The sequence below is a fragment of the Heliconius melpomene genome, chromosome 4 (assembly GCF_056956725.1).
Source record: "Heliconius melpomene rosina isolate 202511_hmr_F chromosome 4, ASM5695672v1, whole genome shotgun sequence".
NCBI lineage: Eukaryota > Metazoa > Arthropoda > Insecta > Lepidoptera > Nymphalidae > Heliconius > Heliconius melpomene.
In genome coordinates this window covers 9,734,278-9,878,456 of record NC_140392.1, presented here as the reverse complement: position 1 = coordinate 9,878,456, position 144,179 = coordinate 9,734,278, and the positions used below count along the sequence as shown (strand labels likewise).

General features: G+C 33.1%; 11 protein-coding genes across 17 annotated transcripts; 5 read left to right on the top strand and 6 right to left on the bottom strand.

Moving 5' to 3' along the window:
* Nucleotides 1-36,761: 36,761 nt before the first annotated feature.
* On the top strand, nucleotides 36,762-45,864 carry DCAF12 (DDB1 and CUL4 associated factor 12-like protein). Of its 2 annotated transcripts, none has more exons than XM_085185054.1 (9): nucleotides 36,762-37,156; nucleotides 37,956-38,109; nucleotides 39,170-39,322; nucleotides 39,718-39,839; nucleotides 40,447-40,546; nucleotides 40,909-41,068; nucleotides 41,315-41,472; nucleotides 41,883-42,039; nucleotides 42,411-45,864. In XM_085185054.1, exons 1-9 carry the CDS (start codon nucleotides 37,059-37,061, stop codon nucleotides 42,659-42,661), a joined length of 1,353 nt encoding a protein of 450 aa, XP_085041180.1. In that variant the 5' UTR covers nucleotides 36,762-37,058; the 3' UTR covers nucleotides 42,662-45,864. The 2 variants fall into 2 exon arrangements, with proteins under 2 accessions (XP_085041180.1, XP_085041179.1); XM_085185053.1 differs by having other exon boundaries at nucleotides 41,880-42,039.
* Nucleotides 45,865-46,070: 206 nt separating this feature from the next.
* On the bottom strand, nucleotides 46,071-48,153 carry LOC146539720 (programmed cell death protein 7). Its single transcript, XM_085185055.1, has 4 exons — nucleotides 47,620-48,153; nucleotides 47,340-47,526; nucleotides 46,445-46,664; nucleotides 46,071-46,270 (listed from the first exon to the last, which is right to left on the bottom strand). The coding sequence occupies exons 1-4, from the start codon at nucleotides 48,151-48,153 to the stop codon at nucleotides 46,192-46,194; spliced, it is 1,020 nt and encodes a 339-aa protein (XP_085041181.1). The 3' UTR covers nucleotides 46,071-46,191.
* Nucleotides 48,154-48,175: 22 nt separating this feature from the next.
* Nucleotides 48,176-48,938, bottom strand: Tbca (Tubulin binding cofactor A). The gene is made up of 2 exons (XM_085185056.1): nucleotides 48,683-48,938; nucleotides 48,176-48,316 (listed from the first exon to the last, which is right to left on the bottom strand). The coding sequence occupies exons 1-2, from the start codon at nucleotides 48,889-48,891 to the stop codon at nucleotides 48,187-48,189; spliced, it is 339 nt and encodes a 112-aa protein (XP_085041182.1). The 5' UTR covers nucleotides 48,892-48,938; the 3' UTR covers nucleotides 48,176-48,186.
* A 1,418-nt stretch (nucleotides 48,939-50,356) lies between these two features.
* Nucleotides 50,357-55,402, top strand: LOC146539718 (alpha-galactosidase MYORG-like). The gene is made up of 9 exons (XM_085185052.1): nucleotides 50,357-50,517; nucleotides 50,704-50,805; nucleotides 50,968-51,135; nucleotides 52,741-53,401; nucleotides 53,564-53,756; nucleotides 53,993-54,102; nucleotides 54,245-54,500; nucleotides 54,643-54,799; nucleotides 55,123-55,402. Exons 1-9 carry the CDS (start codon nucleotides 50,442-50,444, stop codon nucleotides 55,308-55,310), a joined length of 1,911 nt encoding a protein of 636 aa, XP_085041178.1. The 5' UTR covers nucleotides 50,357-50,441; the 3' UTR covers nucleotides 55,311-55,402.
* A 1,087-nt stretch (nucleotides 55,403-56,489) lies between these two features.
* LOC146539717 (alpha-galactosidase MYORG-like) lies at nucleotides 56,490-62,231 on the top strand. Its single transcript, XM_085184954.1, has 9 exons — nucleotides 56,490-56,580; nucleotides 57,226-57,342; nucleotides 58,262-58,468; nucleotides 58,824-59,484; nucleotides 59,769-59,961; nucleotides 60,239-60,348; nucleotides 60,495-60,768; nucleotides 61,145-61,301; nucleotides 61,531-62,231. Exons 1-9 carry the CDS (start codon nucleotides 56,556-56,558, stop codon nucleotides 61,803-61,805), a joined length of 2,019 nt encoding a protein of 672 aa, XP_085041080.1. The 5' UTR covers nucleotides 56,490-56,555; the 3' UTR covers nucleotides 61,806-62,231.
* Nucleotides 62,232-62,381: 150 nt separating this feature from the next.
* Mat89Ba (nucleolar protein 6 Mat89Ba) lies at nucleotides 62,382-70,761 on the bottom strand. Its single transcript, XM_085185051.1, has 14 exons — nucleotides 70,623-70,761; nucleotides 69,463-70,540; nucleotides 68,958-69,228; nucleotides 68,207-68,425; nucleotides 67,642-67,746; nucleotides 67,112-67,254; nucleotides 66,283-66,462; nucleotides 65,981-66,139; nucleotides 65,397-65,697; nucleotides 64,297-64,547; nucleotides 63,843-64,051; nucleotides 63,316-63,504; nucleotides 62,706-62,807; nucleotides 62,382-62,538 (listed from the first exon to the last, which is right to left on the bottom strand). The coding sequence occupies exons 1-14, from the start codon at nucleotides 70,632-70,634 to the stop codon at nucleotides 62,407-62,409; spliced, it is 3,351 nt and encodes a 1,116-aa protein (XP_085041177.1). The 5' UTR covers nucleotides 70,635-70,761; the 3' UTR covers nucleotides 62,382-62,406.
* A 505-nt stretch (nucleotides 70,762-71,266) lies between these two features.
* Nucleotides 71,267-90,573, bottom strand: Idh3a (isocitrate dehydrogenase [NAD] subunit alpha, mitochondrial). 4 transcript variants are annotated; one of them, XM_085185049.1, is made up of 7 exons: nucleotides 90,442-90,573; nucleotides 89,945-90,112; nucleotides 89,440-89,618; nucleotides 78,888-79,103; nucleotides 76,954-77,089; nucleotides 76,226-76,339; nucleotides 71,267-71,822 (listed from the first exon to the last, which is right to left on the bottom strand). In XM_085185049.1, exons 1-7 carry the CDS (start codon nucleotides 90,466-90,468, stop codon nucleotides 71,595-71,597), a joined length of 1,068 nt encoding a protein of 355 aa, XP_085041175.1. In that variant the 5' UTR covers nucleotides 90,469-90,573; the 3' UTR covers nucleotides 71,267-71,594. The 4 variants fall into 4 exon arrangements, with proteins under 4 accessions (XP_085041175.1, XP_085041173.1, XP_085041176.1 ...); XM_085185047.1 differs by having other exon boundaries at nucleotides 90,188-90,482; XM_085185050.1 differs by lacking the exon at nucleotides 71,267-71,822 and adding an exon at nucleotides 72,608-74,446.
* Nucleotides 90,574-90,916: 343 nt separating this feature from the next.
* Vps33B (vacuolar protein sorting 33B) lies at nucleotides 90,917-94,506 on the top strand. The gene is made up of 2 exons (XM_085185045.1): nucleotides 90,917-91,328; nucleotides 91,405-94,506. The coding sequence occupies exons 1-2, from the start codon at nucleotides 91,171-91,173 to the stop codon at nucleotides 93,179-93,181; spliced, it is 1,935 nt and encodes a 644-aa protein (XP_085041171.1). The 5' UTR covers nucleotides 90,917-91,170; the 3' UTR covers nucleotides 93,182-94,506.
* Pi3K59F (phosphatidylinositol 3-kinase 59F) lies at nucleotides 93,910-111,162 on the bottom strand. The gene is made up of 19 exons (XM_085185044.1): nucleotides 110,928-111,162; nucleotides 110,346-110,534; nucleotides 109,404-109,560; nucleotides 107,897-108,034; nucleotides 106,932-107,054; nucleotides 101,278-101,373; nucleotides 100,443-100,618; nucleotides 100,206-100,273; nucleotides 99,855-99,960; nucleotides 99,514-99,620; nucleotides 99,215-99,322; nucleotides 98,845-98,950; nucleotides 98,445-98,605; nucleotides 97,867-98,087; nucleotides 97,496-97,668; nucleotides 96,841-97,079; nucleotides 96,158-96,371; nucleotides 95,572-95,679; nucleotides 93,910-95,096 (listed from the first exon to the last, which is right to left on the bottom strand). The coding sequence occupies exons 1-19, from the start codon at nucleotides 110,996-110,998 to the stop codon at nucleotides 94,973-94,975; spliced, it is 2,685 nt and encodes an 894-aa protein (XP_085041170.1). The 5' UTR covers nucleotides 110,999-111,162; the 3' UTR covers nucleotides 93,910-94,972.
* A 708-nt stretch (nucleotides 111,163-111,870) lies between these two features.
* Nucleotides 111,871-112,589, top strand: Dpm3 (Dolichyl-phosphate mannosyltransferase subunit 3). 3 transcript variants are annotated; one of them, XM_085185043.1, is made up of 2 exons: nucleotides 111,871-111,952; nucleotides 112,225-112,589. In XM_085185043.1, exon 2 carries the CDS (start codon nucleotides 112,229-112,231, stop codon nucleotides 112,505-112,507), a length of 279 nt encoding a protein of 92 aa, XP_085041169.1. In that variant the 5' UTR covers nucleotides 111,871-111,952; nucleotides 112,225-112,228; the 3' UTR covers nucleotides 112,508-112,589. The 3 variants fall into 3 exon arrangements, with proteins under 3 accessions (XP_085041169.1, XP_085041167.1, XP_085041168.1); XM_085185041.1 differs by having other exon boundaries at nucleotides 111,918-112,076; XM_085185042.1 differs by having other exon boundaries at nucleotides 111,923-112,109.
* A 76-nt stretch (nucleotides 112,590-112,665) lies between these two features.
* Nucleotides 112,666-143,913, bottom strand: LOC146539711 (integral membrane protein DGCR2/IDD-like). The gene is made up of 3 exons (XM_085185040.1): nucleotides 143,787-143,913; nucleotides 118,914-119,062; nucleotides 112,666-118,036 (listed from the first exon to the last, which is right to left on the bottom strand). The coding sequence occupies exons 1-3, from the start codon at nucleotides 143,827-143,829 to the stop codon at nucleotides 117,833-117,835; spliced, it is 396 nt and encodes a 131-aa protein (XP_085041166.1). The 5' UTR covers nucleotides 143,830-143,913; the 3' UTR covers nucleotides 112,666-117,832.
* Between the last annotated feature and the right edge of the window lie 266 nt (nucleotides 143,914-144,179).

Below are 144,179 nucleotides of genomic sequence, written 5' to 3'. Positions count from 1 at the left end.
GAAAGAGAGTAGTGTTAAGTTATTATGTTCTCTGCCTTCAGAGTGTGTGACTGTAAACGTGACAGGTTGTAGTTTCGTTGCCCACTCGAGAAAGGGAAATATTTATATTTTTATTTCTTTGCTCTGGTGTCATAGCAAAGCGCGTTGGGCTCAGTCCACTTAACACGCAATCCTTCTAAATTCAAAAAAGAAGTAAGAAATTAAGAAAGAAGAATTTCTTCAAAAGTAAGAATTTAGATTTTGACACCACTGATCGCTTTCTCCACAGTTTTCACAATAAACTAAGATGGAAATATTATAAAATCTTAATAAAATTTCTAATTTGATAACAAAATTTGGTGAAAAAAAACGTAATATTCAAACAAAATTAAATCAGAACGGATCTGGGATAATTGATCGCCGTCCATTTAAATTATCGAGCTTTATTGATTTATGGAAAACTTGTTTATTACGCGCCGTTACTTTGTATTATTTATCTATCAAAAATCAGCTTCACACTGTATCCCGCATACAGCAGGGTAGGCAGGAGCTCCGTTCCATTCTTTCCGTCGAATTTTCGTCGTCGTCGAGACATTGCATAGTATGTGGGGGACTCAACACCGTGCGAGAAAATTTACTTCTTCGAGCGGGATTTGAATCCACAACCGTCCTCGCCAGTCATACTAACTACAACTAACTTTGTTCGCGAGGATTGATGACTCTTATATTTAGCAACTAATATCTTACAGTTCGGAGGAGAGAGCATAAGATGCTCTGAAACTTAAATTTTTATAGGTCATCGGAAAGTGCTGGTGCTGACCGAGTTTAATACTTCAAGTGCTAATTACATATTCTTTATCGTTTTATATTTAGAGTACTATATCTGGTGATTCATTCTTTTAAATCAATTGTACTTGTCTCCTCAAATGCAATAAAAATATGTAGATATATATAAAACCTCCAATAGTTTAAAAAAAATGATTTCATTGTAATAGATTTCGTTTCCCTGGCCTGATTAAGCTAAAAGTAAATATATGCTACGCCCCTTAATGTCCAGAAATATTCTAAATCTTATTATAAGATTATTTTCCTTGATATTTACCCTTTCATCGCGCTTATAGCAAGGTAGGTAGGACGCAGTAGGACGACTTTTGGTTAGAATCACGAAAATGATAGCTTGGATCTCTTTTACGGAAAAAATATAAAGCGAAGCTTTTAAAAACCCATATGGGATGTGAACCCACGTCAACCACGTAGTAGGCCCATACTACCAAACAGCATGTCTTGTATTACATAAGTAATTCGGTAGCTGCCAATAAAACATTTAACAGCTGGTTCGTGAGCGATGGCGGCCATTAATCTTGTAACCGCGGTCACTCTCGTTACTATCTGTAGTTCGGAGCGAGGATTTCTTATGGAAATGGTATAAATATTGTAATGTTTGATCCAAAACCATAGTAAATATAATTAATTATTTTCTGAAGTTTAAAGTTAGAAAATAATTTAGTTATTTCATTTCCCCGAGTAGTCAGTCAGTCACACGCTTTTACGAGCTCTTATTTATCATTATAATTACAGAACCCTCCTCAGCACATATTATTTCTTAAATAAAGTACGCCCAAATTTATGCCCATATTAAGTAGAAATGTTCGAAATACCAAACACTCATGTCTAAAGCGCTTCAAGTATGGCGACACGAGTTTACACCTCGTCTTCACACTGGAATTTCCTACTTCATATTGAAGTTGAAAAATTGCACATTTTCCTCTCAGAAATTGTTTCCCCGCTTCATTTACTGTCACACTAGAGGATCTGAACTGGAAATATTTTTCTTATTGTTATCTTTAACTTAGTTTTTAATGTTATATTTAATATATATTTGCGGTAGTAAATATTACTTATAACTAACGACTCGCTCATGGCTTTGCTCGCTATAACCTTACAATTATTTATTTACTAATCTATTAAATTATAAAATTATATTATTCTTAAGAATGACTCGTATATAATGGAGATTTGATTCTCAATCGAGGAAATGAAATATTTAATATTAATATTTTGTCTCCAGTACCAGAGTAACGAGGCAATCCGCGGTGTTGAGTTCCGCCACTGAACATGCAATGCGTTCAGAATTTAGCGAAAAATGGGTAACGGAAGTATTTTAATGGGAACAGAGTATCTTGACAGTAGCTTGTAGTGCGAGATATTGCGTGGAGCTATTTGCATTCGCTTAGATATTTTTTTTATATTAACGTTAAATTAGATAATATAAATTATGGTAAAATAAATATATAACCTCTAAATTAAATTATGCTATTTCTAATATTGATTGAAATCTAAGTGTTCCCATCAACCCCTGTACCAGCCGCCCGTTACAAATGAACTCCTCCTTCCTCGTTCCATGTTCTGTTCGGTGACAAATAGAGGTATGAAGTGATATACCTTTTAATTCATTAATTACATAAAGGACACCTAGCGACAGTTTAATGATATCGTAAAAAATTGGTGCCAAATCGCTACTCGAGAGTCCAATATCTCACGGGATATTGAAGTGTTTTTTTAATTATATGAAAGGGTTATTTTATGAGATGTTCTGCTAAATATACATATATATTTAAAACCCGCATAGAAGGCTAGCAGGCAAAACTTATTACGTTTCCGCCCATTGCCCGTTAAATGGCGAAACTCAACGCCGCGTTTTATTGTCTCGGAGCTGGGATATTAAAATAATTCATTTCTCTGAGTTTATATCGAACGCTGTCCCACTGCTACACGATGAACTCAAGGATAGGTATAGGTATTAAGCTTGCAATTAATTGTAAATGGAAATATAATAATCTTAAAATTAAAATAAATTATAAGCAAAAAATCATTTTTAGAAAAAGCTTTTATTTAAACGCTTTAAAAAGGAGAAAATAAAATTTGTCTTTTAAATTTTAACTATCAACTCATAACACAATTTACATGATCATAAAAGCTTGTCGCGCGATTTACTTGTGTAACTAAACTAGTGCTAATTTAATTATGTAAAATCTGCTAAGTTTCAATTTTTAAAGCTTCAATTTAATTAAATATTGATTAACGCGATAAGCTTTTATGATCATATAAATTATGTACAATGAGGTTATGAGTTGATAGTTAAAATTTAAAAGACAAATTTTATTTTCTCCTTTTTAAAGCGTTTAAATAAAAGCTTTTTCTAAAAATGATTTTTTGCTTATAATTTATTTTTTACTTTTTAGTTACCACTGGCTAGGTTTCTCACACTAGAGACATGTACCACGATTCCGCTTCTATGGTTAGGAATACTGTTGGCGACACTAGACCCTTCCCGATTACAGTGGGGGTTCACCAGGGCTCAACTCTTAGTCCGTTCTTGTTCAATGTAGTGCAGCCTCCATGGCTGATGATGTATGCCGACGACATAGCACTCATTGACGAGAACCGACTGACGCTGGAGCGTAAAGTGAACCTCTGGAAGGGTACGCTTGAGAACGGCGGTCTTAAACTAAATGTGTCGAAGACCGAGCACATGGCCTCCGGGAGCCCGGACTCGAGCACGATCCTTATAGGTCCTGAGCCAGCCGTTAAGTCAGAAAAGTTCAGGTACCTTGGATCCGTTATGCACGAGTCTGGAGGCATCGATCACGATGTTCATGGCCGGATAAGTGCTGCCTGGGCCAAATGGCGGGAGGTCACTGGTGTGGTCTGTGACCGGAGAAAACCGCCAAGCTCAAGGGACTGTTATACAAGAGCATCATACGACCGGTTCTTTTATACGGCAGCGAATGTTGGCCAGCACTATCTCGGCACACTCAGGAGCTTCACGTCACGGAAATGAAGATGCTGAGGTGGATGTGCGGCGTAACGCGGTCTGACCGTTCGTTCGAGGTAGTCTTGGGGTCCGTGACGTAGCGGGTAAGCTCCAAAAGCGCCGCCTGAGATGGTTTGGCCACGTTACGCGCCGGTCTAAGAACTATGTCGGATGCAAGTGCCTTGCTATATCAGTTCCTGGAGTGAGACCTCCTGGACGCCCAAGGAAGCGCTGGTTGGATATCGTGATGCCGGATATGAAAGCCAATAGTCTAACCACCGAGGACGCAAAAGACCGCGCAAAGTGGAGTAGGTTGAGTAGGAAGGCAGACTTTGGCAATAGCCGGGATTAATGCCAGGAGGAAGAAGGTTTCTCACACTAGATGTCATATTATTTTTCTAATTATTCTCGGCAAGCCCTTTCATTTGATACCCGTATTGCAGATGTGCATAAATAATAACTATTCCGCCATCTTAGATGTTCCGCCATATTGGATTTAGAAAAACGTCACATTTTTCGAGTTACTCTCAACGAACCCTTTCAATAGATATCCATATTGTAGACGTAGACTAAAATTAACTATTCGGCTATCTTGGATGGTCCACCATATTGGATTTAGAATGACGTTAGATTATTTTTCGAGTTGCTCTCAATGAACCCTTTCATTTGATATCCAAATTGCAGAATTACAAAAATAATAACTATTCGTTCATCTTGGATGGTACCCCATATTGGATTTAGAATGACGTCACATTATTTCCCACGTTGCTCTCAAGAAGCCCTTTCATTTGATATCCATATTATAGAAGTGCATTAAATATAACTATTCCGCCATCTTGGATGGTCCGCCTTATTAGATTTAAAATGACGTCACATCATTTTTCAAGTTGCTCTTAAGAAGCCCTTTCATTTGATACCCGTAATGTACAAGTGCATCAAAAATAACTATTCTGTTACTTTGGATGGTTCGCCATATTGGATTTAGAATGACGTTACACTATTTTTCCAGTTACTCTCAATAAGCCCTTTCATTTGATACCCATATTATAGAAGTGCATTAAATATAACTATTCCGCCATCTTGGATGGTCCGCCTTATTAGATTTAAAATGACGTCACATCATTTTTCAAGTTGCTCTTAAGAAACCCTTTCATTTGATACCCGTAATGTACAAGTGCATCAAAAATAACTATTCTGTTACTTTGGATGGTTCGCCATATTGGATTTAGAATGACGTTACACTATTTTTCCAGTTACTCTCAACAAGCCCTTTCATTTGATATCCATATTATAGAAGTTCATGAAATATAACTATCCCGCCATCCTGGATGGTCCGCCATATTGTATTTAGAATGAAGTCACAAACCTTATCGTGCATTGTCATCCAAACCAAACGTGTATACAAAATTTCAGCTCAATCGTATAAACATACCTTTCATTATATGAAAGCACAAAAAACTTGAATCGTGTCAATTCTATTGGATTTCAAGTGATGTTACATTATTTTTCTAATTGTTCTCGGCAAGATCTTTCTTTTGATACCCATATTGCAGAAGTGCATAAATAATAACTAGTCCGCCATCTTAGATGTTGCGCCATATTGGATTTAGTATAACGTCACATTAATTTTAGAGTTACGGTTAACGACCCATTTCATTTAATATCTATATTGTAGAAGTAGACCAAATAGATACTCGGCTATCTTCGATATCCTCCTTATGGGATTTAGAGTGACATCACATTATTTTTCGAGTTGCTCTCAACGAGCCCTTTCATTTGATACCGATATTGTAGAAGTACATTAAAAATAACAATTCCGCCATCTTGCATGGCCCGCCATATTACATTTAGAATGACGTCACATATTTTATCGTGCATTGTCATCCAAAGTAAACGTGTATACAAAATTTCAGCTCAATCGGTTGACGATATCTACTTCAAAATTGAGCTCCAAGATTTCACCCGAACTCACATACATACATTGCAAGTTAAATAAAAGCTTTTAATGGAGAAAGCTTTTATTTTAAAATTAAATTCAGTATATTTTTTGTAATATTACAAAAAATTACAACTCTGCCCTCTATTGTAATAAAGAATGTAATCAAAATTTTAAAATTTTAAAAGCTGCCTTCATAATAATTTCTCGAGTACATTTAAAAATTCTTATTACTGTTCCACTTTCGTCGGATTCTGAATAACTTTCTTTTTTGAGACAAATCTTGGACAATGTCTGTAGCATTACTGTTTTAGTTCGACCTTCACCATCTAATTACATTTTTTTCACCCAAATTTTTCTTAATCCACGTTGTTATATAAGTAGTCTACTAGACTTATATTTTTTTACGTCAATAGTCAATTTCATCAATTAAAAGATAAGATGATAATTGGCAAAGATAGATCAGCAAGCACAGTGAGATAAATGTACTGTCCAACCTAAAGAGAATTCCTAAGCTATTTAACCAAACAAGCTATTCAATATCAGAAATATTAGCATAGAATTTAAATAATTTATGGTGAATTTGAATTCACACCAAAAAAAAAATTTTATTCATCGAACGTGTAGAAAAACCCATTAGATAAAACCATTTCAAAACAAAATCCAATAACCGTTGCGTCCCATGCATAGTGCATACGTAATGCTGCTTCCGGCGTCCGGCGTCAGGGTGTATGTATACGAGTATTCGTGATCGAACGATTTATATATGATAGAATTAAATATTAAAACTACAATATCAATTTAGTTTGAAACTGGCGTTTACTGGCTTTTTACTGCGGCAAAACTTATTACGGAATGGAAATTGTTATTTATTATTGGAAATAAATGGAAATATAAATGGAAATTATTATTTATTATTTTGCAAATAAACAGTAAAACGTGATTGAAATTAAATTTGAATATTTTAACTTTAAGGCTCGTTCTTCTCCTTTCTCCTTCTTAACCTATTACGCTTAACTCTCACTTTTTGCCCAATTTTAGTGACATTATACCTACGAGAGCGAAGTTCTTACTAGAGTGAAGAAATAAAGATAATTCACTCCTCTGAATGAGAATCGAACACACAACCGTTGCGTTTAAGAGGTGTTAGATGTCGGGCCGCTGCCCTCTGCCATGACGGCCTCAAAATCGACCTGAATTACTTACATAGCCTTATTCTTTATATCCTACAAAAAAATATCAAAAATATACAACCTAAAACAATTATCAGTAAAATAAAACGTAAAATCCCTTGAAAATATAAAAACACCTATCTATAAAGGCCACAAAGTGTAAACACAACAAGAGATTAATTATAAAACCATATAGGATTAATCAGTCTATACAAGCACACGTCTAATTCGTAAGCAGATATCCTATAATGCGCGCCATCGCTCGCCGGTCACGCCTGACCCCCACAACCCCCAATACAGGGGGTACGTAAAATGTAGGGATGGAAATAAAAGTGAAAAAGGAAAAATAATTTCAGAATATAAGACTCTCAACACGCAATTCTTCCAGAATTCTGCGGAAAGTGGGGAATTAAAATGTTTTTATGGAAATGAGTGTCTTAACAATACTTCCTTCTGCCTACCTCTCTATGTGCAGCGTGAAGTTAAAGAAGATATTGGTTTAGAAGTTCAAAATAGGAAACACGACTGTTATGGCTTCGTTGTTCTACTCTGGAGCAAATTAATTTCATTTCCGAGAATAAGAGCGGTGTTGAGTTCCGCCACTCAACACGCAACGTCCTTAAAATGGTGTTGTGTTTGTTAAACAAAGTCTTAAACTTTGCCAACCCCATTTGCGGGATAAAGATAGATAAAAACATAATAATAAACAAGAACAAGACAATAAAAGCAAAACCCTCCGTGGATTACACAATACGACAACACAACTATAGCATTCCTGCATTTGGCACACATGCCACCTACATTACGATTATGTCGAATTATTAGACATGTCATACGTGGCATAATGAAACATTGTCTAACTATACCATAGCTAGCTATGGTTCAATCTTGATATTTTAAATAAGGCTTAAAATATTTTTTAAAATATGTAAAAATCACGCATAACTTATTTCTTTTTCTTCCCTTGCTGAGACAGAAAGTTAGAACTGGAGAACAGAGTGTCTTGGCACTAATATACCTCTGTTGACCATATTTTATGCGGTAAATCTGTAAAGCTGAAATGGTATGATAACGTATAAGCTTAAGAGTTTGAGCTACTTCACCCAACACGCCATCTTTCAAAACAAAAAGAAATAATAAAGAGAAAGAAACTGAAATCTGTCTCTGTTCCACATTAAAGATGTGAAAGAGATAAAAAACAATTTAACTTAGTAGCAAGTTAGCAGCCCTGCAATATCGTAATGGAAGGTAAACAGGGCCGATCAAACATTTGTTGTACACCTCCAAGATATTTCTGAGAGAGAGAAAAGATTTCTGTGCCTCCTCACCCGTGGAACTTAGATTGCTTTAAAATTGTATTTTCTAAGAGTGCTCTAAGCTACTGAAGCGTTTTGTTCTGATACTTTTATTGATTTTGAACATCCTTTCGATTTGTTGGTAATAGTCTGGATATTATTTACTTCTGTGATATTATTTATTAAAATAAAACGTTAAATTAACGCTATCTTTGTATATATAGATTTGTCTCCTTATCAAAGCAAGTAAATGAAAATATTAAACATTTAATTTCCTTAAGTGGAAATCGAACACACAACCTGTTGCATTTACAGTCGTACACTTGTGCCCGTGCCCTGTCACGACTGATCTCATCATATTATGTTAAACTACAGAAAGAAGAATATTTTAACAGAAACATAAAAGACATGTATCTGTCAAATTATTCTTCTTTCTTTAGAATAATAAGCTCAAAGTTCGATACACTTTCATCTTAAGCGAATGTAATTCCTTGCAAAGATCAAAGAAAATGACTTGTTAAAAAAATAATTTTCTTTCTGTGTGTTTTTGTTCTATCACAATGTATTTATTGCTTTTGGCCAATTCCAAAGTTAGAGACAAACTAAATAAATATAAAGAATATTTAAAAAACAGGTATTTATCCTGGTCACTCAAACATTTTACCTTGCGGCTGTATATTATAACTTTTCTTTTAAAAAATTGCGTTAAATATATTATTAATATACAATACCAAAATTCAATTGAACGATTGGAGGTCGCCATGGTGCAGCGGCACAGAATCTGAATGTAAACGCAACGGGTGTGAATTCAATTTCAACTCAGGGGAAAGAATTATTATAATTTTCACAACTTTGGTAACAAGTGGGGAACGGGTTATCGTAATCCTTTACCTAACCTGATTTGTGCAGGATATAGCTAAAGAATTAAAATTAATAAAACGAATAATATTAAAACCATTGGTGTTTCGTAAAACTTCAAACTCATTTTACAGCACGGCACCTAATAACCTAAATATAATGACGGCGGCCGCAGTCGCTATTGGCCGCTCGCGTGATCCCACACCATATCAAATCAAACACCCTTGTATGGCCACTGAACTAGCGGGTTATTTTTTATTTCAGAGAAGTTTCTAAGGGTTCTTCTTGTTAAAAAGATGTTAGGGGGAAAATTATATAAGGCTGTTGTAAAATAAGTATAACTTTTATTTTTAGGCCACTTTTTAAGCGCAAATATCAAATAACGTATAAAAAATTATTATATAGCGACCACCTTATATTCAGTGTTATAAAATTTTTACAGCAAAAAAAATATCGTAGCAATCGACGTAGCATAAAGATAATAAGATGGTCTCAGGTCTCAGACGATATCCAAGTGGCACAAATTTTACATATATCGTATATAAATGTATTAGTTTTTCTTTGAAATCTAAATTTAAAAGTGTAGACAAAATCACCCACAAACGAAAAAAATAATACCAAAACTTAAATAAACCTACAAAATAATACAAAATTTACTACAAAAAGGCACATTCATAATAAAAATCCGACATTTTCCTGGCATCCGCGTCCATCTACGGCGCAAACTAAGCCGTGAACTTTGGCCTTATTGCGAATCGACAATCCTACGTTATTTCCTGCCGCAGACTGACAGAACTTCTATTTGCTGATAGACAGAGGAAGCTAAAGCACTGGCGAGTGTTTGTTTAGAAACGATTGCCGTCTTTGATCTTTTCATTGATTTGATGATCATTTTATCGTTGTCTTGCCCCTCGATTGATACTATGTGTCTTTTTATAGATCTGTCTTCATTACGCTTCTTGTTTATACGATTTTGCTTTGAGAAGATTTTTTTATTGTTTTTGTTGTCTTATGATATTTGTACAGTAATTGTATGAAATAAATATATTTAGATTCAGATATATTAATGTTTAAATTAAAACAAGACTGATGAAAGTCAGCTCTCAGACCAACTCTACAAAATCAAAGCCTGTTTAACATTCCAGTTTGAGCTATAGAACCGATCTGTCATATTATAAGACGTACTACGCACTCGTTGAGGATACAATTGTGTGTAGTAGGACTTAAAAGTCTTCGCAACGTCACATACCTCATGTTGCCATTACCTCTTCAACAAAGCGGAAAGCTTACGGAGTACTTATTCGAGTCCAGATATTCTCGCTACAGTCGAAAATTTATATAAGGACTTGTACACTACAAATTTACCACCACCAAAGTTCGACGATCGGGTGACCCTTGAACCATTTAGCCGCAATCTATCAGACGAGCTTCTATATGGGCGAGATCAGGATAGCTCTCAGACAACTTAGCAACGACAAAGGTTTAGGAGTGGATGAAACAACCACAGATCTTTTCAAGCATTGCACTAACTTATAGGAGACTGACAGACATTGACAAATTATAGGAGACTGAAATTATTATACGCTGGCCTTATAATTGCTGAAATTTTAGGAATTTGGCTTCACGCTACAGTTATGTAAAGCAAGCAAGACAGGTAAAGAGAACCTAGTTTTAAGATACTTCGTTCTCCGTTTCCGCCCAACTTATCAGCAATGAGTGATGAATGTTGGAACACAACGCTGTATTTTGTGTGCACTATGACGGCCTCTTTTAAAAACATTTTTTAAAAAACCTTTAAGAAATTACTGTTTATAATATTTTTGTTTACTAAGCTAGCTATGTATCATTAAATAAGGTAATTCTTTCAACAGCCGCCCCCGACGTACAACATTTCCCCACGAACGTGCTGACTCGGCTCAAACAAATAAACACAGCTCAAGCTAAATCCTACATTGAAACTTCAAGGCTTTAGCAACGATCCGCAGAAAAGTTCGCATTCTGTTATAAGACCTTAATATTCCATCCGCTTTGAGAAATACTGCCGAAATATAGTTACTATAAATAGAGATAATGTTCTGATACAGTGGCACAACGTCTGACTGTAAAAACGGAGATTGCGTAGAACGGAGTGTCTTAACTCTAGGTTCCTTATGCTTACTCTACTATATGCGAGATATTTTTTATATTCATGAACTTAGCACTTTTTACCAATATAGGAAATACTGATAATAATAAATACTATTTTAGAAGATATCAATGCACATCAAGACAGTGATAGTCTTGTTGAGGGTTTGAACGGAAATTTACGGAACGGAAATTAACGGAAACTTATTTTAACTCATGAGGTCAAGAAAATTGAAATATTTAATGTACCCCAGGTGGAATCAAACCCATAACTGTAATGATATAATCCCCAACAACGCCATGCATTAGGTTCAAAATGAGAAACTTTCCAATCTTATTTCTAAGCCCATTAAAAGTTTACGTTCTGTCTTAAGATATTTGATACTTCTGTGAAATAAATATTTTCATATTATTTAAGTTTATATAAGAAACTTTTTACTTGAACAATTTCTTTTAATTATTCTGGGCCCTTACTGCCTGTAATATTGTAACATTCATAATAAAGGCCCGTCTCTTGATTATTTATTTCGTAATTCTATAAAGTAACTATACTGCACGGATTTTGATAAAACTTTTTTTATCTACTATTTACATTAGATTAGATTTAAATCTCTTATTTATTTTAACTCTCCTCCTTACAACACATACTGTGAAAATTATGTGAAATTAAATATATTATAGTGTGTTCGAAGTTCTAGGATGCTACGGCGTAGACTGGAGCTACGAAATTCACATGATGGCTTACATAACACATATTCGCCTCGCCAGTTGCATTTCTTATTTACTTTATATTATTGATTAAAAATATTTGATATCCTCATGAGTATTTCAGTCAAACAAAGCATTTATAAAACACAAAAAAAATATTTCCTATACAATGACTTACGCATATTGATAGAAAAATATGTTAATATAGTTTTAAACCATCGTTCGATCGATCATCACTCGGAATTAAATATATCATTATTTCAAATGCGGCGTTAAGTTCCTAACAAAAGTATCGGAATAAGAACGGAATGTCTTAAAATTAAGTTCCCAGGTTCCCTCTGCCTCCCATACTACGTGCGGGTTTGAAGTTTCAAAAAATATATTGAAACATATTATAATACATTGGCATAGTACAGAATATAATAATTTCATGAATTTCCCTAATTAAATACGTCTGACACAAACACGTGTCTAATATGTGTCACAAGTGAGGTCCGTCAAGTTAGCTGTGATTTATCTTAGCGAAATAAAGCAATATTGTTAACGCCTACTGACTGACTGTAAGCATGAGGGCCGTGGGTTCGATTACCATTATTCAAAAGATGAGTTACTTTCTATGAATGCTTTTTAAATTTGGTGGTGTGTGAGAAACGGAGTAAAGCAAGCAATAGATCTCTCTGTTCTGCTATACGCAAGATACAGTGAGAAGCTAAAAAAAATAATATATAAGTGTCTCATACGGCAAAAGTCGGCAAAAAATATTAAATATTTAATTTCCTCGGGTGTTAACTAAGTAGGTAGTTACTAAGTCACACTTTTTAGTATTCTAAATATTTAAATTTAGTATTGCTATCCTTATTTAACCTTTTCAAGTGTAGTTAATTTACAGTTGAATAGTTATACAATTGAGGTGAGGTCACGGCGGGGGCGGGCGGCCAGCGGTACCTCGACACCCCTGACACACCCGCGGAGCCTTGCTTTGTTCTGCATCAGAACGTGCATGCTTATCATATATTGTTTACAAGCAGCTTAGCAGATCCCTATTTTTAAATCTATTAGATAAGGTTTTTATGTTAAATTTTCCTCTTTTATTGACGTTGACATATCGTTTTTGTCAATTATATTAATACTAATTAATAATTTTTATTGTGTTTCCCGCAATATTTAAAAAGAGCAAATACGACATTGTTTCTCCAGATCAGTGATATGTATATTTATCCTAATTTTTTAAACGATTTTATATATAAGAAGCATTGTTGGTAGGGTTATCTACTTTTTTTTTAGTAATTGCAAAATGTATTTAAATTTTAGAAATAATTTTGTTCAAACAATTATGAATAAAAGAATTACGTAATTCAATTGGAAGAGTTCTATGAAATTAACTTAAAAGTTTAACCTTTACTTTATTCTTTCCTTACATTTTTCCAACTTTTATTAAAATAGTTTTAGAGAGAAAAACAACTTTTTCATGAGCAATGACATTTTACAATATCCTACTCTTAGGTTCATGTTCTATTCCGCATATAGCAGGGTAGATATAGGATACCCCCAATTTCCACCATATTCTGGAAGCAATGCGTGTTAATTAGCGCAACTTAACACCGCATTACCTCGTTACCACGTTACCGTAGAAATGAAAATATTAACTCGAGCGAAAATCGTAACCGTTACAGTCGCTTATACCCCGCAACACGACGGGCCGCTAACTTTAATTTCTTTAACTTTAATTGAAAAAAAATTCAAGGAGACGAACTTAAATATAACAAATGATATTTTACCAAGCCATTCCGTTTGTCTTATATAAGTTTATGTCTACTCGGGGACGTCGTAAAGCCAGATTTGCACGACCGTTACAGCAGCGCTCGGAGAGCCGTTACTTCGAGGAAGTGAAATTCCATTATGACAAATTCTCAATTATTGTTTTTGGTTATTATGCATTTTTATAATTTTGAAAATATTATTTTAGTACCTATCGTGGTGCTTTGTGGCCGTGTCTTATTGTAATCGCGATGATTGTGGGTTCCCCATACAAGGGTTGATGAATGATTACATATATTTATTTTCATTTCCTTGCTCTATGATATGATAAGATTTTGTTGTCGAGCCGTTATCTCAGGAAGCATGGAGCCTGGGAACACAGAGTTAAAACACTCATTTTATTTGATTAGGAAACTTCCATTGCCCACTATACGCAGAATTGTGAAGGCATTACGTGTTGAGTGACGGAATTCAACGGCGTGCTTTGCCTCTACACCAGAGAGAGAAAAATGGAAATTAAAATTTCATTTCCTCGAGTGTGAACCTTTTGCGCTTAAAATCACACTTTTCTATTAATCTCACAACCAATATATTACAATAATTAATCGTTTAGTCACTTTGTACCCCTGACATGCCACGACTGGCTTTACAACCGATATATTACAACAATTAATCTATTAATTCAGCAGGAAAATTTCGCAAAGACCAATCCCGAGTATTGAACAAGTTGATTGCATTCTTTGAACCAAATAAGATTAAGCTTGTTCGATCACAGAAATTCCAATTAAACTGTTTGTTTTCGGCCTAAGGTCGCCTGTACTCGTGCGAGCAGCGAGGCGTGGACCGCGATCAATCTGTGGGGGTTTTGTTTTGGTTAACATTTAGATACCAGTTCAGGGGTTTTTAGTACATTTTAGTTTGGATTTTATGAGATTTTCTGTAAAAATAACACAATTTATAGTATGAGTGTAACATAGGTATTGACATATTTGTTATTTCTATGAAGTCATAGTGAAAGTTATTAATTTTTTTTACTTAAAGTTTAGTTAACTATCTGTGGGATTTATTTTTAAAACTCACTCTACACGCTTTGCCTCCAGAATTCGGCGAAAAATGGGAAACGGAAGTATTTTAAAATTAACGAAGTGTCTTAACACTAGGTTTCCGGGTTCGCTTTGTCTATCTTAATATGTGAGAGATATAGCGTAAAGCTAAAAACATCTTCATAAATACACAATGTATATTTCATATTTTCGGTTGAACCTGCTAGTGACAAGAATGTCAGCTACGAAATTCGAGCGCCGTGGGAATTCTCATTCTTGTGTTATCAAGGAGGTTTTACGATGGACTATCGATAAACGTTAGGAGGCATTATATAAGCCATTCCGTTTCCCTCGTATATACGCATATAGAATACTGTAAATAAATCGGAAGATTTGATTGATTGACGCAATTTCATTGCTTTTATAGTTGTTTTATCTATATTTACCCTTTTTTACATGAGTTGGCTAACAATATAATATTATTTATTTACGTTTCGAATAGACTAGATAATCTCGTTTGAAGAAACTACATTCAGTCTTTTTGAAATGGGAGAACAACGCCACGCATTGCTTTAAGAAAATGGTAATAACGATCATTAAAATGATAATCTTCTCGAGTTGGAATCGAACCCGGAATCGTTGCGTGTACAGTCAAACATTGGTTACTGCTTAACTATGGCACTTTTAGTCTACATGGAAAATTCGGCGGAAAGTGGTTAATATTGTGTTTTACCTAGGTTTCTCTTCACCTAATGCAAATTCCCAGATTCCCCCTACCTCCTCTATTATTTGCGGAATACGGCGGAAGAAATTTAAAAAAATACGGCGGAGAAATTTGCGAAATAAATAAAAAAAAACTTAATATACATATTACGCAAGATGCTGAACAACTAAAGACAAAAATCTAATAGCGAGCTAATATGTCAAGATAACCTTGTCAAAGATTTATCAGCATATTCTATATAAGTTCCCGTCGTCGTTCCTCTATTAGCGGAGGAGGAGGAGTGAGGCACGAGCACGAGCGGTGAGACCGACGCAAATTGTTATTTGATACCGCAAGAACACTTCACAGCTAGAAAACCTTTCTTGTGGAAACGAGCTAGAGCAATTAGCACTGAAATTTAAATACATACATTAACGTTCATATATACATAATAGATCTTTACATAATAGATTTTTTGTCAGCGTCACGCTGTATTCCGCACACAGCAGGGTAGTCAAAGGAAACCTAGTGTTGAGACCCTACGTTCCCCATTTTCCGCCGAATTACGAAGGCATTGTTGAGGGGCAGAACTCAGCGCGTAGCGCTTTGCCTCGCGAAGCAGGCAATAGCAGAGCGAAGAAATGAAAATATTAAACATTTCACTCCCTCACGTGGGAATCGAACCCACACGTTTACAGTCACACGCTTGTGCACTTGTGGCATTTAACAAGTTGAACAAGATTATTAGTGATTTCAAATCTTATTCGAATTTTCCATTCATTCCATTCGAATTTTCCATTTGAAAATTCCATTTGTACTCCAGCTTAATGGTGTGCAAAGTCTTCATGCATATGGACCCACTATGTCTCGAAATGAGCAGAAAATTGTGTTTCGGATTTAAAATAGCAGTAAAAGGGGACATAGTGCTCGACGCATGCTCCGCCCAATTTTCGAGGCATTGTGTGCGTTGTGAATGCTGCACTTTATCTTATTACCAAAGCCAAGAAATAAAAATAATTCCTTCCCCCGAGCGAGAAACGAACCCGCGACGCGTTTATAATTACACGTTGTCCCATTGTACCGCGACGCCCTTAATACTTAATACGGCACAATAATAACTAAATATATTAGAGACCTTCACGTCACAACGCAGTTCCTTTACAAAGAAGCTACGTTGGAGAATATTTCCTTTGAAATTTCGTGAAGCTAAAACCTCTCCGACAGCACAAGGACAGCTCCGCGAATATAATTTACATGTCACTTGAAACCGTGATTTATATAGCCATGTTTAGGACGAAAAATCTAAATATATTGGATTTTTTATATAATTTGAAAATTTAATTTCTTTTCATAGAGAGGAGGTAAGGCATTCAGGCAGAGATAACCTGGTGTAAAGGCACTACATTCTCCACTTTTCCGTTTCCCAATACGAGACACTGAATGTTAAGCAATGAAACTTAACGCTGCACAACGGCAGGTAAATGAAAATACTTTACTCCTCCGAATGGACATCGAACTCACAACTGCCTGGCTGTCCCACTTCGCAATGACCTCAATTAAATAATGCGTAAGAATAAAAAGATTAAGTAAAACAAAAACTATCCTATTTATCCTCACTCCTGAACGGAACGAGCCTTGATAAATGATAATGAAGACAAACGATACACTTGATGGATGAACCAGTTGAAGTGTTTACTAAACTATGTTTTTGGAAAATTCTAGAAACACTACTAGTAATTAGTAGAATAAATTATTTGTTAAGAATAAGAGATTTAAGCTAATAAAGAAAATGTATGCGATGAACCTAAGTTATTGATACTTTTTTTGTTCATAAAAGCATGAAGCTTTAAAACTTTTTCCCATACATAAGGACAAGCAAAGGCAATTTGGTCTAACAAAAATAAAAAATAGCTTATAATCTAAATACAAAAGACTTTTTACCAGAATTCGAATCCCTATCCATCGCGTGCAGCCACTTACAACATGAAAAGCAATGTGCTATGTTTATATTACCATAAAACTAACCCATTAAAGTGAACTACAGTATTGATCGAATGCTGTTGTTTTAGTACAGAATCTAAGTAGGTGGAAACGAACGACGGTATTTAAATAAAGATATTCTTATGTCGATCAACAATATTAGAGTGGCGAGCGCAGCGCACATAATAACTTTAAATAGGAGTAAGCTAACTTAAATTTTCTGGAACCATTGGTTTTGCTCAAAAATAAAGGGCAAACCTTTCTTAACATTTTATGGTCAACATTTTTTTATAAATTCAATTCAAATTCAAATTCAAAATATTCTTTATTCAAATAAACTTTATAAGCACTTTTGAATCGTCGAATGTACACGTCAACAATATATAATACATGTCAACATGTATAATAACAATACATGTCAACAATATATTTTAATTTTATTTGTTTTTTTTTAGTTATTTTTTCTGTTGGTTGGGTTGTGGGGCAGTCGGGGATAACGGATAATTTAATGCTAGGGTCACTGCAAACCTCTTTCTTCTGCTGAGTTCTTACTGCTTTTATAACTTCACGCTGTATTCCCAATATAGCATGGTGGGAAGGTGGAACATAGTGTTAAGGCACTCTGTTCCACCATATTCCGCTTAATTTTCAAATCGAGGCGACGTAAGGAAATGAAAACAAATATTATTTTCCTCGAGTGAGAAATGATCACTACTAATAGTAATACTTTCACGCATCTCTCTCGTGTTCCAGTATTTTCGGATAGCCTTAGTATATCTTCACATATTTTCCACTTTCTACCCATTTTAGAAAACCAACGAAAGTGTAGAATTCTGTGACATATCACTAGTATTCACATACACGTTACTTACAAGAAATATCTAAGCAATTATAATTGTCGCGGCGTTGATTGCCGCCACTTAACACACAGTGTTTCAAGAATTCAGTGAAATTTGGGGAACGGAGCGTCTTTACACTAGTTTCCATTATTCCCTCTGCCTACCCTGCTATGTGCGAGTTACAGCGTGAAAGTAATACAATATTTTACATATGTACATGAACATATAAGCATAGAATACATTGACATCTTCAAACAAAAGCCTCACAATAAATAAAGGAATTCCACAGCGTCGACAAAAGGTAGAGTGAGGTCATCCAAATGTCAGGGAGCACGGGGCGTGGTGTGGCGCCGCTAATGGTGGGATGGCGGTATAGACATATAGGATGTATGAGGACTCTTGGATTTTTCTTCTTTTAATTGTGAATAAATGATAAAAATATTTATTTATATGGGAAACAATTTATTACTTTAATTTAAAGCTATTGTTATTTATTTCAGAAACTTATAATAGAATATAAAATTTACTCAAGATAACAAAATATTTAAAATCACAAAATTCATTTTATTTCATTAACATTTAACACGAGATTTTCAGGTTCCCTCTGTCTACCCTGCTATACTACAGCGTGAAGTTAAAAATAATTAAATTCCAATTTTCAACTGCAATGCTTTCTACGGCAATGCCACAAACTCATATGTGGGCGGCGTTATCTGTCACTGTCAGTTAGATTTAGGAAGCGATTGAACATAGGATTTCGGAATATCCTGATATTTGAATAAACAAAAGATACTATTTTAATACATTCTGGTTAATTAACTATTATGTTTCCTCATTCTCCGCCCTCCCCCCTCCCCCCACTCAACACATAACGTTTCGAAAATTTTGCACATAATATTTCGAATATTTTTGTTTTTACCTGTGGTATAGTTAACCTATTGACAAATTCTATACTTCCTTTTCACTTTTCATTTTATAATAAAGATTTTGTAATAAATAAATTTCTTTGAAAGCAAATTTCAATCCATATAACAATAATTTTAACACCATAAACCAACCAAAACGGCGTCTGGTGTTAAATTTTAACGTAAAAATTATGTTTTCACAAATTTTCCATACAATAAAGTACTTGTTCTTAACAATTTCAAGTCCCCTATTAATTTCAAAAGAGTAAGCTGACTATAAGGCTATAACAAAAGAAGTCTTGAGCTCGGTTACACTAAAAATATAACCGTAGAACTATAAACCTGAAGTTATTTAATATTTTCGTTTAATTAGTTCTGCGGTGAAGGTGGAAATATTAAATATAAATTTACGTAATGATTTTTTGAGGCCAGACGTCGTGGTGTGAGACTTTAAACGCGACAGGTTGTGGGGTCGATTCCCATCCACGGAAATGAAATATTGATTATTTTCATTGCCTCGCTGGATTAACGAGGCAAAGCGTGGCGTTGAGTTTTGCCTCTCAACACGCTATATCCTGAGAATTCGGCAAAGCAGGATTATCTCAACAGGTTTCCAGGTATCCTCTGCCAACCCTGATATATTCAGAAACAAACATAAAGAAAACACTGCTATAATATGAAGAAAACACTACTATAACGTTTATAATCAGATGCTGTCTAACTGCCCCCAAAATTAATGTAGAATATTCCTATTTAAAGTTATGTACATAAATCAAAATTCAAGTTCAATCCAATCAACGTATTTACAATGTATGTAACGTATTATTACTAAGTTTCTATGTAAACTACAAGTTAAACTACAGTTAACTTACAACGCTATCAAGTTCCACCGCCCTTAGCAACTCCGGTATCGATCACCGTTCAGAGGAACGAAGCCACATTAAAGACAGTCAGTAAATTAATATTTACAGGTAAGGCTTAAAGATGGCTTATCTTATATATTAATTGTTACTATGGAAAACTATTAGAAATTAGTGGTTTTTTTTCTTCACCTGTATCACGCATATAACATGATAAGTAGAAGGAACCTAGGAAGAAATCTAGAAAACATGTTGGAAAAAATCGAACCCAAAACCGTCGCGCTCACAGTCAATTATTCGGTCAACCTTAATTGAGAAATTAAAAGTAGATGCCGAATGAAGAAGATATCAGCCATATTAGAATAGGCTCCTACTATAAATGCGATCGCTGTAGATTCGGTTCTCAGTTAGGGAAACGATTATATTTTAATTTTGGGGCCAGTCGTGGCGCAAGGTACAAACATATGTTTGTAAACGGGACCGATATCGAAGAACAAGAAAAAGAAGAACGCAATACCACCAGAATTCGGCGAAAAATGGGGAACTGCCTGCTGTTCTGTGTGTGGAATACACATGATACATACGGGACGCTAAAAAGAAATTAAATAACAAAAACATGAAGCTTCTTTGCTTGGTTTTTTGTGCATTCGCCATTACCTGTACAAATTAAGTTTTTAAAAATTCTATGTATATGAAGAGGTCTGTAAAAAGAAATACTTCGTAATACATGGTTATATAATATTTAACCTATATTTAAGTAACCTTGTGTTAAAACTTCATAAAGCGAGCTCTACTGTAAAACGTCCAAAAAAAAAGCAATGTCAAGTTGAAAATCTGCTTTGATGATTTAGATGAAATTTTCAAGAACATAATCAAAGATCCATTTCAGTAAAAATATAGGTATGTGGTATTTTAAGTGTTTGTCTTTGTTTGTTTTTTTCAATAGTTATATTCGTACAGCAATTAAATTCTTTAATCTGTTTTATTTTAATTTTTTATTTGTAATGTTATTAATAAAAATACTGTTCAGGTATAACTTTTTATTCTCCTCTGGTTGAATGTCGTAATGTAACTCTTTATTGGTTCTGTAAAAAAAATAATAAATGAATAAATAAATCGATTCATGAGAAAATATTAATGATATTTTGGAATTTTGTGGAGAGAGTCGGTGGCATCACTCTGATGCGAACATCCTAAATAAATTTTTGCTAACTCTTAAAATTATTAGGTCGTCCGTTCAGCGGTTCTGGAGATATGAGGTAATAAAGAATATTACATATATACATACATACATACAAGATACGCGTGAAAAACTGAAAAACATAACCCTTCCTTGGCAGTCGAGAAAAAAAGCATGAAGTTGATAATTTAATAGTATTATCACAGCCATGTTGGCCTATTTCCAGGGTCGTTGTCCTGAAGGTCGGGGTACATCGATCGTGCCCTTAGGAGGACATGGGGTGGGATCATCTGAAATCAGACAGTGCTGTATTACTTATATCTCTATTTTAATATATGGTTTATTATATTTTCGATGTAATAAAATAATAATAAGAACGTAGAGTAGATATTGAGGCCCTTTGAGTAGTGTTTTGGTATTCAATATCCACTCGGGATTAAATGATTTTCATTTCCTCGCCTAATTTAGAAACGCTGCTTGTTAAATGGTGGATTTCAAAGCCACATTTCGTTAACTAGGCAGGGAAACTAAAATTATTTATTCCTCCGACCAGGCATCGAACCCCACAACCATCGCATCTACATTTAGACACTACAAAATGTCTACAATGGCTAATCCATTTAGTCTAACTTATTATACTAATATTCCCCATAATTATATTGCTGTTACATATTAAATAACAATTCGTAGGTATAGCCGTAGCGACCCATTTCTCCGGTCATTGCCCTCAAGGTCGGGATTGATCGATTGTGCCCTTAGGGTGGAATCTATGTTGGTTCCTTGTAGCACCTGAGCGTCAATTGTATGATAATACTAGCGGCCTGCCCGCGGCTTCGCCTGCGTGACCTACTTTATTATTAATTTCTGTCCCCATGATTACCTACGTCCTATAAGTGACGTCCATGCAAAATTTGAGACTCCTAGCATCTATAGTAACGAAGTTTCATACAAACTTTCAACCCCAAAAACAACCCCTTAAAAGTTGAATATTGCAAGTTCCCGTCTTAGCGAGTACCTACGTCCTATAAATAACTCCTATGCAAAATTTGAGATTCCTAGCACATGTAGTTTCCGAGATTTCGTGATGAGTGAGTGACCTTTCGATTTTATATATAAGTAATATTTTAGATACCTAAGTAATATTTCTTTGCAATTTTCACTGCATAGAATAGTAGGCAGAGGAACCTGGTGTTAAAATACTTAATTCTCCACTTTCCGCCAAATTTTGAGACGTTCAAAATTTACAATGCACTTGGTCTTTTTACTAAAGCGAGCACATTAAATTATTCCCATCCCCAAACAGGAATTGAACCCACAGCCGTCTTGTTCACACTAAGACACCGTCTGAGCCGCCGCACCGCGACTAACGAACTTTAATATGGAACCTTGTTACGAACTTAAACCGTAATATAAAAAAAGATTTACCAATATTTGACATATTTTTTTTAATTGAAAATGGCCTACGATGGTCAATTTGCTCATCGATCGTTATGTTTTGTGTAGCGCAGCTGTGATTATTAAAAAGAAGCAAAAACACATACATTTTTAGATTCTAAATTAGGAGAAAAGTTTGAAAAGAGCTACCCTCACAATTTATTTAATAAATAAAGAAAAATCCATACCATGAAATATCCTGAGTGAGTTAATCCTCGAGTAGGTCATACACCGTTTCCTCCATAGTGCCTTTCAACAAACATTATATATTCAAAGCAGGCTTGTACCAATCTCGCGATACTATCCTAATATCCGATGCTATTAAGCCGTGTATTTTTATGCTCCATTTATTTTCCACTCTTAGTAAAGTTTTCTTTTAAGAAATAAATATTTTTTAATGCAACTTTGTAAGTTGCTGCTTGAATAATAATATTTAGGGGTTCACACTTTCATTTACATTCAGAAGATGGCGCAAGGCCCGTAGCTAATGTTCTTATTGTTATTGTTTATTAAAAATTTCCAACTCGCAACTCAACGCTGCACTTTGGTCTTGTTAAAAGAGTGAAGAAATGAAAATAATTCTGTATCTCAAATGGGAATCGAAACCACTACGGTCGCGTTTACAATCAAAAGCTGTACCACTGCATTACTAAGGCTTCAAAACAAAACAAAATATAAGTGATATTTAATAAAATTTCCATAAAAATAAATAAGATTTCATCTATCCGATGAAAGATTTATATCTTTATATTCTTCATATATAGTATAAAATGTGGAAACCTTTTGACATTCTACGATGCTAGCAGTCCATCCAATCAGAAAATTGAAGGAACCAGAGCGCGCCTAACTACGCCCGCGGCTGGAAGAGCTCAGATTGCTATATGCCACATAAGTACAATATGCCATATAAGATAGTATCTTATATGCTATACTATATCTTGAAGAGATGAGATGATGAAGAGATGCGTATTAGTAATTGTATTTCTATTGAGTATACTAGAAACATAAAGATGATCTAGGTTAAATTCTATGGGGACCCGAGAACCTAGTGTTAGTGTTATACTTCGTTTCCACTTAGACCCTTCCGTTCCCAATTTTCCGAATCGGATCGGAAGCATTGCATGAGTGGTCTATAAAATATAATAATATCTCTATAAAATACAATAATATTAAAAAGAAATGAAGCCATCACAGTCAATTCCCTCTTGGGGGTATTATTAGACACTCCGTTCAGAATAAGGCACTTCCGTTTTTCACTGCCAGACATTACATGATAAGTGGCGGAACTGAACGCCGCGCTATGCCTACCTGAGCCAGCAAATGAAAATACCTGAGCGAGGAAATGAAAATATTTAATAACCTCAGGTGGGAATTGAACCCACAGATTATGGGTCACGGTTACAGTCACACGCTCGTGCCCCTGCGGACTATGGACGATGGTAGAACAACGGCAGATCAAAATTCATTTTTTCAAAGTCGTCCCTGACGCATTATTTTTTTTTTTGTTAATAGTATAAGAGTGGAACTTTAATGTTATGAATTATTTTTTCGTGAATTACATTTGGAATATATATTTATTCATCGTGAAAAATAGTCATTCGTGAGAATGTCTATTTCAGGTTGTTCACTTTGATACTTTAAACCAAATTTCCTTTAAAAAATGTGCAAGTAGGTATAAAGTGTTATATATTTTCGAAGAGCCCATAGTATGTAGATTTTAAAACAATTATTATATTGTGGATATCGTGACTATATTTTTATAAAAAATATTAACAATAAGTGAAGAGAAAAAAGGTACGTGTTTAAAGTTCATCGAGACTTTTAACAGTTACCGACGTCTCCCGACGCGTTATATTTGATATTGTTTTATAGTCCAGATATTCATAAACAACATTTATCAAAAATCAGCTGCAGAGACCTGCAGACTGAGAAGTTATCACGAAAACTGCGATACAAGTCAGAGGACACGAAAACTCTATCTATTGTAGTTTCTAATGTTTTACTATTTAATTGATCAGATTGCGGTAAATTTCCAAAAAATTATTGTTATTTATTGATAAAAGGACGTTTTATCTTCATTTTGCACACATTTTGCACAATCATTTATTCACACTACCCTCATTTATGACATTATATGAAGAGTGAATTAATTTAAAAAAACTATTACAAATTAGTAATAAAATGACTAACAGACGTTTGATTATTAAGTGTCTTCACTAAATTTCAAAATGACGAATACTTTTAGTGTTTCCCGTACATTGAAGGTGCAGGGTTTACGTTCAATAGGAGAAGAATTAGCACCTCTTTAAATTATTTGAGGTTCCTGGTAAAGATTTTATTGATTGAAGAATTACTTATAGGTCCCGACTGTTAGTCCTAATAAACTATTGGGCTTGTTAAATTCTTTTCAAATTTATGCAGGGTGTTTGTTTTTTAATAAATATTTTTTTATTTTTTAAATTTTTGTTAGGATTCATTATGGTAATGATAATCATGATATACCTTTTTGAAATTCTCGTGTTGAGTTCTTGAATTTGATACCCATATTGTGGTATTCGAAACCAACATTTTTTTTTCACTAAGTCCAATGGCGTCCCACAGCCGCCATGATTCTTATTTTTTAACGTCACCTATCTAAGAACACTTGGGCTGCTAAAGCGAATATAACGATACCTCAATTATGTAAATCCGTTCAGCGGTTCTGGAGATACAAGGTAATGAAGAATATTGCATACATACATACGTACATACATACATACAAAATACTCGCGAAAAACATAACTCTTCCGTAGCAGTCGGGAATAATAATAAACTAATTTAATAATACATTTTTACTTTACTTATTATTCCTTTAATTTTTACTATTTATAATTTATATTATATATATATTATATATAATTATTATTTTTTTATATATATATTCTCCAATAAAAGTATAATATCTGAACATCACCTAACGCACTATTTCATACTTTATGCTTGTGCAAAAATTCAATTGTTTATCGTAACAAATAAAAAAGTTATCGATTTTTGATCTGATACAGACTTCGATTTCCCATAGTGCTTCGCCACGACTGGCCTCATCCATTTATTACTCCAATAAAATTCTGAAATACAAAACAAACAATTTAAATTGCAAATACACCCGCAGTTACTTGTCATCCAATATTTATAGGTCAGTTTGTGAAAACGAAATAAACTTCTAGATTTTTACGCGACTCTCGTCTTGCAATAAAAACGTTGTTCCTTCTTCGATCCTGTTTACTTCATTTAATGTGTCATAAAGTTGGGAGCAACGCTACAAAGTGATACAGCGGGTTCTTATTTGTTGTCAATATTTTCTTTCTAAAGCCAAGTAAGCGTGAAAGTAACAAGAAAGTAAAGAAATAACTAAAAAACTAACAATCATTTCAATTTTTGATGTACTTTTACTTGTATTTTTAGTTTATTCTTTCTGGTTGTTTTAAAATACTGCATGTTTTCTTTGCAATATATTTCCTTCTTTCGTCATTAAGACAGATAAAATATGAAGTTTTATGTCCCTATCCAATAGGATAGCTAAAACTTAGTATAAAGAAAAACACATAAAATAACATAATTATAACAGTTTCATTAATATATAAGACATAGACAATAAATACCACCCCCCGAGTGGGAATCGAAACGATTACTGTCGCATTTTTCCGTCGCAGAACTGCCTTCAGAACTGGTGGTAGATTCCGGTTGGACTGACACTACTGACATTTCTATGTAACTTGATTCTATGATTTAAAAGTGCTTGTAATCGAATAAAGAATATTGTGATTTTACAGTTAGACGTTGTACTGCTGCCCCATGACTTCCTAAAGTATAGAAATTACTTAAGAAATAACAAAAAACCTTAAATAGGTCGTTACTATCAATCCAAATGACCATTATCAATACAAATTCATCCAGTTAACCTCACATAGGTTCCCAGCGTACCATTTCATATAGCAATGTCAATCCTTTGGCCGACCGCCAGCTCTCGCCGTAGCCGTAGTGTACCGCAGTGTCCTGGATACTGCTTCGCGGAATGAAGCAATTACGGCTTCAATACAAATATTTGTCCGAATTTTCAACTGCCATGAATATTCAATATGGACTTGATTATTGGGTGGCAGTTTTTGCTTAATGGTTTATCTCGTTTGGTTTTAGAAATTTTAATGGGATCTAGATTACGTTATGTGTGGGGTCGCAGGTTCAGTTCCCACTCGGGGGATGGAAATATTTAATATTTTCATTTCTTCGCTCTGGTAACAAGACAAAGCGCGGCGTTGAGTTCCGGTACTCAACACACAATGCCTCTTGAATTTGGCGGAAAGTGGGGAAGGCAAGTGTGTATCGGAACAGAGTGTCTTAACATTATTTTCCTGGGTACCGTCTATCCTTTACCTACCCTGCAATGTGCGGGATAGAGCGTGAAGGTATAAATCAAATAAAAAAATAATCAATTAAATTCAATTCCTTATTCGTGCCTTATAAGCAGAGGGAACCTAGTGTTTAGAATTAATTCCCCACGTCAAATTTTCGAGATATTACTGTTGACTGTCCCACATCGCTAGATCGGCCTCGACGCTCAACATACAAAATAAATGTTATTATAAAAAAAAACTTTCCAAAAAGTATTAGTATGGGAGTCGCTCTACTTTGTAGGGGACTTGAAGTGTCAGCAGAATTACTTATCTTACTTCTTAAACTGGCTTGCTTCCAGTCACTGACCGATGCTGAGCCAAATTTTATATTTCCAAAGCCAACTTCGGTACGACGATATAATTATTTAACATTTTATATTTTGACAAAGTTTATATAGAATACATATATATAATACATATATATACATATATCAGTTGTGATTAAAGTTTTTATTACAATGTCGTGGTACAGTTCTATAGACAAAAACTTTAGACTGAGTAAAAGAAAGACAAGGTCAAGTGCGAGTCGGTCTTGCCCACTGTGGTCTCTCTCGTCCGTACTAATGTCTTAATTGTAGGTCAACGGGAACGTGACTTATAAAAGGTTAATAATTTACCGTTTATGGTTACGGGCGTATGCACTTATTTTAAATAAAATGACTACAAGTATAAGTATCTAATATTTTTATGATATACGTAAAAAAATTGTATTCTAGCCTTATAAAACCACTTGAACGACAGTCAATTAATTTTTTCTTTTTAGGAATGGAACCCTAAAAAAAATTTAAAACTATTTAAATTATGTTTATACGTCTCCGAGTACAGGTGACATTAATGCCCAATTCAAATGTTCATATATTTTAAGTGAATTATATTTCATTCTCGTTCATACAGTTACTACCTAATATTTAACCACAGTGTGCACTATACAAGACTTTTTAGCACAGATTACATATAAAATATATTAATTGAAAGGCAGAATGCATATATACCTCAGCCTACAAAACTCACATATTCCATTTATCATATAATATCATTAAAGCACAAAAAGTCCACACAGTATGCGAGCGAGGTGACCTCTTTACTGAAGAGGTCGTTGACTTACCGTAGTTTTGTACGGATTTCACAAAATAAAACATTACAGCTTACAAGTAAGTAAAGATTTATGTCAAGAAATTGTGTTTTTATTCACATTACAAACTTAAGTCGACGAGGCCTTAGGAAATTTTCATAATTCTTGTTTGTCCTGAAAAATTGTATTTGGAAACGTCGTAAGTTTTTTTATTTGATGGCATACAAACCAAGATAGACAGAGACGGGTCACCTGGTGGTAAGTGATCACCGCCGCCCACAACCTTGTTTAACACCAGAGGAGCTACAGGTGCGTATTTTTACCAACAAATTCAAATCCAAAACATTTAAAATGAAATAATAAATGAAATTCTTATATGAAATAATAAATGTAACGTCTATGGTAAAAAAGTATTACCTTATGTCCATTTATTTATTTAAGTCCAAAAAAATTACATTTTATACCTAAAAAACTCCAACCAATTCTGCAATATGAAAATTCAAATATTAGAGGATTCATACAAATGATATTCAAATAGACGTTCACAAATTCACGTTCACAGTAGAACTTTGGCTTTGTTCAAAAACCAGCCTCAAATGTAGGCGGCTATCTGTACATATAAATGAAATTGAAGTGCCCGTCTGTGTCTGTTTTCATATCTATATATATAAAATCGAAAGGTCACTCACTCATCATGAAATCTCAGAAACTACATGTGCTAGGAATCTCAAATTTTGCATAGGAGTTACTTATAGGACGTAGGTGCTCGCTAAGACGGGAATTTGCAATATTCGACTTCTAAGGGGTTGTTTTTGGAGTTGACAGTTTGTATGAAACTTCGTTACTACAAATGCCAGGAGTCTCAAATTTTGCATGGACGTCACTTATATGACGTAGGTAGTCATGGAGACAGAAATTAATAATAACGTAGTTCACGCAGGCGAAGCCGCGAGCGGGCCGCTAGTAAAGTATAAGTATAAATTGTATAAATTGTCTGTTATTTAATTATAAGTTTTCTAAATCCTATAAAAAAGCAAAACGATCGTAAAAAATTGTAGTTTTAATAATAATAATATAATAATTATTATTATTTTTTGGATTTATGTGGACAACGCCACATTTTGAATACGCGAGTACTTACCTCTATAATAGATATGAAATAACCAAACATTTTTCTATTAAATATCGGCAATAATTTTTGTGCAAAACTAAATTAAATTCTAAAAGGTTTAAATTACAATAAGCACTAAGGTATCCAATTAATTTTCCTAAGCAACTTAAATAATAATAAACAAATAATCGGATTAAAGCGGGCGAAGCCGCAGGCGGGCCGCTAGTAATCTAATATGTCTCGTACGTCCTTTCATACCATTATGCCTTGGATGACTATTCATTCGGCGTATTGGGGCCAGCTCTTTGTGAAATGTAAACAATGACAAGTCAACCTAGCCTTATTAACGTCTTTTGTTGTATTTTTAAGTTTTATTAGGTTATTAAAACTTTAATTTTAGCTTTTTTTGGTATTATTTTAATATACATTTTTTTTTACTTTTTAGCTTCACTCTGTATTCGTATAGCAGGGTAGGCAGAGGGAACCTGAGAACCTCGACACACACACACTTTCCGCCGAGTTCTCGAGGCAAAGCGTGTTCAGTAGTGGAACTCAACGCCGCGCTTTACCCTTTACCAGAGCAAGAAAATGAAAATATTAAATATTTAATTTCCTATTCACTAGTGGTCCAGTCGTTGCAAAGTGTGACTGTAATATCTCCATATGTGTAGAGTATAAAATGCGGAAGATATTAAAAAGAAAAAATAATAACATTTATGGATGTCTCGAAACTGAAACGAGTCTTGTGTTTAAATCACACTCAAGGGACGGCTTGAATGAAAAATCGTGACAATACAATGTTCAATGGTTATTGAGATATATATTTCTTTTATTTTTTTCTCAAAGATTATAAATAAAACATGAAATAAAAACAAATAGCCCTTTTTTCACACGTTCTTTATGTCTGAATTTAGTGCTTCAATTTAGTTTAGATTTAGTTTATTTTTGAGTGAAAATCGAACCCCCAACAACCGACGCGTTTTCTGTCTGACGCGTAATCATCAATCGCTGAGCCACGCTACGCTACGACGCGACGACCTAAATAAAAGGCAAATAAATTATTATATCCAGATTTAAAATATCGAAGAGCACTCATTAATTCGTCAAGTTACTCTCACAAGTAAACTGACACAAATTGGACCAGTCCCAAAACGTGGAAACAAATTTAAACCACTCAACGGCTGATCAAATATTTATTTTCTCGATAAAATGTGTAAACGTTGCCGTTCAGCACTCCACTCTAAACAAATTAAGTCACAAAAAGTATTTTTTTTCAGTACCCCGCCTAGAACAGGGTAGGCAGTGGGAACCTAGTGTTAAGACATTCATTATTTGTATAATGTCTAAATACCAACAAAAGTTGCTTAGAGGCACAGAATCTGACTACCATACTGCAGAAGCTACTCAGCTACTCAGAAGAATTAATTAGTCAGTCAGTTTCGTTTTGGTCGCCATGGGGACCAGACCTTTAGAAGACGTTCCTTCGAAATTGGATGGAAAGGTCTACCTGACGTCCAGCGTTGATTTATAATTTGTGGTTTGAAGAATGGGAAAAATTTCTAAACAGCATGTACGATCGACGAGAGACAACTGAAGTTAGGTTGTCTGTTATTATAATAGAATACCTACCTATATTACAGAACCTACCCACAATTTAGATAGCTTTTAATTTTAAACAGTGTGTCATATTATATAGCAGGGTAAGCAAAGGAACAGAGTATCAGAAATTTTAATTATTTTTCAGGCTGGCATAAACGCGATAGTTCTTTGCTACATTCACACTCGGGAAAATGAATTATTATTCATATTTTTATTTCTTCAGTAAAGCGCAGCGTTGAGTTCCGCCACAATACGCAATATCTCAAGAATTCGATGGAAAGAGAGAAACGGAGTGTCTTAACACTAATTTCCCTATCAATTAGCCTACCCAGCTATATGCGGGATACAGCGTGAAGCTGAAAAACAAAAAGAAAATTAAATTATGACAGGTCTTAGATCATTCATTTAGAATCTTAACATGAACTTTCAGCATCCATAAGATTATGTAAATGTTCAAAAAAGTATTACCACATAAAATATTCTACTAAAGGGACGAAAATAAGTTCATTTTTACGACTTTTATTGCTAATTCTCGCTGACTGTTTGCACTCGAGTTAACCTACTTTTAAAATAAATGTATTCTATTTACATAGCACAATGGATTATATATGATATGGAGAATATAAAAAAGTAATATTTTTTTAACGACTTGATATAGCTTTACTCGAGTACAAATATATTTTATTAGAAGTAAAATTTTGTGAATTTTATATGCACGCTATATCCCACACTTAGCAGGATAGGCAGGAAGTAGCTGGGAACCTAGTGTCTCGACACTAGGTTCCCAGCTAGTTTGCAGTTGCAGCAGTTTTCCGCCAAATTCCAGAGGCTTGTGTGGCTTGGAGAGTGTTGAGTGGCGAAACTCAACGCCGCGTTTCGCCTCGTTACAAACGTGAGAAAATAAAAATAATTCGTTCTTCAAGTGGGGATGATAAATCAACAGTCAAACACTGTTATACTACAACGATGGCTTTATAATTTAATAAAAATTGTTAATTATATTAATTAAATATTCTTAAAAGAAAATTAAATTTCTTAAAAAGTATATAATATATCCAAATGCCGGCATGTAGGTACACGAAATGGCATAGTCAAAGGTTAAAGTAAAAGAGCACCGATGCAAAAGGTCAGCATATATTGAAATTTGAAACTTTCCATGAACATTTTTAAGGAATAGTTTTTTAAGTATATTCTCAACAGAATATCCATATAAATGTTATTATTTTCAGCTACATGATGTATTCCGCATATAGCAGGGTAGGCTTAGGGAACCTAGTGCTAAAACACTCCGTTCCTCAAGCCAAGACGACCTCTTTATAACTAATACTCGTATATAATAATGTACTTTGCAATGACGTTTTTTGTCCGATCCTGAAAACTGATTTCCTTATAAACAAATCTCAACCCACAACTATCGCTCGTACTGTCAGTACTGTCAGGTACATACTCACTGCAATTAAGCCACTGTTGATTTGTTTTAATAAAGAAAATATTTATGATGCAATCAACATACCTACGAATTAAGTGTTCTATTTTTAGTGAATACACTCGTATAATACAGTAAAAGCCGCATTATATAATATTGTTCATATATTGCGGTGATTGCTGCAGTAAATTGCTTCGCCCATTTACTGCATTTCTTACTTAAAAACTGTCGAATGTGTGACCATTTTATATAAAAGACAGTTCCGTATATGTCAAGGGATTAATTTTGTTTGACTTTTGTTAGAGAACTCTTGCTATCAATCTGAAAACATAGTTTATTGCCAAAAAGCACAGCTTCGAAAGCTAGAACTCAAAACTTTTTTCATATTAATATCATATTTTACTGTCTAGATTCAAAGCCACAATATGTCTATTCAAAACGTAAAAATATTTATGTTGTAAATATAAATATTTCTCCAGAAACTTATATAAACTTATATAGTAGGTGTCTTTCAAGACTGTTTGGTCCTTTTCAGTTTCACATAGCCATCTAAATGTATTAGTTGTGTGTATGTATGGAGTTGTATGTTTGTCTGTCAGTTACCTGGACATCTTAATATTACATTTTTTTACCCATCTATAGTAGTCTCCCATATCCATAGTAGTGAGTGCAGAGGAACCCTAATTTCAAGATAGTCCGCAGCCCACGCACCTTCCCAATCTCGAAATATTCCGTACACACTGGCGGAACTTAACGTCGCACTGTATCTAGTTACCAGTGCGAGGAAAAGGAAATAACTCATTCCCCCCAACGCAAATCGAACTCACAACCGTCAAGTTTACATTACATTACAACTTCTATCATATTTAAAAGCCAGGGAACGCTAAATCAAAAAGTTAATAGCACAAAGCATTTGTTGTTCATTTACAGCCATACATAATGCGCGGTCTTATTATGTCAATTGGGAAGTTTCATGAGACTCGAGCCAAGCGGCGGTCAGGGTCGCGCGGTGGCGTCTAACTAAAGCTAGATTTAATGCTTATACTAGCGGACCCGGACGCGGCTACGCCTGCTTGAAATATAAGAATATAATTTCGATAGAAATATAATTTCAATCTAGATGAAATGCTAAAAGTGACTATTATATTTATTTTCATAAGGATCAATATCAATATGACGCGGTAACGAACGCGGTCGCGTAGCGACGACTGTTGTTGTAAAAACAAAGTAAATCGGACCAGTAGATCCAGAGATCTTAGCGTTCAAACAAACAAACCATCAAACAAACAAACAAACAAACAAACAAACTCTTCCGCTTTATTATATTACTAGTGGACCCGGACGCGGCTACGCCTGCTTGAACTATAAGAATATTTTCGCGTCGGTCATACTCATACTATGCCGCCCGAAGGCTAGGTCATTTCGAATCAGTGACACCTCCTTAATTATTTATTAGAATGTTATAGAGTAAACTATAATTTCAATCTAGATAAAATGCTATAAGTTACTCTTATATTTATTTTCATAAGGATGAATATCAAAATGTCGCGGTAACGGTTGCGTAGCGACGCGACGGTTGTTATTAACATGGCAGAATAAATTGCATGTCAAATAAGAAAGTACTTTAAAATATATTAGTTTATATGTGTAATGTAATGTTATATAGCCTATAGCACTTCTGAAGAATGCAGCTTTCATACAAAACAAAAACAAAGTAAATCGAACCAGTGGATCCAGAGATCTTAGCGTTCAAACAAACAAACAAACAAACTCTTCCGCTTTATTATATTAGTATAGATAGTATAGATAGTATAGATTAGTATATTAGTATAGATAAATTTGAAATATATATGCTATAGTGACGCAGTGTCGATATTTTTAATTATACGTGGTAGTTGTGGGTTCAAATTGATTTGTAAGAAAAGGTGTATGTAGAATTTAATACAAATTTTATTAAATTCCTACAAAATGACAATAATTCATGTACATTTGGAAATTTCAAGAATTTTTTAACTAATAGTGATTCTTTTCTTTCTTTATTTCAGCAGCTTTATTACGCTGTATTCCGCACATGCTAGAGTTGTCAAAGGGAACCTAATGTTGCTTACAGACTCATGGCTACAAGACTCCACCGACGACTTCATTCTGTTTCGAGACATTGTGTAATAAATGACGTTACCAGAGCAGAGGGATGAAAATAATTCATTCCTCGAGTGTTCCACAAGCGTCGTGTTTACACTCTGTGCCGCGGCGCCATGTAGCCTCTACCCGTCTTAATAAAGAATTAAAAGTTAGAATCACATTACTTCATTATCTATCACATTTTCACAAGAACTGCGTTTAATATAAATTACATATTGAAAAACAAGCTAACTTAGATTTTATGAAATGGAAAAGGGAAAAGAAAAAGAATATCAATTTCACGACGAATCCCGCATATAGCGGGTTCGGACCTAAGACGGAGAAGGACCCTAGTATTAAGATACTCCATTCTCCATTTTGCGCTGAATTTATCGAGGCATTGTGTATTAAATGGATATTGATGCCAGAGCGAAAAAATGAATATTGAAAAGAATATTTTGATAGAAATATTTAACCTCCTATAGCAGGGTAGGCGGAGGGAACCAATTAAGACACTCCGTCCCTCACTTTCCTCTGAAGTTTTTCGAGGCATTGCGTGTTGAATAACTCTTGGTGACAGAGCGAAAAAAAAATTTTGAGAATAAGTTAATAGAAATATTTAACCTACATTTAACTAAAAGTAGGTATAAATTCATAATATCTTGCAAATATAAAAGGAAGCTTTGCCTTGGTACAACTATGAAGTAAAGGCTACATTAATAATGCATTTTATCTCAGGTAACCCGGCCACTAACGAGACTAGGGCTCCGGGGAACGGAACGAGTGGCCATTAGGTATTATGGTACTCCAAGACGTCATGCTCACGCAGTTTTACTATTTTCTTTATCATAATTTAAGTAATGTAATGTAAGAAATGTTCAGGCCGTAAGGCTCAGGGTCACAAGCGTGTGATTGTAAACGGAAAGATTGTGAGTTCGATTCCCATTCGGACAAATGAGTTATTGTTTATTAATATTTTCATTTCTTCGCGTTGGTACCAAGGGTTGAGTTGCGTTTCGCCATTGAACAAATATTGCAGCAAAAATACAGTGATAAGTGGGGAACAGAGTGTCTTAATAGCACTAGGTTCTCTCTGCCCACCCTGATATATGAGGGATACAACGTTAAGCCAGTTTAGAAGTGGTTTAATTTTGCAAATTGGTAATAGGTATTTCTTGAATAGTTACTATGTTTGATAGAGACCGACTGAAGTTTCGATGTCTGTCAAAAATCCTTGTACCGGCCATAGTTTTGCTTCGTCCAAAACTCTGCCAAATCTTCGTCCGAAAGTTTTTTTATAGGCATGTTTGCGATAACCTTTACGTAAAAGTTGATTATGCCACACAATATGTAATGTAAAATGGTCGAAATGTGAAGAAAACAGTAGCACGACACACATGTAGAAAAATATTAAAGCTAAATAATTAGTTAAGAGTAACAAAATTTGCTTATAAAACCTCAAGAATAAAAGATTCAAAGCTATCAATGTGATAAACTCAAATATTGGATATAGTTTATACAACATTTAAATAGCACGAACCTCTTACAATAAGAAAATTAAGGTATCTTTTCAATGTTTAATTTAAATATTTTTTATTTATCACAATAAAGTTAGCATAAACAGTAAGTAATGATCCTGTCTGGAATCCAGGAAATCGTATCGTACAACGAGTGGTCATTATGTACGTAAGTAGGTACTCGACTGAATATTTATACAGGTCTTTGCACGTTGAAGGTACTAAATGGTTTCTATTTTTTAATTTCTCTGCTATATACCTTAAGCAAATAATATTATTATCTAAACTGATTGCTAAGGAAGGGTTATGTTTTTCGCTCGTATCTTGTTTACATCGATATAAATAAATATATTCAAATTCTATTCTGTTCAGATTCTATTGTAAATTCATATGAAAACTGGCCAAGTCAGATATTACACATAAATAAAGTCTCCAAGTTGTAAGAAGAATGGACATTTTCAGTTGTTATAAAATATTTTATATTGTTAAAAATAAATTTCAGGAGTGACCATTGAACTTGGCATACATTTACATCTCACTTCTTTTATCGCTGAAAGCATACGTTTTATTACAGAACTTGGCTTTCATTTTACATTTATGTTTTTGACGGGATTATGTTTTTCGCTCGTATCTTGTATGTATGTATACAGCGCTGTAGACAACACGTCTGACAGGAAAAAATAATTATTATTTTTTTGGAAAAATATTTCCAAAACTATTTATTTAAACACCATTAAATAATTTCTTGTTTTAATGCAAATTATAACAAACAATATTATAGATTATATATATAATATTATATAGCTTTAAATATAATATACATATATATATATATAAAATCAAAAGTCATCTGACGTATGGTAACATTTTCTAAGATTTTTTTCTCGTGGTAATCGTTGTCATTGTTGACAGATACGTCCATCGGCATCATATATTATTTTCCTCAATAATTATGTCTTCAATTGTTTCCATTTCATTTTGTAGATTAAAAATTTACATTAATTAATAAACACAATGCGATTTATTTGATAGTTATTGTAAAAGGAGTTACACATAAAGAAGAGTATCATTTTAATAATGAAAGATGTCGCATTATGGATCCATGTACAACAGGACAAAACGAAAGTGTATAGTTGACAATGTGTATTTAGTGATACTTTTATAAGATTTAGTTTTATAAATAGTTTTAAAATGGCGCAGACCGTAAGACGCGCCGTCGAGGGCAAATACCCCTCATGTTATATACCAGGCAGAATAATAGAGAGGAGAGCCAAAGCAAGAGCATTGAGGTAAGTAAAGAAATAATACACCGTTATATCGATCCTGTTTTTAAACGTGTCACATACGCATTTCGGGTATTTCAGGTTTAAGTGCTAAATAATTTCCAATCCACATTAAACTAGTGTTTTCATATCATTTTGTATCAGACAATAAACCATTTTTTATCTATTGAAAGAAAATTAATAAGGTCTTTACACAAACATTGAGTTGCCAATATTCTAATTATTATTTGCACAAAATTAACTTGAGTTAATTCTTTAATGATATTATTATTAAAATTACAAAAATGTTTATCATAATGTCATGTTCTGAATAAATGATGTTATCATGTTAATATGCACAATCATGAAATAAAATTGGTGACTGAACTGAACAAGAACTCATCCCCTGAATTCTTACCCTTATTTTGGCTTAATTTTAATTTATATGAAAGCACCTTTATGGTTTTTACTCTTAGGGTAACCTATTTAAAAAAATATGATAATCTAACTATTCAGTAAAAGAAGCTTTGGCTTTGCATAGTCACATCTCCTCGCTGTATGTTCTCTACTCAATATATCTTAGAGAGTGTTCTGAAGACTGTTGACCCAGAACGTTCAGCCGATTTTTCTTATCGCACAGTATATCACAAAGTTAAATATTATCCTCACCATTCATGTGGCACTGTCCAGTTTTGTAGGAATTTTCATTAAAAGTATTTTCATAAAAATTTATGATTAAACCTTTGTTTTTTATTTTGTTCATCATTAGTTAATATAGTTCCATTTAATAATATGCTTACATATAAATCCCATTTATATGTTTCAGGTTAGAGCAAAGGAAACCAGATAAACCTGAAGATTTTGTATGTTATTCTGATAGTGATAGCGAAGAGGAGACACCCGCACAGCAGCATAAAGTACTGAGCACATCATACAACTTTGTTGACTATGTACGATCTAGGGAAATACAGGCTCCTGAGGTATGTTATTTTTTTGTTGCTTTGTACTTAAATACAGCAGGGTAAGCAAAGGGAACCTGATGTTAAGACTTATACCAAGATAAAGGCTATTGTGGTGCAGTGTCTGATGTAAAAATGGTTTTGAGGTTACTTTCCACTTAAGGGGAATAATTCTATTACCTTGCTTTAGTAATATAAAACAAAGAGCAACATTGAGTACCACTACTCAACAACACACAATGTTTTAAAACTATGTAGCTATACTTGCTATATATGAGGATACAGTGTGAGTGAGTGAGTGACATATTCATAACAAAATATTTTTTTTATGTGCATATGATATAGCAGCAATGACCTTCCCCAATCAACTTTGTTATCACTTAAACAACAGAATAGATAAGATTTATTTGTATTAAATAACATAGTCTCTAGATCCATTGTTTCACTTTTTTAGCTTCACTCTGTATTCCGTACATAGCCAGTGATTAGATAAATAAAACCTTTAGTTAAGACAATTGATTCCCCACTTTCCTCTGAATTTTTCGAGGCATTATGTCTTGAGTTATGGAATTCAATGTCGTAATTTGTGTTGTTTGTTACTAGACTAAGAAAATAAAAATATCAAATAATTCTCACCAATGAAATTTTGATTTCTTGATATATGGTGTTTCGAGCATGACAGTTGAGCATACCCACATAGTCACACTCTTGTGATTTGTGGCACTGCACCACAACGGCAACAACTTAATATACTATAACAAAGAGTTACCATAACACAAATGAAATAAAATTTAAAGTAGTTTAATATTTTAGTTCCCTCTGTCTAGCTATGACTTAAGATATGTCATAAAGAGATATTGTAAGTCATCCTGATGATAAATGAGCGACAAACAGACGGTTAAGTTTTAGTAATAGGATCTTTTTGCCGTTTGGGCAACTTTAACTAGCAAAGAAAACAAAGACATACATAGTGTCAAGAATACAACGCCGCGCTTCGTCTCACCGGAATAGTTTAAAGAAAATTAATGGTGTTGCAATGGCCTAATTTTTAAATGATTAAGTATATTTTTTTACCTTTCAGCCTAGATCAGTGGACCCCTCATACGCGACCCGCCATATGCTTACCCACGACATGTTCCGCGAAACACCGGTCAATTTAGGCAATATGAACAAAGTCTTTTGTTCTCAATGGCTCTCGGACAGACAGATTGTTTTTGGCACTAAATGTAATAAGGTATGTGTGGTTTTTGTGTGTTTGTTGTTTTTGAAGTATTAAATGTGGTGTGGTTATTAATCTAAATATAATTTAGTTATGGCCTAGATAGTTATCGATTATTTGAACACAATCAGATTTTCTGTAAGTATTTAGTGAAGTTATGGATTTGATCCCCAATGGCAATGAGGTCTCTCTGGTAGACACTGAAGGAATATCTATATATTTTATACTTCCCACTTCGCTTGTTTAAGCTAGAAAGTTGAATCTACTAATAAGTGACTGTCTTCCAATCTCGGCCTATTTATGATATTTCCAGTTATAATTTCTTTAGGGACACACAAAACTAGTGTCAAATTTCCTTAGCATTACATCTATCACATTAAAAATAAAAATATTTATATTTTTACTTCCAGTTAATGGTATACGATGTTAGATCGAGATCGTTAGACGCAATACCTACGCTAAGGCCGCGAGCGCCGTGGCCCGGCGTTGAACATCAAACTGGGATACACGCCTTACAAATTAATCCTTCTAGGTAATAAATACCAATATTTATATATGCAATCTTTGATTTTTTTAGTAGAGATGTTGGCTATGTAACATTTCTAAACTGAAAATTTTAAAGAATGATTTTTTTATTTCTTTCAAATTTTAATTTTCTCGCTCTGGTAACAAGGCAAATCGCGGCGTTAAGTTCCAGTACGCAATGCTTCAAAAGTTCGCCGGAAAGTGGTGATTGGTATGTCTTAATGTAAAATGAAATATCTTAAGGCTAGGTTCCCTCTGCCTACCCTGTTATATGTGGGATACGGGCACGTGAAGCTAAAAAAAACGTACAAGTGGCGTATGACATCACTATACTTAAAGTATTTTTTAAATATATTCTTTTATCTCTCAAAGTAGTTTTACAACCAACTAATTCAGGAGAGATTCTCTATTTGAAGTATATAGTTGTTTAATGTTTAAACTCTCATAACTTCTTAATCAGTTGTTCAGTTTTGACACTTAATTATAAGTGGGTAGAGTAGTTCACAATGTCATCATTTGTTATAAAATTATTGCTCTTTTTATATTTCAAAACTTATTTTATGGATTATACAAAACTAAATTGTTAAATGGTGTTTATTAAATTTTGTTCTCAGGACACTATTAGCAACAGGTGCAAGAAATTCGTGTGAATTAGCAATCTATAGCTTACCTACACTTGACCCGTTATGTGTGGGGGAGGCGCATAAAGACTGGGTAATTTAATTTAATTTTAATTTAAGTATTTAATAAATATAATTGGCCAGTAGACTGTAAACGCAACAGGTTATGGAGTTTTTTCCACTTGGGTGAAATAAAATATCAGTACCTTGCTCAGATAGAGGGTCAAAACGCGGTGTTGTGTTCCACTATTTTTCGTAGGGCAGTGTGGAATTTAAAATATCATTTTTTGAATACAATGTTACATACTAAATTATAATTAGTATGGTTTAGCCTGGTAGGCCTGCAATGCATTAGCTTAAATTTACCGTAGCTTTTCGTGCTCCATTCTTTCTGGCCATCGTGCTATAGATAAAACATGAAGCCTGAAAAAATTAAACATACTCTCTGATTTTCAGATCTTAGACATGTGCTGGCTGGACGACGAGTACCTGGTGACGGGTTCGCGGGACTCCAAGCTGGCGCTGTGGAGAGCTCCGGCCTCCGCCCCGTCCGCTCCCCGCCCTGCGGCGCCCCACGCGTACATGGCGCCCGTGGCGCTGCGGGACTGTAAGAACGGTGAGTGGTCTGCAAGAAGTACCTGTAGGTGGCAAAGAACACTTAATTTTTTGGGTTTTTCTTACTTTTGATTACGTTTTTTCCAAATGATTTTCCAATACATAAAAGTTAAAAAAGCCTTGCTTCGCAACAGTCATGAACGCTGCTGACTGATGTACTTAGTTGTTGCAAAGTTGTGTGCGGACGAGAGATCACATGTATGGATGAGGGACCTACATAATTATGTTGCTATTTAATGTGTGCTAGGTCAGAAGGTTCGCGCGCTGACGTTCAACGCGCAGTGGCGTGAAGTAGCGGCGCTGACGCTCAATGGATACATCCACGTGTACAGCGCCGCCTCCTTCCGGCAGACCCACTCGCGGAAACTGCCCTCTTGTCAGGACCTCGTGTGCCTCGCCACGCAGGTACGCCCACACATGCACCCACACTCACATACACTCACCCATGCTTCACTGCGTGTCACATACACAAATTGTTTATGAGCTTCATCTTAAAGCTGAATGTTACTCAAAAAAAATGTTTATTTATTAAAAATTAAAACAAAGGCCAGTCGTGGCACAGGGGCACAAAGTTTGACTGAATAATCGACTGATTGTATGTTTGATCCTGACTCAAGGAAGTAAAATATTTATTTAAATTTATTTTTTCATTTCTTCGCTCTGGTGTCGAGGCAAAGCGCGGCGTTGAGTTCTGCCGTTCAACATGCAATGCTTCTAGATTTCGGCAGAAAATGGGTTCGGCAGAAATTCCCTCTGCCTAACCTTTTGTGTGCGGGATACAGGTGAAGCTGATTTGATTTGATTTTGGACAGCAGGAAAGCGGTATCTATGCCATCGGGTGCAAGTCCTATACGCTGTTGCTGGACTGTCGGACGTTACAATCGGTTAAGAAGATAACCTCGAGGTACAATGGCTGTGGTATCCGCTCAGCCAGCTTTAGAGGCGACATGCTGACTATTGGGACTGGTCTTGGTTAGTATTGATTTTGTTCAGCTTCAGACTTCATCCAGCATTCTATATGCAGGGAAGCAGGGGGAACGTAGTGTTAAGTCACTCTGTTTTTCTCGCAGCACTCAATTTTCGACAATTTTAGATATTGCGTGTAAAGTGTTTGATAGTGGGCAGTGGGTAGATAGATAGATATGATTTTAACGCGACAGCTATGGATTTGATTCTCCACTTCGCCGCGCTCTGCTTCATACCAGAGTGTTGAAAATATTTTATTTTCTCAAGTGTAATGTATAATAATTAGTTATTTCTATTTGACCTCAGGGGTGAAGCCACAGGTAATAATTAGTAAATATCACTCACACTACTATAATCACTATATTTACGTTTTTTAGGCATCCTCATGTTTTACGATCTCCGGGCGGGCAAGTACTTAGAGAGCAACATCCACTCATGCAAGACGGTGACGCTGAAGGTATCCAAGGGCTCGGTGTTCCCGGAGGAGGAGCCGGAGGGCTACAACCAGATGCGCTACGTGCCCGCAATCTACACGCACTGCTACGACGACAGCGGCACGCGCATCTTCACGGCCGGCGGCCCGCTTCCTGCGCCCCTCATCGGAAACTACGCTGGAATATGGCAGTAGGGTGGAACCTGGGAACCTTGTGTTAGGATACTCTGTCCCCGTGTGGGAATCGAACGTATCGTCGTTACACCCTTGCGCCACCGGACCAAAACGACCTCACTACACGTAAAAAATTTTTTTTTCTTCTTTTTGATAGGGATTAGCCTTGTCTGAAACTTTTTTTTTTGGTTTTTTTTTATGGAAAAAGGACAAGGCAAACGAGCGTTCGGGTCACCTGATGGTGATCAACTATAGCGAATATGGCAATAATGGGACAGAAAGATATAAATATTGTATGTATGTATGTGGTCGGATATATGCTGTGTAGTGTTTATGAGATGGAATAACAAAAATAGTAATTTTTTGTTTTTTAATATAATTTTTTTGTATGTACGTGGATAGATTGACGTATGCTATGTAGTCATTGTCAGCAGGATGTATGGTGAGTGGTCTTGATCAAACTTAATAAGAAACTAGTTGTTGATATGAAACATACGTTTTTTTATAAAGTAATGAGATTTTATTTATTTATTTTATTTTTAACTAATTTGTTTTCGGACAGAAAGTGTCACTGGCGTTTTTATTTTCTTTTAGTTTTTGTTATTTGTTCTTATTCATAATTTCATGTATTAAGACGTTTATTTTTGATTGAAATAGCAATTGGTATTGTTTTTATATTAGAGTTTTGTGTGAAATATGATTATATCACAAATCTGACTGTGAAACGACGGTAGTAGGTTCGACTTCCATTCGGAGGAATGATGTATTCTCATTTCCTATCTCTGGTGATAAGACAAAACGCGGAGCTGAGCACAGTGGCTCGTAAACCGGGCGATGCGTGAAGAATAGAGAGACTTAACACTTAGTTCTCTCTGCCTAACCTGCTATATGCGGGATATAGCGGGAAACTTCTTTGTAACCATTAAAAAGAATTTTTCCGCTATATTGAAGTAAATTAGAAAAATATCCATATTATTATGATAGTTATAAAATTTTTGTAAAATAAATATATAATTTAATTGTAAATAATTCATTTTAATATTTTATAGTCTTTTATGGTATCATTGTAAGATGAGCTATATGGTTCTTTAGAATATTCATATATTTTGTAATATGTTGACGCCTTTTTAATTATTTTTTTGTAAATAATAATAATAATAATAATAAAACAAAATACTTGTAACATATTACTTATAACTTATCTTTTTATGAAATACTAGCTTCTTCCAGCCCTAGGCTTAGCCAGTATAGTCTAATTTAAATTACTACGGATTGCGACACACACATTCTTATAAACCGCGCTGAACTTGATCTTGAGATGCCGTTCTCATGCAGACATTATAACTTACAAATATAAACGGCATCTCAAGATCGATCTCAGACTTAAGTTGCGATTTACAAATACGGGCCTTACTGCAGGAGGTAACGCTGACTGCAAGTACATTTACATCGAAACTATTAACGTGATTAATAGCATTCCTTGAGGTGGACTATCCAATACATTTGGATATCCATAAGAATTTTTTTAATTTTACGGGAAGTTCCTGTGATTAGTGTGTCCAACCAAACAATTTTTTCAGCATTATAATTTTCATAAATATTATATTTACTTGCTGAAAAATTTTCAAGATATATTGATTTATGGAAATCAATGGCTCGTTTTGTCTCGTTATCAGAACGAGAAAATGAAAATAAACTCATTTATCCGAATTAAAATCGAACTCACGACCGTCGTGCCCACAGTCTGACCCCGTGCCACTGCGCCTTTACAGGCTCACTAACGATAGAATACTGCAAAAAATAATTTATTTTGATTTAAAAGCGTCGATATATTATTTGATAGTTTTTTTAAATACTATTTTTTTCTTAGTGTTGTATATAACTGCCAATTGTATAACTTTATATTTGGACATAATTTTTTATTGTATAATTTGTAGATGTATGATAATGACGATGTATTTGTAGTATATAAAAAAAATTGTATAATTCATTCGATTTATTGCAACTCGATAAAAAATGTTGTTTTTTATTTCTTTAACAAAGGAAATGGGTTTGACATACCATTTAACAATCCATTTGGAAATTTTAAACATATTTGATAAAGCTCTTTATTTAATTAAATACATTTTCATATATTTTTGGTTCTGAAAATTATTTTGTATCCTCAGATATTAATATGCACTAAGTATAATATTACCGTTTAAAATTTCAATTTTAATTCTTTCTCTTTTTCTCTTGTCTTGTCTTCTTTTTCAATTACACTGAAAAATATCATAAAGTCCGTCGTGGGGCAGGAGCATAAGCGTGTGACTACACGCCGCTTGTGGATTCGATTTCCACTCAGGAGAATGATATTTGATATTATATTTGATGATTTTATATTTTTATCAATATTTTCATTACTTCGCTCTGGGTAACACCACTCAAACATCAATGCCTCCAGAATTCGCCGGAAATTGGGGACCAGAAATTGTCTTAAAGAGAAAGCCGTTTGTTAACACTAGGCTCCCACGTTCCCCCTGTGTCCCACGTCCCACCTACCTGCTATGTGTGGGATATAGCATAAAGCTAAAAATATATAAAAAGAAATAAAAAATATATAAATCAATTTTTACAAAATTAAAATATTTTAATTTATTTAATTTACAAAGCCATATTACCTCATTATAATCAGATTAAACTTTTTTCTTTTTGGCCCAAAATGGCAGAATTTTATTTAGTTTGGGTTAAATAATAAATTTATTTGTTTGTTAATATTTCTATCCCTTTTAATAATTATTAAATGTAGATAGCAAATTTTACTGATTCATTCTCATTTCGCAGTAGTTAGAAATTTTTATGTATATATATTGAACAATTAGATAAATATTTTAATATCTCTAACAAATAAGTCTTCCCTTTTCTTCCTAGACAGTGCTAGTAAAGAATAATGGTGTATATAGTCTGCGAAACGTGGGTCACGGGTTCTATTTTAGAATAAATAGATGATCTATTAATAGAAGGAATTTCACGTTGCACCACGACGCTCGTCGAAAACTTTTAGTTCAAACGTTTTATATGACCGTCGTATCGTATGTAGTTTATTTTTTAAATAATAATTAAATTTAAAGTTTGTCGTAAGTTCATAGATTAGTTGTAAATAATTATTTGATAAGCATTTGGAATTGGGTGCTTAGTGTAATTTCTTATCAACATAAATCTTAAATAAAAAGAACTAAAATATTTATAATATATTTTTTATTTTCCCTGCATTTTGACTAATAATAGAAACAACCTAGCTAAGACACTCCATCGACCACTTTGTTTTGTCAGAACGAGAAAATGCAAATATTTAATTATTATCCCTGCATAATATTTAGTATTCAGTATCAAACCAAGTAGAAAATATATACTATCCAAAAACCAAAGTATTAAAATTAAAAAACCAAAATAGTACAATATATTTTTAATATATAAATACATTACATAGCGCAATTTAATCAATAAATTTAAAAATAAACAATTGCAAAATAACATTTGCTTAGGCATGATTTATATTTAACAAGCAGCATCTAAGCTGTGGGGTGCACCCATCCTGTGGGTATTGATGAAGCTTCATGACTCGTGTCTACGAACCTATCCCACTCAGACCTGAAAATAATACAAAACAAAAATAAATTTTGCCGCGACTGCCTTCAATTGTTATATTATAGCCTAAATTATACAAAATATTTACATAAATTAGATTATTATGCTAAACATTCCATTGGTTTCACTTAGTCACTAAAATGAACAATGTAATAATAAACATTGTATATCTCATACCTAATATTAATAAACTTTGCCACATCCCCATTAAAATCCACCTGTGGATTATTTTTAATGCCAAATAATAACTTCTGCCATTTTGATAGATTCTTAATTGTTAGTTTTTCAATTTCAGTGGTGTTGTCTTTATCTTGGCTTTCTTCTAATTTCTTGCGTAGTTGTTCTTCTTCTACTTCGTATGAAGCTAATTTAAATGTCCAGAGTGATTTGAGTCTTTCTGTAAAAAAAATATTAAATTTACAGTAATGCAGTATAGTAGCAAGTTAAGCTGAAGGAACTAGTGATCTTAGGTTCTGACAAAAATGAGGATAATTTTTTTACATATACTTAATACTTCTTAGAAAACATATACAATTTTATAAAATTTGCTAACAACAAAAAAATGTGCTATGTTAAATTTTTTAAGGAGTATTAATGAGGATTATGTTCTGTTCCACCCATTCTTAGAACTTGTTCCAATTTTTCCTGTTGCCTTCTGATGCACATAGTTGCTTTTTTATTTATTTAATTTTTTGCTGTGGCACAAGCAAAAACTGTAACCGTCACCGGTTGTAGGATTGATTCCTACTAGGCAACAAAGTAAGGAACAGTGAAGTTCACATAGCTGGAACTGTTCTGGAATAATCTATCATTTTACATTTCACACGTTCCGATTGGAATGAAATGTCACTAGTAGAAAACTAGTTTTAAGACACTGATCCCTACTCTCCAGCTAATTTTTGATATTGGGTGTAGAGTGGCATGGCACAATGCCTAGCTTTTTATAGCACCAAAGCAGGGGAATGAAAATAACCCCCACTCAAAGTCACAACCAAAGGCACTTGTATTATAATTTATTAATTATTACATCAAGTAAAAAATATTATTAATGTATATTATATAATTAACTTACTAAGATTATTAGCAAAAGCCACTGTCTCATGTTCTTGTACCTGTTGCCCCTTGCCCTTAGCAGTGTTTTGTCGAGCCAGTCTTAATTTAAACAGAGCATCTAATTTCTCCATGCTTTTCTTAGCATCATGTTTTTTACGGAGCACTTCTTTTAATACCATATCTGCTTTATGCTTGGATTCTTGTTCCTATAAATATTTATGCCACATTATTATTTTAGATTTTAGAGGGAACTAAGAGTTAAGATACTATGTAACTGAAATGAAAAGTAAAATACAAACCATTTTAGCCCTCTCCAGATTCTCCTTTATCTTCACCAAATTCTCATTGATTTTCCGAGAGTTCTCCTCTCTTTCCTTTACAATCCTCTTCTTCTCTTCTTTATATTCCAACCTCCGTCTCTTTTGCCTACGGCGTTTAGCAGCACGTCTTGTCAACACTTTTCGATTGATCTCTATAAAAGTTCCGGTGACTCTTTTAATAGTTGAATCTATTACATATTTGTTAGTTTTTATGCTTTCAAGGGCTGATTTCCATTCTTCATCACTGATTAAATTGTTACCGGCAAGCAACTTCTCTTGTGCTTTTATATCTCTTATTGCAGAAACTAAACTCGCCAAACAATATTTAGTTTGGGAGATGCTTCCACAATTTATTTTCAACTTTCGTTTCTTAGATATTTCAACCTGAGACTCAAATGACTTAACAAATTCTTGATCTGATAGCTCTTGGGTCATCGGTGGTGGTGGTGGTGGTGGTGGTGGCATGGGAAGCATATTTTGGAATGTAAAAACGTTAGAAAATATTTGCGACATGATTGTTTAGTATAAAAATATAAATAAAAATAGTTAAACAGATTCTGGTAATTGGATTTCAGCGTCTTTTAGTACTTGCTCTGCTGCTATGTAGTCCTCGTTTTCTTTGAGGTCTTGTTCAGTTTCTAGAATGCCTTTTAAGTCTGCAAATGCTTTAGCCAGTCTAAAAAAAATAAAACGTAAATAAGTTTCTCATAGCTCGACCATATTCAATTGAGAAGTAATGAGTCATGAATAACTAAGCCACATTTTGTGTAAATTTCAATCAACTCGCATTACAAATAAATATAAAATAAAATTTATCAAATATAACAAAGACTTATTTATTTTCACAAAATTCTACGCGACTAGCTAACTACCAAAAACCTAATTAGAATGAAGTTTCAGCAAGTACACTATATTAAAACAAGATAGGGGGTACCTTATGGCTTACTAAAGTTCAATAATGACAATAATATGTTCTCAAAAGTATCGTGAATAACAAAATATGTTTATTTATAATAAAAACAACAAATAACAGTTAATTTACCGTCGCTGACAGTCAGGGACCATCATCAGCGACTCCTGCAGGACCTCCTCTTGCTTCCTTATGTTATGTTCGTCCTGTCCTTCGTCTTTTATCTTCTGTATTCTATTCTTTTGTTGTTCAGCTTCCTTTTCGTAAACTACTTTCTCTTTGGCAATTCGTTTTACGACGCCGGTTTTAATTTTTATTTGCCGGATGCGCGGATCTGCCATTGTAGGATGCGCGGTTTTACGAAATGAAACAAAAAAACAAAGACAATAACAACTGTGGAAACAAAGACAATAATATACTTAACGCTTAGTCTATGGTTGTACGAGCTTTGTCAAGAGCACATTTAATAAGATGATAGTTGATTAAATGAAAAAATGTAAGTAGTTATTGACAAAATAACTTTCAAAATTATTTGACTCATTATTTTGGTAACATAAGTGTAAAATAATTTATTATTCAAAAGGAAAATATTAATATTGTCTATGCTTTTGATGACCGCTAGGGTACATAAAATTAAGCATGTTGTACTTAATAATTAATATGCAAATGATGAAAATATAGGATCAATACTGCTATAAATTCCGTATTTATTGAAATTAATTTACACAGGTCCTCTAATATACTCGTCTATTTTTCACGCTTTAAAGATATAAGTAGTATGATTCTATTGCATGATTGACTTAAGTCCTAGTTTATAATATTCATTTAATTTTGTCTGTAACATTCATTCAGCTGGTCCAAGTACAGTAATGCAATGTATCTAAATGGAAAAAGCAAGACTGCAGAGATATATTCATATATCTAGCAAAGCTAAAAAAATAAATAAAACAAAATACTCGCAAAATGAATATAATCTCCAACAAACAAATTATTATATAACACAAAAACAAAATACTTCATATGAAGGACTGTATCTTATCGCGGCTCATATGAAGATGTTCGGAAAACTGTTAAAGATGTGAGACCTATGGGTATATTATTTAAACCTTTTCAAACCTTATAGAGTGTGTGTCTAAATAAATAAAAATCTACATAAGGAATACTTTTATGAATTTATGTATGAGATGTTACTATATTCTTCATTTTCCACTATTTTTAGATATATTTTACGTAGAGTATCGCAACCCAAAGCCGTGCTTTGTTTATTAAGACTACCGAAATGTAAGTTGGATTGATTATTAAAAAAAAGTGTAAAATCTAGAATCTCACTCAAAGAAGTGTAAACTTAAACCTTACACGTCGTAAGAGCTATAATTTTTAGTTATTTTTTAAGTCGGCCTCAAAGAACATAAGGCCATGGAACCTAAGGAACCTAACCTAAGGCTAACCAAAGGCCTCAAAGAACATCAGCAGAGCGAGACAGCACCTCACGGCAGAACACTTATAGGTCCTATATAGGGCCCAGGTTCGGCCTCATATGGAGTACTGTTCTCATCTCTGGGCTGGTGAACTCCAATATCAGCTTATCCCATTTGATCGCATACAACGGCGTTTTTATTACTCGTGGGCGTCGGCACCTGATTATTTGAGTATTTGATACTGACTAAGTATTTGATTGTGATTTAGATGTCGTGTACCTAACAAGCAATGTCTTAAAAAACAAATATAAAATGGTGACTTATCACTAGATTTCACAATAAAAATGGCGATATATGAGGATTAAAAATATTTTCATTAAACACGCTGTATATACACAATGCACTGGGGAGTGCTAGATAGGTGTATCTGAAGCGCGATATCCGCGAACTGAGAAGATGATAAAGTGTTAGATATGGGAAATAATAAAATGATATTGACAGTACGTACCGCCACGACCACCAACATGAAGTGGTTGATGCTGTTGGCGGGTAAGTTTACTATATTACGAATATATATATTTTTAATTATACTATACTGGTTGGAAAAATGGGAAAGTAGGAAATTTCGACTGTAACTTACTTGATGATTGTGGGTTCGGTTCTCATTCTGTGGAATGATTATATTTTACATATTTTGAGTTTTGTACTATATTTATATTTATGGTATAATTATAGGCCTAACCGCCGTGCTGGCTGCCGTGCCTAGAGCACCAACTGCTCGTGACTTTGAGCTGGAGGAGAACGCGGAAGGCGGTTACAATGTTATTGCCATTACAGGTAAATCAATATATTCTTAATTTTTTAAGTTACCTTTTTAAATAACAATTACGTAAACATCAACCACTCTCATCTCAATCCATAAGATGTGATATTACAGAATAATTACTTTGAGATACAAAATTATTATTCATATTAATATGTTTCTTTACCTCTTACTAGACTCCAACCGTCTCCTCCTTGGACAAATTGGGCGTAAAGTAAATCTTGAGGATGGAGATATCAAAATGGAATTATCAGAAGGTCGTGATGCCGCGAGTGGTGGATACAGGGTGACCATAAAGTGGGAGGGCCCCAGTGACAAAATATTTGAAGATTGCTATGATTTTGGTATGCTTACGTTACTTTGAACTAAGCCTTTTTGTGTTTTAAAATGTTTTCATTAAATTTGCTACATAGTATCCGATGATATAAAATGTTTAACAGCACTCTTATTGTAACTTTTTTTTAAATTTACTTAAAGCAAATTTTATTGTTTAATTGACATTAAAATTAAATAGCTAGTAATTTAATACCAATACATAGGTATATACAGGGTGAGTCATATTGAACTTTCCGATTTCAATAAGGTGTGTATTAAAAACAAAGCGACATGCAGTAAAAATTATTTTATTGTTTGAAAGCACATAACATGCAGTTTTAATTTAGTTGGTTTTAAAAATGATATCCTGTAAATGTCTACCTCCATTGACCACACACTGCTGAAGCCTTTCCCGGAAGTTGTCCATTACTCGTCGAGTCATATTCAGCGGAATAGCATTGATTTCTTCCGTGATTGCAGCCTTCAGTTCATCGATGGTTCGGGGACGATGCGTGTACACCTTTTCCTTCAGGTAACCCCAGAGAAAGAAATCGCAGGGGGTTAAATCAGGTGATCTCGGCGGCCACCCAACGTCACCTCGCAAAGAAATGAGATGACCGGGAAACATTTGTCGCAGGATTTCCATTGAACGCCTGGATGTATGGGCTGTAGCACCATCTTGTTGGAACCAGATGTTATCGTTGTCATGATTCTGCGTTAATTCCTCCAATTTCGGTTTCAGAAAAGTTTCAAGCATGTCGCAATACCGAGCAGAGGTAACTGTGACGACTTGACCATTTTCTTCAAAAAAATAGGGACCCCACACACCAAACTCTGCAATAGCGCACCACACTGTCACTCGAGGGCTGTGAAGTGGTCGTTCGTGTAGGTTTCGTGGGTTATTCTCAGCCCAGTATCGAAAATTCTGTTTGTTGACAGTTCCGGCGAGGTGAAAATGTGCCTCATCACTGAAGATCAAAACAGCAGTGCGGGGGATCTGCTGAATGTCGCGGCATAAATTTGTTCGTGTGTCTAAGTCTCTAACTGTTAATTCTTGCACTACCTGAATCTTGTATGGGTGAAATTTAAGGTCTCTATGCAGTATTCTGCGGACACTACTGAAAGATAATCCTAGTGAAGCGGCATGTTTCCGAACAGAACGCCGAGGGGATTGTTGAATTGAAGCCCGCACTCTATCCACGTTTTCCGCTGACGTTGACGTCCTAATTCGGCCTTGTGGTCTTGTTTTTAATGCTGATGATGTTGCTCTAAAATTTGATACCCAATTTCTGATTGTTGGTCCAGTGGGAATGGGATCACGTCGACCAATAGCAAAATGTAAACGGAACGCACGCTGTGTTGTGATCACGGAGCCGCCATTTTTAATAAACTCTTCAACTACGAACGCACGATGTTGTCCCGACCAAGCCATTGCTCACACTAAAACTGCATGTCATGGCGCGTCTAATGACACCATCCCCACCCTTCTACTCCTTCCCTTCTTCGTGCAACGTCCTTCCAAAACCGGAAAGTTCAATATGACTCACCCTGTATATTATATACCAATTCTATGTACTTTAAAGATTATTTGATGTTGACATGACATTTAACTAATAAGGCAAAATTTCTAACAGGATCAAAACAGTGGTATGGTGGCCCAGAGCAAAAAGAACAATATTGGCCAATCCAAAAGTCAAAATTGCAAAAATACTCAATAATTTCCAAAGAAGACGACAACGCCGCTGTGTCTGAAAGATACTGGGTCAACTCCAACGGATGGTACATTTATATTCAACCAGAGGCCCCATTATTCGTCGATTATCATAATATTTTGGATAATCACATTTGCTTCGTAGCTGAAGTTTCTGATCCATACTCTTTAGAACGTTCACGCAATGTGCTAGAATACGATCTTTGGTTCTTCGACAATGCCAAGATCGCCCATCAACACGCAATCGAGACTTACCTTGGCAAGCCATCCGGTGTACCAGATTATAGAATGATCAAATACCCAGTATGGTCGACCTGGGCGAGGTACTCCAGAGAAATAGATCAACAAAGTCTGTGGGAGTTTGCAAATGAGATCAACGACAGTGGTTTCCCAAATGCTCAGTTCGAAATTGATGATCTTTGGGAGATTTGCTACGGCTCTTTGACTGTTGATGAGAGGAAATTACCTGATCTTAAACAGTTGGTGCAAGATATCAAGAGTCTTGGGTTCAGGGTGTCTATTTGGGTGCATCCGTTCGTTAATAAAGATTGTGATCCCTGGTATTCTGATGCTTTGGCTAAAGGGTAAGATAAAAAATTTATTATCGTGTACATAAAAATAAAATTTATATGTAATTTAGGAAACTCAATACAATTGACTTTACCTTAAATTTCATAAGTTTAACTAAGTAATACTTGATTAAAAAAAAATCGAAAACTCTAATAATACTTAATTTCCCATTTTAGTTACTTCGTCCTAAACGAGAAGGGCAGCCCCGATACATCATGGTGGAACAACAACGGTTCAGTGCCCGCGTACATCGACTTCACGAACCCTGAAGCTGCTGACTGGTTCTCATCTAGAGTTAAAGATTTAATTGAAATTTATGATATTGACAGTGTTAAATTTGATGCTGGGGAATCTAGTTGGTCTCCTCAGGTTAGTATTTTTAAATATTCACATGTACCACCTAATTTTTCGAGACACTGTGTTTTAAATTTTAATGCTGCGCTCTGTATTCCATATTACTTGAGCGAGAAAATGATAGTCTCCTCAGTCTGGTAATATAAAGGAGTTGTATCTTTTATAATAGGTGGGAAAAGGAAAGTCTTAACACTAATTTTAAAGCTAAAACAAATTATCTAAAACTAAAAAAATATTCGTTTTCTTTATAGATCCCCGTCCAAAACGGCGACATTGATTTGCATCCCGGACATATTGTAGAAGCGTATGTGAGGACGGTCGCCCAGTTCGGACCCATGATTGAAATTAGATCTGGAATGAGGTTTTTTTTCAAATTAAAACATTAAATTTAATAAAACCACCAGAAGCTTGAAAAAAGCTTAGCTTGATGACACTAGAACGACTTTTCTTTAATATACTTATAAGAATATTTTTAAGATCATGATCTCAAAATCTTTTTGCAGAACCCAAGACTTACCAGTGTTCATCCGTATGGTAGACAAGGACACATATTGGGGCTTCAACAACGGACTTGCCACTTTAGTCACAACACTATTACAAATGAATATGAACGGGTATACCCTGGTATTACCTGACATGATCGGCGGTAACGGATACAATGATAAGCCTTCGAAGGAGTTATTCGTCAGATGGTTACAAGCTAATGTCTTTATGCCGACTTTACAATACTCGTTTGTGCCTTGGGATCATGATGATGAGGTGAGGTTTTTGTATAGTCTGTTAGGTTTTTTTTCTAAAGTTCATCGTGTCATTGTGGGTTCGATTCCTAGTTGGAATAATAAAATAGTGGTTTAATAATAAGCAAATTACGGTTTCAAGGACGATAATATTTTGTTCACAGGCAGTAGAAATCTGCCGTCGCTACACACAACTGCACGCGGAGTTCGCTGACGACATCGCCGCGGCCATGGAGGCGTCAGTTAGAGACGGTGCACCCGTCAACCCGCCTGTGTGGTGGTTGGACCCTGAGGATGAAGTCGCTTTGGGGATTGATGATGGTAAGGAATAATCCAAAAATAAATCCATAATCTAGTAATTCAATTCAATTCAAATATTTTTATTCCAAATAAAAAAAATGTAATATTATTAAAATATTATTGTTATATATTATTATTAATATTATTAATAGGAATAAACCTAAATTTTTATAGCAATAACTTCAAGTTAAATAAATTTATTGATCATATTCTTAGCCAAAACAGTCGTTAATTAAATAATACATGTCAATAATTTACAATTATGAGTTTTTTTTTTTTTAAATAAATTGTCCATACATAATTGTCATTATTTTCAAAATGACCATATTAATAAAATGTTTCAGAATTCCTCTTGGGTGAACGCATCCTGGCCGCTCCAGTACTAGAAGAAGGTGCCGTATCCCGCGACATCTACTTGCCGCGCGGAGAGTGGAGAGACGGGCAGTCCGGAGAAATCATCTCTGGACCCGTGTGGCTGAGAGACTACCCTGCTCCGTTGGATGTCTTGCCTTATTTTATTCTTGAAAATTAAAATGTCAAAATTTATTATATTATTTATTTATTGTATATACTTGTATGTATTTATTTATTTTCGTTTGTGACTAAATAAACGTTCCAACTCAATATTTGTTTATTTTGCCATTTTAATGTTCTAATAGTCAGATTAGCACAGCTAAGCTAAGATTAGAGCTGCACCTTTCGTTGTCTTACCTTATTTCATTTTTTAATTTTAAAAATAATCTAAATTCTTAATCTGTACATATATATTTGTTTGTGGTAAAAGATTCGATTAAATATTTTTCTATTTTCTCAACAGTCATTTAAGACTGACAATCTCTGAGCCGATGACGCTGAGACCCTAAATTCTTCGTATTCTATAGAGGCCAGTAGGGCCAACAGCATAATGATCATTCAGAAAAGGAAAATTAAATATTTAAATAATCCTAATTGAAAATAACAATTACAAAATATTATATCTATAGTGTAGACATAAACTTAAGTTATTTTAAAAACTTAACTTATTTTTGTATACTACAGAAGTACCTACGAAACTCCAATCTTTTTAACATTTTTAAAGTGTTGTTCCATACTTAGGAAAATAAATACTAATTTAGAAAACTATATGTACAAGTACGATAAAAAATAAAGTGTAAATTAACGTATAAAAATTTGAACGTAACGGAAGTCAAACCCGCGCCTCCTTGAGACCGTCCAAGCACTCTGACTGACCACTAACAGACTGGTCAGAGCCCGTGGTGGACGGCGTGCGACGTGGTCAAATATTTTTTTGCGTCACACTGTATTCCGCATACATCAAGATAGGCAGGTTTTAAGTGTTAAGACACTTGGTTTCTCATTTTCCGCCAAATTCTGGAGGCATTGCTTGTTGAGTGGTGAACTCAACGCCGCCCTTTTACCTCGACATCAGAACGAAGATATAAAATGAAATGAAAATATTAAATATTTCATTTCATCTAGTAGGAATCGATCCACAATCTACCACATTTACAGTCACACTTTGTGTTTGTGCCCTACGCCACGAGTGGCCCTACAAATATAATTAAAAGAAAAAAATGACGTCTAGAACTGATGATCCATCCTAACCATTACTACCACTGGACACAGTGGTCGTTGGAAACGTACCACAAGTTTACACAAACAGAAGGTAATATATCTATAATAAATCTCAAGAGCTCGATATTAGATAAAAGAATTGAGTAATCTATTTAGATAAATCTGTCATGTTGAATTAGTTGCCGATACTGAGTGATCTGTGATGGCGGCTTTGAGGACTTTGTTGGGTAAATATTGAATATTATTACTGAATTAGATGTTAATTGGATATTTTAGTGTTTAAGGATCCATTTCTACATTATACCAACTTAAGGCATTCTTCAACTTAATTTAATTCTGGGTACAATAGAAGTAAATAAATTTAATTGTCATAATATATATATAATTGCGCTTATATTACATGTTGATATAACAAAAGAAGATAAATAATAATATTATTACAAAAAATATTTTATAAAACACTTTCATAAGTGAAAAAAATTGTGCAAAATTTTGCAGTGCAAAGTTCATGTGTGCATGCCCCGTTGATCTATAAAATATATTGCATTAATTTAATATGCATAGTTATATAACTATCTATTCTATTAAGATAAGTCCAAGTATTCATCTATTTAGATAAGTCCAAGAAAATGGATATATCTATAAGAAATAAATTAATTATAATATTTTATCGTCTAAACTTAACCGCAATCTTTGCAGTTTGTGACTGTGATGAAGACAAAATTAAATAATATTAAAATATACATAAAGTCATATATGTCTGTAAATTACTCTACAAACATATATGTACTTAAGCTATTTCAATTCGTAACGACATTTATTTTAGAAAATACCATATTCCTTGCTATTTTGTAGCCTTTAAACCTTTGCAGGTCTCCTAACTCTGACCGCGCGGGCCTTCCCGGCGGCGGTCCCCGTCCGCGCCAACAATGTAGACCTCACTCTGGAACCGCAGATGACCGGGGGATTCCTTCTCGCTGTAACTGATGGTAAGTTATCAATAGAGAACATTTTAATTATTAATTATATTTACATATTTAAGCAAATTTATAATAGATAATTATTGCACAGTACGGGCGCCCTGAAGCTAGCTGATGTCAGCGCAGATTTAATTTTTTTTTTTTATTATTTTGTTTACACGTGAACAAAGCGCAAAAGTTAAGAAAGCCTAATTCCAGGGCGGCCACGACTCGTTGACCGTACTGTACAATAATTAATAGCAAAATGTTATTTAAAAAACACTGCTCAAAATATTATACAGGAAAGAGATTTTTGCTACAATGAGAAGCCAAAAAAAAGAACGCATAATCAAATTCTTCTATAGTTATTAAGTAATACATAATTCAAAATTACTAGTTTAGAAAAAAACAAAATAATTTAGAAAAAAGAAATAAAAAAATATATTACGTTTTTTTTTATTTAGCAGCTAAAAGTAAATTTGTGAAACATCTAGTAAAATCATTTCGTATCCAATTCATTATCACTGATAGCGTCACTCTTAGTGTCACTATCACTGATATCACTATTTACAAGATACCACTGACGATATTATGTCTAGGCCAAGTTTAGTCAAATAAACATAAACTTTAATATATTTGAGATTTTATTAAGCTTACCTTAGTGATATGTCACTCCGATTTCAATTATTTTCCCGTCTTGTGAGATTAAAAAAAGTATTATAAAAAGCAGCCATCCTCGCAATGGTAGGTACAACGTCAAAGTTCAGACTGTTAATGTGACGCTAAAAGCTAATGTGATCCTTAATTACTTGCACTTACGTGTTTTTGTATCATTAATAAAAAACAAGTTTCATTAAAAAAAAACGATATCTGCAGATTTTTCAGCGAGATCTCGTACTAACTTGTAAGAAGCTAAAAAAAATCTTCTCTCTCTCTTTCTCTTCTTTAGATGACGAAAAAACAGTGCTCGGTCATATAGGACGTACAGTGTATTCTGTGTACACTTCTGAAGAGATCGAAGGTGGAGTTCTCATACAAATCGGCAGAATCAACCTGACCATACATACTGTGTATGACGATGTTAGAAGCGCAAGGGGTATAAAAATCAAATGGGATACCGAGGATCCAGTCCGTTTTGAAGATTGCTTTGATTTTGGTGAGGATTGTTATTTTTTGTGTTTTTTTAGGATTTAAGATTAAATTTATGTTTTATTTTGAATAGATGTTTCTTTGAATGAAATTTGAGGCCATTACGTTTATATCTTCCAATTGTAGTTTAATTTTGTCAAAATTAATTTATTACTGATTACGTATACCGTTCACTATAAATAAAGAAAAGGATTTAAAAAAATATGAGGTAGAAAAGTAATAATTTTAAATTTTGTCATAATTATTTTACTCGCAACATTCACATAATTCTAATCACATATAAATTATTAATAAAATAATGCGTCAATGTATTTCCAAATATAAATATGAATTTACTTTGAAATATTCCTTATATTTTCTAGGATCTAAACACTGGTACGCGGGCCCCATGCAAATAGACCAAGTATACCCTATAGAGAATGCCCAACAAAACTATAGCGCTTCCGTCACAAAGGAACAGGACAACGGTGCGATCGCTGAACGATACTGGCTCAATTCAGCCGGCGAATACTTCTACATACACCCACAAGTTCCTCTCTTCGTAGATTATCATTTGGTCCAAGATAATCACATTTGTTTTGGTGCCCAAATTGCTGCTCCATATTCCTCTAAAAGGAAACATACAGAACTTTCTTACGATATTTGGTTTTTGCCTGATGTTAAGAAAGCTCATCAGCATGCTGTTGACAATTATTTGGGGAAGCCCTCAGGTGTGCCAGATTTTAGGATGGTGGAACATCCGATCTGGTCCACGTGGGCTCAATATTCACAAAATATTAGTGGAGTAAAGGTGATGGAATTTGCTCAGGAAATTAGGGAACATGGTTTTAATGATTCTCAGATAGAAATCGATGATCTTTGGGAAACTTGTTACGGTTCATTGGAAGTTGATACTGATAAGTTCCCAAATATGACGCATTTGGTTGAGGAATTGAAGAAATTAGGGTTCCGTGTCACGATTTGGGTTCATCCGTTTATTAATAGTAACTGTGAGCCGTGGTACTCTGAAGCTTTAGATAATGGGTAAGTATTGATATCTTTACATATTCATATGAATAAGTATATACTTAATAATATTATTTTAATGTAGGTACACTTTTTAAATGGTCAATTTAAAATTCTCTTAGTATAAAAAAAACCCCTTCCCCTTCGAATTTTCTAGGCATTAAATACCTAAGTTATTACCGAATATTAAATAAGTCATTTTCCGGAATGGGAACCGAACCATTGCGATTACAGTCACACCCTGTTCCACTGCGCCACGAGGATCCCAAATCAATAATTTACGTATTTACAATTATTTTTAGCTATCTAGTCCTAAACGAAGCAGGTAGTCCAGAAGCTAACTGGTGGAATCCCAACAATTCAATGCCAGGTCTCGTAGACTTTACGAACCCAAAAGCGGCGGAATGGTGGTACGACAGAGTTAGAGACTTAATAGATAGACACAACATTGATAGTATCAAGTTCGATGCCGGGGAAAGCAGTTTTTCACCTCAGGTAAGTAGTTCTTTTACATTTTAAATCTTATTTAAATAAGATGAGAGATTATCAAGTTTTTACTGTAATGGAAAAGTTATAAATAGGCAGAAGGATCCAAGAAGCCAGTGTTGATACACCCCATTTTCTACGCAACGCTTGTTACCAGAACAACAAAAAAAAAAGGATTCAATCTTCAATTTTGGGAATCAAACCAACAACCTTCGTGTTTAAAGCCACATGCTGTCTCAATGATTCACAACAATTTCAAGAAATTATTTGTATATTTTAATATCAGATTCCAGTCCAACAAGGCGACATAGACCTGCACCCCCACAACATAGTGGACGCGTACGTGCGGACGTGCGCCAGGTTCGGGGACATGATTGAAGTGAGAGCTGGCTTCAGGTGATTTGTTTTTTTTTTTTTCATTTTTACTTATTTTGCCAGTGATTTATTGCGGTGGCGTGTGTGCGGGTGAGTGTGTGCGTGCGTGTATGCGTGCATGCATGCATGTGTGCGTGCGAATCAAAATTGTTTATAAAACTTTCCAGAACTCAAGATCTCCCAATCTTCGTGCGAATGGTAGACAGAGACTCAATATGGGGCCTTAACAACGGCTTATCCACAATTATAACGACATCAATACAAATGAATCTCAACGGCTATCCCCTAGTGTTACCCGACATGATAGGTGGTAACGGGTTCAATTTAAACCACCCTCAAGCAGATTTACCCACTAAAGAGTTGTTTATAAGATGGGTACAAGCTAACGCGTTTTTGCCGGCGATGCAGTTTTCTTTTGCACCATGGAATTTTGATAATGAGGTGAGTTTAGCAAAGTGCTCTGTAAAATTTTATATTTTCATCATAATTATGTACAAAAAGCAAAGAAGTCATATTATATATGGAAAAATAAAAACTGACGTAATGTAGTCTCATTATAGACGACGGTTGCGGGTTCCATGCACACTCAAAACAATCCCTAACTTCTCTATGTCTATTATTTTAAAAGAGAAATTAATAGGTATAAAAATTTGAACCTCTTTGTCGGTTTCCAGGATATTTCCACTTAAAATTTTTAAAAAATCAAAAAGCCTAGGTTAGGTAAAAAAAACATGTTTATTACCTGAGCGTAGCATAACACTTAAAATGTTGAAAATTACTTATTCTATTACTAATTTTCTCATCTCTACCCAAACAGACAGTAGAAATAACAAAACAATATGTGAACCTGCACTCCTCGTACGCACACCTCATCCACGAGGCAATGCAGGCTTCAGTGGATGAAGGCACTCCCGTTATAGCCCCAATATGGTGGATAGACCCAAAGGACGAGCACGCTTTGACTGTATGGGATGGTAAGATATATTTATTTATTATATCTTTTATTGATAGGAAGATATATTTTGTTTAAAAAAAATTGTTAAATTTGAGCTAAGAAATGAAAAAAAATTCCTCCGATTGGGAATCGAACCCACAAATGTTGCTTTTACAGTCGCATCCTTGTACTGGTGCCACAACTTCTCTTAGAAGATTATTCTTGTCTTAAGAAGATTATTCATACAATTTTAACCTTCTCTTCCACAGAATTCATCCTAGGCCAAACTATTCTAGTAGCACCGGTACTACAAGAGAGTTTAGTAACCCGCGACATATACCTGCCAGCGGGAACCTGGTTCGAGGGGGGTGACCCCCAGCAGACTTACGATGGCCCCCTGTGGCTGAGAGACCACCCTGCCCCCCTCGATTACTTACCTTATTTCGTACTTAGTTCCCCTCTTAACGCATCTTCTGGTAATGTAGTCGGTTCCCTAATTCTAATGATATTTAGTCTTTTTGTGATTGTTGTGTTTAATTGTTAATTTGTTGTGTATTGATAAGAATATTGTTTATATTTATGCCAACTCTAGTTACAATTTATTCAATTCATTTGTTTTATTCTTAAGTCGCGGTTTTTCCCTAGTTTTTTAAAAGTTACGTAAGTCATGCTTTACCTTGTTTCATGATTTTTTTTCTAAATAATATAAATACAAGTAAACTTTTTATTTTACATGCGATATAGTGAATGATAGAATATTATCAAATATTCTAATTGTAAAATATAAATTTATAAATATCAACTTTTAATTTTTAAAATATACTTAATATTTTGTAAATTTTCGAATAACTCACTCACCTTTGTTAAATTATGAATATGTCTATATATTAATAATAATTAATATGTCTTTTCATAATCAAATGTATATAAATTAAAATTGTAAATATTATTAAATAAATATAACGTAAGCAATTGATGTTTTATTTATACATAGATATTAAAAATCCATAGGATATTGAATAAAAGGCTTAATACCCATGATAAAACCGCTGCCTTTTACATTTATCTTATTTTATATCTCTTGTCAATACTGAACATAAAAATAAAAGAAACAAAAAAATATTTAACCATCTTTATTTATTTAATTAATTAACAACAACTTCTTTAACAAGTCCTCGGCCCAATATTTTAAAGTCTTCTACAATGGCGTCGGTATTCACTTTATACTTAGTTTCGCCATCGACGCTGACAGGTTGTAGTGCTTTTGCATGTGCAATCTAAAAAATATTACATTCTTATATTATATTTACATTGTAAACCTGTTAACAGTCTATTAAGCAAACTATCAGAAGAGACCAAAATTGCGTATCGAGTGGCCTCATTGCTAATTTAATTATCTAAAAAACAAGAAAGCAACGAAAAGCACCAAAGAACCCGTACCAACCTGCATATCTGTGTATTCCTTTACGGCCGGTGTCCATAACACTGCGATGACGTCACCGCCGTACGAGTCGTGGAAGAACACCGCCCAGTCGCTATAGGCCGACTATACAAATAGACAAAGCAATAATATCATATTAGTTATATTATAAAAGACAGCCATTTTAATATTTTAGTAGATTTTGTCCCTTGCAGTAAGTCAAATATTATTAAAATAGATGCAGACAGATATTCTTGAGTTATATGATTCCGGTTAAAGACTTTCATTTAAAATATATAAACATAGCGAAAATCAAAAATCTACAAGATTTTAATTAAGATTAATAATTGTTTCAAAATAAATACCAAACAGAAAAAATAATATAATTAATTAACTATAATATTAAAATAAAGGTTACTCTATTAAAACATGCTACGCTAAAAATTTTATACTTTTTCTTAATAAATATTTTAGTATTTTAGCTTTGAATTTGTAAAAACTATTTAAAACTTGTATAACACGTAGTTTAAAAAAACAGAGTGTAGTGCACAGTAACACTTAAACCAAAATTTACTTAAAGAACTATTAACATACAAAATTGAAACATTATAAATTAATTTTCTGACTAAATCACCTTTAACTCCTCCAAATATCTATTAACCGGATGGAACTCCACGACGGGCAACAGATCTTCAGATCCATCTTGAGATTGAACCCTGGACTTCCTCGGTTTGGCGTCGAGACGTTCCGTGTTGAACGGCACGAGGGAGGTGTGGAGGTGAATGATAACGTCATAGCCCGAGAGCGATGGCACGAAAGCTTGCTGTAATATAAAAAATAATAAATATTGTGTTAGCAAATCCGTCGTAGCGAAGTGGCACTGCGTTTGACTGTATACGTGACGATTGTGGGTTCGACTCCCAATTGAGACTAAGAAATATTTTCATTTCCCGCTCTTCCAGACAATACCCAGTGTTGAGCTCCCCCCCCTAAATGACACAACACGCAATATCTCAAAAATTAGGCGATGCATAGACAATTGTCTCAAGTGAAGTGTCTCAACACTGGGCCCATTCTCTATTTACCCTGCTATATGTGAGATACAGCGTAAAACCGAGAAAAAAAATAGAGACCACAGATTCTAATAGTATATAGCCTTACCAATAGATTATCTTCCATGTTATCTAAACCTTGTTCCACATAACTTAGCGTAGCTTTAGCTATAATTTGTGCTCGTTTCGCTACTATAATGCTAAGGTCGCGACTCCATATTGAAGGTGTTTCACCGTCGTAGGGCGTTACTATAAAAATGTATGGCGTTTTGTCTTCTCTTGTTGAAAATTTCCTTTCAATTTCTGTTATTTCTTCACCTGAAATTAAGTTTTTTTTCTAAATTTGCTTTAAAACATTTAAAATAATTAGTTCTTACACCATTAGGTTAAAAAACAAAGGAAATTTTAAAAATTAACCATAAACTAGCTAAAGTTTACAATTATTGCAAACAAAAAATACAAAAAAGTTTTTTTTTAGTCTCACGCTGTATTCTGCACATACAGGCAGAGAGCCAATAATTACACTAAAAATAAAGAAAAAAATCATAAAAAAATACACTCACGCATCATATCTTCATTAAAGTCTAACAAAATCATTTCATTGGCCCAATCCTTATTAGCCAATAACTGTAAAACCCTAATAAACCCTAAAGTAGGGCTACAGGGGGGTACAAGAGGATGCATTGTTAAGAAAATGGCGGCCGTGATTAATTCAGCCACTTCATTTGGGAATAAAGTCGATAATAAATGGGAAGACAGCCATCGTTTGAACAAACATGTAGTTGGACCGTAAGCTGGATGTTTTTGGTGTAATCTGTAATAGGATTTCATTTTTTACGAAAATTAATACGTATATTTTTTATAAACTTATTTTATTAATATTACTTTAAAACGGTTAGAAGAACGTGTTTTTTTTCTGAAATTCACGCTTTTAGAGCTCTCCGTTCTCGTGCTCCGATCAGTACTGTATCCCGCACACAGTAGGGTAGGCATGAGGAACCTAGTGTTAAGACACTCCGTTCCCCGCTTTCTGCCAAATTTTTCGGGGTATTGCGAGTTGATTGGCTGTACTCAACGCCAGACTATTGCCTGGGTGCCAGAGCGAATAAATAAAACTATTAATAAATAATAATTCATTCCTTTGAGTGGAAATAGAACCCACAACCGTCGCGTTACATTCACACCCTTGTGCCCCTGCGTGACAACGGCCTCGGCTATTCTAGTTATTGCTTTTGAAATTAACTACGTTGGTGTTTATGCAATGCAATATGTAGATTATTATTAATATTAATCAAATAAATTGTCTTATTCGATTTCAAACATGAATTATTTTCATTTTATGGTAGACAAATCGCAACATTGAGTGATCTCCACCATTCCACAATTTGTCAAAAGCAAAAAAAACCACAGTTTTTTTAGCTTTACGTTGTACTGTAGGGTAACCAGAGAGAACAGCGCGCCAAATGAAATTTTCCCTGCGTACCTCTTTCGCCTTGTCCATCAACATACATGTCCTCCGGGGTGTCTTTATGCTTTTTACGTTATCTTCTCTCAGTACCATCGATACTGTTTTCGGAAGTCAACCGAGGCCTTCTTCTCTCTTGCCGCTGGCGGAGAATGGAGGTACAATAGCTACGTATCACAACTAATAAAAAAAACTTACCCATGCAAAGCCCCCCTCAATCTCGGCAACAAAAAACTTTCACGCTGCAATATTAAGCTCTCTTCCGTTTCCTTGAACTTAACGACTCCCTTCTCTACATTCCTTCTCAACAACGTTATTTCCTTCGCGTGAGCGATCAAAAGGCGGAAAATAAAACCATTTTTGATAACATCTATGTGAGAGTCGTAGGCTTGAGTGAGGAGATTGTATTGTTTGTTTAAACGCTCAGATATTTGGAGGTGAAACGCGGCTTTTAGACATCTGAATGCGTTTATTTCGCCTGGCCATTTTCCGCTGTGTGCTAATAGATAGAAAAGAGAAGAAAATAGTGAAATTGTTTTATTACTTAATAATACTCGTGGAAATCAATGCATTCTTTCATTCTGGTCACGAGACAAAAAGTGTAGTTATTCTCCGACACTTAAGACACTTGATTTGAAACTTGGTTGATGCATGGGAAATGGAGTGTCTTAACACTATGATCCGTCTTGCTTGAATTTTTATATCTCTGCCCTGATAAAACAACATACAAGGTTGGGGCTCTCCGGTCAATCAAATTAAATTAATAATAGTTTCAAACTCACTTAGCTCCATAATACCTATACAGGCAGGTATATACTCTGGTATATAACTCCCATTATCTATAAGCAATGTGGTGCTCCCACGTCGTCGCGGGTTGCGTTCCCCGTTGAGGTGCGGCAATGGCGGGTAGGGATCGCAGTAGCTGAAAACTGGGGATGTGCCTGGAAAGTGGAAAATAACGTAAAATGTATGAAAATTACAAACTTTGTAATTGTATGTAGTAAAAAATAAACCATTTTTTTTTATACAAATCACATAAATTGTCACAGAGTACACAAAACAATAACAAAACAAGCAATATAACCATAAACAGCGCTGATATCCAACGGCAGCTGTGTCAATCCTCTCATATCTCGTCTGAGTTCATCAAACGCCTGTAACACTGGTAATGATGTCTCCTCCATTTGTTGGCATTGCGATGATTTGCGAAGTAATATGTCATCGAATTGGGAATTTATGTGGAATAATTCATTTGATGGTATATCTGGATATAAATAATGTGTTTTAGACAAAATATATATTTTTCGGTTTTAAGTTGTAGCTGGTATGTAGCAAGGTAGGCAGAGAGAGGGAACTTAGTTTAGAACTTACATTTTTAAGATATTATTTACTGAATGCAGAACTCAATTCCATGTTTTAGTTTGTTACCAGGGCGAGGAAATAAAATAATTAATTTTCCCGAATGGGAATGGAACCCACAACCGACGGTTTTGACAAAAATATATGCTGATTAACATATTGTTTTGGTTTTTTAATAGTTTTATTATAAACAAAAACGTATGAAGATTTCCGTTAAGCAAGCAAGTCAAAAATATTACAAACAACCTAACGAGGTCATTGTAAAGCAGCTGGACAGCATAAGACTATAAGCACGACGGTTGTGAGTTCAATTTCCACGCATGAGAAACAAATATTATTTATTTCCTTGATCAGGAAAGAAGAAACTCGTAAAAAAACACAGTGTTGGGATCCGGCTCTTAACACAGAATATCTCAAAAAATTAGGCGTTACACGTTGAAAACAGAGATTAATCCCAAAGTTTCCTCTGTTCAAAAAAATTAACTATTGGCAAAAATATGAACCTACAAAATAAATAAACCTAAAAACAACTAAACACATAAAAAAAAACTCACCATATTTACTCTGTAAAAGGTAATTTATAATCTGTGCGACAATACAGCGTCGTTCGGCGAGGCTGGGCGCGTCCCACACGCACGCCTCGGTGATGGAGCCATCTTGGAATCTGCGTAACTCTGATTTAGTACCCCAGAATTCTCTAAAATAAAAAAATATATGTTAAATTACAATATGATCGAGTGTTCAGAGCGGTTTTTTAATTCATCTTAATTTTAAAATTAATAATTAACAACAGTTAACTTCATCTGTTCATTTGCACTGATTAAATGTAACTTATTCTTAATACATCTCCAATTGTAGCCACTGCACTCATTTGGTGTAACAATGACATTTGTACCTTTTACAATATTGCAGTAGAATCAGTCGGTTTGTAGACAGCAGTAGTATTATAGCATAGAATGAGGCCGACAATATTTTTCTATAAGCGCAATTACGTCTTTGTTGCGCCAAATGAACGATATCTTTAATATCATTCTAAACAAATAATTGTATATAGTATCAAATGTTACATATACTAATGTGTTACCTAAATTCCTCAGCCTCTGGGAGGTTAGCAGGCGGTCCTCGATCTACAATATTTATGGCATTTTGCGAGTTCAATATAAAACCAAATGATAATTCTTCTTTGTATCTGAAACATTGTTAGATATTTAATTAGGAATAAAATGTACTTTTTAATTACAATACACATTTTATAAATTTTGCAAATAAGATAAAATGCTATGAAGATAGGAACATGTAGATTCATATAAAGTTAGTTAGTTGGAGCCAATCATATCGAGACAGGTTGTGGGCTCGATTTCCAAGCGCAGCGTTGAGTTACTTAGTAGTTAGTTGAGTCCAATATGTAATGCCTTAGTAATCCGATGGAAAGTGGGGGGAGGAGTTTCTTAACATTAAGTTCCTTCAATGCCAAAGGATGCCTGTAGGATACAGGATAAAAAAAATGAAATGAATAATTTCCTCACTGCCATCACCATTTTCGCTCTGTATAAAACAAAGTATGGCATAGGACTCCTGCACTTAATTTTTAATGGCCTTCAAAAGATATTCTTTACATTACTATTAAAACAAAAAAAAAACAAAATTACCCCTCTTTTTTAACTTTATCAAAAGATTTCTTAACAGACCATGCAAAATGAGCATCAACAATGTCTATTATTAAATCTGCTCTCTCCCCGAGACCTCGATTTATTAATTTGTGAATTGTATTAGTAACTAATTTAAAATGATCCAGGCCATAGTTTGTTCTGTCTGAATTGGAAGCTCTGCTCAAAATGGATTCCTTGAGTTTATTTAAATTCTTGAACCTGAAAGTAAAATGAATATAGTTTCAGTTAAATGAATAGGGTAATTTCAATGACAATTCCAATAATATGATTATTGTATTGGGGATAGAAGTGTGTCAGTGGGGATAGAGTGTCGTAACACTAGGTTCCCAGGTTTCCTCTGCCCACCCTCCTAAGTGCTGGACACAGCATGCAGAGTAAAATATATTGTGAAAGAAAGAAATTATTGCAACTTGTCGATTTTTTAGCATAGCAGTGTAATTATAGAACCAAGAGTCAAGACTCTTTGTTCTATGCTTTGTCTAGCAAAAAGGAAAAAGGGAAAATGAGAACAATATTTTCTTCCTAACAGGATTGAACCCACATCACACCCACACATCAGCTCTTTCAGTCAAATGTTGACCCACAGTGCCTTAAAATAGCCTAAAAATACACATTTAAATACATAAAATTTTCATTATAGCCAGATTTGAAACTGCACTTAAATAATATTTTTAAACTATTCTTAAGATAAATTTGTAACTAAAACTTTTAAAGTATTGATTTAACTTACTTTAAAACATGATCATACTGTGTAAGAACTTTAATGGGCACCATAAACAATGGTATAAAACTGTTGATCTTTCCATTATCCAACATCTCTATGGCCAGTTCACACTCTCGCCTCAGGCCAAAGTATGTTCCTTTGGACATTTGCCATAAAATGTTATAATAACCGGTTTTTTCTAGAAATACTATTGAAAAGTATTTGTGAAATTCATCTATTGATGGTGTATTTTGATCTTTGTTTAGAGATATGCCTTGTTTCTCCCATTCTGAGGCCTCTATAAAAAAGAAGTTTATAATATTGTTATATTTTATCCATAAGTAGCAATAATTATTAAAAGCTTTTTAAGAAACAACTATTTTCATATGATATTTGTTCTTCACTAGCGTCATCTTTTATTTCACTGCACTAAGTAAAAATTATATCAATAGCCATCACATTTACTGTCAAATTCTGCCCCAGACTTTAGTTATTAAAATATAAATGTATTTAAGAAAGTTGTATGACTTACTTAAAGCAATCCATACATTCCTCACAATCTGGTAGCTGCTCATAATATTGTTAATTCTCTTAGTTTGCACCAAATATGCAACTATCATACTAATGACATACCCAGATACTTGTAAATTACGTTGCTGAATCCAAATTTTTAATAAAATTATGGCTTGTTTTAAATTTTCATACTCCAGTAAAGTTTTTTGTAAAAATTCTTGATTAATAGAATTTGTTAAGTCACTTAAAACACTGCTATTATAATATGGCGTCGGTGACCCAATTTCATTACTTTCTTGATTTTCCTTTGATAATATCCAAGATTCTCTCACATTGTTACGATTTGGACTAAATCTATGGAACTTAAAAGCTTCAACATCACAAACAACATCTAAATGAACAGCTATATGGTTACCAAGTTTTCCATTTGGTTTAATCACCAGTATTGGCCTAGTTTCATTTGCATTTTTAAATGAATATTGTAGATTTTCTATTACTACACAGTTAGATAAATGTGAAGCTATATATGCTAAATATGCAGCACGCTTTTTATGATACTTGTAGTTTATTGAATCATTTTTTGTATAAACTTCTGCTGGGACTGTTATTTGTAAATCAACAATTAATTTTGAGCTAATAGAGCATCCCAAACTATATGAACCCACAATATGTACATCACTGTATTTATGAAATTTAAACATAACTTTAATTTTTTCAAGTGTGTTGCATAATGGTAATTTAACTTTCAACTGTTTAACAAAAGCTTTTTCCGATAAATCATATTCTATTTCATCTTTAGGTATTGACAGCAAGTGTGTTTTGAAGCTTGTAAACCATTCTTGAAATCGTTTTTGCGTTTTTTCTTTGACTTTAACCTCTTGCAATACTTCCTCGACTTGTAGTCTAAACAGATTAGAATTAAATAAGTTCTCTGTTTCTTGAAGTCTATTCATTTCGTTGGCAGTTGGCTGCCGATATAAACTTTTAGTTTTAATGCGTTTCTTGCCATCTTTATTTCCAGACTCCACTGGTCGTTTTCCATTTTCATTGATAATGTTTGATTCCCCATCATCTTCAGAAACAGAACTTTTTAATTCCTAAAAGGTAATTCCGATAATTTGTATTAGCAAAGACAGTAATAAAAAATAATAATACGCAATCAATTACAATAATACTTACGCGTTTAACCATTTTAAGTGAAATCTATAAAGTTTAATATATGATAATGCACATTTTCACTAAATAGTAATAGGTTATAGTTTTGTAAACAACATGCGACTCTCACGCACATTGAAATTGAAATAATCCCTGATGACACTTGACGCTGTCACATTTGACACTAACCACAGCTAAACATAAACTTACCACAAAACTTATAAAATTAAAAAAAAAATGACTTTATTTTCTTTTTGCATTAATTTATATATTCAAAAATTACTCAAAAATTAATTATTCAAAAATTTTCAACTGCTTACAGCTGACTGAAATGTAGATATATATTTAAATTTCTTTATATTCCATTTTTTGTATCATTATTATATCAATATAATGTTTAGTTGTCATGTTTCTATTTATTAAGTAAAACAATTTTTAGTAAATATGTTGCGTAGAACTATGTTTAAAGTATTCATATTAAATTTTGTATTAAAATATGAAGAATTCATTTTCTTAAGATAAGTTTCATTCATTCTTAAAATAAGAAGCATTAGTAAAAAAATTCCTGTATCATTTTTTTTTCACAAAATAATTAATATTTTTAATAATATAACGTTAACTATATGAAGTGGACACAGCTAAGATAAGAAAGGGAAGAAAAAAGTAAGATTTTTTTAATATTGTTTATTTAAAGTTGAATTGTATTCATTATTTTACAATAAAATAACAAAAAAGTAATTAATAATAAATATTAAGGTAAAAAGTTTGGTCCTAATGGAGAACAAAAAAGATTAACATGTCAATAAATAGTTTTCGCTTTTGATCACAAATGTAAAGTTTTAGCTTAATATAGTGATTGTCACTAATTTTAAAAAAACTAACATATAATACTATATTGCCTATGACCATACAGCCATTATGCCTATAATTGTGGTAACAATTTAAATATTTCATTCATCCAATAAAAATTGGTAAGACTAGGGGCATTTAAATAAATTACTTTAATTTTGAAATAATAGCGTGAGTGTATTCGCTACATTTCCCAGTGCCACCCAGATCGCCAGTCAAAGACTTTCCTTCACGTAGCACTTCGTAACACGCATTCTGCACTCTATCCGCGTGCTCGTTCAGTTGTAAATGCCGTAACATCATAATGGCGGATAGTAAGAGGGCAGTGGGGTTGGCCATGTCCTTGCCGGCGATGTCGGGCGCTGTTCCATGGACCTAGAAATAGTGAAATTCATTATGTAATAATTTATAATTTCCAGGGGGTAGGCAGAAGGGAACTAGTGTTAGTCACTCCGTTTCTCACTTTCCGCTGAATTTTTCCAGGCATTTCGTAAGTTGGCGGAAGTCAACGCAGAGCTTTTGCTATCATACCTTTTTTTTTGCAGAATACAGCCTGAAGCTGATTTTTATGTAATATTCAAATAATAACTGTTAACAGATTTATTTGGTGGTTTTTTAATTAAATAGATAAATGGACCAATTACATATCGGTTTACGCTAGACTGCAATGTTTGAATCTATTTTAATATAAAAAAACATTTCTATCTCTCTTTCAAATCATTTAAAGATTAATCTTTAAATAATCAACGACATCGTAACGTTTAAAGTTAGTGTACTAGGCACTCTTGTTTTAAGTCAGAACTATTAAAAATAGCAAAGTGTAGTATTATTTTTTATCTATAACAGATATAAAAGTTAATTTACTTCTAGATTAATTTCAAGTTCTTTTTCGCATTACAGAGGGTAGGCAGAGGAAATCTAATGTTAAGGAACTTTGTCGCCCACTTTCACTTTTATAGCCAACCATTCATATTTTTGTCTTTTTTAAATTATAATAAAAAGAACGAAAAAAATAGGTTAATTACTGAAATCAAAGACACATCGCACACAGTAAGACTTATCATTTGGGCTTCAATTATATCCAATTTGGTATAAAAATAAAACCTCTAACAATTTTCCCTATATTCGCTAACTTAAAGGAATATAAATTGAAACACAAAAAGAAACAAACAATTGATTTCAAAATCAAACAGCATTGTTATTTTCAATCGTTTAATCATTATCTAAGGGAACACTTGAATAAAGTACACAATTAAGTAAATTTATTGTCATCAAATCTGAACATAAAAATAAATAAGATAATATCAATAAAACGTCAAACACATATTATTCAAACACGGTAAACCATTTAAAATTACATGTAAATTGCAAAATGGTAAAGAAAATCACATATATGGAACCCTATTGGCAAATAATACATTTCTTCAGCTTCACAATGTACCATGCTTATAGCAGGGGAGGCAGAGGGACCTTGTGTTAAGACACTCCATTCCTATATCCAAGACAGCGTGTTGAGTGGTAGAACTCAATGCTGTTGTGACTATGAAGGCAAGGAAATCAAGTGAATTCATTCTCCGTGGTTCGATTTCTCAGTTGAAATCGAACCCACAACCGTCACGTTTACTCATATCATATTAATCATACGATGTGCCACTGCCTCAAAATAATACTAAATTACAATAAAAATGAATACTGTTCCATATGGCGTTTTTTAATGTCAATATTTCAAAAAGCATAGATTTCATTTATTTCATTTTTATGTATTAAGTATTGTATTTTTCATCAAATTTCTATAAAGCTATTAATTTTATAGACATTACTAGGCCATTAATATTTATCATGAAAGTTTTCTTCCAATTCTCAATTCATTTCGGATATTTTTCACATTATTGTCATTCGGCAATTAGGATAGAAAAATATTTTTTCTTCAACATGGGGAAACCTGCGTCTCTTGTAAATCATCCCAGCGCTATCAGACCATTAAGACATACATATGTTCATATCGAGTTACATTAATATTCTTATATGCTTATCACAACTTATTTATGTTGTTAGCATCTTTCCATTCTGATATATTGGCATTTTAGATGATAACTAGTTCAGGAAATATTTCTATATAATGGATAATAGCGCACAACTATTGTTTCAAACCAAAAATGAAATTGTCTTAGAAATAATTATTTCCACAAACAATTAATTCAAGACATACAAACAATATTTTTGTGTTTGGTTTTTTGTTTTAGTATTTTTTAAATTGCTATAATTCAACTACTCTATGAGAACTATCTAAAGTGTAAACAGCCGCATATCACTTTAAAATAAAAATAAAATAAATGCTTAATGGTAACATTTTTCAAAATAAATAACTTACAATTAATGTTGGATACTATAAAAAAATCATATACAGTATAAGAAAAAACAAAAGAGTTACATAACAATGTTTTCTGGCAGTTTTTTTAAATTTATAAATATTTGTTTAATTATTTATATTATTTGGTTCCAACATAATATCAATAGCTAATCAATTGATCTAATTTTCTACTTAATTTCTGTCGCTGTTTGTCTCAAATTGAATGCAATTACAAATGATACACTGATATATAATATCTATAAAAAAAAACTTATATAAGATAAATCGCATTACAAAATAATACTGTTTGCAAAACATCTCAAAATTAATAATAACAATACAGAAATGGCGTATAACGTAAACTCTTAGTCATACCAAAAAAAATATCAACAACAGCGACATATAAAAAAAAACTAAAACAGATCTACAAATTCTTTATAATCTCATTAGTGTAGTCTGTGCAAGTGCTTTTCCCGCCCAAATCCTCTGTCAAAACTTGCCCTTCCCGTAGTACCGTGAAGCATGCGGATTCGATTCTGTTCGCGATGTCATACAATTGCATGTGGCGGAGCATCATGACAGCTGACAAGAGGAGAGCGGTGGGGTTGGCTTTGTCCTGTCCTGCTATTGCCGGGGCAGTCCCGTGCACCTGTAATATTAGTATGGAATGACGGTTAATAATTTTTTTGCATATAATCTGTGGTTTGAATTTTGTTTTTATCCGTGGAAATTTGAGTTATAACAGTTAATGATATTTGAAAATTGAAGGACTGTTTTATGATTAAAAATAAAAACTTATTTTATTGTGGGTGTCAATTTATTTTTAGTTTAAAGACTTTATTTAATATAAACGCTTTGAATAAAAAATAACTCAAATTTCCTTATCATGTTAGTTTCGTTTAACATTCATAGGACATGTTATTACAATTAACACTTTTTTTCGTGTCAAACATCGAAGTAGAGTATAATTCTGTCTGTTGTTATTTATTACTGTTTTCAAACTTTATTTATATTAATAAGTGTCAATAATTAAGGCGAATATGTCATTATAATTTATGTGGTAGTTTTTTAAAATCAAGTCTTTTTGACCAGAAAGAATCGATGTTTAATTGCAGAGACACATGATGAAGATGTTTGTATATTTTTAACATAAAACTATTGAGCAGCATCAAAAATATTATAAAGAGACAAAAAACTATCCCAATATTATTATTTTAGTCATAGTATAAAAAACTTGAAGCTACTCTTTAGTTTTTTCTCATAGAGAAAAATAAATTCAATTTGTTAAGAAATATTATATACGGTAATTATAACATTTCATATTCAAATGAATTATTAACTATATAACAATTTACAATGATTCAGACAAGAATAAATAAAACTCTTTGTAGACTCACAACACTTGTGTGCCTTTTAACACACCTTAGCATGTAAAACAAGCATATGCAAAACATTCACAATGACATGCATGCATATCACATGCATGGATTAGTATTGACCACTCCCCATTTTGTTCTTGTTAGTTTAAACCAACACTCATATTTAAAGAAGACTTACATTTTTATTATTTTGTAGTCACTTCTTTTTGGATTTATTTATATAATCACTTATTTGTTTTTTTAGATTATGATTTCTTTTCACTTATATATTTAAATACGTGTAAAAATTAATGTCAGAAAGTATAACATAAATTATGCTTTCCTATTACTGCTACTATTTCTCTATTATACTCCACATTTATTTTCCCATTTAAGGTAATTAGCTATGTTTAAGACATTTGTTTCTTATTTATCTGTCTATTATAAATACAACATAATAATACATACTTTTACAACATTAGGTACGAGGCTATTTTTATTTCAATTATCCTTATATTTGCATAATACTATAAAGAGTGTATTTAAATCATACTTGAGATAAACACATCAGATCGCTGCTTATCAACTCATATATACGTAAGTACATATATAAAACCTTTATTTGAATTCAGATTCTATTAAAATATCTATCGCAAGATTATTAAAACTATACTAAAAAAATATTATAATATAAATATATTTGTAAAAATTATAACATTGCAGGATTTGAAGCCGTATTTCATGATCCATCTCTCGCCCTAACGTTGTAACAAATCATTCTATACTTATTGCAGTAAGTCAAGAATTTTATATAGTCGTTATTTTTAGAAGACTATTCTAAAAATTTTATGCTCGAAAGATAAGCTATAGATAGATTCGTATAAAATTCATATCTTCTTTTTCTTCTTCCTCAAACAGAAAATTATAACATAATTTTCTGTAAAACCATACAAGATAGCAGTTTCAATTCCAACATACAAAACAATTATGAACATTATTTTTTAAATCTTATCATAAAAATGTATATTTAAAATTTACTATCTATATAAATAAATTTAAAATAAACTTACAGATTCGAACAGAGCGCCGTTCTTTCCAATGTTTCCAGAAGGCGTGAGGCCCAATCCGCCTACAAGACCGGAACACATGTCCGACATGATGTCTCCGTATAAATTTGGCATCACCTGTAAATTAGAAAATAATTATATGGTTAAAATATAAATGAAGATGTTTTAAAGATTTTTTTTTGTACGTTATTGTGTCGCAACTGTCCAGTGTCTGATTGGAATTGCGATGAATGTGAGTTCGATTCGGTGTAAAATTTTAATAATTATGTTACTTTAAATTTAAAATGAACAGGTAAAATAAGTAATTGAAAAATTGTTTAACAATACATATTTTAAAACCAATATGCTAAGGACTATAAATATTCATATAAAAAAAATAAAGTCATATTGATCATTGAATTCCAAATTGAACATATACATATATGTCAACAACTAGCGACCCGAATCCGACACGCCCGCTTATATTTAAACAAAATATCCTCACAAACATTTACGTTTCTAATATATATTTTTTTAGCTTCACGCTGTAAGCCGCATACAGCAGAGTAAGTAGAGGTAAAACAGTGCTGAAACACTCCTTTACTTACTTTCTAGTTTGTAAATATAATAATTAGTATATTAATAGAGTAAGAAATAAGATGTAATTGTTTAAAATTAACAACAAAATAATAATAAAATGTTTACAATTTGAATTAAGACTATACAAATAAAAAAATACATTAAATACTTACCAAAACATCAAATTTAGATGGATCCTGAACCATATTTAAGCACACAGTATCTAAATACCTCTCTTCGAACTTGATATCAGGGTATTTGGTGGCGAGATCGCGGCAGCACCTCAAGAAGAGACCGTCAGACATACGCCTAGGGACATTTATATAGAAATATTACTATAAAAATATACCAATTTGTAACGAAGCTAATTGAGAATCATCTCCTTTTTGAATTCGGTTAAAAATATTAAGATTTTTAGTAAACACAAATTTATATACTGAGTAAATGTTTGTAATAATTGTTTTATTTCTAGTCTAAGAACGGTTGTCAAAATATGGTTTTTTTTGCATTAGGCACCAGTTGCATATCGCTAAGAGAAACAAGTGTTCCTTTAGTGGGAATCGAACCTACATTCATTCAGAAAATATTGCAATAACACTACGATGGAACATTTCTGGCAGGAATATTATATAAATAATAAAGTTAAAATGGCTGCAGTTTCGATAAAAATATTGTCATAAACTTAAATTATACTGTTTAACGTTATTTTAATGTAATTGGAGCGTGTCCGATTGCACAAATGTAAAAACGAAAAAATATTTTCTATCTATTGACTATAAACTGCCTTGAAAATAATTTATTATGGACTTACACATATAAATACTTTTTAAAATTACAAAAATAATATATGAGCATGGCGACGTTGAAATTCACCATTAAATATGCAATTCCCCCAGAATTCGGTGGAAAGTGTTAGACTCGGTGGTGACTTATTGAAAACGTAGTGTCTTAACACTAGGTTCCCAGATTCCCTCTGCCTACCCTGCAATATGCGTGAAGCTAAAGAAAGATGTATAAATAGTTAGGTTTCTTATAAAAAACCTGATAGAATCCAAAGCCAGGCTTATTTATCTGTATAAATAGGTACTGTACCTAGAAGAGACCTTGTAACATTATATACAAAGGTAATGTTTCGGCCTCGACATGAAGCGATATAATATACCTAATAGTGTCGTATTAGCTTCATCTCTATTGATGCTAATAGAACTGTCGTGTAAATCTTAATGTAGTTTAAAACGGCTTTTGTTAGTTTGAGTGTTTAGTGATATTTTATTCCGTTCTCTGCTTTTTGCTTATTTAGGGAAGACTATCCAAATAGGCGAAATTTTCTGGCTAGTACAAGACTTTACCAGGCGCCAGAAAAACTGATAACTAAAAAGCAGAACCCTATGTTTCTGTTTCTCTTTGCGTCTGTCAAGACAGATTTCTCATCAGATTTTTCAGATTTTTCTCATATCGCGTGGAGGTATCAAAGCTGAAATTAATTTAAAATATCCAGATCTGAAGTCCTTTGGAGTACAGAAAAAATAAGCTTCTAATAGAAGTGTGCTCTCAAAAGTGTGCTCCAAAGGGCTCCAATAAGAAGTTCAAAATAAAAATTCTATTCACAATAGAAACGTTGAAAATATCTCATAATTATATAACATGAACTAAAAATATTTCTCTTTGTTTACAAATTAAAAGATCAATCAATAACTTTTGTTACGAATGTCAACCGCATATTAAATTGTAAGCCGTAAAATTGGAATAGAGCCAATTCAATTTTACGTTTGCCATATTGAAAACAATTTTGTGTTGTTAAATGTTTAACTTAAATTACTTAATGGCGGTAGTAACAAGCTAGTAATTATAGTATTTAAGAGTAATTATCAAGAATAAATGTAAATTAGTGTGATCTACTTACCACTAATTTTTTATGCGAAAATGATAGATTATCATATTTAAAAAAAAAATATTGACTATGGTGTCAAGATGACAAATAAAAAAATATTTAATACATATTTATTCTCCATAAATACCCTACAAAACACTCAAAACGATTAAAACCAAAAAATCCAACATTTTACCCCAACTAAGCATCGAACTAACACTAAAAACGAATACTCACATAATATTAGCCTTGTGCACAGCCGTCACCTTCTTTCTCTTATTCTCCGTTGCAAACTGAAAGGCGAACTCTGCCACTCTCTTACTGGCCTCCTCAGTGATCAGTTTGATGGACTGCACCACACCGTCGACGATCTCGTGTTCGATTCCCGAGTACTCGCCCTCAGTGTTCTCTCTTATGGTGACCACGTCTACGTTGTCGTATAGTGTTTTTATACTGAAAAAAAAAATATATATTAATGAGTTAGGCTTATTTTTTGTTCTTTAATTTTTGAGGGTAGATAGAGAAAAATTTAGAGGGTATATTTACCTACAGTTAGACGATAACGATACCTTTGTTTTTACTGTTTCAACTAAGCAATGTATAGTACGGTCGACGAGTGTTGACCTAAAGTTAGGTGCATACTTTAGTTAAGTTTAGTTAGGACATACTCTTGTTAAGGGAAGTTCACAATTTACGTAAAAAGATTTATGTAACATAATTCATACATATTTGGATATTTCAATTTTTACATCATCGATAAGATTATTAATACGTGACTTAAACTGAATATTTTTTATCCGCTGTTTGTGGAGATAGCTCCATAAACAGTAACGACGGAAAATATATTTTTTTAGGTTATTTTTTGAAATTACTAAATAGATTTTTACTCTACTTTGACAATTTGTTTTTTTCATAAATTAGATAAAAATGAAACATAAATTAGATAAAAGTAATCAAAGGACCAGAAAAACAATATTGAATGAAAACATAACAAATCTTTGGAATAATCCATTAATACTAAAGTCCAAGATATTTTTTATGATATTTTATTTATCAATTCGCGATCCGCGCGCGGCTTCGCCCGCTGGATGTACAGAATGGTTTATTAACTAATCCAAATTACCTTCACGTTCTAATAAAATCATCATTTTAAGGACATTACCTATACATTTAACGCGAAATTTTCAGACAATTCAATAAAACAGTTATTTTACAGCCATTTAGTGAAACAAAATACTTTGTAACCTTTATATTACAGTTTATAGGTATATTCTTTTTATATTATATAACTTTAATATTTATGAACCTGACATAAAACAATAACTAAATTTATAGGAAAATTTGCCAAAATACAATTGTGAAAACTGAATGTAGATCGGCTGAGCCGTTTCTGAGTGCACAAACTGACAAAAAGTAAAAAAAATATTGTTTTGAGTTTTATTATATTAATAAGTACCCACCCTTATTATTTATTAGGATTTCCTCTTATATCTTCCATGTACAGACAGCGATCAGTTATAATTTTATTATATGTATAGATAAAAGATTTATAAGAAATCTAAACGAAAGGATTATGAATTGATATGATTTATTTAATAGCAGGTTTAGCTTAGCGTGACGTCCAGATATATGGCTTAGATAAGATTATTTTATTTTCAGAAATGCTAATATCCACTTTCTGTGTATAAACTAGTATAATAAAAAAATCAATGTCCTCAGTGATACAGCATTTGTCTGTAATAGCAGCGGTTGTGGGTTCGATTTCCAATTGAGGGAATGAATTATTTTCATTTCGTCGCTCATCAGAGCGATCTATCAAGAAACACCAGCAGCATGAATTATGTCACTTGACACGCAATGTCTTAAAACGAACTAAAAAGAAAAAGAAGAACATTTGGTTCTTGTGACTAAGATAGGCTATGTGGGAAAAGGTTTATTTTCAACTCGTTTTATGGATAAAATAATGTGTACAACCAACAAATGATTGGATATATCTGCGAAAATTTATTATAATAAGCATACCAATTTTTTAGGAATTATTCATCTGTATGTTTATATGGAATTTTGTTGAAATTTATATTCTTAGGGGATTTCCCGTTTAGTTTAATCATGAGTAAGCGATAAACAAATTGCTGGAAAATTGTAATAATGTATTAATTTGACTGTCCCTTATTCGAAGCTTATTAAATGAGATAGGCACTACGTTTCCCGCCTGTACTTCCTTCTTAGGCCACGCCTTTTTCCCCTGACGTCACTTCCACTTGGCAGTCCCTTCCTTTTGACAGCCGTGTGTAAAAATATTCATTGGCGTTTTATTTTCCCGCCGAGTCGGTCGTCATCCGAGTACGTATTCCGACTCTAAAATTATTATACAAGTAAGTTTTTACTTTATTATAATAATGTATATTTTTTCTTTTCACTTCACATTTCGTTCATTTAATTTATTAAATGTTAAATTGAATAGTGAAATTATATGGCTAAGTAGGCCGAAATAATTTGTTAATCTATGTTCAGATTTTTTATTCTTATATTTTATTAAGGTTTTACTTTCGTAAATGTTAACGGCTTTGTTTCTTGTAACTAATTAATAATTTTTTATTAAAAGTTAATCATTCTCTCATCTTGTTTAGGAGAATAGTGTTCCCTTTTTGTGTTTAGCATGGAAAACTATGTAGTGTCCGTGGTTCCGGGAACTTCTTTCTCACCGAATCAGCAGCGGCGAAGGTCCTTAAGTTCAAGTAGTTCTTCCTCGTCAAATGATTCGAAGAGTAAACACCGTAGAAATATAAAGTGTAAAGGTCGTGTTCCAAAGAAATTGCCATTGTCACGTGAGTGCTGATTTTAAGTGAATGCAGATTTAATAATGATCATGTCGCTTATGGCAGGGGGAAAGTGACCGTATAAATGATGAGATCGTTCATGAAAATTCTGGAAGATCTGTTAATTGTAAGAATGATTTGATTCTCTCTTTTGAAATTCTTTTATTTCCTAAAGCTTCAACGGCCTTCAATGCTTATTGATCATACACATTTGGATAAAGGTGATTGGTTTGATGTCAAATACGCGGACGTTCAATAAATTGTAGGTACAATTTTTCCTCCGGGCTTGAAATTAATGAAGAAACAGGTTCTTATGAAAACCCTCGGCATCTCAATCACGCCGATAAGACATATGCTGCCTTAAACATGTGTATTTTTTAAGCAACTGGAAGCTTTACAAAATGGTTTACGGGATCTACTGTCGTGGGCGAAAGATTGCGACATGTCGAACTATGACGTTTTAATCAGCGCTCTTTGCTCGTCTGCCGATTTTCATAAAAGCTTCACAGATCTAATTCAATTAATCTGTGGCCATTGGCTGAGGATTTGGCTGCTAAACCCGGTCTTCGCAAGGTTCCTCCGTCAGCTACTAATCTTTTCAGCGCAGAAAAGTTTACTGTAGTTTAGGACATGCTGGTGGAATTAAGAAGTGTTTCTGGCCTGCCCAGAAAACAAATGTGACTTCTGCCTCGCAGGCAGTTCCAAAAGTCACATGGCCCCTCGCAGGGGCCCAATCAAAACTTTTAGCCCTCGCAGGGTTCAGCTTGGTGTAACCGCAGTTACCCGCGTCTGCATTGCTCTCATGCAGCTTGCCCACAAAACAAATATGACTTCTGCCTCGCAGGCAGCTCTAAAAAAGTCAGACGGCCCCTCGCAGGGGCCCAATCGAAATTTTTTGCCCTCGCAGGGTTCAGTTTGGTGTGACCGCAGTTACCCGCATCCACATTGCTCTCATGCAGCTTGCCCAGAAAGCAAATATGACTTCTGCCTCGCAGGCAGCTCTAAAAAAGTCAGATGGCCCCTCGCAGGGGCCCAATCGAAATTTTTAGTCCTCGCAGGGTTCAGTTTGGTGTAACCGCAGTTACCCGCATCCACATTGCTCTCATGCAGCCCCTCCGCAAGGTGGCTAATAAGTTACCAGCTACATGCCTCATTTCATTCGGCCGCACCGAATATCCGCAATTTTCAAAGTTGTTATAAGGGAAGTTCCCTTCGACAAAACACGAGACAACGTGATCAAGGTAAGGTTGGACGAAAACGAGCATTATCACCGTCTCCAAGTAAAGACAATAAAAGGTGGAGATTCTGAATCATATCAGTTTCAAGCCGGTCGCCTGGCGCAGTGTCAGGATCAATGAGCTTGTCTAGGGGCTCCGAACCTAGTCGTAAAAATAATATTGAGGTGTCGCATACCTTTCAGTCTAAAGCCACCTCTGGTGTACCTCGGTACTGTCAATTCAAAATGACATGAGCCCGAATCGACTAACATGACTCAGATCATAAGCAAGATGAAACAGCAAAGGAAAGGCAACGATCTCTCCAAGGTTTCTACCGTCAATGTTTCTGGTTCCGAAAGAAACGGCTCATATCGACCAATTTTCATTTTAAAGGCTTTAAGGCAATATGTCATGACGCGCCATTTCAAGCTCGTAAATATTCAGCGCATATATTATTTTTACAACCGAAAGATTGGTTGTTCAAAATAGACATCTCACAAGCCTATTTTCACCTTCCTATTGGGTAAAAAAGCCACACGAGATTTCTGCGTCTCTATTATCGCGGGGAACTCCTGGAGATGACCTGCTTGCCATTCGGGCTGAGTATGGCTCCACAAATGTTTGCAGCAATAACGAATTGGATAACTCAAATTCTCAGAGAGCAAGAATTATCGTCTACTTGGACGATTTTCTGTTAGCCAACCAGGACAAAAACATCCTACAGGGGCATGTGCAGAAAGTGATAGTTTTTCTAACTAGAAACTAGGATGGGTGATAAATTTTGAAAAAACGTCCAAGGTTGCAGAGAAGAGCTTAGTGTTTTTGGGGATTCATTGGAATCCTTGGACAAACAAAGTGTCTACCTGCAGATGAATTGCCCCATTAGTATCAGCAATAAACCAAATGTTGACGGATCAACGAACAAGCCTCAGAAATGTTCAAAAGCTTGTCGGGATTCTCAATTTTGCCAGTTTTGTAATTGTTGTTGTGCTTCTGAAATTCTTGAACAAAAATTTTAAAGCTACGCACCTAAATACATCACGCTATTCCTTTGACTGGAATGGAAAATCTGCTTTGGTGACTACAAAATTGCAGGCGGTCAATACTTATTCATTTCGATCCAACCTGTCATTTTCTCACTACCGATGCGTTGGATGTGGCATGGGGAGCCTGCCTAACCAATATGACTCTTGCCGGTTCATGGTTACAAATAGAGCGCCGTCTCCATTACAATCAAAAAGAAATGCAACGCAGTACTGTTCTCATTCACATCTGTGATAGCGCATTCACGTCATGAAGGGGGAACAAAATCAGAATCTCTCATGAATCTAACATATCAGGTGTTTCTGATTCTAGACATTCCAGATGCAAATGCATTTGATGAATATCTTTCTTATATTCACAAGAATGAATATCTTTCATATGAAAGCATTTCATATTCCTAGAATTTATAACAATCACGCTGATCGTTTACCAAGGCTGCAAGAGAGCTCCAAGTGGCATTTGACACACGATTGCACGGACAGAATTTTCATAAATGGGGAATTCCATTTATAGACCTGTTCGCATTCAGTCGAGCACATGTGACTGTGACTAATTACGTCTCACTGGATTTAAACGTAGATCAGGCTTGGTGTGATTTTCATGATGCGTTTTTCCCGGACTTGGAACTTCAATCTAGCGTGGTTATCCCACCGTTTTTCTTATTCCCAAGGTACTGTGTCATCTAACCAGGCTCATGGAATCTATCTTTTTATAGTCCCTCGACGGAGACGGGAATGTTGGTAGCCGGATGTCAAAGCTCATGCCCTAGCAGGACCATGCATGATTCCTCGCCTGGACAAAGTTCTCGTAGACATGATCACAAGCTTACCTCCTCCGAAATTGTTTGAAATGACAATGGAGGTCTGATAGTGTGGCGGTCTGGGGCACTAGATGGATGGAATTTTAACCAGTTGAAGTTTCTGAGGGAATCTTGGCGTTCATCAACACGTAAGGTCTATAATATCGCGTGGAAACGATAAGATGTCTTAGTGTAGATCTTACAAAATAAATCACCTTAAGTTTTGCTTAATGGCTAGTGAATTTGCTAGTTTTTTTGTCAGATCTACATCATTAATCTTCAAATTATCACATACTTCTCTTTTGCTTCATAAATCGCACCCGAATTCATCATTTCAATTCATCCGAATTTATCAGGTCAACTTAGTTCCCATGTACTTGTAAAGTACATTTTAAAATCAATAGCGTGCGTAAGCTATCAGTCATATGAAGGCCCCAATTTGAAATATTGACGTCTTGGTATCTTTTTGGAGCTACAGAGTTACAGAGTTAAGAGACAAAATTAGTGTTTTCCAAGTGCAAAGACATACAGCTGCTCTGCTATTACTTTGTTCAGGAAGAAGAATTCATGACTTGACTTTATTAACAGTAGGTTCAGACTATTACACCCTTGACGATAATTTTATAGTTTTTTGGCCACCATTTGGGTCAAATCCGATTCTATTACGTGTCTGTACGTAATATTACGATTCTATTACGTGTCTGTACGTAATAAATCTGTAGTCAGGATGTAAATTATTGGCTAATAAGGAAAATGAGAAAATGGACCCCGTTTTCTAGATAAAATTAACAAAATCATTACTTGAAGATCGGAGAAGACTATCGTTTAACCTTTTTATCAATATTGGAGGTGAGCCCAGACCCGCGTCACGTACATTAATAGGCGGTTAGGTCAAATCCTTGTTTAAGGATGCGGGCGTGTTAGCTATCTCCGGAAGCATTAGATCTGCGGTTGTTTCTAAAAATTGGTTTGACAATTGTGATTTGTATGCCTGAAATAATTAGGTTTATTATATTTTGATGATAAATGTATGAATAATTGTAATAAAATTTCTCATTAAAATGAGAAAGCAATATCTAGTTATACTTTTATAATAACAATTTTTCTTTTTATTTATTTCTCATAAAATTTGCGTTCACTCTAAAGTAAGAGTTCAATGATTGTGATTTCATATAAAAGTAGATTTGTTAGAATACGCCTTAAGACATTTTCTAGTTATATTGCATTCAATATACTTATACTATGTACTACTCTAGTATACAGTCTTCAAGTGATCTATACTGCTATCACATTGGCGTTCGTCACTTCCACCAGGCGATAACAAACACGTCTCATTTAATAAGCTTCGAATAAGGGACAGTCAAATTAATAGCAGCGTTTTACCTGAAATAAAACGTTTATTAATTTACTTACCTTATTCGAAGCTTGCGATTAATCGCTGCCTGGTGTTTACTAAAACGCAATGAATATTTTTGCCCACGGCTGTCAAAAGGAAGGGACTGCCAAGTGGAAGTGACGTCAGGGGAAAAAGGCGTGGCCTAAGAAGGAAGTACAGGCGGGAAACGTAGTGCCTATCTCATTTAATAAGCTTCGAATAAGGTAAGTAAATTAATAAACGTTTTATTTCAGGTAAAACGCTGCTATTTTCTTTTATGTACATACAAAGCTCGATCTGCTTCTTGCTATCGTTAAATTTATTACAACACGGAGAACGGAGAGTAACAAAAAAATACACGGAACGGAAAATAAAAAAATATAACTAGATTATCAATATGATACGTATATCCATAATTGAATGGCAAAAGAATACACAGACAACTAATGTCACGAGATAAAAAGATATGTAGAGATTAACGAACTTCAATGAATCATTTTTATCTTTCGTTCGAGTACTTGTTTTCGCGGTCATTGCTTAACTTTAATCTTTTTACCGATTTATATAATAGTTACGCTATTATGGCGCAGTTGTGACTGAGGAGACCGTAGGCCGATGGTAGTCGGTTCAAACTCCCTTAAGTTAATGTTAATATAGATAGATAGGTTAAAAAACTATTTATCGCATATAGGACGGAAGACGCGACGGTTGTGGGTTCGATTCCCATTCGGGGAAATATTTATTTATTTCCTCGCTCTGGTAGTCCCTCTAGTCAACTCGCAATGCCTCGAGAGGCGGAAGTTGCGGGACACAGTATCTTAAGATTAAGTTCTCTCTGCCCACTCAACTATATGTGGAATTCAGCGAGAAGATGTAAATAAGATTTTTTTTCACTTCAAAAAATAGTAGAAGTAACAAAATACAATATACAAATATAGGTATATAATCAATCAATGCTTCTAAAATACGTGCACTATTCTGTGAATGATATATAAAGACTAAAGAAATATGTAAATTTAGTAAATGAACGATGTGAGAAAATAGCTTAATAGAAAAAAAATAACCTAAAGTTGTTAAGCATCATGTTTTACTTTAAATGAAAAAAAAAACGTTTTTTTTTAATAATTATATAACGAATTAAGTCTCATAATTCATAATTTTTGTATCTCATTAACATATTTAAAAAATGTAAATAAGTATGTATACAAGTTTCTTTTTACTTACTGAGAGGGCATTGTACTCGAGACAAAAAAATACGTTACGCTTTAAGGTAAATGACATGGTCATCGACACATCGTTTTTTTTAAGGTTTATAATTATTCATTTCCTCAACGATGTCGGGTCCAAAGGAACCCCGTGTCTTGGAAGGCTGTTGTGGGCTCCTTAGAGAATATTAAAATGTTTTACTTTGACGCATCAGCCGGGATCCATGTCTGAGTTACCACAGAAATTTGACCAGAGAGTGGGCAATGGATAATGCGTAGAAACCATGGAAAATTGGGGCTATGGAATGGACTTTGGATGGACTGGCTACTGGGCTATTGGATGAAACTAGCGTCCGCCTGGGCTATTGGATGAAACTGGAGTCCGCCTTTTCATGAGTCTCAAATTGAATTTTTGACGATCACTTTTCTTTACACATCATCTACTTTGTATAGCCTCACGCTGTATCCTGCACGTAGTTGGGTAGGTTTAAATATCTTATATCATTTAAACCCCCTCGTGGAGAGCACACAGTAAGACATAAATTTGTTGCAACAAGCGTATAAGAATTTAGACGTAACATGATGAGACCGTAGGACTTAGTGGTCAGAACGCTTGAACTGTTTCCAAGAGGCGTGGATTCAAAACCCGTTAAGATTAAATTTAATTTTCTTTAATAACACTTTAAAATTGTTATAAAGGGTAAGTAATTGTATAACTGCGACACGATGCTTATTTTTTTCACTACAAATAATTTCTTTAAATAAAAAATCGAACTACCCGTAGTAAGCTTCTTATCACTATACATGTAGAAACAACATTTACAAAAGTCATTGCCAACCTAAAGATAATTATTTATCACATAATTTCAAAAAAGTGTTGAATTAGATCAATCACTGATATAGTAAGAGATAACATTAAGGAATTTAGTATATAATCATTAGTCATTATAAAATTATATAATTAAAAAAATGATAATGTTATTAGTATAAGAAATAATTATTAATATTAACTGTTAACATAGAATGTGAAAAAACTAAACAGCAAGATTATCTTATCTTCACGGTTTTTATATAGAAAATAATTAAAAACTATTAAATATATGTTAATATATTGTAATCATAAATGCAATACAGGAACCGTCGTGACGCAGCAGCGAGAGAGCAGTAACGTAACGGTTGTGGGTTTGATCCCCACTGGAGGGAATGAATTAATATTTATTAACATTTTTATTTCTTTGTTCTGGCACCAAGGCAAAATCCCAGCGTTGGGTTCCGCGACTCAACCCACAATGCCTCGAAAAAATCGGCGTCTTGATTGCCGCAACCTCACAACCGCATAAAAAAATATAGTACAATGTAAAACAAGTAAATAAAGATATTGTCATCTACTAAAGCTATTTAACAGAGGGCTCATAATTTTATCTATCAACATATAGGTGCTAAAATATACATACAAAATTGAAAATTATTTAAATAAACATTTAAAACCGAATAAAATTAGATCTGGGCCAGAAATTATCAGTTTCAATTTACATGTTTCTACATGTGAAAAACTGTAACTGTCTTACATAAATTGTATTCAGTATGTAACATTATCCAGATTAATATAATAATGCTGAAGAAGTTGTTTAGTCGAACATACTAATGTTACGGTTTCTAGTTTGTATAGAAAATTTCTGTTTCTTTTATAGGAAGGCTATATTACATCACAATGTGACTACTAAGTAACTTAATTCCATTTGAACATAGTGATAAAGCCACAAATAAAAGTTAATACCGCAATAAATAATATACTATAACATAATTATACTAAAATGTGTTTAAATGTTTTATTTAATAAGTGTAGTTTGAACCCACTCATTAAAACATAAAAAGGGTTCTGTAATGAGTTCAATTTAAACTGTATATCAATGAATTAAATAATTATTTCAATACATTAATAAGCAATTAAATTTATGCCAGTTATTAAATTAAATTATATATATAGTTTAAAATATTACATAATTATATTATTAATGCAGGTTATTAATATAGTAATAATCTACTTAAGTCAATTGTATGTTCCTTGAATTTATAATTCAAAGACTATTAAAAACTGTACTATCATTAGAAAATAAGGTAAAAAGTGAACATATCACTTCACTTACCAAGATTATGAAATGTTAGGGTCAGTTTTATAGAAAATTTTTGAAAAAGTATTCTGTTTCACAAATGGAACTTACACAACAAGACACTAACCCATTGCATCACAAGGGACTCTAAATATTATCATAACTTAAGAAAATAACATCATAAATAGTTGCAAATAAAAATAGTATTTTTCTACTCACCCATCCAAACTCTTGCAAGGCCTCACATTAGCATACAAATCAAATTCTTTACGCAACGCCAAATTCAGAGATCTATAGCCTTTCCCCACTGGTGTCATAAGGGGGCCTTTGAGACCGATTTTGTTTTCATTGACTGAATCAATTGCACGTTGTGGTATTCCAAATTTACCATCTGGGCCCTAGATTAGAATTTTGTTTTTAGTATAATGTTTGAAAATATTAAATAATCTATAGTCATAAAAACATGTTGGCACAACTTTTGTGATGTTTATTTTAATTTATATTAGAAATTTCAACTAAAATAGGTATTTTAAACATTTCCTCAATAATCTTCTCTGTCATAAAAACGAGGTAAAACAATGTTTTCCTTATATTAAAATTGTAAAAGCATTAAAACCACAGCATTTCTTTTAAATAAAAGTATGATTATTTTTAATTGAAATAGATTTTAAAAATAAACTTGTAGTGTTTTTTAAAGCATAATAGAAACCATATGGGCACTTACTCTAACAGCTGTGACGTCCACTTCATCCCATTCAATGGGTACTTTGGCAGCTTCAAATATTTTCTGGACGGCCACCGTGATCTCGGGGCCGATACCATGGCCGGGAATGAGGGTTACCTTGCGCACCCCCGTACTGTACTGCGCCACACCAGCTCGCCCTGCTGGGACCTTGCAATAACAGAAACTTCGTATAACCTCTACCACGAAACCAAAATTAAAGAGCATAATAAAATATTTGTTAACCTCATTTTTCACACTCGCGACCCCTCCGGAGGGCTTATTCGTTCCGGACTCGAACAATTTCAGTAAGCTTTCCACAACTTTACTCTCACGAAAAGGCTTCAAAAGCGCATTTATGTAATTCTTCGACATAACTATAAGTCTATTTTTGGATGTCAAAAGAAATTAAACGAGCCGTTGCAAACGATAAACGTGAGGGGGGTTGCATGCAGGATATTATAAAGAAAACAAATTTACAACACTATCTACAAACTTACGATTTTTCTGATAATTCTCGCAGCCATTTCACAAAATTAAATTTTACGACGAGAGGCACTTCGCGGCGGCGGCGGGCGGGGGGAGGATACTGCGAACTCGACGACGACGCATGACCGGAAATTACCGTCAAGGTTAACTTTTCGCGGTATTTCGAGACAAATTATTTAAATTATATTTATTATTAAATATTTTTACTTAATTTTATTATAAATGGTATACTTACATAATTTGTTAATATTAGAGCTTTATTTAAACATTTATATAATAATCTATAAAATGTATATTGGATATTATGAAATAAAGATTTATAGTGTTATTAATGATTGCTTGCAAAATATTTGAATGTTATATTATTACAAATTAGGTACATTTGGATGATACTAAACTGATTTACTAGTCGTCAAAGTAGAATTGTGTCTATGTACTAAGATTAAACGTTGACATTGACATTTAAAGGAAATTGATAACTTGTCATTTGCATATTTTTTTCTTATTCTATTTAGGCAAAACTTTTTATATGGGAGATAACAGACCCTGTTCTATTTTCTAAAATATGCCGAATGGCGAATACTATTCCTCAAAGTTCTGTGCAGTTTATTGAAATAATGAAACCACATCAACAAAAGAAATAATGAAAACTTCATTATAAACTTAATTAATTCAAAAAACACGTAAATACAATATATCATGTTAAAGTGTTTTTGTTTTCATATAGAAAATAAATAACAATGGATCAACCGCTTTCGTTGAAATTGTCGTCCTTGAGTCTGATTTCTCAGCACAAATTAAAATGTATATTAGGAAAATGTGGCGATAAAGCAGATTTAATAATAGATCCAAGACTAATAAAACCTTTGGAAAGAATTTGTGGAGTCAGTTGGCTCAGGTAATCTTTTTTTAAGATTTTACATTCTCATTGCTATTGTATACATTATGGAACAAACAAAATCTTTAATTTTCAGGCAACATGGAGTTGATAAAATATATAAAATGGATCCACAATTGGGTGCAACAACAAACACCAACCGCATCTATTTTATTTCAGCTTGCACATTAAAATACAAGTGTGTTTTGGACCAAATATCTTCAATACTGAGTCAAAATCCATCTTTAAGTGACACAAAATGTTTCAATATCATAATAGTTCCTAAAGTTATAGCAACTTATGATTCCATGCTAGAAAACAGAGGGCTTTATGATATTGTGCAATTACATTCATTTTCATGGGAGTTTATTTATTTAGATGATCAGTTACTAAGCTTAGAACTACCTTTTTTGTATAAACAATTATTTGTAGAAAAGAATCATTCTCTTCTATCTAGTATTTCTATGTCATTATGGAGTTTATTTCATGTGACGGGTAAACCAAAATGTGTTTTATCTTTGGGCAAACTGTCTGCAAGTGTACTTGATATATTAGAAGTATATAATGAAAGTTATGAAAGAGATTTTGTTAATCCTCAGTCTCAGGATATAGGTGCCCTAATAGTTATTGATAGAGATCAAGATTATGCTTCAAGTTTACTCACACCGGCTACCTACAGTGGTTTATTGTGTGAAATATTTGATATTAGCTGTGGACATCTAGAATTGAACAAAGAAACAAAACTGAAAAGTGGTAAATTAAATTTTGTAAATACAGAAACTAAATCATCAAAACCAAAGACTACAGCCATGATGCTTGATAGTTCTATAGACAATTTGTATGGAGAGATAAAACATAGACATTTCTCTGAAGTACTTAGCGTTTTAAGCTCAAAGGCTAAGTTATTAAAAAATGAGGATATAAAAGCATTAGGTATTCAAGAAATGAAACAATATGTTGCAACTAAATTACAACAAATTACTTTATATAAACAAAATTTAGTGAACCATGTGTTGGCTAGTGAGACTATTATATCTGAAATGGATAATAAATTTGAAAATTTAACATTTACTGAGATAGAAATGTTAAATAATAGAAATAAGAAATCCAATTTTACATTTGTTGATGAGAATTTTGGGACAGACATACATATTTATAATAGCTTACGCTTAATTTGCTTATTGAGTTTAACCCAAGTCTTGTCTTATGAAGAATACAATTCACTTGTAAATAAATATTTATTAGCTTTTGGTTATAAATTTTTATATGTTTTTAATAATTTAGTTACAGCCGGACTATTAGTTCAGCCTTCTAGTCCTAAATTGTCTTTAACTAATTTGGGAACTTTGAGTGATAGATTACCAAAATGGCAGAATGAGTTTCAAACTGTTGCTAACAAACTCAAACAACTTCCTTCTAAATCAGATGATGGTAAATCACCTAGTTATGTATTTAATGGAGGTTACATCCCACTTGTTGCAGTTTTATGCAATGCTTTATTAACCTCGGACTCTTTTATTGAAGTATTGAATAAATTAGCAGCCTTAAATGATTTAAAAGTAGGCGGTTCCATTGTAGGTAAGTTAAAAAATGGCATTGAAACTTTAAATGAGAAGTTGTCAAATTTAAACATGCAGAATGATTTAGATTTTGGGTCAAAGGATGCTAAAAGTTTGTTAAAAATATTGAAAAATGAGAGTCAACTATCGTCTATCTCGTTGAATCCTCGGACTGTTTTAGTTTATGTTATAGGAGGAATTACGTATGCCGAAATAGCGGCTTGTAATGTAGTACAGACAACTACTAATAGTAAAATTATAGTTGCAAGTGATAATATTGCTTGTGGAAGTGATTTAATGGCAGCTAATATGTAATTCTTATTTTATATTGCACTTAGTACGTAATTATATCAAGTTTTCCTGTAATAAAAAACAAATCACTCTATTCTCCATGATTGTGTCAGTTGGGCACTTATGTTATTATACTTTGCCAATATGAAAAAAATTACCTGATTCTTAATATAACAAATATGGTTAAAATATTAAGAAACTTAAATTAACTAAATAAATAACAAAATAATGTTATTCTTACTTTTAAGAAAACATAAATATTTATACATGCTATTTCAATTTTTTTACAATTATATGTGTTTTTAAAATAATTTTTCTTAAGTGTGGAATAACACTTTAAAAATGTAAAAAATGTTATTCTTAATAAAGAAAAAGCTATATTTTAAATATAATCATTTTCCTGAGTAGGATATGAAGTCCAACATCAGATATGTTTCCACTGTGTGTGTGTTCATTGCATTTAATAATATGGACAAAAGCTTGAGATATTAAGTTTTAACCCAAACCTGATATTATAAATGTATGGGTTTTAAGTAAGCAAAAATGTAAAGTTTTTGAAAACTATATTAAGATTTTTCATATTATAATACTATATTATAAAATCTATTTACTATTATGCTTCTCAAATTATTTAGAAAAAGAAGTAATAAATCTTGTGTAAGTTTAAGAATACTTATTATCTCAAAGAGTTTTGGGTTGTAATTAATGTACCTAAATTTTTAATTTATGCTTGGGCACACAAAAAAGATAAATTTACTAAGAAAATATACTTTATTTGTAAATATCACAGTAAAAATTACGAATTTAACACTTTACATAATATACATAATGTGGCCTCTAAACAGAAACTGTCAAATATCTCTTTGCTTTACACATAAAGAAATGACAAATATAATTTTGTTTAAAAAGAAATTTATTTTAATGTTTGCCTTACATAATAAAATATATAAAATAAAAGCTTATATTAAAATTATACAATATAAATATATAAGTTAGTTGACTTGTAGCGTCATACATATATAGATACTAAGAACTTGACAAAAAAATAGTCTATTCTTTACTTTTTGAGATGTTGCGTGTTGAGTGGCGGAACTTATCGCCGCAACTTGATAGAAAATGAGTAAGTAAGGTAAATATATTTAAGAAATTGTATTTCAAATAAGTAGAAGAAATAAATTTTACTATTGAAATACAATAGTTTGAACATGAATCAGAACAGAAAGGAATGTAGAACATCAACCTTTTGGATCTCCTGCAGGAAATTACTTTGCATTGGATCTGAAATCTCTTGCGTGGATTCAAGTTCATCATCAGATAATAGGTTTTTTAAATTTAATTTCATTCAATTTTATAACTATTATAGCCAATTTAACAATTGTGAATTTTACAATTATATATTAGCTCATATTATTTAATAATAACATTTAAGTTCATATCATCTTATTATTTACGAATATAAAATTATTAAACATAAATAATAATATTTTGACCAATCATAATATAAGGAAGCCATCAGCAATTTGGTTAAATTTGAACAATATATATATATATATAAGCACTTTAATTTATATCGACAAATAAGTGACAGCCATAAAGGCCTTTATATTTTTTTCGTTAATAGATTAAAAAATATATTTTTATTTTATACCGCATTTTTTATTATTTTTTTTTATATTTCATACATTTAAAAGTAATACATACTTCTTATTTTTTTATTATAATGTTTGTAAAATCGAATAAATTGTCGGTACTCTAAATAAATTTAAAACAGCGCAACCCCATTTGACTATAACAAATGTACATAAAATAAAACAATCATTTCCGCCAATATTGGGCGAACTTGTGGAACTGTTCGACGAGCACCGCCATCACGGCTGTTACAGACATGTCTAGTAAGTTCTGGAGATAGTGTACGGCTTCTTCGTCACCGAGATCCAATCTGAAAGTGAGAGTTAAGGTAAAGTGTAATTAATTAGAATATATATATTTTTTGTAGTCCGCAGTAGTTCCGCAGACGGAACCTACTGTTCAGACACGTTCCCCACTTTCTGCCGAATTCTGAAGACATTGCGTATTGAATGATGGAATTCAATGCTGCGTTTTAACTCTACCAATGTGCGGTAAAGGAAAACATTAAGTATTTCATTTAGCATGCAGTACCCCTGCGCCAAGATAGACTTCAAATAATATTTTAAATTAATATTTATTTAATAAAGTGAAATTTTAGTTATTATTAAAATGTTTATGCGAATTTTAAAGTTTTATTCCACACTTTGGAAAGAAAAATACTTATGTATTTAGAAAACGTATAAAAATTTGAACGTAACGGGATTTGAACTCGCAACTATCGCGTTTACAGTCAAACATTGACTCACCACAACACGATAATTATTAAAATAATAAACATAGCATACCTAAGTTTGTCCTGTACTTTTTTGACCGCCTTGTCAGGTTCTAAAGCGATGTCGGGAACTGACGCGTCCACCATTAAGGAGAATAGATTCAGCATTAAGTTGGCGTGTCTGAAATTATTTACGATAAATATAAACTTTTTGTTTAGTTTCATGCTGTATCCCGCACATAGCAGGGTACGCAAAGGGAACCCCGGGGAACTTAGTATTAAGACACTTCGTTACCCGTTTCACACTCCCTGCCGTATTCTCGAGGCATTGCTCCGTTACCAGCGCACCAAGACGGCCTCGTAAATATAAGCTTAGATATATATAGAAAGAAATATTTAAAAGAAATACGTAACAGAACTTCGACCCGCGCCTTATGATTGCGCTATAGCAAAACCAGCAGCGTCATACTTTTAACTTATCGCGTGTATAACAATTACAAAGTAGCGAAAGTTATATTGTTACAAGTGTTTTTATTTTTAATATAAAAATATATTTTAAATCACAATTCACTTAAAAAAATCAAATTGTATATGAATGTAAATAATTTTTATGTTTTTTCACAAATTATAAAAAAGAAATACAAACAGAAAAGACTTACCTCCTCAAATGCAAAAACGCAGTATAACACAACTTTCTGAATTCATGATAATGTTCCGAATGCACGCCGCCCATCGCTTCAACCATTTCACGACTCAACTTCATGGGCGGTGGTAGCGGTTTCGGATCCCGGCCCAGTATATAGCCGAAATCAATATGAAATAGCGCCCCGGCCGGAGTTAAGAGTAGATTGTCGAGATGGCGGTCACCAACACCTAATAAATTATTGTAAATATTAATAAGATTCCTATTATGTATTAAAATGACATTAAGATACTTTTTTGAACTTCAAGGTTTGTTCCGTTCATAGCAAATGAAAATATTAAATAAATCATTCTCCCGACTAGGAATCGAATCCACAACCGTCACATACTTATGCCACGGCGGCCTCACACTCATAGTGCTACTCTACTTAAAATGTATGTATGTACGCAGGGGCACAGTGTGACTGTAAATGTCACTAGTTGTGGATTCGATCACTAGAGGAAATGAAATATTTTTTTCTTTGAATGTATATTCATTTCTTGGCTCTGGTGTCAAAGTAAAGCAAGGCATTCAATTCCACACTCAACACGCAATGCCCCCAGAACTCGGCGGAAAGTGGGGAACGGAGTGTCTTAACACAAGCTTCCCTCTGCCTACACTGCTGTGTGCGGGATACAGTGAGAAGCGGATTTAATTCACCTAATAAATAAGTAATAACGCAGTATCCGGCGCAACTTCGTAAATACGTATCCATTGTATCCGGTCGTATTCCGTACGGGGACGTTTCCGAAGCATTATGGCGTCTCAGGAAACTTTGTATGGAACCTTCCGTTGCCAGTGCCTCGGCAACGGTCACCGAGTCTATGTATTGTAGGAAGCCGTGACGGGAACTCGTTGCTAGTACTTTGTATGGTGTCAGTTTCAGATCTAAGTTTTCACTGAAATAAAACCATTTTGTTATCTAGACAGGTATTTAATACGTAGATTGCGACTATAATAAAACGATTATAATAAAAAAATAATAGAAAAAGTTTGGTAGTATTGTTTTATTGAATTACGAATCAAACATTAGTCTAAGAAGGCTCGATTGAGAAATCGAGTCCCAATAGTAGCAAATTCCTTATTTTAAATAATTATTTAATTTTTTTTTATATTCCGCGAACACTGCGTGTTGAGTGGCGGAACTTAACGCCAAGCTTCGTCTTGTACCAAAGTAGGATATGTAAATTAAAAGTAATTCATTCCCTCGAGCGAGGATCGAGCCTTCAACTGTTAAGTTCACTGTGCCAGTGTTAATAAAACGTTAATAATAATGCAATAAAACTTTGAAACAAAGCCAATAATAAAAACTTACCGTCTCAACAATTTATCCATCAATGTAATCATTTGCAATATGAGTTGATCTTGTCTTAAATCGTCACCATGTTTAAAAATGGCTTCATATTCCATACCCTCGGATGTTAGGAACGTTAGTTTGCAGGGCATTAGTGCTGATTTGAAGAGGCTTGCTTTTTTTGCTACTATACCCTGGAATATATGGAAAATTTTATTTAAGTTATCAGTATTTAAAACGATACAAAATATATATATAATCAAAAATAACAAGATTTCAAACGTATTTTTTAGGCTTGAGGCCAGTCGTGGCGCAGTGGCACAAAGTGTGACTGTAAACCCGACTGATTGTGGGTTCGTTACATACATGCTTTATACAAGACATCAACTAACCTTTATATTAACACTAGGATCCAACGGAAAGGGCATAGGTTCAAAGTTAGTGAAGTTAAACTTGAACGCATCAGGGTCCGCCAGTAGCTGTTGCAATCTCTCCGCCTTCTTATTCCTGTTCCCACTCTCTCTGGCCACTGTTTTAACTAATTTCACCAGTTTATCTATGAACACTTGTTGTCGGGCGAGGAATGAACGAGTCCTTTGGTGGTCGGAGTTACCTATTTAAGATGGTATAATTCACTTAAATATTTCAAAGAGTTACTTACAAATATAGGAATGGAAAAGATATTAAAATCTGTGTAAAATAAATATTCATCAATAAATATTTTGCTGTAAATGACTTCTATAATGAACAGATATTAAATTCATTTTTTACATGTTAAGCTTATATCATTATATTTATATGGCAACATCATCGTGATGTCACTTGGAAGTATTTAACTCTACGATATTTATGAATTTGATACGATTTTATTTAAATTACTTTCATTTTCTTGTTTTACCACCAACAATGTCTTTTTCTTCCCATTTTACTTAGGTTCCCTTCCTAGAAGCTAACACAAAGCTGCACTCACCGGCGGCCAACATGTGCGAGAACACGCGCATGACAGCGAGGTAGTGGTGGCGCGCAGCGGCTGGGCGCGGCGCGTCCTCGCACTCCACCAACACGTACCAGTACAGGTAGTTGGCCACCACGCTGTTGTCGCACGCGCGCGAGATCAGGAAACGGGCCAAGCTGCACAAACACATACACGAAACATATATCTGCTTATCTTTTTTTGTCGAAAGTAGTTCTACAACGCTAAAATTATGTTCGCAAATTTTTTTTTAGCTTCAAACTGTATCCTTCATATTGAAGGGTAAGAACGAGTGGTTAACATCGCTCGTGGAAGAGACCTATCTTAAAAAAAATCTTCCCGAGTGGACAATGCCCAAAAGTTCACGAAATCAAACTTCAGAACGGCCAAATCTCACCCATAATCATCATTAACTGCGGTCCCATTTTCACTTTCTACCGTCTCTTGCGCGTTCTCCGGTTCTCTGCTTATTGTAGAACTTGTCATTTCACTTCCTGTTAACACTGTCATAAAAAATAAATAAATAAGATGATCAGAGATGGTAAAAGAAGAAGGGACAGACAAATCAAAAGGGATGACGACATTAAAAAATTAAATAAAGCCGTCCAGACGCAGGTGCGTGCGACTGTAAACGCTAAGGTTGTGTGTCCGATTCCAGCTCGGGCGGGATTCGTCTGATCGTAACGATGGCAAGATTCCTCTTATGCCCATGCACCACTACTGCTCAGAAATAATGATATAAATAAACTATTTTTTATAATCCTTACCTGAAGTAGACAATAAACTAGTTTGACTCCCCCGACGACCGCTCATCAACAATTTGCCTTCAGAATCTGAATATACAGCCATTTCCTTACCGCAAATTTTTGCATACTCTGTGGAAATTAATTAGTTAGTAAAAATAATACAATTCAAATAAATTTATTTAGTATATCTGTTAATAGATGATAATAAATGAATGTTTTTCCCTTTTTATCAAAATAAAACTAACTTGAATAATAAATTCAAACTTATTTTTGTTATTTTTTTATCTATAGTACGTAATTTAATATTTTTTCAAATATACCTTCTTGTATTTCCATTAAATCTTCATATTTTAAGGCTTGTACTAGTTGCAGCAAATATAGCAGTAAGTCTTCATCGGGTGCTTGTTTTAATCTGGATATCGCGTATCTGTAGTATAAATACAATATTAACATTAAGGAATCCATACAGAATTGAATCGACGACCGACACGCTCGTGCGTTCCACTGCAGCACACTGCAGCGTTTCGCCACGACTGCTTCAATTGATTTTTTATCGAATTCTAATTTCTTATTATCATCTTTTATATATTTTAAACACATTTAACATAAAAAAATAATTTACATATTGAATTTGCATAAGGAAATTAAAGCAAAAACTAACTTCCTAACAGCGGGATGTGTAAACTTAGGTGTTAACAGTTCTAAAGCATCTTCCACATCCATCGGAGCCCACTGTTTCATCATAGAGAGGGCTTGTCTTACTTCACCTGGAATAAATCATATATTGTATTGAGCTAAGCATCAGCTTTGTATGTGTGTGAGTTCATATTTAGTGTAGGCGTGACGTTTCTTGCTTGTCTTAAGCCTAACTTCAGGGCGGTCACAACACGTCGACCGCACTATCGATAAGCCTTACAGTAATATAGCTTATAAATTAGAATAATTTATAGGTTACAATTAATGTAAAAATGTTGTAAATATTGATTATATTATACTTCGTTGTGACATTTACCTGGTCGATTCCAATTGACGCAAGCCAAAAACTTGGTGAGAGCACGACGATGTGATGACAAGTAGAATCTAGAAATAATGGAATTATGTTTAATATTATTAAAGTGTTATTCCACGCTTAGGAAATGGACGTGTCAGGATTTGAACCTGTGTTAGGATTAGTGGTCAGATTGCTTAGACGGTTTCCAAGAGTTAGAGAAAGGAGTGTCTTAACACTAAATTCTCTCTGGTTTCTTACCTGTACTTCCATATCAAGTCCTGGTCATCAGCAGTAAGTGTGAGCAGCGCGGCAGGAGCCGATAGGAGCGCTGCTAACTGATCGCGTTCGGCGGCCGATGGTTTGGCATCTCGCCCCGGCACCGCGCAACGGAGCGACCGGGCCAGTCTGTGTTGCTTTGATTCTACAAGATTTTCCTACAGAAATGGACAAACGAGTTTAAATTGTAATACTTTTAGTTATATTTTTATAATATAATTCTAAGAAGTCCCTATTATCACGTTTTATTTCCATTGCTTTTCTATGTTAGTATCTTATTTCTAGCTTCACTTTTTATTTACTAACTTCTGCATATAGCAAGGTGAGTAAAAAAACCACCTAAATTCGACACATTGACATTTTCAGTAGTAATCAACATTTTCTCCATACTTTTTTTCTAATTCCATAAAATACGAGATCAATGAACGATATGATCAACAAAAATGAAATAATAAAAAAGCCTTTAATAAATCGAATAGACGGCCTTCCAGCTCAACAGACATTTTATCAAAATTTAATTCTTATCGTTAATATTGCTATTTATCCGCTTTATAAGGCAAAGTGCGGTTGGCAATATAGGGTCATTGTCGCTTACCAATAAATATTCGCGACCAAGGGTTAATGTAAATAATAATTATAAATATTTATACAGGAATCTTCTGTAGTTATTATAAAATCATCTGGAACTTGTCATAAATAGAAAGTTCGAAAGCTCAATGATGCAAACAACATTTATACATATTTCCTTGACGATCACCCTGTGGCCTTTGGCTTAACAACTAAATAATAAGAATATCTAAATTGATATATAACTAACCTGTAATATTTCATAATCGGGCACAGTGACAATTTCCGCTTGAGCTCTAAACTGGTACATTTCATCTCCATCCTGTTCGTAGTAGACCACTGCGTGCTGTAAGAAATAATATTGTTACTATATTAATAAAAAAATATGCTTCACAGTGTATCCTGCGTACAGGAGATTAGGCAGAATCTCTGAATTTTTCGAGGCATGTTGAGTGGCGGAACTGAACTCTGGGCTTTTGCCTTGATATCAGACTGAAGAAATGAAAATATAAATAAATATTCATCCATTCACACGAGTGGGGACCGAAGCCACAACCGTCTCGTTAGAGTCACACACTTGTGCCCCAGGGTCACGACGTCCTCGGACGGATGTTTTTTATAGAATTAAAGTTTAAAAAAATCTTATTTTGTAGGCACATTTTAGTAGCAGTTACTTTTTGCTTAAGTAAAAGCATTCAATGCCGCGCTTTGCCTGGTTACCAGAGCGAAGAAATTAAAATGTTAAATATTTCATTTCCCCGAGTGAGAATCGAACTCATAAGCAATGTGTTTACAGACGCACGCTTGTACCCCTCCACCATAAGGGCCTCAAATTGGTATTTATATAATTAATTTATCTATCTGTATTAGGCTCTATGATGTCATCATTGTAAACAAGTTTATAAATCAATACGCATAACTTACAGATCTATACTAATACTAGCGGACGCGCGCAGCTTCGCTTGCGTATTTAAGGGTGAATTCTTATAACCCATGAAACATATGTTCAATTAAATATTTTTAAGAGTCTAAATATCAAATTTTATAAAAATCGGTGGCGATTTAAGAATTTTCCCATACAAACTTTCAACCCCTTATTTGCACCCTTAGGGGGTGAATTCTAGAAAACCATGAAACATGTGTTTAATTATATACGTTTAAGAGTCTGAATTTCAAATTTTATAAAAATTGGTGACGATTTAAAAAAAACCTATATAAACTTTCAACCCCTTATTTGCACCCTTAGGGGGAGAATTCTAGAAAACGATGAAACACGTGTTCAATTAAATACTTTTAAAAATCTAAATTTCAAATTTTATAAAAGTCGGTGCCGATTTAAATTTTTTTCCATACAAACTTTGAACCCCTATTTCACCCTTTTAGGGTTAAAATCTTTCAAAATCCCTTCTTAGTGGATGTCCAGATTACGAAAGTAAACTTTTGTCCAAATTTAACGTTTCTACCATCAGCGGTTACGGCTGTGCGTGCGTCTTACCTCAGTCAGTGAGGACAAGTCCTTTTATATATATTATATATCTATACTAATATAATAAAGCGGAAGAGTTTGTTTGTTTGTTTGTTTGTTTGTTTGAACGCTAAGATCTCTGGATCTACTGGTCTGATTTACTTTGTTTTTGGTTTGTATGAAAGCTGCATTCTTCAGAAGTGCTATAGGCTATATAACATTACATTACACATATAAACTAATATATTTTAAAATACTTTCTAATTTGACATGCAATTTATTCTGCCATGTTAATAACAACCGTCGCGTCGCTACGCAACCGTTACCGCGACATTTTGATATTCATCCTTATGAAAATAAATATAATAGTCACTTTTAGCATTTCATCTAGATTGAAATTATATTTCTATAGAAATTATATTCTTATATTTCAAGCAGGCGTAGCCGCGTCCGGGTCCGCTAGTATTAAATAAGAAATCATTGAAGGCTACACACGTGATACCAACAAGTTTTTAAAATAGTTTTTACATGCAAATGCAGGTCGCTTTTTCAAAAATAAATAAAAGTGACAATTTTATGTTTATATTTTTGTTCTAAAGAAAGTTATGCACCTAGACCATACAGATAAATAATCACTTTTAGTCGAATAAAGAGACGTAGGTACATATTTGTTTGCCTAATCATAATCTGCACTTCCGTTTCCACGTTTGGATTAGATTAGGAAAAAAATATATTTTAACCCCGTTTAATTTTGAATTGAACCCGTTACTATAGTTGGTCTGATGAAAAAGGCCTCTAATGTCTGGAGCATAGTAATGGAGAATAATCACTAATTTTAAATTCTAGCTCATCGAATTGTCTTTTAAAAACAAAAAATACTTGTGAAAGAATTATTTTGATACGTCTATTAGTTTTTGAGATATTGTCTTTTAAAGTAAGCGCACGACGCGAGATTCCGTCGGGCCGTAACCGACTCGTGTGACGTCACAGGTCTTGCAAAACTCGCTCGCTCAGTTCGTCTTCGTTCACTCGCAGTTCGCGCTCTTCTTTAGCTGGCGTTCCACCACAAATTTAGTTCCGTTTAATAAATAATATATAGATATATTTTTAAAATCTTTTTTTTTCACATACATAATGTAATAGCGAGCATTGTATTTTAAGATATTGAAGTTTTGATAGTACTTTGTCAAAAAAACAGTTCTATCCTGCTCGGTTTCATGGCGTGTTGTACCAAAATCTTTAGCTTTGATTATTTTTATTGTAGTATCGATACTAGAAAGCTTGAATTTTTTCCAACAACACATGGCTTGGCTTGGGCGTTACCACAAACTTAATCAGTACTTTAATGGAGAGACTACTCAGAACTTTGATGGAGGCATACAGGAAAAAAAAGAAGAGCTCTGCATTAGATTTGCGGCCTTTTTAGATTTGCAGAAGGCCTTTAACTGTGTGCCTCGTCAATGTATTTGGAGGGCATTGCGATCCAAAGGGATCCCTGAAGCCTATATTGAGATTATCAGAGATATGTACCACGATCCCTTTGCGATTCGCGATGGTTAGGACACCAGATGGTTGGCGACACCAAACCCGATCACAGTAGGGGGTTCACCAAGGCTCGGCTTTTAGTTCGTTCTTATTTATTGTAGTGTACTGTCACGGCTCACATCCAGGACCAGAATCCATGGCTGATGATGTATGCCGATGACATTACACTCATTGAAGAGGAGCAACTAATGCTGGAGCGTAAAGTGAACCTCTGGAAGGGTGCGCTTGAGAACGGCGGTCTTAAACAAAATGTGTCGAAGACCGAATACATAGCCTGAGGGAGCCCGGACTCTAGCACTGTCCTTATAGGTCCTGAGCCAGCAGTTAAGTTGGAAAAGTTTCAAGTACCTTGGATCCGTTATGCATGAGTCTGGAGGCATCGATCACGATGTCCATGGCTGGATAAACGCTGCCTGGGCCAAATGGTGGGAGGTTATTATTGTGGTCTGCGACCGCAGAATACCACCCAAGCTCAACGGGCTGGTCATCATCTGACTGACTGCAGCGTATGTTGGCCAGCACTATCTCGGCACGCTGAGGAGCTTCACGTCACGGAAATGAAGATGCTGCGGTCTGACGCATTCGAGGTAGTCTTGGGGTCCATGACGTAGCGGATAACCTCCAAGAGCGTGGCCTAAGATGATATGGCAACGTTGTGCGCCGGCGTAGGAACTATATGTCGGATGCAAGTTCCTTGCTATGTCTGTCCTGTCCCTGGAGCTAGACCTCCGAACGCCCAAGAATGCGGTGTTTGGATGTCGTGATGCAGGACATAAGTACCAATGGTCAAACCACTCAGGACGTTACAGATCGTGTAAAGTGGAGTAGGTTAAGCAGGAAGGCAGACCCTGGCAACATACGCTGGGCATAATGCCAAGAAAAAGAAGACTTGGTTGCAGTTGTTGAAGACTCGTCGCTTCGACGATGTAGCCCATTATAAATGCCATGGTATGTTTACAATCACCTCTGCTGGCGGCACAATCTTCGCAAATTACGTATAAACTTATTGCTTCTTTTCATTGCATTCTAAGTTGCAATAATATAGTTTAATACGTGCGCGGTGTTCTGCTGTAATCTACATTTGACAATACATACATAACCTACTTTTTTAACTTATACGTACGCAATAGTACGCATCATGACCATAACTCTCTCTTGCCGATCTTCAATAATCACAATAAAAATATTATTCAGATATACATATATAAAAATATTAAAAATCTACATTAAAAAAAATTGTGTATGCTCAACTTACTGCATGAATTTAGTTATATTATTATTATATTATTTTCACTTATAAAACAATCTTACTACTTTGAACTTGAATAAAAAGTTTGGTACTTTTAACGCAAATAGCGTTACCTACAATATGAAACTAGTTAGGTTGGGTTACATTACCGTTTTAAATAAATAATTTCAAATAAAACAACGTAAGATAGTTATTATCTATACCCCAAATTGACATAATATTACTAGTTAGACAACAAAACTTATCTTCACAAAATTCGTAAAAATTACTCCTCGCGATTCTGTGGCGACGAAATCACTGTTTTTCGATAAATAATCGGCAACCATAAATCCATCTATTACAGGTAGGTTATCCGATTGACCTTTTTCGAATCCTTCATCCATTTTAATTAATTGTATTAACACTAAACACAAGCAAGTAACAAAGAAACAAAGTACTGCGCGAGATCTCCTATCACCGTTGGCGACTAGTGAGTTCTGCCAGACCTGTGACGTCACCGCCGGCCGCGGGACTGTTAGCGGCATTTGAAATTTTTGCAAACTTCAAATGCCTGTAAAATCATAACTACTTGGTTATTTTTAATAAAACAAAAACTAGTGTATTTGTATACGTAAAAACTTTACTGTAACGAACTTTGAAGCATTATTTCATACCTATTACCATTCCTCATTAACAGAAAACCGTTTACATATTAATTATTGTTAAATATTTAATATTTCCTGTTATGGTATACAAGACGTTAACAGGCTATATAACATAACTTTTTTAAAAAATCGTAAAGGTGAAAAAAAAGAAAGTGAAAGTAAAAGTTAATATAGAACAAATTTAGTATAAATATTAAACGTAGCAAGATGGGAACCCGTGTCCTTAAATAGTACCCATCACAATGTAGATTCGTTAGTTAAACGACAAGACGAATAAAAATTTGGAACAAACTGGAAACTAAAGTTATAGCTGATTCAATAACACAGTTATTTTGTAGCAATCTTGTCGAACGAATTATTGGTATAACTTTTTTTATTTGTGAACCGATTGAAATAAAATATTAAATGTTTAGGGATGTTTGATAAAATATAATAGTGAAAACTGCACTTTTATCGGTCAAGCAGTTTCTGAACAGACAAACAGACAAAAAATTTGTTTTATTTAAATCCATTCATAAATAAGTCAAACTTAAAGTTATGTCAATATAAAATATTTTTTATTGGCTGAAATTATATATTAAATATATGTATATGTTTCCACTATTGCATATATAAGGTTACTTAAAGGTAAATGACGTAAGTTTCCAACTAAAACTGTTTAAGCATTGTAAAATCATTCATTAGACGTTTATGCTAGTAGATTCTTAGATATATATTAATAACATTTATCTATATGCCAGGGTCGTATTTAAGGAAGGACAACAGCTCGACGTACTGTTTATATAATTTATTTTTTTATATAGAAAACGAATATAATTATAACATTTGTATATCTTAAAATATTAGACAATGCATTCTCTCGAGTGGGAATCGAACCCACAAACGTCTCGTTTACAGTCACAAGCTAGTGTCCCTGCGCCACCGCGGCCTCAATATAGAACACATAATATATTAAAAAACTTAAGTCTTAAAGTCAAATCAGAAACACTCAAAGTACTTACATTGATACCGTCAATTTGCACAGTGGGGAACTCAATCATGAGGTACATGTAGTTGGAACTCCTCTTCTCTTTCTCGTTTATCATTTCTATTTCCCGAAACGTGAGCCGGTCCAGCCAGTCTACCTGAAATTAAAGTTGTTAATTTGAAAATAATCAATCAGCTTCACGCTGTATCCCGTACAGAGCAGGGTTGGCAGGAGGAACTTAGTGTTAAGACACTCCCGTTCCCCACTTTCCGCCGAATTCTGGAGGCAATAAGTGTTGAGTTAATTTTAATTAATTAATATATTTAAACTAAATTTAAAGATATTTACTTAACAAAAAACCAATACACAATAGGGCGACCAATTAGGTACGATATCAGAAAAATAACTTTTACCTAATAGGGAAAGCTAGTTTTCGCTCAATTTAAAAAAAGGATTATGTAAATATATCTAATAAAATATGTATATGAAGGTGTTACGACATTCGTCATAATATTATGTATATGTAACAGTTAAATGAATATAAAATAACAAATATTCGAAAATTCTGTTGTTGACCACCATAAGCACACTTTCTATTATACTTTACGAAATCTTTCAAAGTTATAATTCAATTTTTATAATCCTATCTCATTGAAATATTTTCGAATGAAATATTTTTATATTTTCTCTCACTCTAGTACCAAATCTGGTACGCAAAACGCAGCGTTGAGTTTTACCACTCAACACACAATGCTTCGAGAATTCGGCAGATAATGGGAATTCTATTTCCAGATAGAAAAGCTCAATCCCCAGTGTACAATAAGATATGGGGTATTAAGTAACATAACATTAGATACCTTGTAAGGCACGAGATAATTACAGATTAAAAAATAGGGATTCATGAACTATCGTCTATCTAGTAGACATCTAAAGCGTTGGCGGAAAGAATTTTGTGTTAAAACCTTCCGTTCTCCACTGCAAAAAAAAATCAATACTCACTTTAGGTATATGTCCATTTCTATGTTTCTTCGCCAACTTGGCCAGCCTTTGCATTTGTTCTTTACCACGGTCGGGTGCCTTCCCGGGCGTCTTCTCGCTACCCTCCACTCCGGGCCAGACTCGCAAATCGAACATTCCCTTTGTGAAAACAACACTAACTTTACGAAAAAACACACCACACTTTTCATAAAATAACGATTTACTTTTGACATTTCCCATTTTTACACAAAAAAACGTGGTTACGCTAAGATTTTATTACACATTTTTTTTTATTAAATAACTACAATTGTGATATAGATCGATATATTGATGTATTATAGCGCATATTTTTAATATATTAATATGTTTTTAAATTCATATATTTAAATTTCAATGACACGTTTGTCGCGTCGACTGTTCGAAAGCACACTGATCGGTTAACGGTTTACTTTTACCCTTTCGATTAGTTATAAAAATTATAAAAGTGATAAAAAATATATGTTTTTATCTTTAATATGTTATATTATTATTGACATATTTAAATAAAATATAATATGCTTATACATACGTCTTGGGTTGCGTTACTTAGGTTTTAAGATTAAAAAACTAACTTATCACGATTCTAATCATTCTCTTCACTTTACAATATACTATATCGTATTCAAAGGATAAAAACGCAAAATAAAAATAGTAAAGTATATTTTTGATGGTGAGAATATTTTAGTGAGGAACGGAAGTGTGAATGTTGTCTAAACACTAGGTTCCCAGGTTCCCTCAGCCTACTGTATGTTGTATGTGCGGGATATAACGTGAAGCTACAAAAAATTTAGACCTCACACATGAAACACTGTTGAAACCGGTTATCCGCCGGTCTGCAAAATCTTTATAATAATTGTGTCTATATCTAGACATAATTTATTTTTTTAAAGATAGATTTAGGTAAACCTGAATTCCGTCGTAATATCATGAACAAATGGCTTACTTTTATATGTATATCTAGATATAATAAGAAAGATAATTATGTGTATTTTTGTTGTTTTACGCAGTTAAGCATATATCAGAGTAGGCAAAAAGACGGAACCTAACGCCGCGCTTTATCTTACTAGATCAGAAAATAAAAAATAATTCAAATAATTGTTAATTATGACTTTCGTGCAAACAAACTATCACCTGTTAATATCTGATGGTTAATTGCAATTAAAATTTATCCAACCCTGATATGTATTCAAGAATTCGTTTCTTGTCAATATGGGAAGTAATATTAATAAGTAGCGTTAATTTAAAAATTACTTTATAGGAGTCACTTCTTGCCTGTTTAGCGGGAGTGTGTCTTAACACAGCCTTGTTAACGTGAAACATGTAAATATTAAATAACTCATTACCCTGAGTGGGAATCGAATCCACAAAGGTTGTGTTTATATTCACACACCTCCTGCCCCTTTATATATTTCTTTATTTTTTACCCTTGCAGATAATTATGATCAAATAAACAATGGCAAATTGATATTATATTACTAAAATTTCTCACCTGTCTCAACATGCCATGTTTGCCAAACAACGAGATTGTTGTACCGCCAACTATCATAACTTTGCCTGGTCCAGCACAGTCGTAAATGGTCATTGCTAATATAGCATTGCGGGGTAGATCACTGAAGTACACTGGGAGGGTCACCCATTCATTCCAGCTACAATGAAAATTTTAAAAAATTGGGTGGAAAAGCGAATGTAGTCTTTTTCTTATCTTTATGGTGTATTTTGCATAAAAGGAGACAGGGATATTTCCCTTTTCATCAACTTATTGTATAAATCTTTATACTCCAGTTTCCACTTGTATACAACTATTAGTTTATCCCACCAGACCATTGAAATTTAAATTATTTCAGTATAGTTCACACAAGTGAGAATTGAACCCCAATGTTCTTGTTTATAGTCAATCTCTGTTTACAGTTAGATACTGTCACCTGGTAGTGTGTGTTGTGAGTGGTGGTCTATGAAAAATATAGAATCATAAAAGATCATAAAGAGGTTATAGTGGTGGAAACAGCAATACCAGACTGTAAATAATAAAATGATTGTACCAGTCAACACATTATGTCTCTAAAATTGGGTGGAGCTGTCTACCATGCCATATGCAAAAGAAAATGAAAAAATAGACTAGTCTTTGAAACTGCAATTACTTAACTATTGAGTTGTTGCCTCAACCATTTCAAGGTTTACAAAAAGAAACTTTTCGCTGTAGACAATTGTGAAATCAAACAACAGAGCTCTTTTCAAAGTTACTTTCAAAACACATTGAATTCAATAAAAATTGTCTTTCTATGGTTTTTTTTAATTTAAACAACTAAAAACAAAATATACAGTGTTATGCTTTTTCCTTCATAGCATGACATTACATTCTCCATTTTCTATCCAAAGTAAGTAGCAGAATTCAATACAACCACAATACACAATAAAAACATAATTTCCTTACTTCCATCTATTAGTAAAAGCCTTATAAGATGTGGTAACGGGTAATGCAAGGGGTACACCCTCACACAGTACTTGACATGTCACATATAAATCTGAACAGCCCTCTTGGTACAGTCCTGAGAATTTAAGCATGGGGTCCGATAATAATTTATCATATTCTGGCTTAGATCTTTTGCCTTCGAGAGTACCTCTGAAAATAATGCAAAGTTTATTAAGTATAAATAGAAAAAAAAATGTTAATATAATAATTATTAATTAACTATGATGTTATTATAACATCTAAAAATTGTGTTGAAATTAAATAATTATAGTTAATATTGCATATGTATACTTAAAGAACATGTACTAACTTAGTTTAATGAAATTAATTAGGTTAATCTACTTTTATCTGCATGTTGCAATATTTATTTACAAATAAATTAAAATATTATTTAAAAATAAACAAAGATTATTGTACGAAACATATTTTGATATATATATGATAAAATAATTAAGATTATTTTAAAACATTTTTTATATGTTTATAAATAAAGTATCTTGTCATTATAGTAACTCGAATTAAAGATATTTTTTAAATACATACATTTTTATTTCCACTTTATGGTCCAAGGCGGAGCTGTATACATAATAAAATTTATCGTCAATTTCATTCATTTTTATGCACACATATAATTAGCGCTTAATTTAATTACAACAAAATTTATAAAATATGAACACTTGAAAGTTGAAAGTGAAACAGCTGTATCCAGTTTTTCTGCAAAATATTACGTTTGTTTGTATGTAAAGTCAAGCCAGGGTTGCCAATATTGACGTATTAACATACCCAAATATGAAACTAAAAATTGCAAGATTTTGAGGAAAGGGAAACTCACATTCCTCCTATCTTCTTTCATTTTCATTCCATTCCTACCACCGTAGATGAAAATTTATTATAATTGTTTGAATGTTTGTAATAGTTAAATCTATGCCACCTCCCTAAGTAATAATTTAATAAATTATTTAAAATAATATATTATTGAAAACATTATAAACAAAATAGTGAAATTTTATAAATTGCTTTATTTTATTGAACTACAAGTAGTGTTTTCTAAAAAAAACAAAATATTTCGTTTCTTTCATTAAAAGTAGCAATATTGTTTTAATTTTATAAAAAAAGGTTCTGGAACACAAAATTCTTAAATATCTGAGATTCAGGTCAACTTTTAAATTCATTCCGCGTAATGTGAAAGACCCTTTTATAATGTCAACTTATTTTATATATTCTTTGTTTGTCATCCTCATTTATTGTCATTTTGACATTATTGAACTTTTTATTTTTTAACACAGATGTAGAATATATCCTTAATATCCTTTATCGCCATAATTAAAGAACAACAACAACAATATCCTTTAGGTAAAATATTAAATGTAAGTTACATGTTAATAGTTTAATTTTTTTCTCATGATAAATACAATGAAATGTAACAAATATTAGTTACTCTTCATAATATTATTTTATTATTATTTATGAATTTAGTATCGGTTTTAGATTGTTAATCTTTTTATCAATCATTGGCGATATGTCAAGTGTCAACACTCAACTGTCACGTTACCAGCTGACGTTTAAAGGTTCCAAAATAAACACATTTCGCATATTTCATACATTTTCATTAAATACTGTGTTTTAAACAATTTTTACTTATTAGTAATATTTTGTTTTATTATTAAATAATATAAATTAGTGATAATAAAGGTATTCTTCACAAAAATATTTGTAAATATTCGTGTATGTATAGGTTATATAAATTAATAATTGCCTTGCAGATACATACATGATAAGTCTTTTATAATATAAAGGCTTATAATTTAATTATTTAAGAACCAAATTTATTCTTTTTCAGTGCCATGACGAAGCTTCTAGAATGGATATCAGTAACATCAGCCGTGTTTGCTGTATGGTACTCTCTCGTCGGTGGATACGTAAAACATAAACTGATTGAAGAAAATATGAATCTTATTATCATATCACCAATAATATTTGTTATATTATTTGGTCTATATGCTGTAACAGTTGTATTATACCGAGTATTTACATTTAATAATTGTGAGGATGCTGCAAAAGAACTACAGGCTGAAATCTTAGAAGCAAAGAAAGATCTTCACGACAAGGGTCTAAGGTGGTAAAGTACATTCCAATTAACTTTTAAGTTGTAATTCCGTGTTTTAATTATTAATAATTCATTAAATAAATTATTTATATTTTCAACATTGATCTTTTTTCTCTCTTGTTACATCATTATAAAATACATAAAAATAAAAGGGCAGTAAATAAAACAAGATTATTTGGACTAAAATTTATTTGAGCTAAATATTTTATTTGCATTTATTTACAATTGTAATAATTTAAAAAATATGTATATTTTCACACCATACACTTCAAGATCAAAACCAATATACTTAGTTTAAGATAAGGTACTTTATGGTATAATAGACTGAAAAATGATGATTTTAAGCCATTTGAAGCAGTTAAAAATGATAGACAAAGGTATCTTATGGGTAATGAGTGTTCTCAAAAAAATTGCATATTTTTTATTCTATTGATACAATTATTTTTCAATCATTGATACAATTATGTTATATTCTTATTTAAGTATGGACATTCTCTTAAACTTCAATATATTACACTTAAATAATAAACAAAATATATCATTTATAAATGTGTCCTAAGAATACTTCAGCAGCCTGTTGTTGTTAATCATTATAGATAGATGTGACCCTTATGGCACAGTGGCACAGTGTCTGCCTATAAATGTTATATTTTTAGTTTGATTTCTAATCAAAGTAATCAATTATATTCATATTGCTGCTCTCGCAAAAACTTCTACCACTCTACACATGCAATGTCATAATTTATATGGAAAATTGGTATTACTTTTCTTCTCCTATCCTGCTATAAAAAAATAAGTGGTATTGCTTTTAATAAAACCTATGTTTAATACACATTCATGCTGTTACAGTAAATTAATGAGCTTTAAATTCTATTTCAGCTTATTTTGAAGTTATGTATTATATATAAATTTGTAAAGCAGTAAAAATTTGTGGAGCAGTTTTAAATAAAATATTAAACTTTAAAAAAATATGCCATAAGTTAAGATACCAATATGTCTTAATATGAATGATATTGATGTATCTTAAAATCTAAGCCTTAAAGCCTTCTATTTATGCAAATCAACAACCAGCAAAATATCACATGCTGTTTTACAAATGAAAGCTGTAGGGATAAAATTTCGTCATATGACATTTAATGATATTTAATATACATAGTCCGCCGTGAAAATCCTCGCACAGGGGCTCAAGGTTGTGACTGTAACAAGACACTTGTCGGTTCTATGCCGACTCGAGCAATGAAATAACAATATTATTATTTCTTAATATTTCCATTTTTTTGCTCTGGCACCAAGGAAGCCCACTGTTGAATTCTGCCACTCAACATGCAGGAATGTTAATTACTTTTAGCGTCATACTGTATTCCACACATAGCAAGGAAGATATAGTGAACTTGGGAACCCAATGTTTCTAATGTTTGGGAACCTACGAAAAAGCCACTTGCGTTTATCACTTTCTGCCGAATTGTGTGTTGAGTGGGGAAGTCAACGCTCTTTACTGTGTTACCGGACCTAGGATATGAAAATATTAAATATTCCATGCTAGAGTGTGAATCGAATCCACAACCTGTTTTCAGCTGCATGTATGTACTATGTACCCTTGCCCTACGACTGACCTCAAAAAATGATAAATGTTAACTTATATAATCGTCAAATATTTCCAAAGTAAACAAACTTTTACATTTTTTATTAGATTTTTGTAGATTGTAAAGTGTATTGTTTGTAAAGTTCACGTTGCCATTGAAATCAGTGATTATAATTGAAATTCAAGAATTAATTGAAAAATGTAACATAATGAAAGAAGTAATAAAATTAAATATAAAAACTAAGAATAACCTATGTTATAATAGACTGGTACATTATTATTAAAATAAAAATGTACAGTATATTCTTAGACGTGTTTTTTAGTATTTAATCAAAATAAGGCAATAAGTGATTTATAGATATAACTCAATCTCGGTTTGTATATAAAAAAAATTGCAAGATTATTTAAAAAATGTAGTTTTCATCAAATTTGCTCAAAATTTAATTAATTGTTTCTGTTATTTTTAAAACGACAAAGACATTTTTTTTAAAGTAGCGGAACTGAAACCCGCGCTTGTTTTACGCCGTCCAACTGCTTTGACCGCTAAACCATACGTTCTCAGTACGGATTAGAGATCAGAGCGGACCAAGAATCGTAAGTTCAATCTTGCTACGTTAAAATTTACTAAAAGATAAGACGTCTGTCAATTTCAATGAAAACTTTAATTTAATGGTGTACCTTAGGACTAGACAACTGGGTACTAAAATAAAGTGACTAATTCAGGTATTTTATTGTTGTTTTAGCGCAACGCTTCAGATTTCTTTCTTGAAATGTGTATTGTACTTTAATGGTGAAAGCATTGCTATACAAATATTAGCAAATTCAGTATCAATGAGATTTTATCTCACGACCTGCGTTGGTGGCGGTAACTAACTTAGATAAAATTATTCACGAAAAACGTTATAGTTACTACAAAATTAACTCGATATTTATAATTTTATCAAAACATTACAAAAATTAAAAAAACACTAGACACTATATTAAAGAACATTTCTACAATAAAAATACGTTTTACGTTGAAATTGTTTTCGTTCAAGGTCTAAATCGTACCTTACTTATATAAAAATAATTTAAGACTCAATAAAAGTACAGTAAAACGCAAAAATCTCTAATATTATTGTGATTTCTGGACGCGTATAAATATTTTTTTTAATCACTTCTAAAGTTGACAGCGACGGAAATCATTTTGCCAATGTTTTAACCAAGGTTTTTTTTTATAAATAGATCCGTTGGTAAATATTAAAGTTTTTAACGTAACAAAATATTTTTTCTTTTCTTTTCACAACACAATCGGATGTGATTAGATTTTCGTTGATATGTTATGATGTTACGATATCTACTAATGGCGTCTGATAATTTTAATGTTATTTATATATCATAAGCGAATACATTATTGTCCAAGCTACTATTACAATAATGACCTAGATCAAAAATTTGGTCACGCTATTTATTGCTCCTATATCTAATTTTTATTTCTAAAGTATATCTAGGTATATTGTTGAATGATAAAGGCAATATTATTTCAAATTGTTAAATGAAATCTACTAAGGTTAACTTTTATTTAGGGATTTATTATGATTGGATATTTTCAGTTTTCTTTTATATTTTTAAATTCTAAAAGCAGTTTAGCAATATGTTTCTAAAGGCGATGACATAATTTTAAAGTGCTCTAAAGTTTGTCCTATAATTTACATCTAAGGCTAGACGTGTATTTACGTTCGGATAAAGTTTGCAATAACGAAGTACTTTGTCATGGGTAATGTCATACTTTATTTTTGTATAGTAGGATAGCGTTGTTATAGTTTGATGGATTAGATTATATGTTTGTTTAGAATTGTTATACATTTATAAACTTCCATGACAAAGTCTCATGTAAGTGCCTCACTAATAGCCAATGATATGATGAAAGTTTAAAGCTACAATTTTAAAGTGCCTATCTACTTTAATATTATTAATAAGTGAAGAATAACTCATTCCCTCAGGGCTTAGTAAATTTCTATTATATTTCAACTACTTTAAGATATCACTGGATATTCACATTGAAACACTGTTTTGTTTTTGAATTATAAATCATTAAATGTGTTCTCGATGAGCTGTGTAAGGCACACAGATTATAATATAATAAGACATATATGACTTTAATTTTTAAATACAAATTCGTGGTCCATTACCTTGCTATGTGAAATTAAAAACAATTTGTAATATTTCGCGAACAAATATTGCAGTATTGCATTACTTTTCTCCTTAATAGTACCTTTCTGTATACTCCACGTACGTTTCGTACTGTAGTCGAAGCATTAGAGAGTATTCATTAAAAGGTTCATCAATTTTTTTAGATATCACCTCAAATTATTCTATTCGAATTATTAAGTATTACAAATTATTTTCATAAATACATCATGGACCTCAAATGAAACATAAAATCCCATTTACATTTACAGCCAAGTACAGTCGCTCATAGTAAAAAGTAAAATTATTAATATAAGTTTACAGGCTCATTTTTGACAGTCAAAATATTATTTAATTTTATCTACATGCTGTATTATAATGGTATATCTAACTTGGCGACATAATAAACATTTTAACCAAATTAATTAAGAAAGCGAAAATTCTAATTGTTTACACAAAATTGGTCCAAAATGTTATTTTGTATCTAATTATTATCTGTGTAATAAATTATTCATTATAAATTTAATTATTAAGCAATGTGTACTAAATAAAGAAAAATTTAGAATCAACAAAAAAATTATTGCTACTGCTTTGTTGTTTCCAAATAATATTAATTTTTGATATTTTTTTGTCTTTTAAAAAAATCTATACTTAAGTACATATAGGTTCATTTACCAGCATAACTTTTTTAAATTAATTTGACATATTTAAATATTGTAAGTAGGTAAGTAATAGATAGTTATTTATTTTAAACTCTGCCAGACATTATTATTTTTAAATGAAATGAATTTAACGAAAACGTAAACGCAAACTTGGCGTCTCGCCATTATTTAGACTCTTGAATAGATTTTTTTTCTTTTATAATTACGTAATAATTGTTTGCTAATTTTAAATAAGAAGTAATTTAAATAGTCCGGGTAAGTTTTAAATGTGATTTTAACATATTAGATAAACGAAAATTGTTTGTTTTTGTTATAACGCGAAAATAAAGTTACAACGGTAGGTATACATATAAATTAAAACCTTTTGCGTTACTTTTTCATAAAATTGTAAAGCTCTTTTAAATTAATAATTATCTTTATGTTTCATATTAGGTATATATAACTAGCTAGCTAATAAAGCCTAATTTAACTTAATTGAATTTATAAAAAAGGTACTAGGAGAGGTAAATTGGTGTTTTATCTTTGGCAATTATTAATTTGAAAAAGACTGGATTTCAAAATGGTAAGAGGAGAAGTATTTGTATGGCTTATCTTATTTAATATATAAACTAACCTATATACTTATCGTATTATCATATCTATATATACTAAATCAAAGTCTAAGTTTGAAGAGTAATAATCACAGAATCTTGCAGAAAATTTCCTCTCACTTAAGGGGCGTGCTTGTAGACGAGAGTGGCGAATTTTAGGTTAAGTTATTTAAATTTATTTTGATTGCCAGTTTATAAAGCGGAGGTCCTTTGAGATAGTGTAAAAATATCTCTTTGGGGCTGTAAACCGAACACTGATCAAATAGCAAGTAATTACGACATCATTGTCTAACAATACCCCTTATTAATATCAATGCACCAAGTTGTTCCTTGTAGTCTCACACAAATCTCGCGACGGCAACCGCAAGTAGAGATATACCAGCTTTGATCTTCATTGAAGGCCGTGTGTGAGGGGCTGAGGAGTTTCCGGCGAGGATGAGGGCTCTAAGACGTTGCCTCTCTCTGTACCTGGTGTCTTCACCGGGAGGGTCCAGGCATTCGAATTCACAGCAACGTTCACCAACGCGGAAGTTTTTGCAGAACTGCGGAGTAAACAAATATTTTTCGTTAAATAAAGTTTGCAATAATTAATACTTTTGAGATAATTATTTCATCTATTTGAGTATGTTACAAATGAATTTCTCCTCATAACAGTTCAGTCAGTCGCGACATAGTTTAAAGGCAATTAAATATATATTTTTTATTGTATAAATTATTTAAGAATTTTATAAGTATACCTTACTAATTAGTATGTAAATAGATGAAACAATTATTTATACAAGTGTCACTGGTAATTCAAACAAATTATTTCGATGTTTTTATTTTCGATGGCAGCTAGCATAGCTAGTTAGCTATTAAGAGTTACCATTATATATTTCAGCGAGCCCTGAAGCTGCTTAAGAAAAAGTGTTCTTCTAGCAAAAAAAAATAGTTTATACTTTTTAATTAATTGTGGCGCTGTGGTGACTGCAACGCAACGGTTGTGGGTTAATTCCTCATTTATGGGAAAGAATTATTCTTATTTGCTGCTCTAATCACGACACGAAGCACTGCGTTAATAAATGGACCGTTTATTTTGAGAGTGGTGTAAGTCCATTTTCTTTTGTTTCGAGAAAATTAAAGGTTAGTATGTCGCTGATTATGCAATTTCATTGACCGACCGATTTTAAGTTGTTCAAAACAGGGGTTTTTTTTGAGAAATTAAACACGGACTAGTTATATATAAAAAAATTACATTAAATTAAGCATGAATTACATGATAGCTCATTTTTCTCAAAAATGGACTTACACCACTTTCAAAATAAACGGTCCAAATAATGAGTCCTAATGGGGATGGAGTGCCTCAATACTAGGTTCCCAGGATTCATTTCTCTACTCTACTACGTGCGGGAAACAGCATAAAACTAAAAAAATACTCACATAAGGAGGATCACAATAAATAGCCTTACACCACATGGGCTTTGAGTGGTAGCACACACAGATCGAGCACACTCCGGGCCCGGGCACGTACAGGAGACCATGTGGCACTGATTTACCTTCCCAATCCTTGCAGTCTTCTTCCACGCACGCTGAAACAAGTTAAGACAAATAAATTATAAAGAATTCAACATTATTGAGGCCAGTAGTGGCGCAGGTGTCAAGTGTGACTGTAAACTCGATAGGTTGTGGTTTCGATTCGCACTTGGGGTAATGAAATATTTACACTTCCGTTCTGGTAAAGAAGCAAAGCGCGGCGTTGAGTTCCGCCAGACAAGCAATGGCTCAAAAATTCGGCGGCAAGTGGGAAAAAGAATTGTCATAATGGGAACGGACTTTCTTGATACTAGGTTCCTTACTTCTTACGTTGTATGCCGCACATAGCAACCCTGCTTACTAGAAACTAAAATATTACATGTAAATAAAGACCTAAATCTTAGCGAATTTTGTAGAAAACATATCGTTTCGATAAGTAGCCAACTTACATGCGGAACCTAAAAAAAGTTTCATACAGCCGGCTATAAAACTCGGGTTACAGATAAGGAGGATTTAGTTTATTCCCGCGAGATCCTAAAACTTACATAAACTTGCCGAATGATATGTGTTTTCCTTCAATTTTTATGTCTTTTTATATTTTTTGTAACGGTCAAAGAAACCCACATATAAATCTGGTGGTAGAAAGTGAAAAATTATACTGATTTTGTTACAAATTACTACTATTACAGTATACGCAATATAAACTAACATGTAATTAGTAAAATTTCATAAAATGTGTATAATTAAAAAAAAAACCACAGAATAAGCAAAGGAAGCCATAATGTAACTAGGGGAAATTCCCAAAGTTTTTAATCGGTCAGGTTAGACAAGTAGTAGGTAGTTGTTTTTCTGTTAGAAAAAATTCTGGGGTGGGCACCAGACTATACTGGGGTATTCACAGACCACTCACATCTATTCTTATGCCCCTGTATAGATTCACCTTTACCACTGACTGAACACCACTGGCTGAATAACGGTCTCAAAACTTATAATATTTCATAGTGCCTACGCACAACGCTCGTCTTGCGTCGCTACTTTACCATGAAACCGATTTAACGTCGTCGCGGGTACGAGTTATACGAGTATTTCAGTTTGTTACGAAACACCGACGCACAATACCACCCACCTAGAAATTATATTGCAATTCTATTTTTTTTTTAATGATTGCCGTTTCTATTGTTAATCTGTAGTAAGGAGCTTTGTTTGTGATTATTAATATTATGTACATATTTTAATTGATTGATTTATTTATTCTTAATTTATTTATCTGGTTAAGAACGGATTAAAAAATTATATGTAGAAATAACATTCTACATCATCGTAATTGGCGATGGAGGCACAGGCGTGCGATTATAAACGTGACAATTTGTGAAAAATGAGGGATGGAGTGTCTTAACACTAGGTGCCCTCTGGCTACACAGCTGTGTGCGGGATAGGTACAATGTGAAACAATTTTATTTACATCAAACAAATGTTACATACGCATAAAAGTATTTAAAAATATTGCAAGTACTATCTGCACTTACATACATTACTTATACAAAATTGGTGCGTATTCATACAAATCCCTTGCGTCTCCGTACATATACCTCTATCTATATATAGGTATGTAAAGTATAATACGTAAGGCATAAAAAAGGGGTGGTAGACAAAATTGCCCGTCGCCGAACTTATGCAACTATTTTAAAAACATGACGAGAGATGTGAAACTGTCTGGTTAAAGAGTTGTAACCTTCAATTATTTAAAAATATTTTTTGTGTTGCTGTGGAAAACGGCGACGTGCACAGAGGCGCAGTATTTAATAGAACATGACGGTTGTGCGTTCGATTTCCATTAGGTTGAAATAATTTTCATTTCGTCGCTTTGGTAAGAAGACAAAGTGTGACGTGGACCTTCCTCATATAAGTGACAACACACTTGAAATTTGGTAAAAAAGTGTCTTACCTACACTAGGTTCCCTCTGTCTACCCTGCTATATGAAGAATATAACGTTCAGTGTTTCAGAATAAATATTTGCATTATAAAGTTCAACTTTGGTTCTTAGATATCGTTCAGAGTATAATTAACTAGTTAGATAATAGCTTAACGGTAGTTAGTGTTAAACTTTTAAACTTAATAATTACAGGAACTCAATTGAGACTCTCTAAAAGCATGAGATTCTATATCTCAAAGGAAAATTCCTTTTAAATAGATATTTATATTATTATATCTCTTTCTCATCTATTTAATAGAATAATATGCTTAAATCATATAATTTACTTTACTTATCAATTAATTATAAAATTATATTTTTTATTAAAAAAATATAGCAAAAGACTTCAAGTGTAATAATCTCCATGTTCGTTCTGTATGCTCCCCATTTAATGTAATATCGAATTGCGAATCGATTAATGGTCAACCGTAGGACGTTCGGAACGCCATAAACAAATAACAGAACAGATGTAATAATTTTCTTATTTATATAATGGGCGATATAAATATTTAATTGTTTTTTCCCGTATCCGATGATATAAAATATAAGCAAAGAAAACAACGTTTCTCAAACTTTTATTTAGCTTTTTTATTTATATTTAATTGTTGTAGCGAATGGTTTTCCATATATGTTACTAGCAGTTAGTTATACTGTTCTTATGTTGCCTTACATGAAAGTTTTACTCCGTGATAAAAATGATAAAAAAGGTTGCAATTAGACTAATATTAAAAAATATATATTAATTAATTATTTTTATTGCATTATATTGTAAAGTAAAATAAATAATTTAAGTAATTTATGATATTCGATTTCCAATAAGTTATAAGTATAAGTTGTACTGACGTTGTTATATAGTATTATTTAAAGTAGGTACTATCAGCGTATTACTTCCATAGCTCTTTTCATAAAGCATATTAACTCCAGTAATCGTGACCTATAAAGGAACCTTTTTCTATTTGTTTACCTTTTATCTCACGACTCCCTGGATAGGGTATAATTACATAACACATAAACAACCTTTCTAAACCAAACAATACCTAAAAACGACTTAGACATTTTCGTCTCACCGGTAGTGCGTTACACCAACGCTTTAATGAGGGTAAAATTTCGGCACACCGGGTTCAAAGGATTCTCTAGTGAATGTGTGCGGCGCGAGTCTCGAGGACTGTCTGAGAGGCTGGTACTAACTACAAACTACTGGGAGTAGGCCTCGTCGCCGGGCTGGATCGACGTGTAATGGATGCATGTCAAATTTAGATTTTGACAGTTTGATTTTTAAATCACGTGTTGTCGTTTTTGTTTTCGGATTTTAGCAAATGATAAAGGTGTTTTAGCATCACTAAAGTTATTTTATTATACATAAAATAACTAATACTGATCAATGATTTTTTTTAATTCAATTACTTTTAGCTTCTTATTTTAACGTTCAATAAATCTTTGTAATTTATTCACAGAATTTGGATTGTAGGTGGGTGCTAACTAGCGCTAAGGTTTTGTCTAATCAAACAGAGGTTTCAGCTGAAAAAATATACAAGAAAACATTCCGTCGATTGATATGTAACCTCACAAACACCATATCAAATTTAGTCTTAAAAGTTCATTTATTTAAAATTTCTTTTCATTCATTCATTCAAAGTAAATACTTTATTCAAACAAATAAATATTTGTATTCATTATTTCGCAGAACCGACACTGAATACCTGAAGAAATAAAATAAGATGTTAGAACATAGAAAAAGGTCTAAGAAATAATATAAAAAATAATGATTCCCGTGAGTATAATTTCCCGCTCCTTACGAGATACCTTCTAACTCGAATTTCTATAAAGCTATTCATAAATTAATGAAAGGACTTGTCTCATACTGTTTTTCAACCGCATTCGGATATGTCGCTTTTTTTTCGCTTCACGTTGTATCCCAAATATCTACTATATTAAGCAGAGTGAACATAGCATTTAAACACTCCGTTGCTGCTTTCCGTTGAGTGACGGAACTTAACGCCGTGGTTTAATTTTCCAGAACAAAGAACTCAACGCTGCACTTGGAAGCACACACGGAAAATAATTATACAAATAATTTATGTACCGCACTGGAAATCGAACCCACAAACATCACGTTTATAGTGGGACACTGCCACAACCACCACCAGCTTGAAACCAGTTAAAATCTACTTAACATTTCATCATCCGCTAGTAATTAAAAGTCAACAAAAACACTTTATACAAGAATCATCCCGTGATTTTTAATATTTTATGCAGAAATAATAACTATAATGATATATGTGCATAATAATGTTTTAAATATTTAATTTTATACGAGGCAAGCTCAGTTTTCCTTTGTCTCTTGTCATTTAAAGGACAACATTTAATTATGTTGCTGTAAATGAATAACTTTCATAATATAATGAGTATCACATTTTATTACTTAAAAGGTCGTTTACTTAGGCACGTATTTGTATACCGCTCTTAAGTATGAGATCGTTCTTGAGTACCTGTTTTCATTTATAATTTTTAAAAGAATGAAAACGGCATCTCAAGAACAATCTCAGACTTGAGAGCAATTTATAAATACAGGTCTTACTTGTTTTTTACAATTTTAAAGTGTTATTCCTCACTTTGGAAACAAAAATACCTTTAAGAAAACATTAAAACTTGAACGTAGCAAGATTAGAACCCGCACCTCTTGGACAGTTTCCAAGTAAGGCTTTTGAAACTTTTTGTGGCGTTTTTAGTATAAACTTTGAGATATAAATTTTGAACCTAGACAGTAAAAATTGTTTGCAACGTATTTATTATTCGTTAAGATAAGTCATCAGTCTAGTAAATGAAAATATTAAATATTTCATTGTGTGTGAAAGAGTGGGAATCGAACCCACAATCGTCGCGTTTATAATAGCGGACTTGAACAACATTCAAATTTTATTTAAATTTAATTAGCCATGGTAAGTAATTATTATTAAAAACATAGAAAATTCCATATTTTTGAAATTTGTAAGGTTTGTGAATATGTTATAAGGATTGTGGCTAACTTTGGAACAATTCGCAGTAAAACTGAAAATTTTAGGGGTTGTAAAATATTGTAAAGTTGTGAAAAAAATATGAATCTAGTGGCTCAGTGACGTCATTTAGTCATGCCCATCGCATTATGGGTTTGATTCCCACTCTATGATGAATAACATTTTTTTGAAAATTACAAGACTGAGCGCGGCGCTGAAACCTGCCAATCATCAGAATAAGTCTCGAAAATACGGCGATGAGTTATATACTGAAGCCGAAGATTTTGTTTGGTTGAAAGCAATTCTATTTAAAAAAATATTTTTGTGTCGTAAAGCCCATTTAAAGAGGTAAGCTATATTAACTTGTTACAGGCGGGCAAAGCCGCACATTAAGGCTAGTTGTATATAAACAAACATTCTAAATATAGTAATACTTATAATAATAATATATATAGTATATTGATTAAAATGCAGGAAGCCGTACGCCATATGCCATTCTTCGAGCTCGAGCAGACGTGGAAACCGTACGAACGCGTAATGCTCACCGTCTGGTACAAATTCGGTTGTAATTTTACACTTTGTTACTTTTATTTTATTTGCGAAGCCATTTTTAAGCTTTTTTTTAACCAATGCTTAAGTTATGAGTTCGAAATATTAATTACGTTATAGGCCCGTGTGGGTGGTTGTAGGTTCGTTTCTTACTCAAGAGATTGATTTATATTCTTTTTTTGCTCTGGTAAGAAGACAAAGCGCGGCGTTGACTTCCTCCAGATAACTGGTCCTGTCTCTATGTTTGAACCCGCATGTAGTAATGTGTAACCGGAATGCAGCTTGAAGTTAAAAAAATAAAAGCTTTCGTCGCGTCTTTCCAGTTACGTTAGATCTTTCTTTGTAGAATGAATAGGACTCGTTAAAGAGACAAATAAGCTTTGCTTCAAAAGTTTCACTAGGATGTACCTTTTTTGAGTCTCGCTAACGTAAATACACTGTAATTTTGTGCTTTTTTCAAAGTTTCACGTTTACTTTGCAATTTGTCTCAATACTTTGATTTGGCTTATATTTAAAACATTTTTATTTTGTTTATTTACTGTTCAACCAGGTTTGCTTCTGCCTACCAGTATTCAGTGGGAAAAAGGAGAAAAAAAATATATTTAAAGCTTAAAAATATAAAATATTTAAAACAAAAACCTTTTTAAAAATATGCCCTCTAGATTTTTTTCATGTTATTTTACAAATCAAGTTCTTTCATTTCCACCTATATTAGGTGATTTGTGTTAAAATTTCTATGCTCCTATTTAATTGCGACTGCCATTTTAAATTAACAAAAAAATTAATTTTATACAATTTTATTATCATCAAAACTGACCACTATCCACTAACACGGAAAATAAAATAAAAGCTGGTACAAATAGTACACTACTACATCATACCTACTACAATTTGAAATAATTAACACGAAATATTCTCTAACAAGTACGAATTTTCAGACGAAACTACTTAAAAATAATTGTATACCATATAATTAAATTTTAATTACGTTAGATTACGAAACTGTAGCCGTTCAAAATAAAGTCTAGGTCTCAAAGCTCTGGTTGCGTTTAAATTTTATTATTTTTGTATTTTTGTAATTATGGCTTTTAAGATATTCTGAGGCAAGTCCTGATTCGATTTCCATTTGAGGCAATAAATTATTTCTAAGTTGCGACGCTAAGTCAACCGTGATCGCCGCGTCCAAAATTGGGCGCTGCTTGGTAAACAGTGTCTTTCTCTCCTCTCTTTCTCCTCTCATGATCATCAATCTGTCTACTTACTATATTCAGGATCAAGCGTGAAAAATATATATTTCATTATCACATTTTTATTATTCTTACATCTCACAAGATGGGCAGACAGGAGCCAAGTGATAAATCCCACCGCTCTCCTCTCAATATAATTTCCAATTTTCCCTAAATTGCTCTAACGAAGTAACTGATAGACATTTGGAGCATTCCCACCAAACTTTCTGATTTATTCGCTGCATTATTCAAAGTTTAGAAGTTAAATCGTCTCGAGATAAATGCCATATTTTATAATCATTATTTTTCTTTTCAAATAGGAGTGACTCCATCATGACTTAGCAGGGACGTGCCTGACCTAACACTGAACATAAACTTATTGCTAAAATATTGTTAATATAAATGTATTTTTATATTAATAATATTTTAGCAGGCAAGAAATGCTGCGGGCAATGGGTTATCGTCATCCATCATCCAAAATTTCTTGAACGTATACAAATTTTAGAACGGAACTGCTTTTCATTAATTTCGTTTCGGTTACTCACAAAATGCAAAAAATATAAGAACACAAAAAAATATAAGATTATAAAAAAATACTAAAAATAACGTTACTTTATTATTATAATGTTAGAAAAAATAAAAAATAGTTCAATAAATTAGTATCTACTAGATTTAGAACATTAGATAACTACTTCGTAAATCGATAACTACCTAGTTGTTATTTAATGGGTTAGTGACCTGAACTCGTTTCATTTAACTCAATTATTTATAAAGGGTTATATTGAATAATAAATTTTTTCGAATGTATGTGTTTTTTTTATTTAAAAGTATTTTTTAGTAATATAAATTAAGTAATTATTGAATATATAAATAAGTAGTTATATAGGTAATTGTGAATTTATTTCCTTCAAACAAACGTCCGTAAACATTTAATTACGTTTCGTATTCTAAATAATAAACGGTGCGGATTAACATCGAGCGTTAAACAGCTTTAATGATCCGTCAAATTTAAAGCTTTAAGAGCTTCCAGAATACTTTATATTTGTTTGGAAACCCATCTTATGCATATTGCTTAACTAAGCTAATGATAAAAGAGGGAGAGAGAGAGAGTTAGCTGATGGTCATTAATCTCAGGAAATACTGTTTTAAATTGGAAAAATATTTTTGTTTCGCGTAGTTTTAGTTATAGTATTCACGCTATTTCTGACACATAGCAGGGAAATCAGGAGGTACCCGGGAACATAGTGTTAAGATACTATTAAGACACTCCTCTTTTTCCACTGATTTATGGAGGCATTGAGTTGAGTGTGTCATGAGTCATGTGTCACACAACTTTTTCAAAATATGAATCGAAACCACAATCAAATTTGCTACTGTACAGACATCTCATTCGATATTCCAGAGGAAATAACATTTAATACGTGAAATAACTGAATAAAGTATGTCGAGGACCATCGCGACACTGCTTCAGATGAACTCTCGCACTGCCTTGCTAAGGTTGTAGTTCCGTTTCCGTAAGAGTTGCAACAAATATGCCATTGCAGCTTCTTAAGTCATTACTCAGTAAAGAAATAATAGAATGCCTATTAGAAATAAACATCTTTATACATTTTTCATATGGAGCATGTCACCACTAAACAATATTAATTCATTTAAATATTACATAAAAAAAAAATACTTAAAAAAATCCACATTTTTGATCATTATCGTTCAACGATTAATGTTCAGTCAGACGTGGTTTAATTATGCTACGATTAAGATACGGTTAAATGAAACACAAACTAGTAAAGTGTGAGACGGATTTGACCACTGTGGGTTTTGTACTAAATGAGACAGTAAAAATTTTACAAGTTGACAAACTTAAGTATGCAGGCGAATATAAAATACAACAAAATCAATGCTTGTATCTTATGTTTTTCAGTGTTCGATTAGAATGTTGAGCTGAATATTTGATATTACTGTCAGCTTAAGAAACTCAACACAATCCCGAGATAAATAGTTTTCACAGATGGGCAACAAAGAGATAAGGGTTCCGTTTTTTCCTTTTGAGGAACGGAAACCTAAAGACAAAAAAACTAAAAAAAGACATATTTTTTGCAGTATCACACTTATGCCTAGCAGAGTAGACAGATTGTATTTAATGGTGCGGCAACATAATGGTAAGACACTCCGTTCTCAACTTTGTACGTCGTTGAGTGGCGGGACTCAATGCTGCAATTTATCTACCAGGGCGGAGAGATAAAAATTTGAGCCGACACTATCGGCGGCTCGTTCCAGCACCAAAGGTAATATAAACAAATATATTAGGTACTTTCGTCGTAACAGCAGCATAAAATTGTATGATACTGTGTCATATTTACTCCACAGTACAATGTTACTGGAATTGTTATTTGTGATTTTATTGATATACGGTTATTGTACAGTTTTAGGTTTCATATTAAAAATAATGTATATATGTAGATTTAAATTTACAATAAATATAAAAGTCGACGGCTCCTATGTAAAGAATCGTAAGTGAAAAACTTTAATTTCTTTTATTGCTGTTTTGAACTATTATAAAGGATAGTTTTAGATTATATACACGTTTATTAAACGTAATTTTTTAATTTCTTAAAAATCTCTCTCTTCTTAGTAATTCAAGAAAGCAATAAAAACATTTACGATTTTTCACTTACGATACTTTACTTAAGGACCATCGGTTTGTTAATAGTATATATTTTATCATTAAAATCGAATTACGTCATTGTTGCACCAAAACAAAAATCAAATAACAATCGTATAAAATTATTATAGCGACGGACTTCGCTATGGAGGTCCATTAGTAAGTACATATGCATAGCTTAATTGGCCAGAGTGCTCGGTGAGAGGCGCGACCTGCACGTAGCTACATATATTTATAATTTATACGATTCATGTATTCCTAGGAGACTCTATTAGATATTCGCTAGGGATGTATCAGTGAAGTGTTGAGTTACCTCTGCAGAGGTGTAGAGTTAATTAATTTAGTTTTCCATCTTTCGTATTCTGTTTTTATTAAAATTATAAACGTATTTGGAGGTTTCGTTACATAAAGATTTTATCATTATATATAACAATTTATGGCAGCAAAAATAAATTAAAGTAAACTAAACTAATATCACACTTCTTTAAGGCAAAACGCAAAGACACAAGGAGAAACTACTAAATTTACATTACTGTAAAACAAGCTTAACACAAATGAACACAGAACAAAGCAACAGTGGGTAGATTATCTCTAAAAGTAGGACACTCTGTTAGTTCGTAAATTCTAAAGTGCTTGTAAATCACTTATAACGGCGTCACTTTGAATTGAATGAACGATTTATATTAAATATCTTATTAGCCTTTGTGGTACGGATGATAATGGTGCGGTAGAGCTATGAATTCAATTTCTGGAGATGGAGAAATTAAAGGATTCTTTCACTTCATGCTGTATCCTATAGGTAGAGGTAATTTGAAAACCTAATGTTAAGACACTTACACCCATTAAGACATTCCGTTCCCTACAAGCTTAATTCTCGAAGCATTGACTGTTGAGTGACGGAGCTTAACAGCGCGGTTCGCCTCGTTATCAGAGCGAGGAAATTGAAATATTTAATATTTTATTTCCTTGAGTGGAAATCGAATCCACAACCTGTCGCATTGCGCCGTTATTGGCCTCTACTTTCTATTTAATATAAAAATTTCAAGCGAGGAAGCACGCTAATACTATCTGGCAAGATGAAGATTAATAAAAAAGTAGTAGGGCACGCTGTAACTAATGACATCATCGACGTCGTCGTCTCTAACTAAAATTAATTTTGTCACTTTAAAATTTTAATATTATTTTTATTCTGTGATATATTTTAAATATTGTTGATTAAAATAAATATTATTATAAATTGACACCATAAAAACATTCTGGTTATGACAATTAAACAATTAATGAAATTAATATATTTTTATTGTGTTTTAGTACGCTGTAAACATAGATTCAAAATATAGATACTTACCTACTTGTTATAATTTAGCATTGGATTTCTAACACTTAAATAAATAAACAATAAATAAAGTATAAAGATTCACCTTTAATATAAAAATTAAAAATCATTAAAATTTGATTATATTTAATTCCATATTATTACTTTATTAACTGAATTACAGTTCCAAATAACGAAAGTGTCTAAAATATCTTCAAATTGCTTTTAAATTATGAACCATAATTAGAAAGTAGGAATTTCCAGCTGTTCGTTCCCATTTCAGCTGTAAATATCTCAAGGCTGTCTCGGAGCCCGTGGATGTACCTCTAGACATGCCTTACTTTAGAGCATCACCTTGAACGGTACGTAGGAAATGGCACCAGATCAAGTATTTAATCGATTTGGAGATGTTGAATACTAGATTTTATTAATTTTTCTTTAAATATTAGGAATGAGGTCGAGACGCAGGGGTACAAAGGTGCGAGTGTTAACGTGATAGGTGTAGGTTCGATTTTCACTCGTGGAAATGAAATATTTAATATTTTCATTTGTTCATTCTGATAACCACGCATGGCCCGGCGTTGACTACCGCCACTCAACATGCAAAGAAAGTGGGGAACGGAATGTCTTAACACTAGGTTTCCGGTTCCCTCTGGCTACCCTGCAATACAACTTAAAGCTAAAAAATATAAAATATAAATAGTCAGTTTAAAATAGATTTCACAGATAAATTAATATAGATAACTTTAACTCATGCCACTTCTACACATCAAACGTTAGTGTGTAATCGTCTCGTCAGACGCTTCCAACTTTCATTTCTTTTATGGTACACATTCATGACTTGAAAATGAAAAGGGAAATACCCGTTTGTATAAAGGGGTGTAAGTTCAAAAATTTTATAGGAAATTTTAATAAAAGGACACTTATCTTAATTATAATCAGAAGGCAGCAACTAAAAAAAAATCACTAGGCAAAATATGGATGACGGAGTGTGTCTACGCTGCTGCTGAGCGGTAAAGGCACGAAGCTACTGGTTTTTGGTAAGATACATTTGAATCGTTTAGTAATTATTTCAAAATTTGTACGACACTGTCTTTATACCTGAATCAAATCTACGACCTGCGTCTTAGCAAACACATTTCTTAACCACTGAACCGACAGTGATGTATAATTAAGTTAAATCATTGAATTTAATTTTACTTATTTAATGTAATATTTGTGCCTTTCATAGGGGGGGTTATTGCCATAGTCACCGCGCTTAGCACTGCGTGACAGCGGGAACCCGCTGGATTCAAAGGGCGCAGGACCGGACGGAGTGGCGAGCATTGGGGGAGGCCTATGTCCAGCAGTGGACCTTAAAAGGCTGATGGATGGAATGTAATATAGAGGCCAACCGTGGGGCAGGGGCACAAGCGTGAATTCTTAATTCACAACGTGTTAAGTGGCGGAACTTAACGCCGCACTTTGCCTTGTTACAGTCGCACGCTTGTTCCCCTGCGCCACGACGCGACGGTCTCATCGTACCTGTTTGATTAATCGATTTTTATATTGAATATAAATCAACATTCGACCTCAATTTTTTATACACACAATAGAATATTGTACTACGTCAGTAAACAAAAGTGGAAAATGAAACAAATTATTTACAGAAAAGTAGTTCTATATTTTTTTATTACTTATTTATTAATATATAGTTTTCATTCATTGGTTGTAATGTAATGAAAACGGCATCCCAAGATCGATCTCAGAGTTGAGATCAAACAAAAGGCGGCATTAAGTTTCGCCACTCAAAACACAATGCCTTCAGAATGTAACGAAAATATGAGGAGCGGAAGTGCTTTAATAACAACCGAGTGTCTTAATTAGGTTACCAAGGTCCCTCTGTCTGCCCCGCTATGTACGGGATATTGCAGAAAAGAAACATAATAAGCTGCAAATTCTACAAATAAAAAGTCTAGTACTAGAACTTTCCTAACCCATTGACGTCTACCATAGAAGCCCAGGTTTAAAGAAGTACAGAAATAACTTGTTAACAAATAAAATCTCATTATAATAACAGGTGGAGTGTGAAGCCGCAATACTATAACCGCACCGGTGCTAATGAAAGGTACGATATTAACCGTTTATATGGATTATAAAATGCTCTATACCTATGTTGTATTATATATATATGTTGATTTTACTTGTTTTACGCTGTATCCCGCCTCATATGTCAACATAGCAGGGTAGGCAGAGAAAACCAAGCGGGAATCGAACCCACAAGCGTCGCGTTTAGAGTAGCACGCTACCTCTGCGCTACGGCAGCCTCGTAGCTGTTTTATTGACATAATTCTAATTTGAATATAACGAGGCGTATGATGAGGGCAGTTGAATAGCATCTCACTGTAAATACGTCGATATCGTCGTATCCAAGTTCAATTCTCGCTTAGGGAAAATTATATTAATAATGTATCGCTATGGTAGACAAAAAATACATAATAATTATTAATGTATTCATTTGACTAGACCGAGAAAATATCTATATACATTTATTTTTATACATATTTCTCCAAATTAAATTTGAACCCACTTTTAAATATTACGCCGGTTTTAATAGAATTTTATTAAAATTGTAATATTTAAGGTTCTGTTAAAATTTGAAAATTAACTGAATATACCAGATTATTTGGGACTAAGTTGGTCTAATTCGATAATAAAATATAATTTCGGTCACCTTTTAGCATAATTGTAATATCTGCTGTCGTTTTATAGACTTTGTAATATTATAGAAAGAGATTTGCTCCTATATAAGATACTAAAATTTTATCTGAAACACTGAATTAATATTTAACAGCTACACTCATAGACGCCAATTAAAGGTTAACTGGTATTACTTCGCTGGATATTTGTACTACTTTAAAATTGGTTAATATAGAGGTAATCTCAGGACATAAGGGGATATAATAAAATTATAATGTAACATTTAAACCATTTCTTATTGAGATATAATTATGACATAAGTAGATAAAGGCATGCCCAAGGAGTAATGAAAGGTTAAAAGGATTCATTATGGTGCCATCACGAAGCCTCTCAAGTTTAATATTAGAAAATGACTTGTGTAATGGTATGTCATTTGAAATTGTTACGTGATTACTTCTCCACGCTTAAAATTAAAAGATGTAGCGACCTCATGTCTCTTGTCATATAGATCTTTTTACAAGTTTTTTCTTTAGTTATAGCTCAATATTATATTGTATTGTATTGTATAGGCAAAGGGAAATTGAGAACCTAGTGTTAAGAAACTACATCCCCAATAAGACAGTCCCGTTCTATTTTTTTCGCCAAATTTCAAAAGCATTGCACGTTGAGTGGAGGAACTCATCGCTACGCTGACTCGTCACCAGTGCGTGAAAATTAAAATATGAAATATTCCGGTACCTTGAGAGGGAATCAAATCCACAACTTGCCCTGGTCCTGAGCTACAACCGGACTCAGCACACTGTATGATAAGTGACGAAACTTAACGCAGCAATTTGTCTACATGAGCGAAGAAATAAATAAAAAAAAAATAACTAGGGAAGCTTTATTAATTTAAACATAGGGTAAGTAAGGATATAAATTGGCATATGGTTTTAACATCAAGGGATGTCCGTTTCCCCTATTGATTTTTGAAACCGTATTTTCGAACAGATGGTTTTTTGGTGGCGTAGTTCCAAAAATTATATATATAGTAGAGATAAAGGCGTATCTTATACATCAGATTTTAATGTGATTTACAAAAACTAATAGATAGAGTGATTCAAGACGAAAGTTTATATGAGAGTCCAAAATATTAAAAAAAATATAATTCTATGTTGTTAAAATATTTTTGTGAAATGTCAATAACGAAATAGATTTAAACCAATAATTATGTAATCCAAGCGGGTGAAGTCCCAAACGATCGGATCGCTCTCTAAAATTGACAAACAGACTGGACATGTTAAAAAAATAATCAATCTTTTTAACAGGTAGTCGAGACGCAGGGGCACAAGTGTGTAACTGCAAACGCGAAAGGTAGTGGGTTCGATTCCCGTTCGAGAAAATAAAATATTTAATATTTTCATTTCTGGTGTGGTGTCGAGGCAAAACGCGTCGATTTCCGCCACTAAACACGCAATACCTCCAGAATTCGCGCGGAAGCGGAGTGTCCTAACACTAGGCACCCTCTGCCTACCGTGCTGTGTGCGGGATACAGCGTGAAACAGATTTTTAGTATTGTATTATATATTGTAGTATTTAGACAACAATGTTGCGTGAAATTCAAATTACTTTTAACGTATCGCCCGTTGTGCATTGGTATGAAACTTACGATATTCGTTATAATCACGCAAGCTTTTTGATAGTTAATGAAACAGAGGAATGTAGATTAGGGGTCATAGAGCTTTATGAGGGTGGTCGTAGAATCGATTTTTGTATGTGTTTTTACGTGTTCATTATGTTACGAGGAAATTGTTTAAGTAAAAAATTGAAAATGATATATGACACATTCTATGACTGAAGGTACAGTGGGTTACATCGAAATTATTAATATGATATAATATAGCCAATCGTAGCGTGTGACTGTAAGCGCGAGGGTCGTGAGTTCGTTGCCTCTGGGGGAATAAATTATTATTTATTAATACGGTTTGTTATGTATGGAATACGTGAAGCTCTATAATATAACCTATAGTTTGGCCTATACCGCGTAAAAGATATTTAAAGTTCAAAGCAGTAGTTCCTGAGATTATCGCTATCAATGAAACAAACTCTTCAGCTTTACAATATGTATAAGTATAGAAATATACATATATTCTATTTATATTTTTAGCTTCACGCTGTATCACGCATAAGCAGGGTAGGCAGACCGAACTTGGGAACCTAATGAAGACATTCTGTTCGTATTAAGATACTTCCATTCTCTATTTTCCTTGGAATTCCGGAAGCATTGCGTGTTATGCTTATGCATTTACTAAATAAATACATGTAAGTATTTACAACAAAGGAATTAAATATGAATGTTTGCAATCAGCCACAGCCTTCGGTCATGCGATGTGACATGTGCGGTGAATTCCAATACTGTGAATTTCTATGAAAGTTATTTTTTTATTTATTATCGATTTGTTTATCCTGCAGTTTGCTCGTTAAATAAAAGCTTTGGTCAAAAGGTTAATACTCTACTTTTTTTATATGTCATTGTTGAAAAGAAAATGTAGTGAAAATTCACTAGGTTAACCACTTAACCAATATTACAGGACTGCAGAGTTTGTTTGGTTGAACACACTAATCTCAGAAACTACTGATAGAAATATGTATTTTGCTTAAGATAGTATTTTTATATTAAAAGGCTCTATAATACATAATGTTAACAGTTGTACCTCGAGCACTTATAATGCCATTATATATATTTTTTAGTTATTCCTATAAGACAATTATACAATACAATATTAGCTTAACCTACCAGAAAAAAAAAAACAAAAAAACTTTTAGAAAGAAACATCCAAGCAACGGTTCATCCATCGAACACGTAATATCTCCAGGAATAGAGTAAAATATTACTTTGTTTCTATTTATCCTGTATAGAACAATTTGAGATATGAATTAAAATAATAAATAACCAAATAAATAATAGAAGAAGCAGTTTGTAGGTCACACACTCGTCTAAAGTTTTATTAAGAAAAGCAATGTTCTGCAATCGTTTAAAATCTTTATCTTGTAATAAATTGCCCTATTTATTATGTCCAAGCTTTCTTTCCTTAATGTTTGTGTTTCAGTCCAAAGATCTGTAAAGTAAGATGTATGTTCTAATATATATTTTGAACGTACCTTTACGTAGGAAGTTTCTATTTTGGGGGTAGACAACGAGAAAAACTATATAGTTTAGATTTCGAAAAGCAATACTACTTAGTTGTAGAATCTAGAACGATAAAGCCAAGAAGTATCAGTTACACTCATTTTTTTTTATATATAACACAAATAAAAACAGAAATATATAAAAACATAATTGTTTCAAGTAATGATTCTAACAAGCGGTCAGGTAAAGTTAATTATTACCCAGAGCTGAGCGATGAGGCTGTAATACTATCGTCTATTATTCATATTTTTAATTAATGTACAGTTGTATTATTTCAATATTATTTGCATTGAACTCATGCTGTAACAACAGGATGAAGGTGAGGTCGATCTAATTAACCACTTAAAATAATAAATAAAGCTATATTATTATAGCTTTTGTAGTATTTAAAAATGTTGTTACAAGTAATAAATACAGAATAAATGCAAATAAATAATTAAAAAACGAATTGCAAATAATACAAATATAACTAGAAACCACCGGAGCAATACCCCTCCCTACACATTTAAAAAAAAATCAAAATTTTTACTGGCTATGACATACATATATATATATATAGCGTCACACTAAGCTAGAACTTTATTTTTTTCACAGATCTATATAATCTAAAAAAATATATAATTAACTTTCTATATGTAACTTTCTATAAATTTTCTATATGTTATGCTATAATATCAAATACTCATTTCTCATTTAAACTAGTAAGAGTCACGTTTTTTAATTTAAACGTGAGATTATGTTTGTTTAACCATTTAATTGCTTGTTTACTATTTATATTTCAGTTCAGAGCATAGGTTATCGGTAGACTAACATGGCGGACAGCGTTTTCTCTTGTTAATAAAAATTATACAATTATAAATTACATTTTTCTAGTTTTCTAATATACTAAAAATTAGATAAAAAAATTAATTAAGTGATTTTTTTTGTATAGTCGAACAAATATGAATACTTTGAAACGATTAACTTAAACAGTAGGCTATTAGTGTGAAGTAGGCTATTCTCCCAGGCTTCAATACGAATGTTTAGCTTTGAATCTAAGCCTTAGATAAAGCGATTTAATTGGGTCTTCCTAGAAAGTGTACAAAAATATCATATTTTTTTTAAACAGAAATAATATGAAACGTGTTTTTCACCTATATTTAATCCTATTATAAGAATTATATAACTTATTTTATTATTATAATAGTATTAAATACTTATATGTGAAAAACATGTTTTAAAATTACTATTGTTATTACAAGAAGAAAAAAATCCAATAATTTTGTAACATTACAAAAGCATCAACTGAAGTGGAAAATGAGGAACGGAATATCTTAACACTAGGTTCCCTCTGCCTACCTGTGTGGGATACAGCGTGAAGTTAATACAAAAACAATATAAAATATTTTATTATCAAAGTGACTAGCCTCCCTTCACTGGGGTAGGGTTGTGTACATACATAAACACTGTTAGTATACACGAATGTACGAACGTGTTTGCTGACAGCGCTCAGTAGCTAAGAGATTACCGAAAATAAACATATGGTGTTGGCAGTTCATAAATTATTAACGTTTCGCTTGATTTTATGCCAGAATTTATAAAATTATGGGTGGAAAATATTTTTTAAAGCATGTGAATTAAGATTTTTTTTTGTATTCCTTAATTTAACTTTATATATAGTATTTAGAGTTAAATTTAACAAGTTTTGAGTTGAGTCCAACTACTAAAATTTAATTCTTATATAATTCTGAACTTTAACAAATGCCAGCCAGAATAAAAAAAATAAAATCAAATCAAATCAGCTTCACGCTGTATCGCGCACACTGCAGGGTAGGCAGAAAGAACCTTTCCGCATACTGGAGGCATTGCGTGCTGAGTGGCGGAACACAACGCCGCGCTTTGTCTCGAGAGAAAATTGAAATATAAATTTAAATAAATATTTAATTTCTATGAGTGGGATTCGAACCCACAACCAGTTGCGTTTACAGTCACACTTCGTGCCCTCATTATGATTTATTAGAACTAGATGTATAATTTATTTTAAAAAATAATTTATTATTTATAAACAGACATTGTTTTTTTTATTATCTCATATAAAAAATATAATAACGTAGTACAAACTTTCCAATTACTTCATGATGGCAATATTTATAAAGATACGTTTCAATTAGTAAAATGGCAACTGGGATTCGCATTGGGAGAATATCAAAGTGAGATTCCAAAGTGTTAAATAATTGCAATTTTTTTCGTTCTTATATTATAATATCTGGTTTGTACGCATTACCTGTGACGCAGGACACTTCTTGATATTAAAGAAAAAAATCTTTTTTTTTTATTTTCGTTATTCTTTTTTAATTCGTTCTTTTTTTTCATAATATTACTACTTAACAATGTCCATACTGTCATTATCAAAAATAAGAATATATTAAAATCACTATAATTTATTAATTTTGTTATTTTACATCAGATGTTTCAGTAAAAAATAAAAGAAAAATCTGGCATGTTTTTGTTCTACCTTAATGAATATATAGCTAATTTGTCTAAATTGCTTCAAAAGATTGTCCTAGTCTTAATAAATTCAATATTGCTATACGAAATTAATCAATTTAAGGCATTAAGAAAAAACTTGTACTATTTTAGTTTAATTATTAAAAATATTAAGTTAAAAGATTTTATTTAACCTTATGCTAAATAATCTGTTTACAGCGCATGTAAGCCAATATACGTAGAAGTTAATTTAAATTGAATGAATAACTAGAAAATACGGTGTCTTAGAGCATTAGTTCTTTATTTTCATTGTAGTACATTATTTTTTTAAGGCCAGTTACGGTAGAGGGGCACGAGCGTCACTGTAAGCGCGACAGGTTGTAGGTTCAAGCAACGACAAAGCGGCGTTAAGTTCCGCCACTCAATGCCTCCAATTCAGCGGAAAGTGGGGAATGGAAGTTTCATAATGGGAACGGAGTGTCTTATCATTCACCCTCTAAACTGACAATATAATTCATAAATATATTTAATAAATGTTCGTATAGTTGAAGCGAGCGAAGCCGCCTTAGTCTACTAGTGTAATGATAAATGTCCCCAATAATAGTTTTTGTCATATATCTTCCACGTAGAGAAAGCGATGAGTTACAATTTTGTTGAGAGAGAATTTTCAACAAAAATATAACAACAATATTGAAATCCAACGTAGTGGAAATTGGAATCCCAACAAGCTTTTTTGCCTAAAGCGCGTTGACGTGTTATCCAAAATTGCACGCCTACAAATCCTACTAAGGATTTAAAATAGCGCACATCGAATTTTAGAGTAAAACACGTTTCTTTGAATTTTAATAAAACTATGAAACTAATAAATAAATATTTTTTTTACCTTTTATTATAACAAAATTGGAAAGATACGCGACCATATAATAATAATTAAAAAAAAACATATAATTTCTTCTTGCACTAATGACCTCAACATACGTTTAAACATGCATAAATATTCTATTCATTATATATACCACCAAACAATTACAAAGTAACTTATTTTTCATTAGTTCTTTCTTTTAGAAGAGGAAGTAGGTACACTGCACTTGTCTTCGGAGTTTCCAATCCGGTACAGCCCGTCCATTATGCATAGAGGTCGTCTAAGCTCGCCGCTCACCCTCGCGGCGTTCTGGATCGTAAGAAAGCAGTCATGCTTGCTAAGTGATTACTTTGTTCTAGACTGCAAGTTTTTCGTTAAAATAACGCAAAGTGACTTTGCTATTCTTTGGAGTATTTTTTAAAATATACCTAATCTATATCTATATATATGAAATCGAAAGGTCACTCACTCATCACGAAATCTCCGAAACTATATGTGCTAGGAATCTCAAATTTTGCATAGGAGTTATTTATAGAACGTAGGTACTCACTAAGACGGGAATTTGCAATATTCGACTTCTAAGGGGTTGTTTTTGGGGTCGAAAGTTTGTATGAAACTTCGTTACTACAAATGCTAGGAGTCTCAAATTTTGCATAGACGTCACTAGGACGTAGTCATGGAGACAGAGATTAATAATAACATAGCTCACGCGGGTGTAACCGCGAGCGGGCCGCTAGTATATTATATATTCCCTATAATATAAAAAGAATTGTGATGTATTTGAAAGTTATTCTTCTCATTTAAATTATGCTATATCTTCTTGATAAAATATAATGACCTATTATGACATGTAAATAAAAATTACACTGAACGGAGCTCGAATCTACAACTATCGCTTTCAATTATAAATTCGACGATCTCCAATATTTAAAATAACATCCAGAAAAACCTATCATGGACTGTTTCCATAACATTTTGTAATCATTCCAATTGGCAGGTATCGTTCTATGTATTGTTCAAGTAAAGTTATTCAGTTAACCTGGTTGAAGACTTCGACCGAAACGTGACTTCGAAGTAAGTCGTGAATATTAATATAACTAGACCCAATTAAAAATTTTGAAATCGATGAAAAGAAAAATAAGAATACTTAGTTTATAATGGTTAAAGTTGATTGATTTATTAAACGAACAAGAGATTTGATATCTATGAGATCAATATCCAGAATTTTCTTTAATTTAAAATTATATTCACATATAAAAAATTCAATCTGTGTCACTCCTTCCATCAAATTTTCGTTATATTACGTGCGAGTTAATGAAAATACATAATATAATCATTCCCTCGAGCGGAGATAGAATTCACAGCCATCGCGTTTTTCTGGCGTTGTGACGCGCCTCTGCTGCGCCATAACTGCCTCAAAGTGAAATATTATGTATAGTTTGCTGAGTTCTATATGTTTTTAAATAGGGACTTCACGAAACATGGATAATTATGATTTTATTAACCCGCACATAGCATGGCAGGCAGAAGAAACATGGGAAACTAGTGTTAAGAGTTACGACTCTCTGTTTCCATTAAAACAGTAACGTTCCTAATTGGCCCAATTCTGGAGGACACGTTATATTGAGTGACGGTACTCAACGCTGCGCTTTACCTCGTCCAGAGCGAGGAAAGGAACATATAATTATTAATATTTCGATTCGATTGTATTTCTCTTGACTCTTTCGACTCGATTCTTTTAGAGTACTTTTAAATTAACCACGAACCAGTAATGGTAGTTTTGAGGAGATGTGATTGTCTTCTAATCTGAGTAACGATTACGACGATACCATCTCGCAAACGCAATACTTTAAATGGCCTCCAGATTATCCTGACGACTTTCACAGATGCTATTTCTAGAATTAGGATCATTGCTCGGCGTCCCCTTCAGAGGACTAACGAGCCCATTTGAACTCCCATCTTATTCAAATGCACAGTAAGCGGTAAGCGTGATAATTTTATTCTTTATATAGCAGGATAGGTTGAGGAAACCAAGTGTTAAGACACTCCTTTCCAATTAAGACACTTACGGTCACCACTTTACCAGTAACCAGAGCAATTAAGACGTTAATTAAGTGGGAGTCTAAACCACAACTTGTCGCGTTTTCAGTTGGAAGCTTGTGCCTCTGCGCCATGACTGGCCTTGAAAACGATGAACACCTTACATATTCATATTTTCTTAAATAAGAATAGACTCTATCTACTCTATAATCATTTTTATTTCTTCTTCTTCTTCATATAATATTATTATTGTATCATTTAAACAAGAATAAGGAGAAAATTTGACAGTTCTGTAAAGCATCACAATAAGTACAGTTGAACACAGAATGGCTCATCCCGTTGTCTACGCTAACAAAGCGGCTCTCGACGACGTTGCGGTGAGCTTAATACTGAAACTTTATTCACGCGAAAATTCTTACTTTATTATACAGATGTTTTAAAGATTTCTTTAAGTTTTTGATTGTTTTTAAGATGTTTTTTTTTTGGGTTGGGGAACAAAACTATTACTTCCATTGTGAAATAGGCAAATAAAAATCTCTCGAATGGACCTTCCATTTAAGAGAATAACAGCTTAATTATCTACAGTTATAAATTGTAATATATAAATTAAATACAAGAGAAGTTTTATGTGTATTATTTACTATTGAAATTCGTGGTTTTGTATATTTTATCAATTGTGATATATATGAGATGGATTTTCGGGGATTTTCTCAAGTACATTCAGGATTCATACTTCCTGACATTAATCCCGGCTTCTGCCAGAGACTGCCTTCCTGCTCAACCTACTGCACTTTGCAAGGTCTTTAACGTTGATCTCGACATACTATAAATAAAAATTAGGAGCTGGAGAGAGTTTGACTCCCATTTGGGAGAATGAATTATTTCCTTTCATCGTTCTGGTAACAAGATAAAACGCGGAGTTCCTCTAAGTACCTTAACTCAACATCTCTACTCAACTCCATGTCTGGGTCATTCGGAGGCAATTGCACAACGTAGTGTCCTAACACTAGACGCCCGTTTAATTAGAGAAGTACATAGAAATAAAAAAATATTAAATCAACGTCATTGTAAACTATACTATCTATCTATACGCATATAATAAATCGCGGAAACAGATGACAATAAAAAGTTAAAAAATATCAGCGATTTTGGCAGCAAAATTCATGTATTGTGTATTATGTGAAACGGAACGTCAAATTTAAGCGCTTTTTTACAGTTTTTGAATTAAATATAGGTCATAAAAATGTAGGAATATTTTTATATACTTTTAAAATTATTTTAAATACATTCTCGTCCTATCATTTCTTATTAATTTTATTATTTCTTTAAAGAACACAATCAGGAGGCCGTAGTTATGGTGCAGAGGCACAAGCGTAACCGGTTGTGGGTTCGATTCCCACTCGTGGAAAAGAAATAAAAAATGATTATTATATGATTAACAGCGTAAGTCCCACACATACATCGTGAAGCTACAAAATAATCTATATATATGAGTATATCTCTTTCTCCACCTAAAAACAATATTGAAGCATTGGTGTGTTAACTTTTTCACAATCAAAATTGTGAGTCAAAATGTTTTTTGTTTACTTTATCCTCTCACAGGGGTGTCTCTTCAAAGTTAGTGTTTGTTTTCTTCCGAATACTTCATTCGCGCGGAACTCCCTAGATGAGTTTTCTTTATGTAAAATTCCTAAAAAAGGAATTTCGGTATTTATTTAATGGAAAAGAAATTATTTACGTACGATTTTAACAATATTTTTATGCATTGGATTGTCTAGATTAGTTTAAATTCTGTTACTTTTATAGGTATTGGGGCATAACAAAAAAATATAAGAAGTCTCTACCTATTACTTGATGTATGAGTTTTAAAATACGTAAATAGTTAAAATATTGAGGTCCAAATAAAAAATATGTTTAAAGCTTTCAAATAATAGCAAAAGTTAAATTTTTATAAGTTATGTTAAACATTTATTAAGCTAATAAACACATTTATATTTACTAATGTAGGTTGAAGTTTATATATGTATTTTTCACTTTGTAAGTATATTTTCACTTTTATAAATTAGGAATATATTTTACACAATAGAAAAATACATTTAAATAACAGATTTAAGAAACTAGACTGTAATTAACCTTTTTTTCCTGTATATAGTCAAACACTGCATATTATAAAACCTAAGCAGGACTAGGGTCAAAGTACAATCAAGGCTTTATTCTAGGTCACTTTTATTGTTGTTCCCAGCCCTCCCACTGCGGTGAATACGTTAACCCGCATCGGTGTAGTACTCCACTAGAGAGGTGTCATCCGTTTTATTATCTACAGATGTGGAGGCTTTTATAAAAAAACATTTTAGCTTTTTTATAAATTATCAATATAAAAAATGCATTTAAAATATTTTTTATTTTTTTAATAAACTTAGGGAAATTGCTTAATATTTTTTATATAAAACGACACTAAATAATAGCACATTTTATAAAAAAGTGTTAAAAACATTCACAACGTTTCACCCCTTTGTCACAAAACTTGGCCTAATTTTCCGTTTAAAAGAAAAAACAACCGCGCAACCTTAAACAATGTCACTAGCCGCAAATTAACGACGATCAATTAAAACATCAATCTGTCAGATTTGGCGCGCAAATTAAAAAGTTATTTATCATCTGTCACTTGATAGATGAATAGGTGATATATTTTGACTTGTCAAAACATACTAAATTTTCAACACACGATTACTCCGAAACTATGCGATAGATTTTTAAAATTATTTTTTTATTTGAAAGGTAATTTATTTGAGATTTTTCGATAAAAGTTTAATTAAAATTGGTTAAGTAAATAAAGTGGTACTCACCGGCGAGCGCGGCGAGTAACGCGAGCACTAGCGCGCGGGACATGCTGCCTCGGTCGCCGCGGTTAGACTGAGTAACCCCGCGTCCCCGAATGCGGCACTGCGCTTACACTACGTAGGTACGTTGTCCATAGCTGTCGACTTGAGATGCAATTTTATTTGTTTGAAGACACCATTATAAAATATCGCTATAATATATAAAAAATACTCATACATTTTAAAAGAAAATTTATTATATATTTTTTTTCATAAAACTCAAAATTTACATACATACATGCTTCTTTCTACATTTATGTAAAGTACCTAGAGACGAAAAATCATAAAGTTTCGTAAAATAACGAAAAATGTACATTAAATGTGTTGTCATTACAATTTTCATTTACTTTGTGAAAGCTT

What these genes read in the sequence shown, in the direction of transcription:
- LOC146539711 (XM_085185040.1), bottom strand. Translation starts at nt 143,829, where the DNA reads ATGTCCCGCGCGCTAGTGCTCGCGTTACTCGCCGCGCTCGCCG. An exon ending in GTTACTCGCCGCGCTCGCCG is followed by an intron (nt 119,063 to 143,786) that starts GTGAGTACCACT and finishes AACTTGTTTCAG; the next exon opens with CGTGCGTGGAAGAAGACTGC. An exon ending in TTTATTGTGATCCTCCTTAT is followed by an intron (nt 118,037 to 118,913) that starts GTGAGTATTTTT and finishes TTTACTCCGCAG; the next exon opens with TTCTGCAAAAACTTCCGCGT.
- Mat89Ba (XM_085185051.1), bottom strand. An exon ending in GATAAAGTTAAAAAAGAGGG is followed by an intron (nt 67,747 to 68,206) that starts GTAATTTTGTTT and finishes ACAATGTTTCAG; the next exon opens with ATACAAAGAAGAATTATCAT. An exon ending in CTTTAATGAAGATATGATGC is followed by an intron (nt 64,052 to 64,296) that starts GTGAGTGTATTT and finishes ACTTAATTTCAG; the next exon opens with GTGAAGAAATAACAGAAATT.
- LOC146539717 (XM_085184954.1), top strand. Translation starts at nt 56,556, where the DNA reads ATGGCGGCTTTGAGGACTTTGTTGG. An exon ending in GGCTTTGAGGACTTTGTTGG is followed by an intron (nt 56,581 to 57,225) that starts GTAAATATTGAA and finishes AAACCTTTGCAG; the next exon opens with GTCTCCTAACTCTGACCGCG. An exon ending in CATGGAATTTTGATAATGAG is followed by an intron (nt 60,769 to 61,144) that starts GTGAGTTTAGCA and finishes CTACCCAAACAG; the next exon opens with ACAGTAGAAATAACAAAACA.
- DCAF12 (XM_085185053.1), top strand. Translation starts at nt 37,059, where the DNA reads ATGGCGCAGACCGTAAGACGCGCCGTCGAGGGCAAATACCCCTCATGT. An exon ending in TTGGCACTAAATGTAATAAG is followed by an intron (nt 39,323 to 39,717) that starts GTATGTGTGGTT and finishes TTTTACTTCCAG; the next exon opens with TTAATGGTATACGATGTTAG. An exon ending in GGGAGGCGCATAAAGACTGG is followed by an intron (nt 40,547 to 40,908) that starts GTAATTTAATTT and finishes TCTGATTTTCAG; the next exon opens with ATCTTAGACATGTGCTGGCT.
- Pi3K59F (XM_085185044.1), bottom strand. Translation starts at nt 110,998, where the DNA reads ATGAATGAAATTGACGATAAATTTTATTATGTATACAGCTCCGCCTTG. An exon ending in AACATGGCATGTTGAGACAG is followed by an intron (nt 108,035 to 109,403) that starts GTGAGAAATTTT and finishes GTTTTCACAAAG; the next exon opens with GGAATGTTCGATTTGCGAGT. An exon ending in GACTTGATATGGAAGTACAG is followed by an intron (nt 100,274 to 100,442) that starts GTAAGAAACCAG and finishes CATTATTTCTAG; the next exon opens with ATTCTACTTGTCATCACATC.
- Dpm3 (XM_085185043.1), top strand. Translation starts at nt 112,229, where the DNA reads ATGACGAAGCTTCTAGAATGGATATCAGTAACATCAGCCGTGTTTGCT.
- LOC146539720 (XM_085185055.1), bottom strand. Translation starts at nt 48,153, where the DNA reads ATGTCGCAAATATTTTCTAACGTTTTTACATTCCAAAATATGCTTCCC. An exon ending in ATCTGGAGAGGGCTAAAATG is followed by an intron (nt 47,527 to 47,619) that starts GTTTGTATTTTA and finishes AAATATTTATAG; the next exon opens with GAACAAGAATCCAAGCATAA. An exon ending in GCAAAGTTTATTAATATTAG is followed by an intron (nt 46,271 to 46,444) that starts GTATGAGATATA and finishes TATTATTTTCAG; the next exon opens with GTCTGAGTGGGATAGGTTCG.
- Vps33B (XM_085185045.1), top strand. Translation starts at nt 91,171, where the DNA reads ATGGATCAACCGCTTTCGTTGAAATTGTCGTCCTTGAGTCTGATTTCT. An exon ending in TGTGGAGTCAGTTGGCTCAG is followed by an intron (nt 91,329 to 91,404) that starts GTAATCTTTTTT and finishes TTTAATTTTCAG; the next exon opens with GCAACATGGAGTTGATAAAA.
- Idh3a (XM_085185047.1), bottom strand. Translation starts at nt 90,316, where the DNA reads ATGTCGAAGAATTACATAAATGCGCTTTTGAAGCCTTTTCGTGAGAGT. An exon ending in TGGACGTCACAGCTGTTAGA is followed by an intron (nt 89,619 to 89,944) that starts GTAAGTGCCCAT and finishes ATTCTAATCTAG; the next exon opens with GGCCCAGATGGTAAATTTGG. An exon ending in CATCTAAATTTGATGTTTTG is followed by an intron (nt 76,340 to 76,953) that starts GTAAGTATTTAA and finishes TCTAATTTACAG; the next exon opens with GTGATGCCAAATTTATACGG.
- Tbca (XM_085185056.1), bottom strand. Translation starts at nt 48,891, where the DNA reads ATGGCAGATCCGCGCATCCGGCAAATAAAAATTAAAACCGGCGTCGTA. An exon ending in GTCCCTGACTGTCAGCGACG is followed by an intron (nt 48,317 to 48,682) that starts GTAAATTAACTG and finishes TATTTTTTTTAG; the next exon opens with ACTGGCTAAAGCATTTGCAG.
- LOC146539718 (XM_085185052.1), top strand. Translation starts at nt 50,442, where the DNA reads ATGGGAAATAATAAAATGATATTGACAGTACGTACCGCCACGACCACC. An exon ending in CAATGTTATTGCCATTACAG is followed by an intron (nt 50,806 to 50,967) that starts GTAAATCAATAT and finishes ACCTCTTACTAG; the next exon opens with ACTCCAACCGTCTCCTCCTT. An exon ending in CTTGGGATCATGATGATGAG is followed by an intron (nt 54,501 to 54,642) that starts GTGAGGTTTTTG and finishes TTTTGTTCACAG; the next exon opens with GCAGTAGAAATCTGCCGTCG.